At 44.9% G+C, this 144,179-nt stretch overlaps 1 protein-coding gene across 1 annotated transcript; it reads right to left on the reverse strand.

Moving 5' to 3' along the window:
* Positions 1-20,013: 20,013 nt before the first annotated feature.
* On the reverse strand, positions 20,014-117,736 carry NECAP2 (NECAP endocytosis associated 2). The gene is made up of 8 exons (XM_085608591.1): positions 117,582-117,736; positions 96,861-96,961; positions 78,443-78,547; positions 52,220-52,301; positions 50,086-50,194; positions 49,654-49,819; positions 31,460-31,553; positions 20,014-24,088 (listed from the first exon to the last, which is right to left on the reverse strand). Exons 1-8 carry the CDS (start codon positions 117,671-117,673, stop codon positions 24,040-24,042), a joined length of 798 nt encoding a protein of 265 aa, XP_085464717.1. The 5' UTR covers positions 117,674-117,736; the 3' UTR covers positions 20,014-24,039.
* Between the last annotated feature and the right edge of the window lie 26,443 nt (positions 117,737-144,179).

Below are 144,179 nucleotides of genomic sequence, written 5' to 3' on the forward strand. Positions count from 1 at the left end.
GGACTCTGCACACTTGGGCACTGACTTCCAGCACCACATGTTCTGACCAGTGGGTACAAATTGGCTAATTCAAGATTGGCAAGGCTAACTTACATGCAAGTCCCTAGTCAAAAGTACTCCAATCTTCAAAGCTGATCTCGCCATTTCTTTATACAACAATGGGATCATTCTTATTCAATCATCGAATCAAAACCTAGAACAGTTTGACGAATTGTTTGAGGATTAAAAATTCAACAGCTAACAATGTAACTCCTTCGCTACAAGATCAAGTTTTAACAACTACAGTAAAACCCCCAATGCGTTGTTACCAATGCTACCTCCTTTACGCCATCTTCATCTCCTACCAGAGATCAGGTGGACCTTACACAGCGCACCATCAGGGAATCCTCTTGGGTCAAACCAAGACTGCATATAGCTTCTAAAGTATGCCTATACACCAACTATTTGAACCTCCCTGATCCATCTAAACATATGGCAGTGACCCCCCCCCCCCCCACACTCTATAGTTTGCAATAACAACAATCTAGAGAACTTGAGGGATACTACCCTCTCCACTTCTAATACAAAGTCACCCATAGGTAAGTCCCTCTCTTGCAACACGCCCACCAACCCACCAGTCTCATAGGACTTACAACCCAAGTCACCCAGTAAAGGTATCAATGTGACACCTCTTACTATGCCTCTCTCACTCCCCAACTCAAATACACCATCCTTGATCCAGCAATTCACGCCAACTCCCCAATACCTTCCTCCTCTCTTATGAGGAATCCTCTCTTCCTACTTACTCTCTTCCTTTGGATGGAACTCATTCTCAGGCTACCACCATACCTCCCATGCACATGATAAACCCTCCCTACAGTGAGGATAAGCTGGCTGACATCAATAATGATCTTAAACTAGTTAAAGAGAGCCTCCAGATCTTATCACTCTTCTTTTTTAAAATGGAGAAGTTGGGGAATCTCAGTACAACTTCGGAGATTAATCAACCTAACCTCTCCACAATGCTCAAATACTTCTGAAGGGAAATCTCAGCAATGGATAACATAGGGAATCCTCACTGGAACGCTCAGCTATATCCTAACAATCACTCCAGACTAAATAGGGTTACCGATCACCAGACTAATGTGGACATTAATTCTCTATTACTATCCTACAAATCAGATCACATTAAATCTGCTCCCTCTACATTCAATAAACAAACGATTCCCTCCAATCCGTTTATGGAACCCAGTTTCAACTGCGGATCTATGAACAAGGAAAACTTACCATCTGTCCAAACATCACACCTCGAAACCGTTGTGACCAAATCTCACATCTAAACGATGCTTATTAATTGCAGATCTGCTGTTAAGACATGCAGCTGATATTGTAGACTTCATACTCTCACATGAACTAGACCCTCCTGATTCTAACTGAAACTTGGCTCAAGGACACTTCAACACCAATCCTGGACATTCTAGTTCCCCCGACTGACATAATTAGAATGGCCAGACTAGATACAATTGGAGGTGGCATTGCCTGCATCCATCAATCTAATCCCTACTTGAGACAGATATACTCAGTACCAATGTCCTCCTACAAACACCTGGAACTCGAAATCTTGAACAAAGACAAGATAATATGTACACTTCATACTATCTACCATCCCCCTGGAGATAATCCTCTGTTCATTGAACAAATGATGGAGACCATATCAGTGAACGTGGACCAATTTCACAACCAATATCTTCCTTGGTGATTTCAACTTACATTGGGACAACGAAAATGATCCATCAGTATGCACCTTCAAGACTTTCCTATCCGACCTGAACCTCACTCAGTCTTGCACATAACAAAGCTTCCACCCAGGTCCTATCATAGCAAAAGATAACATCATACAACTTGATGAGAGAGCACCTTGTAACTGGTCAGATCACCTCCTAATCTCCTTGTGCATCATGGAAAAAGTATTGATAAGACAATGACAACCTCGTAAAAACAAACAGTGGTCTTGAGATCTGAAAAACATAAATGTAAATGATCTTACCATTATGTGCAATAATAATCTTCCTCTGCCCTCTAACATGACAAATCTGGATGGACTCACTGATAATTACATTCACTCCATGATGGATATTTTAATTGCACTTGCTCCTCTGCATCTCAAAAGAATCCCTAGCAAACATTCAAAACCTTGGTCGTTTCGAAATCATCAATCGAACCACCCTTCTAATCAACTCTTGACAGTTAAAGACTCAATCCCAAGCATTGAGGAGTTCTCAGCCTACTTCATTGAAAAAAGAAGAAAGATCGAATTAGATCTGCAACTCTCCTTACTTGATTTACAGAATCAAGCTCATTTCACCCCCGCTTCAGGTACACCTTGGACAAGCTTTGCTCTGGTTGTTTAGGTTGTCTATAATCTAAAAATTGATGCTTCTTGGAATACCTTCTGACTACTGGACGATGCTGAACTGCTTAACATCATAAATACATTAAACCGTCAAATCACTTCAACAATCCTATGCCCATCAAATTCTTTAAAGAGCTTACCTCATCCATTTTTCCTCTCTGGTCGAAGATTGTACACAAATCTCTTAAGCAAGGATTGATTCCAGATTGCCTAAAGATTGGACCTGTCATCCCCATACCAAAGAAACCTAAGGCAGACTTATCTGATCCTAACAACTACCAACCAATTTCTAATATCATGACTTTATCCAAACTACTTGAGAAATACATACATACACAAGTCTGTAATCACATTGGTACTTGTCAAGGAGTTGAAAATGTTCAATCTGGCTTCAGATCTGGACACAGTACCGAAACAGCTTTAACACACATTGTGGACAATGCCCTTAGACTACTTGACCAGAACAAACCTTGCCTACTTATACTGCTGGATCTCTCCTCAGCGTTTGACAAATTAATTGACCTCCTTGAAACAACGATGTGGTTATCAGGTCCAGTCATAAATTGGTTTGCCTCGTTCCTTCAAAGTAGAACTCAAAGAATCAAAGTCAACCACGGCCTTTCCAACAGAAAGCTGGTATCAACTGGAGTTCAACAAGGATCTGCACTCTCACCTATTCTTTCTAACCTGTATCTGGAACCTCTCACCGCAATTTTGAAATGGACTAGCATACAATATCTTAGGTACATGGATGATACTCAACTGTATATGAAAATGTATTCACTGGACGACATCACTACTCTCAACTATGCTCTTTTAAAAACCCAACAGTGGTTATCTCACAACCACCTTTTGCTAAATACACTCACAACTGAATTCCTCTTGCTTGCCCCCCACAATCATACTGCGCCCATTCAGGACTGGCTCAAACAACTAACAGCCTTCAACTGCACCTCACATGTTGTTAGCTCAACTAGATCATGTGGTCTAATCCTGGACAAATGCATGAATATGTAGGATCACATCAGTTCCACAACAAGAGGAGCCAATCACCAACTCTGCACATTAAGGAAAATCAAACCGTTCCTACCGCCCACTGACCTGCACCAAGCTGCCCAATCCCTTATTATCTTCCATTAAGACTATGGAATTGCGACCCTGGCTGGGCTGCTAAAAGCTAAATTGTCCCCTTTAAGAGCCACTCTGAACTCTGCTGCCAGACTCATCACAGGCTCAAGAAAGCGTGACCACATCATACCTGATCTAATCCAAATAAATTGGCTTTCCCTAGATGCAAGGATCAGTTATAAGATAGCCTGCGTGACGCACAAAGCACTGCATCAGAAAACACCCACTTACCTGGCAAATAAACTTGAACTATCAGGTGGGAATTGCGCCATAAAAAGTTCAAACACTCTGCTGCTGAAACCACCAAACTTCAAAAAGAAGAGAACCTATAACCTCGCCTGCTCTGGTATTGTACTGAGAATATGGAATGCTCTCCCGCCAGAAATCAGAACAATTCCCTTGACTTCTACATTTAAAAAACAGAAGTCAAAGGCCTGCTCCTGAATAGCTACATGTGACAATAGAACTGTAGGCTCACAAACGGTTTGAATTGACCTTACAACTCTGCCCTCCCTTATCTACTATGCAATCTGCATCTTGTTAACTGTTTATATGTCTATTTTTCTCTCTAATGTGCCTCTGCTGTTTATGCAAAGCTATCTATTATGTTTTCCTGCTATAACTTTACCAGACGGCTACATTGTACATCGCTCTGATAACCTGCTGGGTCATGTTCGCGCGTAAAAATCTTTTTCAAATAAAAATGAAATAAGTACTCGAGTACCTCGGGCCTGTACTTTAGGGTGCATTTATTAGAGTGCAGCACTATTTGGGTAACCTCTAAAATAGCAAGTAAAGATATGGCACTTGTCCTGTGCTGCAGCCTAGATGGCAAGTAAAAAGATATCTGGTACTCAGAGTACCAAAGATGCCTTTAGTGGAACGCAGCACTATTTGTGCCACCACTAAAATGGCAAATGAAAACTTGACAGTTGAACCACTGTCAAATTTAAACTGTCGAAATAACCCGTTTGACCGGCCCTAAATCCTCCCCTATTTATTACCTAGAAGTCCCCCCCTAAAGTCTACTCTAAGTGCCCAGAGGATATGGTGAATGATTCTTAATAGCAGGCTATGTACAAACTGTGCTTCACATGCACTGGTAGAGAGAAAATCTCCAAAGTCAATTTTCCTATTGGAAAGTTGGTAGCTCCACTGGATTACATCCGGTAACTTATTAATTCAAATAAAGCACAACTTTCCAATGGAACTGGCAGAAGGGTGTTTCAAGGTGTGAAAACGTTACATGAAATCCAACGTATTGCCAAAGTCTGATTTAGCACAACTATTTTAGAAAAGTAGGTTTAGAAGCTTTACTTTTCTAAATTGCCTAAAAGGCCACAGGTAGCCTTTTCTAATTGACCCAGCAATTTACAGCTGCCAGGGCTGCCCTGTTATTAGGAATCAAGTGTTCTCTGGAACTCTGCTGGGAGGAGGGTTACTCTCCTGTAGCAGGATGGCTGGGGAGGGGACTAGTAGGACAATTACACTTCAAAGGCAAGCTGGCTCTGCAAGAACAGTTGTCCCTGAGCCAGTGGTTTCTAGAGTTCGGCACCGGCACTTAATTGTCATATCCATACTTATGACACTCTGCCACATGATGGCGCTGCTCAACTAATTTAAAGAGGAGCATAACAAAGGTTGTTTATGTATACAATATACATAACAAAAATACTAATACCTGCCTTCCCAGCAATTCCTTTAGCTTTGGAGATCTGGAATAATCTCCACTGTAGCACTTGCAGGCGAAAGAGACTGGTAGTGGTTGTTTTGGTACCCTCACTGGCAGCGGTGATGGGGCAATGGGTGGTGCAAGCTGCAGTGGTCTCTTGGTCAGGGCCCTGGCACTTAAAAACTAAGCACTGCATTGAGCCCGTGCCTAACTAGTTTCCTTTGCTGGCCAGTCAAACTGGTTGCATTTTAATTAGATTAGAAGTAATCCTAAAGGGGAAGTGTAGTCCCCAGGTAGCTACACCTCTGGGGTAGGCTAGGGAGCTCCACATTACCATGGTGGTAGTTGTCAGAACAGTGTATTCTGGGATAGTTAGATGCCACACTTCCCCAGGAAGTAGTCACAAGGTGGGTGACATTACCCAGGGTAGCAGATAAACCATAGGAAAGTGAAAGTTGATTGTAGGTCACCCCCTCTGAAACAGAAGATGGCAAGTATGTCCAAACATATACATTGTTAATATTTATTATGATAAGGTATTGCTTCAACAAACTAGCGTAGGTGTACTTACTAAATATCACTTGTAAAAATCTCCCTATAATCCATGGGTACTAATAGTACGGCCCGGCAAGCCTTCCTTGGTGGCCCGCGGACATCGTACCTGTGTTTTTAGGTCTCGGCTAGCGATGGCTGCGCTTGCGCAGTCTCGCTCGCGAGATTTAATGACTTTAAGAAGAGGGGCTTGCACCCGCCCCTCTTCTCTCCTGTTCTCCATTGGCTGGCCTCTTAAATGCTGGCCAGCCACTGGAGAAGAGGTCCAGTCACTCCGATTATGCCCCGTCCTTTTCGGATCGGGGGGCGTGTTTTTTGCGAGAAGTCTCAGGGAGGAGACAACAGCAAAACACGCCCCCAAATCCGAAAAGGACGCTCCCTTTCTCCGAGGCATTTTCTGCTGTGCCTCGGAGAAAGGCGGTGGTGTCCCGGCGTTGCTCCCTCACCTGATCTCCTTGTTTTTCTTTGTTAAAGGAGGCATCACTTTCCTGTCACAGACGCCGCACCTCTGGCCCTCTCCCCCATCAAGTTACAGGCATACTTAATACGCGCAGTGTCGGATATTGTGGGATGGCCCAAGACCTCATGAGTCATATTTTAACTCGGCACGAGATATTAAGGAAAAGCTTTGAAACCACGGAAATGTCACACTAAAGCACACATGCTTGTCTGAACTTTGCAGCTATGGGCCCCCGGCCATGGCCTTCTTAATTGACTCCGCCACATCATTGAAACATTTTATCCGTAATTCTACATTTCATGAAGTCAATTAAACAAAGGAACGTAAAATGTATCAACGCCTCTAAGCCTTTACTCGTATCTCCTCGCCCTCCTTTCATCGGAGAGCTTTCCCATTCCAAGATGGCCGCGGTCTCCGTCAGGTCGGATGCTTTATTTGAGTCCTTCTTATACGTCACCCGTTTTGTGTAATTTGGCTCCTAAGGCTCGCCGTCCCTTGGTTACACCTGCAAAGAGTCCTTAGCGACCGCCCGGGATGGTGCTTCGAGTCTCTGGGTTCACTCTATCCCAGAGGGCGGCCCGGGCAGAATCTAGGGGTGACATGGGGCTGCTCTGCCGGGTGACCACCACGGACCTGTGCGCAACCTAGGTCCTCGATGCCGGCCTCAGTAAGTGGAATCTCATGCTTCTCTGCAGTGACCTGCACATGTTCTGTATTGTTTAATCCATTTTATTTAAAAGGAAAATGTGAGTAACCCCGTCTTATTTCCGTCGGTAAACAGGTATGTAACCCCTACCAAACGTGCGGCATCATAAACAAGCTCTGGATTTTTATCGCACTGTCCTTTGCTGACTGGGCTGTTTAAGCCCAAACCTACTATGATACAAGCATTTACAATGCAACGGTCTCGGCATTGTTAAAGTTAGAGCTATTGGCATTGCTCATGACAATGCCGTTTCTTTAAATGTTTTAAAAACAAAAACATAAACAAAAATAATGTCATGAGCAATGCCAATAGCTCTAACTTTACCAATGCCGAGACCATTGCATTGTAAATGCCTGTTTAAGCTCTGCGACCTGTGTGGGTAGAAAATGAAGACGGAGATGGGGTCACGGTAAGGAGACTTCCGCCTCCATGAGAAGCGGCAGTTTTATTTAATCGCCGTCACTTTGTAGTGGCATCATATTGCAAACCGATAGGCCTGTCACAGCCTCGCTCGGTAACAGATACTAGTTGGGTTACAGTGTATGCATGACGCAGTGTTAAAATGCAATTAAGTGTATTGTTAAGCAGTCAGATGTACTGCCAAGGACGGTGCCATGTCAATATAATTGATACCGAAATTGCTCCTCTGTCCATTGACTGAAGAGACAAGATGGCTTTTTGAAACGGCCTGCCCTATTGTGTTACCTGAAGACTCCAGTTGTCAGACTAGACATGAAAAGAGAGATATATCATTTTGACGTCATTTTCTTTGAGGAAACGTGGCTCTGGGGGATTACCCCCTGTTAACAGGTTAACATGCGGGGTGATGGATGAGCTCATAGGCCACTCCCCTTTTCCTCTTGCGTACTGTACGTCAGGTTACGCTCTGGACACGTACCTTGCGTTTCGAGCTTTCACTGTCACCTTGTAGGATGTCCATTGTTGGATGTGTTGTTGTTGTCATATCGCTGTGCTGAAGGGACAGCAGAGGGGGGAGGGTCGGCGGGCTGGCTTGTGTTTTCTGAAGCTGGAGGAGGGACACGGTGAATATCAATGTGGCGGCGTTTGTAATTGCTTAAACAAACACTTTCGTTAAAACATAATGCCCGGGTTAAGCTGTAAGGTTGCTGCCGGGGGGCTTCATTCAGCTCAGAACCTGTGAAAACGTTTGAATTTGCATGTGAAAATAAGCGCTGAAGAAATGCAAATGGCTGTAGCATGCCTTTATCGCTATTCTCAGAGGCCGCGCTGGGGACCCGCTCTGTGCGGAAGGCATCACTTTCACAGATGTGTCCAGAGGACTGTTCACTCTGCCACTTAATGTTTTCGTAAAGTAATTCATGCTTTTTTTCACTCTCAATAATTATTTTCTCACAAACTGTCGGGTAACAATTACGATTTCGCGTTTTGGGGGTATCCCCCAATTCATATTTTACTTTGTATAGTGGGATTCATTGATAGGTAATCTGCAAGAATTTATAGGGGCGGGAAGCATCCCTGTGTGGCCTGAGACAGGTTTCCCAGACAACTGAAAGCAATGGCTTTGTATCCAGAAAAAAAACAGTTCTTGGATTTTTAGAATTGTGTCCCAGGCCGCCCATATTTATACAAATAAAGCGGTATGAATATTAATACCGGTATTGAACATGTGCGTGTTACAACCTACCCAAGCGTGCTATAACGTACCCAAGCGAACTGTAATCGAGAACAGTGGGCGTGTGCTCTTAGAAAGTTCATATTCAGAGGAGACGACCCCTGACAATGGCGTCACTACGCCCTCACCAGAGGATAGGAGCCGCATAATGATAAAACCGTTGTCATACAGGGAGATCGATGCAAGGCACAGCAAAGGCTGCTCATATTTCTACCTTTTGTAACAACCACTGGTCTGAGTCACAAAGAAACAATTTTGAAACGTACATTTAGATGTGTGAAAATTTACCACTAGATTTGAGAGTACCATTTAAATTCTGGGGGATTTAAAGACAAGCATTTACAATGCAATGGTCTCGGCATTGGTAAAGTTAGAGCTATTGGCATTGCTCATGACATTATTTTTGTTTATCTTTTTGTTTTTAAAACATTTAAAGAAACGGCATTGTCACTAGCAATGCCAATAGCTCTATCTCTAACAATGCCGAGACCATTGCATTGTAAATGCTTGTTTTTTCTGTGTGTCAGCAAACACCGCTGGTTGCAGCAGCGCGGATTCCAGAGACTCTGCTCTATGGGGGCTGGGCGATTCCAGTGATACTTAGAGTGGAGATGCAGGGACGCTAAGAGGTGAAATACAACAAAGCCCCATTAACAAGTAAATGGTCTTTTAAAGACCTGTAAAGTACTTGGGTGCAGCTGTGTGTGTGCCCGGGAAGCTGCCACACACACAGGGTGAGGTGACAGAGGACAGCAGGGTGTGAGAGTAGGGCGCCAAAGGGGGGCTTTGATCGGACAGCTTCGGGGTGAGAGTCAGAATTAAAGCCAGCGACAGATGTGACCCCAGGCCCAGTGGTGGGACACAAACCCCGTGAAGCAGCAAATTCAGAGAGAAAACAAGCTGGCTTTTACATTACATAGGGAGAGGGAGGAGGCTGTCTCTGGGCTGGTGACAGGGACGTGTGGACACAGTACGAGTGCACTGCCCTAGACACAATATGACTGCACAGAGACAGACACAGACAGAAACAGACACAGACAGATAGAGATAGAGACAGAGATAGACAGACTGACAGATAGATAGAGACAGAGACAGGTGCAGACAGAGTTACACAGAGGCAGGGACAGACTGACAGAGGCAGAGACAGATAGAGGTAGAGACAGAGGCAGACAGCGATAGAGAGAGGGACAGAAAGAGGGACAGAGAGAGAGGCAGAGAGAGATAGAGGCAGGGACAGATAGAGGCAGAGACAGAGGCAGGGGCAGAGACAGAGGCAGGGGCAGAGGCAGGGGCAGAGACAGATAGAGGCAGAGACAGAGGCAGAGACAGACAGATAGAGGCAAAGACAGATAGAGGCAAAGACAGATAGAGGCAAAGACAGATAGAGATAAAGACAGACAGAGAGAGGTAGAGACAGGGGCAGACAGACAGAGATAAAGACAGACAGATAGATAGAGGTAGAGACAGGGGCAGACAGACAGAGATAAAGACAGACAGATAGATAGAGGTAGAGACAGGGGCAGACAGACAGAGATAAAGACAGACAGATAGAGGTAGAGACAGGGGCAGACAGATAGAGGCAGAGATAGACAGAGATGGAGAGGGAGACAGGGAGAGAGGGAGAGAGGGAGACAGGGAGACAGGGAGAGAGGGAGAGAGGGAGGCAGAGGGAGGGAGGCAGAGGGAGGGAGGCAGAGGGAGGGAGGCAGGGGGAGGGAGGCAGGGGGAGACAGAGAGGGAGGGTGACCAAGAGAGGGAGGGTGACCAAGAGAGGGAGGGTGACCAAGAGAGGGAGGGTGACCAAGAGAGGGAGGGTGACCAAGAGAGGGAGGGTGACCAAGAGAGGGAGGGTGACCAAGAGAGGGAGGGTGACCAAGAGAGGGAGGGTGACCAAGAGAGGGAGGGTGACCAAGAGAGGGAGGGTGACCAAGAGAGGGAGGGTGACCAAGAGAGGGAGGGTGACCAAGAGAGGGAGGGTGACCAAGAGAGGGAGGGTGACCAAGAGAGGGAGGGTGACCAAGAGAGGGAGGGTGACCAAGAGAGGGAGGGTGACCGAGAGAGGGAGGGTGACCGAGAGAGGGAGGGTGACCGAGGGAGGGAGGGAGGGTGACCGAGGGAGGGAGGGAGGGTGACCGAGGGAGGGAGGGAGGGTGACCGAGGGAGGGAGGGAGGGTGACCGAGGGAGGGAGGGAGGGTGACCGAGGGAGGGAGGGAGGGTGACCGAGGGAGGGAGGGAGGGTGACCGAGGGAGGGAGGGAGGGTGACCGAGGGAGGGAGGGAGGGTGACCGAGGGAGGGAGGGAGGGTGACCGAGGGAGGGAGGGAGGGTGACCGAGGGAGGGAGGGAGGGTGACCGAGGGAGGGAGGGAGACTGAGGGAGGGAGGGAGACCGAGGGAGGGAGGGAGACCGAGGGAGGGAGGGAGACCGAGGGAGGGAGGGAGACAGAGGGAGGGAGACAGAGAGGGAGGGAGGGAGACAGAGAGAGGGAGACAGAGAGAGAGAGGCAGAGGGAGGGAGTCAGGGGGAGCCAGAGGGAGGGAGAGACAGACAGAGGGAGGGAGAGACGGACAGAGAGGGAGACAGAGAGAGAGGGAGACAGAGAGAGAGGGAGAGGGAGACAGAGAGAGAGGGAGACAGAGAGAGAGGGAGACAGAGAGAGAGGGAGACAGAGAGGGTGGGAGACAGAGGGAGGGAGACAGAGGGAGGGAGACAGAGGGAGGGAGACAGAGGGAGGGAGACAGAGGGAGGGAGGCAGAGGGAGAGAGGGAGGGAGGCAGAGGGAGGGAGGCAGAGGGAGAGAGGGAGGGAGGCAGAGGGAGAGAGGGAGGGAGACAGAGGGAGGGAGGGAGGGAGACAGAGGGAGGGAGGGAGACAGAGAGAGGGAGACAGAGAGAGAGGAAGACAGACAGAGGGAGACAGAGAGAGGGGGAGGCAGAGGGAGGGAGAGACGGACAGAGGGAGGGAGGGAGACAGAGAGAGGGAGGGAGGCAGAGAGGGAGGGAGACAGAGAGAGAGAGGAAGACAGACAGAGGGAGACAGAGAGAGGGGGAGGCAGAGGGAGGGAGTCAGGGGGAGACAGAGGGAGGGAGAGACAGAGGGAGGGAGATACAGAGGGAGGGAGAGACAGAGGGAGGGAGAGACAGAGGGAGGGAGAGACAGAGGGAGGGAGAGACGGACAGAGGGAGGGAGACAGAGGGAGGGAGAGGGAGGGAGGGAGAGGGAGGGAGGCAGAGGGAGGAAGGCAGAGGGAGGAAGGCAGAGGGAGGGAGGCAGAGGGAGGCAGAGGGAGGCAGAGGGAGGGAGACAGAGGGAGGCAGAGGGAGGGAGACAGAGGGAGAGGGGGGAGTGAGTCAGGGGGAGACAGAGGGAGGGGGAGACAGAGGGAGGGAGAGACAGACAGAGGGAGGGAGAGACAGACAGAGGGAGGGAGAGACAGACAGAGGGAGGGAGAGACAGACAGAGGGAGGGAGAGACAGACAGAGGGAGGGAGAGACAGACAGAGGGAGGGAGAGACAGACAGAGGGAGGGAGAGACAGACAGAGGGAGGGAGAGACAGACAGAGAGGGAGGGGGAGACAGACAGAGAGGGAGGGAGAGACAGAGAGAGAGGGAGGGAGAGACAGAGGGAGGCAGAGAGACAGAGGGAGAGACAGAGGGCGACAGACAGAGGGCGACAGACAGAGGGCGACAGACAGAGGGCGACAGACCGAGGGCGACAGACAGAGGGCGACAGACAGAGGGCGACAGACAGAGGGCGACAGACAGAGGGAGACAGACAGAGGGAGACAGACAGAGGGACAAACAGAGGGAGACATACAGAGGGGGGAGGGCGACAGACAGAGGGAGACAGAGAGAGAGGAAGACAGACAGAGGGAGACAGAGAGGGGGGAGGCAGAGGGAGGGAGTCAGGGGGAGACAGAGGGAGGGGGAGACAGAGGGAGGGAGAGACGGACAGAGGGAGGGAGACAGAGAGAGGCAGACAGACAGAGGCAGAGGGAGGGAGGCAGAGAGGGAGGGAGACAGAGGGAGGGAGGGAGACAGAGGGAGGGAGGGAGACAGAGGGAGGGAGGGAGGCAGAGGGGGGGAGGGAAAGGGAAGGAGACAGAGGGAGAGGGGGGAGTGAGTCAGGGGGAGACAGAGGGAGGGAGAGACAGACAGAGGGAGGGAGAGACAGACAGAGGGAGGGAGAGAGAGAGAGAGAGAGGGAGGGAGAGACAGAGGGAGGCAGACAGAGAGACAGAGGGAGAGACAGAGGGAGGCAGACAGAGAGACAGAGGGAGGGAGACAGAGAGAGACCGAGGGAGGGAGACAGAGAGAGACCGAGGGAGGGAGACAGAGGGAAACAGAGGGAAAGAGACAGAGGGAGGGAGACAGAGGGAGGGAGACAGAGGGAGGGAGACAGAGGGGGACAGAGGGAAAGAGACTGAGGGGGACAGAGGGAAAGAGACAGAGGGAATGAGACAGAGGGAAAGAGGGGGAGGGGGAGAGGGAGAGGGGGAGAGGGAAAGAGTGAGAGTGATGTGTGTATGCCGGGTCAGGTGGCTCAGTGGACGAAGCGTCCACTGCAGGGGCCTGTGTTCAACTGCATGGTCACAGGTTTTTTTGCTCTAGCCCGCTCCTCCCCCACTGACCCCGCCTCCACCGGTGCGGCCCTCAGCCACAAACTACACTGTAAATTTGGCCCCCGAGAGAAAGTTTGTGAGTACCCATGCTATAATCTAATCCGTTATTCCTATAAACTCTATTATTAATATGCGATTGTGCTTCATATTCCAGAACACCACACATACACTGCTTATTTATTTGTTTGTTTTACTTCTTTAACCGAGGGTAGGAAGCTGTGCACATGTGGTACCCTTCAAATAACCAGAATATTTTGAATTGTGCTTGGCCAACCACTGACAAGGGAAATCTTCTATCGTAAACTGATTTACAACTAAGGACTACTGCCGACTACAGACAGCTCAAACTGTCACTGTTCAAAGGCAAACAGTAAAATATCTAAAATCATACTAGTGTCCACTTGAAAGATAGATAGCAATGGACATTACAAAGAACTGAGCTTCAAGGCAAGGAAAATAAAACCAATCACACAAAGGCAAGGGTTGAGTTTAATAACACTATTATTAGAAACCAAAAATGTGTACACACAGAGGAGAAAAACTTTGCCATGTTCACTAAAAATAAAATCACACACAGGAATGAAAGAGAGGTCAAAAGATTTGAGGCTATACTTCATTTGAACCCTGAGATAATTTTGAAGCTCCATTCAAAGCTGAAAAACAGTTGGTTACTTTCTCTGCCTCGCTAAAAACCATGACAAAAAGTAATTACTGAAAGCATCCCACAGTTAAAATAAGCCTAGAACTCAACTGAATCGGTGACAAAGCGGCCCCGCTAAAGCATTAAAATGATTTTAAATGGAAACTCCAGATTCTCCAAAACCGGAACAATGTCAGATTGGGATCTTACAAACTTTGCCGCTAGAGTGTCACATCCACTGCCTGCAGTGATGCCACTTCTGTGAGGTCAACCCTGGTGCTGCCCCTTACACCAGTCTTTACCATATCAGTTCAAGGAAGTCCAGCGACAGACAGCACATCAGTCTAAAGCACAAAGAGTAACAAAAACAGAAACTGATGGCAGATAAGGAGTGTTAGGCCCTTCAATTTAAACACTTGTGTGACAGAGGAAGGGTCCATCAATGAATTAGGTATGCTATGATTTGCTGGATGAGCGTAGCAAGATTTTCTTCAGTGTTGTGTGTTAGTATAGGAGAGATGATCTCACACCACAACAATTTACAAGTAAGTTTTAGTACATGAGGAAAATGACATTTTTGAACCAGTATCGAAAATTAATAGAAGGTGCCTTAGCATATAATTTTCTCAGGTAACAAAGAACACACATGCTTCTGCCACGGAAAAGCTCAAACAACAGCTAGGAAAGTGTATTTGCATCACAAAAGAAAGTGCCAGCACTAGCCTTTGACTGTCAGAAGTAGTGACAAATGTAAGATATTGTTTTAACCACAGAGATGAAAATGCAGATGTATGTGGTTTCCTGAAGGTTGCAGACAGCCTACAGGCTCACAAATTAGGCCTTGTACACATATTTCCAATAGATATCTTGGATATTCGAATCGAATTTCATTTATTCCAGGCTGATTCTTCATAAACATTTCCTGGCTGCACGCATGCTTACGGCACAGACAACAGCGGTGTCACTAGTTTGCATGGATTCATAAGCACTAGACATTAGACATGCAGGGCCTGATTCACAAAGAAAGTAAGCTTTTAAGTAAGTCTACACTTTGAAGTAAGTTTACTACTTTTCGATATTCACAAACTCAGAGGGTAAATTTACTTCAAAAGTGTAAGTGACATGTCTCCACCCCCTGTGGTGCAAGCAAATGGCGTACTTGTCTGAGTGGGTAACGTCCCTTCCTAAACCCCTTCCTTTCCCACCAATAACCCTTTTTCCACCCACTCCTCCAGTATCTCCCACATTTACTACTAAAATGTATACTTCCATGTTCGGAGTCTCCACAGCCGGGGCAGAGAACTCCACACATGTAAGCATAGGTAATGTGGAGGCAGAAGTCAACAGGTCGTTTATGAGTAGCACTTTGTAGTACTACAAAACATGCTACAAAGTGCAGCTTATAAATCAGGTCCACAGTAGCTCTACACATGTCTTCAATGAGCTCTATTCTCCCCTTCCTCTCTTATACATTGTTAAGGTGGCCTTGCCCTGCTGTGCATCTATTGCAAAAGGAAACTCATCACCATTATACAGACAGGCTGAGCAGAAGGGGAGGTTTGCTTCCTAGCAACAAGGGCTCAAGTCAATTGCGAAAGGACAGTGAAACAGAGTTAAGGCATGAGGGCTTCATCAGGAGAAGCACCAAAACTGGACCAAGGTGACAATGGATCGTAGCCAGTTCTTCAAGAGAAGTTGTCTACTAAATACACTCCAACATGAAAATAAGAAAAAGAAAAACAGAGATGAGTTCAAACTCCTTTTCCACCTGGCAAAAATGTTAAATCCTTGGTAAATTAATCCGAAACAAGCTGGCATCCGAGTGGTACACAAAGTGCATAGCATTTGAGGACAGTTCTCACGGCAGGCTTGTTGTATCAATAACAAATGGGATCAGATGCCCCACTCCCGGCATTCAGGCGATGACCACTCACTCATTCATTGGCTGCTTTATCGTTTTAAAGCATTCGGGAATATCTGTCATCATATCAGCCACGCTGCTCCTGTGAAAGCCGCTAAAATATCTCAGAGGGATGTGAAATAGATCAGAGGAAGGGATGAGAGACATTGAGAACATCCAATACCACCAAACAAAATACAAGAGCATCACTCCTTTAAAAAAAATACAGACCCAACAGTAGGACTAAAAAACGCATTACACAGAGATTTCTAGGAGTTTCCAAAATCGGTATAATGAAAAGAAGCCACTGTTGAACGCAACATAATACTTTTCTCTAGGATTATGATGCATTTTAAAAATAATTTATAGCTTCTTAAAAGCTTCAGTACATCCTTCCCTCTTGCTTTTGTAAATGTAGGTACCTTTCAAATACAACTGCTCAGCAGAGTCTTCCAGTAAAATAGTACACCACCACCACCAAAGACAAATACACCAGAAAAAGAAAATGTACATGGTTTTCATTGCTCCAAAACACACTTTTAAGAATCAAATTTGGGTGGCAGCAAATCGGTAGAAAAGAGATCATATAAGTCCAGAAACAAGCACAATGTAATGGAAATAAGCATACATCCAATGCAGCGCTGCTGGGGAGCATGTTTACATTCTTTTCCATGCTAATCCGGCCTCTAGATGTTGGACAGGAGTCCCACAATCTTTAAATTAAATGGATGAACCCTTTCCAAAACTGGGGACACAGGATGTAATATTGTGGTAAAAGGCAGTACTTGGTAAACCTGATATTATATTGCATAGAGGACAAAAGAAAAAAAAACAGAATGTATCCCCTACAGAGTTATTGCCATTATAATTACCTTAAAATACTCTCTATCCCAGGATAAATCAGTGTTCATTTAGAATCGTTTCCCTAGTGCTATATCAGTGGCATGAAAATGACACATAATTGAAACAAACATATTTTGATATGCTGCCATTGAAGGTATAGCATTCAAGTGCAAGGGTCTTCATTGTGATATCATGATTGAAATTACCAATTTGCTTACCTATCCATTGGCGACTACCATCTTTTTAGTTTCTGTATTGAGCTCCTAGTCGGAGAATGGTGAACTCTTTATAATGTTAGTTATTTTCATTTTTACATTATCCTTTGTGTGGGGTTATGTATGATTTTAAATGTAGGCTGTACAATTTATTTATGGTTATATGGCAAACAATCCCAAGAGAGTAATGTACTGCATTTTAAAACAGCACTACCAAAATTGCGTTTTGTAGCAGGAAGATGATAGTGCTACGGTATACTCTGAAGAATTGTAGGAAAAAATGTATGCATGGAATCCTGGACAAGACACTAATGATGCAGAAAAAGGCCTGGAGATATTTTTTTCGATTGCCTACACCTTTTTTGCATGCTGCTTAGAATGAAATATGGAACAATAAGAACAATCAAATATGGGTGAGCAAGGACTGCTGAATCTTCACCTGAAGATATCGTAGGGTGGCTTGGCCCACTAAGGGGGTTCGCCTAAGTCTGGTTCCAAACAGCAAATTTTGTAGCGCTGCACTGACATTCATGTGACTGCGCTGCAAATTTCAATTACAAAACACTACCCAATTTATACAGCAGCCTTAAGGATTGAATAGATAGAAGTGGCTGTCTGCTAATTGGTAGAAAATTGCATTATATGAGTTTATCCCTCTTGAATTACATTTTTAAAACTGGTTTGCTTGTTGAAGCTACTCCAAAAGCGGTGATGCCACTAATGCCTTGGGTCCTGTTAAGAGAATTCCTAAGAGATGCTGTAGCATCCAATCAGACCAGTTGGATTTGGAAAAACGATCAAAGAAATAGAATTTCCAGGTTACCCACATACTCCTAAATTAAGTTAAAGTGACCATACTAAAGGAAAATGAGAAAGAATGCTGCCAGGGTGAAACACAGAGGGATACGATGCACAATTTACTCCTTTCCTTATCTGTTTTTCTGGTTGCAGGCTTCAATTTGGACTAGACCAACTCAGTTCATTGTTCTTGGGAGCATAATATTTCTTATGTTCAGTGTATTTGTAAAGCACACCATCACCCGCGAGGGCATCCTGGTGCTGAGCAGGTGTGTGTCTAGCTCTGCCTATGGTAGGTAGGTTAATTGAAAAGCCAGGTCTTCAGCTTCTTGTGGAATTTAAAAAGAGAGGAGTAGGCTCTAATGTGGACTGGGAGGCCTTTCCACACTTTAGGAGCAAAGTAATGAACTGAGATACAAATTTCGGCTGGGCACAATTTCTGAACTTATAATGTTTCTTTGTAAAGAGCTTTAGTGTGTTAAAACATTAACCTAGATTAACCTTTTCAATATCCTGTTTCTTTAAAATGCCAAAAACATTTTCCTTTTTTCCAAATAGAAAATGTAGATAACCTCACAACTCAGACACCAAAAGGTAAATGACAAAGAGCAAAATGTCACACGACAGGTTTGAAAAATAAAATAGAAAGGCAACACTAGGTAAGAAAATTAGGTTTCCTTTTGCATTATTAGCAAATTTGTGCAAGGATTAAAGGCAAATGAAATATTCTGTTGTTCTGTGTATACAGGTGACTTTCCTTTCTTCAGTGGAATACAGCCGCTTTCTCTTGCAAAGCACATACAGGAAATTTACCATGGGGAAATCCGTACGACAAGATATACTTGGGAAAATATCTCTTCATGGATAGCCATGGCAAGAGTTTCAGCTTTTGCATGAACAGTTTATCAGTCTAAGAAGAAGCTGCTACTAACAGGCCGAAAATACCTTGAGATGGTGCAATGTAGATCATGGCCCGCCGACTACCACAGAAGGCCTCATCTAAGGTAAAACAATGATTTAAATCCCAAGGTTCTTCTGACATTTTAATGTGGACAGCCCTCAGCTGCAAGCCAGGCTGTATACAGTCACGAAGTGTCAGGAGGAAATTAGGACTCCACTCAACAGGGGCTCTCCACAAGACCTCATATCAGTTCCCAATAAGTAATTTAGCTCAGATCATGGAACTCCAGACACAGCTGAGGAGAGGCTGGCAGTGATTCAAGTTTCTGGACAAATCTCCCATCTGTGCTGTGTGAGGTCGTAAGAGTGAACTTTCGGTTTTGCAGGTCATGCATGAGAAGGTTAGTTCGAGGATTAAACACATAAATAAAAGCCACTTTGTTCATCAGCTTGGAATGTTTAATGATGCACAGATAATGGACACAACCTCAACTGTCCCTACATCTGTTAGACAAATTGTATATGTGAAAAGTCTGTGGTTAAATCGAACACGGCAAGCCCCATGTATGAGATGACCGAATTATCGGTGAGGCGGAGACAAGTCAGTAAAATGCAAAGGCTGTTATCTTCAGAGCTGAAGCTTGTGCTCTATCTACTCACTGCTGGCAGCATCAGAATAGTTAAACGTGGCACACTCATCCAGCTCCACTGAAGAGAGTGAAAGAACAACAGGAGAACAGGCATATGTCAAATTGTCAAAGAAAGAGAGATGAAACAAAAGAAAACTGACCGGGTTTAATACAATAAAGCTGTGTTAGCCATGAATAACTGTTCTTTGTTTATTTTACTGTGGTTAATCTTCTTCAATGCACTATAATTTGCTAACCCGTCTGTCAAATTGCCTTGACAACTGTACGTACAATACATGGTTGGCTTGTTGGCTTTGCAAAACTTGGAGTAGTCCAAGAAGCTGCAGGCCCCATCATATTACAATCACCTTTGGAAACAAGTGCTGCATCATATTGTAGCTGTGAGTTTGCAACTTGAAATGTAAACAAATTTTCACTTCTCTATTCTAATGCGCATTGGAAATCAAGACCGGGTTAAGGCGTCTCACCTCCATACTGACACTGGAAATCTGAAAAATTAATGTAAAATTACAGCCTAAAGTCGACAGCAAATTGCAGAATAATAAAAAGAGTATCCAGTTGAAGGAGAAATTAGACATCTAACAACTTCAGCAACGGGTAACAAAATCATAAATGAGTGTGTCAAGTGGATAAGGGACAACAGGAGCTCTAAGAGATGGGGCAACATTTTGCCCCAAACCAGTGCACAGCGAATTTTGCCATTGAGGCGAGTTTGCTCCATGTTCAATGATTTATTCATTTTTTCTTTGCGTACTCCTTTTTCTTATATTTAATTTCTCTGAGTTTATAGTCCACATGCGGAAATGTTTGCCATTTTCAAGGTTTCTTATGTTCCCAATGTGTCCATCCGGACCTCTATATAAGAACACGACTGAAGCTCTGTTCATCAAAGGCAGTGTTTATTCAAATAAAAACCCAATGCATTTCGGGCAGAAAGCGCCCTTCGTCAGGGGTCACTGCCACAAACTTTAAAAATCCTCTGGCCGCATCTGTGCATCAAGTAGTGCTTCGACAGCAAATTGCAGAATAATAAAAAGAGTATCCAGTTGAAGGAGAAATTAGACATCTAACAACTTCAGCAACGGGTAACAAAATCATAAATGAGTGTGTCAAGTGGATAAGGGACAACAGGAGCTCTGACATTAGGACATAAGGAATAAAATGTCTACTCCTAGTGGCATAAACACTTTATAAATAATCAATACTATAACAAAGTTGAGTAGCAAAAATTTAGTTATAAAACATGTTTCGGCATCCCACACCAGCTCCCAAAGACACTTTAAAGATCACCCAACTATAAATAGCACATTCAAGCTGTTAAAGTGATTGTCTGATACCCAAATAAATTCATGAATAATTGTTCCTACAGACAGAAACATGTAAACATTTGCTTAAATTCTAGATTTCACATATGTTTAGCAGCATTTCTTACATTGTAAGACCTAACGATTACCAATTTGTTGGGTTTATTGCGATTTAAATTGCTACACATCAGTTTACTCCTATGTACATATTGCTAAAGAGATTGTCAAAAGGAGAACTAGGACTCCCTGTTTAAGGCACTTTGGTGAACACACTAGGGTGCTAAAAGAGGAAAATACAAGTTGCAGAGATGGCAGGGCTGTGCGAACAAATGAACAGGTTAAATCCTCCCCAAAGAGATCCCAACAGGAGTCAGTGACTTTAACTGCTCCTGCAGAAACATATCATTCCTGCAACATAAGATGAGGAAAGATGATACCAAATTACAGCTGCACTGCTGGATATTGGAGGTTTAAGATTCAGCCAAATCTATATAAAAATATTAGCTGATTATTTATTTATTTATTTATTTAAGAAGCTTGTAGAGTGCACGGCTACCCCCAAAGGGGGTGTCCCGGCGCTGTAGACTACATACTATGAAAGGGAGGCAATATTAAGGGGTGGTGAACAGCCAGGTTTTCAAATTATTACGGAAAAGAGATTCTGAGGAAAGAAACCTAAGATCTGATTAGGCAAATTAATCAGCGTAAAAAATAAAACAATGGAATGAAATTAAAAGAAGACCTCTTTTGAAGGCTTCTTCTTTTCCACCAATAGATGGAAGGTATTCCATTGCTTTGAGCTTGCCTGAGACACAATACCTTGGCTCATAAGGAAAGATTCCTGAGCCCCTTACCTTTATGGAGTTATGGCAGACAGAAGTAGACCACAATTAATGTTAGATGAACTACAAAATAGAAGTGCTTTTGTAGGGGTAGGGAAATTTAATTTCCAATTAACAGATAGGTTGGGGGCCCAAAAATTCCAGATGGGACCTCCGATTGTGGCAGGCCCAATCAATCTGCCCATTTACCCACCTACCCTTGACTACACCTGGGCTCAAATTGTACTCATGGTTACTCATTAGTACATAGCAGCCAAATGGACCCATGTCACAAGGAAGCCCTTCCAACAAGTCCCAGTTTTGAACGCACTGAACGCCATATCTTGAAGGTCAGTACTTACAATTACCACCATACAAATTCTGTGATCCCACAACCTCTGAATTCTCAGTGTAAATTAGGATTTGGCACAGTTGCCAAATAATCTACTTTCCACTACTATTTTGCTGATTTAACCAAAAAGTGTTTCCAGTTCACCTGAAAAGTTGAGAAAATAATGGAATGCAACACACAGCTCAAGACGATTATCAAAAGTTTAGTCAGGCATTATAACCTGCAGATTGCACAAAAAAATATATAAAAACCACCCTACAGCATCACATTTCCCAGCCGACAGGGTAAAATAAATATTCCTACGTAATTACATAAAAGCTGGTGATAGAGGCTGACTGGAGATGCAGCATTTACTTTTACAGGTCTCGTTATGATCTTGCCGACTCTCGTATATTCGATCTGAAGACACCAGGTGCTTGGCTCTAGGACGGATGATAATTCAGATTTTTTTCCCATATATGCAGCAGAGCACTTTTTGGAGTGGGAACGCACAGAGCATTAGCACCTACACCTCTTTGGTCCGTTTAAATGCTGCCAATTAAAACAGCTGAGTCTATGCACTGCCAGCTACTTTCTAAAACCATGCCTCATACTGGTTTAGTTGACACCGTCACACTTAGCCACGCGCACAGAATGCTCCTTCAAACATGGCCGTAGCTAGATCATCAGAAGGGGGTGTTCTTCAAAGAACTGATCAAAGAGCATCACTGTAGCCTCACCAGTTTACTCCAGATTACAGTAGGATCAACTAGGCTGAACAAGCCCTGAAATCCAGACATCTTGGAAACCAAATGCATATCATAGCTAATAAACTGGTGAGCCACCACTGCACTGCTAGAGCAGAATGTAGTGGACAAGCACACATGCAGATCTCTCGACAAGAACCCTGTGTAAAGTAAGAAGAGGCTCTCAACTTGCCGCGATCAAAGACAAATTCTGCAAAGGAATCTTTCTCCGGTCAAGCTATTTCCAGATCCAAATAATTGCCATCAGGACTACAAATGTGCCCTAGTTCAATAAAACAGCATTTTATTTAAAACCACGACTTGTTAGTCGGACCGTCATATACTGAGCTGCCGGTCTCATCTAACACCATGGAGCTAGCCACTGTCCCACGCCTACTTAAGCTCTGAAGATTATCCGCCTTAATTTACAAAACAGCAGCACAGCTAAAAGCCCGTGTGGTCGAAGATGCTACAGGCAATAGGTCTACACCCACCCTAAGTAACATTTTCTGCATAACGGCACCTCAAAAAAGAGGATACAAACTACAAGATTTAATATTGCATAGATTTGTTCTAGTCTTTAAAAATTAAAATTAAGGTTACCGTTTAGAAAAGGGTCAGGAAACAAAAATCAGAAGGGTTGTCTCAATTTAAATAGACCCAGAATCATGAGCATCTAAATCGAATGTAAATCCCCGAAACAAATGACTTCCTAACAGATGCACTGCACTGCACTTCATCTTGAAAATGGCCTCATGTGTGGTGAGGCACGGATCAAGTTGGAAGCTGAGATAAGGTCCTTTCAGGTAGTTTTAACTCCCACTCTCCCTGGGCCCTCTACAGTCAGGCTGAAGTGGCTAATTAACCCACTGACAAAGTAATTCCCTCAGGATCAGTCAATGTCTAATCATAGAGGCCACGGTATCACTCATGCAGTATCCTTCGGATGCCTCCTCTCTTGCAACATTTAAAATACAGAGCTATAAGCGGACTTGGAAGCACTGCAACCAAAGTGAGTTCTATAAAAATCTGATTTAAAATGTGGACACTGCAAGGACTGTGCATAAAGCATTAGAGCTAGCCCCAGCCCCACTCAAACTAACCTATAAATTATCATACACTATATAAAGTTGTATTGAAACATTCTCAGTGTTCTGCCCCATAGGCCACGCCTAGGGATCAGACTTGACTAAAACCCAGGTTTGTTTGAGCGTCCACTTAATTAAAAATACTATTTTACAAAGTCAGCACTCCATCATATCCTTATTACAGCCCCCCTCACCTTCAACAAGAGCAGGTTGTCAGGCTAGGTCCCTCTACTTTAGTGGCTGTCAAAAGACAAGATTAAGGAGCTGATCCTCCTCCGCTTACATACATGCTAACAGCTCGATAATCTCCAGTGGTTACAGGGGTGGGAACTGAGCAAAAGGGGAGAAACTAATAAAATGATCAACCATGGCAGTGGGTAATGCTCTGAAAGAAGGTGCTATCTGGATTCTTACTGTGGAAACTTTCAAGTTAGCCCCAAAAAATATAATTTGCATGAATGCCCGAAAATGTTAAAAGAATGGTAGGTCAGGAAGTGCTGCGTCTTTCCGCCATCACTGGAGAAGGCTGGATAACTTCCCTCCTGCTTTTGGTCCGTAAAGGAGAGACTGTATCTTCTATCAGCGCAGGCCACTATGGTGTGGAAAACAGAGTCCAATTTAGAACTGCACCCATCCTGTGCTGGCTGGTGTCTGCCCAGGTTCCGGCCTAGGAAAAAACAGGAATATCAGTCAACTCTTAATTTATCCAGGAGTTTCAAAATCAGGCATGCATGTTTTTTTTAAGTTTGAAGGGTGTTTTGTGTTCACATAATGTCGAAAGGTATGCATCTGTCTACACAGTGACAGTGAGGCGCATGAAAAGAAGGTAGCAAGGTCTATAGTTACTAGCAGCCTCAGCACAGAAACTATAGCAAAGAGAACACTGGGAAAGAGACATTCTCTGTGGAAGAGATGACTAAGAGAACAGCCTGTTCAGCATAGGGAGATGTGGGAACAGAGGAATGCAGCAGAAACAAAGGACAGTAACAGCCAGCATAAGCACAGGTTGGCCGAAAGGCTGTAACAAAACTAGCATTAGCACAACACGTCCCGCAAAGATACTAGAGCAAAAGATACATTCCAGAAGCAAAGGCACAGCTCTGAATAGAATCACCCTTAATTCTACGTATTCAACAGAAAAAATACCAAACCTACACCTTGGAAGAGAGAGACGAAGGAAAAAGAACCACCGGATTATAACACAATCGTCATTTGTACATAATATTCAGATCAGAGAAATTCTGGCAGGATTCAGACAAAAATGCAGAAGAGACTGTGGCCTTACACAAGAGGCATTAGACAGATAAGACAGTGAAATGAGGATAGCAGAATGTTGGCACCAAAGCCAATCTTAGTACAGAAAGTTCAGCTTCCAGCTGGAGCAATTTCATGGGCTTCACTTAGGGTAGGCAGGAACACTGCTTTGCTTGCCGATCCCCCTTTTCTCAAGGATTCATGCAAGAAGCAGAAAGAACAGAAAGCAAAGGGCTCTAAAAGCTCAATTAATTCAGACGTTTCCACTCCTTGCCTACCCTAACTTCTCAGTCCAATAGTCCTCAGCTGCTTCTAAGTACTGTACAATTAATTAAACTTGTGATGACATCGGACGTCAAATGATGCGTGATGTCCTGTCAGCGAAACCTGGTACTCTGCTCCATTGAAGCCCACGAGCGGCTTCGGAGGGATAAAATATAAGACAATGACTGCAGAAACAAGTCAGATGCATCATATCCTAATGCACATAGGTCACATTGACAGGGATACAGAAATGAAGGCAGCAGAGCACCAGAAAACACTCCACTGTAGTACATCACGTTCTACGAAGCACCCCTTTCTGTGGGAAGCACAGGGAAAGGTGGTAGTCATGAGGCCTCAGGGGGTGGTACACTGAAATGCAGCAGCAACATATCCTTAGGTTCTTGGCTGAAAGACTGTGGCCCACCGATGGCCCTTCCCCCTTTTTGCACTGTAGCAGGCTGCCTGCCAGATACACCATATAGCATTGTACATAGATGACATGCTCCTTTTTCTTAATGATGGGTACAGGGATATTGCCAGGGCCTCCCGGCTGGCTTTGGGCTCTGTCTGGGCTGCACGGAAATTGGCAGGGGGAACACCCATTACAACGACTCCGTTTTCACGCGCGACCATCGCAACGCGGCTTTTACATCGCAGTGTACCTGCTTCTTCCCTTATGACCCATGGGAGCGCATGCCGTGGACCCCGATGGGGCCTAGGTGGGAACAGCCCTTGCTTCGTTACTTGAGAGTTCAACTCTATCGAAACGATCCTGGAGAGTAATGTCGGTAAAGTGATCATGGTGCTCCGACCTGGGGCGGGCTTCTGGAAGATGTTTGATGCGGCCTACGCATAGGTCCTTACCACTACCCCTCAAATTTCACGGAATGCCGGTTTCAAGTCAATTCATTTTTTCTAACTACACAGAGTGTATTTCACACCGGACAAAATGTATTGATATTTTAATGCAGCCCTTACTGCATGCCCTTTATGTGGTACAGAGGGGGCTGGGTTGTTACACATGGTGCGGTCTTGTTCGCACCTTGTAGACTTCTGGACGGACGTGCTGGCAGTCACTAATGACATCACTGACCACAGCGTGGAACTCTCCCCCTCGGCGTGCCTTCTAGGTCTTTTTCCCAGACCAGCCAAGCGCAAGGTGACCACTAATTTTATAGATCTCGCCCTGATATTAGCCAAGAGTTAAATTACCTTTAACTGGAAGAAAGCTAGGGGCCAGCAGCTAGTAAAGTGGCATAGCGACCTCACGCGGTGGGCCGAGTATTACTATGATGAAGGATGCCAAACGTAGACGGGTCCCAATAGAGACAGCTACCGGACAATCTTGAGTGGTATGGGGGTCTTGACCATGAGGACACAGCCACTCTATAGTGGGACCCGGGACTGAGCACGTTTCCCCGGACTGGTTCGACACCCAGCCCGTAGACTCTCCAGATGGTCTCTTTGAAGTGCCATCTTGACTGAGGACACCTACCCATCTTATGATACTCATGATTTCCTAATAAACGTAGGCTATACCAATCTAACATTTGAACACTTCCACTTGGGTGATGACTGGATGGGATGCTGGGTAGGGGGTTTGGGGTTGTTGTTTTCTTCCTTTTTGACCAACAGGTGCGACCAATATATATTTTTATTCTAATTTGTTGAAGGAATTGCTGTATCCTGAGCATTATTGTGCACATACGAACCCTTGCATGCAACGTATGGTCTGCTTTATACATATGCCTTGCTTGACACCCATTGTACTGGGGATGTGAATAATCAAAGTGAAGACACTCGCTATGTTGCACCTTCTGTTTCCCACTACAAAATGCCAACAGAACAAGTTACTTACCTTCGGTAACACCTTATCTGGTAGAGACAAGATCTAGCCCCAGATTCCTTATTTTAGAATCCTCCTTAGGCTCCATGCTGGAACTGACCGTACCAAAGATCTTCAACAGGAGAAACTGTTCCAAAAAACAGAAAGGGGCCAGACTATCTCAAAAAAAGAATAGAGAAGCAAGATCCTCACCGAAAGGACTGATCCCAAAGAAGGACGATGGGGAGCCTGTAGAGAGTAGAAAGCCAGAGGACCCGAAGACACGGTACAGAACCAGTAAAAGAGTCAGCCCCAAAGGGAATGCAACCTAAGATTGGGGAATGCAAGGGGACCAAGGACAAAAGGCCACAGAGTCCAGACCCAAAACCAAATGGAAGGAGCAAACAGCATGGCATCCACAGTAACACATACAGCGAATAGGAGCACCTACTGATTGTCGAGGAAACGACCTTGAGAAACAAAGTATGAAAAAAGGACTCTCGAGTGAAAGAACGATGGAGAAAAAGAGTAATGAATGCTGAAGAGCATCGCTTGGAAAACAACAAGAACAATAGAGACACCGCTCTTCAACAGAGAACCACAAAGGGACAGACAAAACCCTCCTGGTAATGTAACGGAGACACTCACTGAAAATAAGGAAGGAAACAAAAAGTAGAACCAAGAATGGTGAACCAGGTCACCAAGAACGATGGAGGAAAGATGCAGCAATGGACACTGTACAGAAAGCCTGATGACCATATATGCAAACACACACACAAAAATATCTGAAGTAAAACACATCTACAAGAGATATATTCATGAAATAGGTACATGCACACAGATGTATCCAAGGATACATGCATATAAGGATAATTACACATATAAAAGACATAGAAGTCCCAGTAGATGCACAAGTCATACACGGTACAGCAGAAGTATATCCACTCCTTCGAAGGTAAGCACATCCAACGCCTGTGAGTGGGAGGACGAGAAGTGGAGGAACAAAGGATATTCCAAGAACAGAGGTAACCAAGGAAGGACAGAGACAACACATCCTACTGTCGTAGAGTAAGAGTTACGACAGTTGCTAAGGTGGAGATAGAACGACAAGGCTGGGAAACAGCAACATAATGCCACACAAGAATAAGACGTGGAAGGCTGGGCCCACTATAGGAGAAGGATAACCGCCCAAGAACCAATACCATCGACTGAGGAAGGATGCCAGCAGGTGGTGGTGGTGGTGAGGGGGGGGGGGTGGAGAAAGCAGGAGGAGGAGGAAGAACTAAGGGCAACAGATAGTTGAGTAGGACAGTCACACATTGTCCAACATACAGAAGCAGGAGAAACAGGTAAGAAACCTGACCAACGCTTCGTGAGAACGGTAGGATATGCCTCATGAAAAAGTAATGAAATAACCCCACCAAAGAAGGGGAGGGTGAAATGTAACCTCTACCATAGAAAAAAGGGGACGCCACGAAGACAGGAGTGAAGGGAGGAAAGATACAGAACAGAAAGGGAAAACACATACTCTTGTGAAATAAGGATACCAGGCAAGGGATCCAACAATTAAGGGGACTGGTGTCCCAGATGAAGAGGACAAAAAGGAACAGCAGGCACAACAGCTATCCCACGGGTGCAATGGCAGATATGTATAAAACAGGCACAAAAATACCAGACTGCTGGAGACAAACAGGCTCAGGAGCATGAGAAGGCTGTAGTCATGGAACCCAGGCCTGAACCAATAGGAAAACGACATGAGAAATCCATTGTAAAGCAAAGAGAAGGGTCACGCTGAAAAGAAGCGAAGATGGAAATGAAAGCAAATCAGGCCAAAGAGAGTGCCTGCCTGCGGCACCAGCATAGCCCATATGGACATAAGGGCAGAGGAAAGAGGAAGGCGAAATCCCTATAAGGAGTACGAAGTGCATAAGTAGCTCACAAAAATGCCTCAGAAGCAAACAAAATAAGGACCCCGAACAAGGTAAACAAGGCTATAGTGGAACTGCACAACATAAACAGAAGCCTGCTGCAGAGTAAGTACTCGGGTAAGACAATTCAAGCGGCAAAAGAGCCAAAGAACAGTCTCCCAAAAGACCGCAAAGTAAGATAAGTTCCAAATGGATGGAAATGAAAATTGTCATCGACAATAATAAATTAGACAAAAAGTACTTGCAAGAACACCACACCGGGTGGATCTCTAGAGGGGAGAGAAGAACCCAGTCCGAAGACGGCTGAACAGAGTCAAAGCAAGGTGGAAACAACTGTCTCCGACGACCTTAGTACAAAAACAGAGTTAAGACTCTGTACCCCCATGACTATCACTGAACTGGCTTAAAGCAGAGTCTGCATGCATACCAAAAAGGGAGGTATTATAAAAGGCATGTCAATCAAAGCAGTTTCCACAGTCTCTGTAAACCTAGAAGTACGCAATCATGCACGCCGACGTAGAGCAATGGAAAAGGTCATAGCCCAACCAACAGAATTGGTAGTATCCATACCACAGCGGATGCTAAGTGTGGCAGCTTGCTGCCCATCTTCTAACAGGTAAACAAGAGCATTCCGGGTTTCCTCGGGAAGGGAGGGCAAGAGGTGCTCCACAGAGTCCCACAAGGCAAGGGAGAAGCGGGCGAGCACACAGGAAGTGTTCAGTGAGCGCAGAGCAGCGCTAAAAGAAGAGAAAATAAGCCTACCACAAGCGTCAAATTTCCTGGCCTCTCTCTCCGGAGGGAAAGGGAGAGAAAATCAATATTTTGGGTGGTTGAAGCAGCCTGAACCACAAAGCCTTTAGTAGAGGGATGTCTAAGGAGACAGGAGGAATCCTCCGGGGCCAGGCTATGCCAGTGAGAAATAGAACGATTCAGACAGCCCTGTTTCAGGTTTAGTCCTACCACCCAACAAAATATTGAAAACAGTCACTGCAAGAAAGTACAGGCTCAACATTACACTGAGCAGGGTGTAGACCACCAATTTAGGGGTCTGTTGATAATTCCACTGAAGGAAGGTGCAACTCCAGGGCAACCGAAATACGATTGAGCTTGGTCTTCAGAAGAACAAACCAGAGGGGTGAAATCCAGGATGGTTGGCTCCATAAGCGCCACATCCAACACCGTGATCGAAGACGTTCAACCCTGAGAAGGCGACGCCTCAACTTCGCAAGGATCATCAATGTGTGTCAACTGCACCACTACGGGAGCCGGCAGACAAAAGCTTGATGCTGCATAGGAGTCAGCAGACCAAAAGCAGGAGCCCGAAGTTGGGAGCTGCGAAGGACTGTGCACAGGTGCTGCTGAAGTGTCGGCGGAGTCACAGGCACAACCTCATGCACTTCTGTAGGGCCCGTGGGTGCTCCAAAGGGAGGTGACGACCCAAGAATACAAAAAAAAAAAAGATTGAGAATATTGTCTCATCTGGGTCAAAGATGCCCCGGACAGGTGGGGAGATGCGGGCGGACTCATGCCTCAGCACTTCAACAGAAGAGTGGGGATAAGCGGTAAGTGACGAAGGCGAGGGCCTTCGACAGCCGGCACAGACTTACCTCTGGAAGTTAAAGGTGAATAAAGCCCGGAGAATGGCTCCTAGAATGGACGCACTGTAGGTCACTAGAATGTGTAGGGGGCTGAGGACGATAAGAAGACTTCGAAGATTGTCACATCCGCCCCGCCAGGAGCTTCATGCAATGTACCCTGCGTGTTTTCTGTCAGAGCTGTTGACAAGAGTCACACTTGTCGGGGTCTTGGTGCTCAACCAGACACCACAAGCAATACCGAATGAGGATCTGTGGTGGACATTTGTCGTCCACCGGACTGACAGGCTTTAATGCCAAGGACATTAAAGAAGAGGGAGAAAGGCACACTGCTCCGTCGGTTAAAAAGCATCAAGGAGACTGAAAACAGCTGGAGGAACTGCAGGGCAGATCCGCATGTTAGCGTGGAAAAGAAGGAACAGACCTCAGTGCGTCGGGGAAGGCTTATATGGACTCCGTCAACATCCTCATTGCGGAGTCGCCCGACGCTCTCTACCGACACGCAGAGGTACTGCTGGAAAGGTTTCCGAATCCAGCCTAGCGCCTGGGGAGGATTATAAGATAAGGAATCTGCTGGTAGATGTCTCTATCAGATAAGTATGTTTAAAATTAAAATAAAAAAACATGGCCTTAAGTTGGGCATAGAGAAAGGACATGCTTCATGGTCTCACTTTGGGACACAGTGAAAGGCAGTGCTATATGGCCGCAGTCTGGAGAAAAGTGACAGAGAGCAGCCACTGACCCAGCGACATAACAAAAAGAGGAGTAATACATCCTCACAGTACACAGAGAGTGAACCAATTAGGTGCCAAAAAGGGTCTTAGAGTGGAACCCGCATTTGGACAGAACACTTATAAAAGATAGGGAGATGCAGGTAGGAAGAGAGAAAAAAGGGGAAGGCAGAAGTATCTAAGTTACTCAACTCAAAATTCTCCATCGCTCACTGAACACATAACCTTACCAAAAGTCCCTATCGAAACAGTGCTTGGCAACACTGTTGGGAGTTTTAGCATTCTAGTACCTTTCATACCACAATTTAAGCCAATGAACTTGCATTAGGACAGCATATAAAACATACAAAGGACTTAGGAATGTACAGTAAAAAAGAAAGCATCACAGCCTCTTCTCTGCCAAAAAGCAACATTAAAACTATCCCCAAACAGACTGCTTACCCTGAAGCATTAGCAAAGTCTCCCCAGATGTCTCCTGTAGAAGCAATGTTGGTCTGCTCTCCAAACGGTGTTGCATCGATATCGAGGAGAAACCCTACAGAGAAAAAATAACCAAGAAAAGCTTTAACGCAATATGTGAAGTAAATGTATGACATATTCTGGTGATAAGCAATCAATTATTCATCATCAACAATGGTTTGCTCGAGTGGTTATTATACATTAACAAAAAAGTTGGAAAGACTATCCCGCCATGAGGAAAATATTTGAAAGAGATGAAAGACATTACATAGTTCATCTGTATCTGCTCAGCTGCCTCATTTTGCAAGTACAGTAGATCGACCATAGTGAGAGAAAGTGTGAAAGAAAATGAAAGGGAGAAATTATGTAAGAGTTTGAGATAATCAGAGATGTGTGAGAAAAAAAGAGAGAGAAATGCAAACAATCAAAAAAGTAGAGAAATGCATTAGGCATATCCTTATGCACCAACTGCCGAAAATATTGACATTGATAATTAAATAAATGGAGTACCATCCCAGTGAAAATATTTTAAAAATCCAATCATATTTTATAGGAAGAAAATTCCTCCATAGTAAAGAGAAATAAAAAGCATAAAAACAGAGGAGGTTGTTATGACAGACTGAATCTCCTTTTACAGAAAAAGAATGTTTGCCTGAAAGCAAAATAACCATCTTAACCATGTGTACCCATATTAAGAAAGCCTAGTAGCAGTGGAACAAGAAATGCAAATCGGTAATTAATCCTGAATCCAAGTCTAGTGTACTTAGGAAACCAGGCTGGCTGCAAGAAAAGAGTAAAACCCCAAAAGGTAATTAGAAAACTACTCCTGCTCTGAATAGAAGCATACAAACCAGCCAGAAACATGTCCTTCAAAAGAAGAATGAGGAATATTTGGACCAGTCCCCTAGTATCAGGCTCAAAACAGCGACATGATCTCCCTTAAAGTTATTTAAAAGGACAAATGTTTCAGTCCACATGAGACCTACAATAAAAGATCAGCAGAATACACACCCAAGGACAATGTAGAACGTATCACACTTTGAAAAAAGACGAAAATTCAATCAGAGCCTCGCTCTAAAATAACTAACTAATGTACCTTACAATGCCCATATTTTCCTGCCCATTCTATGTCTTTTAACCAGAAGGGCCATTACCCCCAACCTAGAACCAAAGTGCTCCTGACACCAGATGCAATGGTTTCAAAAGTTGTTGGATCTGCTGATAACATGCACTATTGATGATGCAGTTGAAGGTAATCCACTTTCATTTCCATGAGCTTAGCTCAGCTCGGTAGCTGTGCACTCAAGTAGCTAAACACGCGATGTAACTAATTCTAGAAACCTCCATATTTGGGTATAATTCAGCCTGGGCACATTTTTTTGTTAAACTGGAGCAATCTCGTTTAATGTCTAGCATTTCGTGTTATACTTTTTTACACAAAATGCCCGAAATCATACCATTACACTAAGTGACGTAATTCGGCAGCTGTTCTAGGTAAAATCGTACCGTAGAAGCATGGGAACAACTCGAATGAATCGTGAAGAGCTGCGGTTTACATTATGACTATTTTGACGCTATTTATAACCCACAATTCGGGATGCAGTTTGTGCTAAAACATAGCACAAAATGAGAGATTTCACCTCTCACATAATTGTGTAAGTTCCCCCAAATTTTGCATACTTACACAAGGGAAAATCACACAAATTTCTCAAACACCTAGTATAGATGCGGGCTTCACCTCGCCAATTTTCCTGTGACTTGCACCTTTTTTTTTAGCAAATAAATTTACAGAAGCAACTGAAACCTGGAGTAAGAGTTTTCTTCTACGACATCAAAAGCAAAACTATGCCACTGGGCGCGCTGGAAGATAACAATAAAGAGACTCCCATTTAGAAAATCAGGTCAAAATGAAAGAAATTTTAAGAGACGACCAATCTCCAAATATAAATAGGGAACTAGGGAAATAGACTGAGGCATATCCACTTCCCTGGCAAACCTATCAGAGTAGATTGAGGACCGTCCATCACTTAACAGATGCATCAATTAAACTCTTTGTGCAAAGTGAAAGCCTGGGAAGAAACTCATCTAAAATATCACAATAATATAGTTTAGTGTTTTAACAACCAACAGATTCACCATCTACCACATTTTACATACTAGGCTCTGTTGCTAACAGACAGTGTATAAAGCCTGTTAAAATCAGTGAACTACAAATCACGGAGGTACATTCTCACAAATGAAACTTACTAAGTTGGTTTAAAGTGTGCATTATCTATTACAAGCTCCTGGAATGATTTCAAAGGCTGAGACTTGTGTTACAATATATTAACACTGTACTTGCCGGTAATGTTTATCGAATCTGCTCTTGTAGAGGACTCAGAAGCTGAATGTCACCACGACTTGAGAGAACAAAATTCAGGGCAATCTTTTACACAGCATCACTGGAGTGCAACTGTAGCCTGTAATGGTTTCCCTCTCACAATCCACCAGCGCCATGGTTTCTGCATCTCTTTAAGCTAATGTCCAACCCCTATTGCCGCTCTACCACAATACCATTCTAATCTACTCCTTGAGGTCTCAAAGTTTCCAAGCAAGCTCCATACGAATAATGCACATCTGTGCTCTTTATTTATTTGGCGCATACTACGGAATAAACTGCCTCTAGGCACCTAGCTCTGCATTGAACAATCATATCTAGCAAATTAGTGTGTAAGTACTGATGTATCAATATGAAGAAGAGGATTAGGAATAGAACAGTATGATTTTGACTGTTTTTCTGAGGCTTAGAGGTAGGCTTATGTTGAATCTCTGTTTAACAGTGTGAGGCACAAGTAATTATATCATACTGAACACAAAATACAGTTCGTAAGGCAAAGAAAAAAATGTTTCTTGTTGTTGTAGATTTATTGTTCGGTACTTTGACCTCTTCTTTATGAAATCTTGTGAGCTTTAGCCAACTCTCGTTTTGTCGTATTTTTTGGGGGAACGGGTGGTATCCTGTCCTTTTTGCAGTCCTCGATTCCAGCTGTATTTTCTGCATGGATATGGCATCACTGTGTCCCAAATAATGGATAATGCAGGTCTCATTTGGGTCTTCCGTAACCCTCTTCTATTACAATGCACTTACAGGAGAGTCCTCCCGGAACGGTAAATCTCTTGCGTGATCTATAAGGTAAACTGCGCACATCCATGGTATCTCAGCAATAGCAATGCCGCCATATATTCACTCATATGTTTTCAACATATACGGGTGAATCATCCCTGAGGAATTATCGTTGCCCGCGTCCGAGCGAGTCAGCTGCAGACCGGTCTGCAGTGTTGCTTAGAACCCTCATCTTGCGACAGAAACTCATAAAAAGAAAGGAATATCTTACTTATCCTGTAAGCATCTGCTTATAGTTTGTAGTGCTGTAGATTCACATGCACTGCATACGAATGCAATCTAGTGTTGGGCTCAGACGTTGCAAGTTGTTTTCGTTTGAAGACGTTTCTTCAAGTCACAATGTATCCTGTGACTCATCACATAGCAGGGGATGCGCATGAGCACTAACTCCAGTATTAGATCGTTTTCCGCACAGTAGGTGAAGGTAAGTATGGAATGATTAGAAGTGAGAATATGGTGACCATGTAAATAGTGTATCAAATAGTAGATTTACTTAGTGTTACAGAGATGTGGAAACAACAGACTGACTCCTGTGGCAGGGTGGGCATTTATGAATTTACAGCACTACAAGCTACGAACAGGTGCTTCCACCATCAGTAACATATTTAGTTTGGGGCATGTGTGGCTGTAGATACACATGCTCTGCATAGACTGTCAAGCAGCACTCCCCGAAGAGGTAGCTAGTCAGTGCATGGTGCAGAAGTCTGAAACAGAGTTCTTAATATTGTCTGGCCGACTTTAGCATGTTGACGGGCAAGACCATCAACACAATGTTTGGTAAAAAGGGCGTGGCATTGACCATGTAAGCTGCTTTACAGATATCAGCTATGGAAATATTCCTTAGAAATGCCATGGTCGGTTCCTTCTTCCTGGTAGGGTTTGGCCTAGGGGAGTGGGGTGAACCCTTCTGGCTTTGATGTAACATGTTTGGATACACTTAACAATTCATCTAGCTATGTCAGCTTTTGACATAGGGCTACCTTTACGAGGTGTAGCAAAAGTAAACAAGCATTTACAATGCAATGGTCTCGGCATTTGTAAAGTTAGAGCTATTGGCATTGCTAATGACATTATTTTTGTTTATGTTTTTGTTTTTAAAACATTTAACCCCTTCGATGCTCATGACGGAACGGTTCCGTCATGAGCATCGGATGCGCTGTGCGGATGACGGAACCGTTCCGTCATGGCCCCGTCCGCGCTCGAACCCTTCAGCACAGCGCGGGAATCCGCGCCGCGCTGAAGGGGTTAAAGAAACGGCATTGTCATGAGCAATGGCAATAGCTCTAACTTTAACAATGCCGAGCCACAGTCCCTTTCGCCCACTCTCCATTGTCAGCTTGCTGTCCCTGCCCCTCCCACCCGGAGGGTAGACAGACGTGGCTAGAGAAGCAAGGAGGAGATGGGGCCGTAAGCTGACAACTCAAGGTGGGGAATCAGCTCTGGCTAGCAAATGGACAATGGAGGGAGTGAATGGGGGAAGTACATGGACAAAGGGGTGGTGGGGAGCAAGAAGAGCAAGGTAAGGTGGGTGAGGAGGAACCAACAACGGCAACTTAGAGATGGTGAAAAAGAGGAATACAGCAGGGAGAGACGTACAAAAGAGACAGCTGGAAAGCACAGGTACTCTCAGGGTGCTTCAACAAAACCAAAAAAAAGTATTGTCTGAAATGTGAGTAACACGTCCATGCTCCGGGGTAGGAAAAAACATAAAACGTTTAAAGAAAGCCTACATAAGCTGACTAATGAGAAAATAAATAAGAGGCATAATGAAGGCAACCAGGGTAAGCAATAGGTGGGCTCTAAGCCTACTGTAAGCTACCAAAATGTCTCGCAACAGACAGAGCATGTGCTAGAGTACCATGGCTCCCAATGCCGAAACGGAAAAAGGCCTACTGCCCTGTTTAGGCAGTGAAACAGTGCCATGATTAGGGTGCAGATGCCCCTCACCCCGTCTGGACTCCCTTGCCACTGCACCTGCTGCATTATTGATGGTTCGATCTGTTGTGTGGAGAGTGTACATGAAGGTTGAAGGACCATGTGTGTAGACTTGAGGAAGGATCTCGAGTGGAGGGTGGACAGCCGATGTACATAGTGGAGAGCATGGGTGGACAATGCATCTAGATGGGGGGGGGGGTGGGAGACTATTGTGCAATGGAGACAATGGAAAGAGGATGAACAGAATGAATAGCAAATTCCCATTGTGACAGCAAAAATGGAGAGTGGGTGTGGACCATGGAGGGCTGATGTTCATGGTGAGAGAAAAGATATACATTCTGCACCGTAGATGTGGTGAAGTGGTGTTGAGAATGGATACTGCACAGTATGGAGAGAGCAAATGATGGATAAAGAAAATGTGCAGGCTTAAGAGCAGATGAACAGGGTGTAGAGTACAAGTGCATGATGGGGTACAAAAGTGGAGTGTAGAGCATACACCTGGGTGGCAATTGATGTACATGGTAAACAGTGGAAGTTCACTGGAAAGTGATGTAAATATTAACAGTGTGGGCACAGTGGTGTTGATCATGGAGAAAAAATGTAAGAGTATGTGGATAGTAGAGAGAATGTGTGGAGACTGTATGAAAAGTGCATGTGGGGGTGAAAAGCAGCTGTGTAGGACAGAGGGTGAATTTACACAGTGGTGAATGAATGTTCAGAGTGTAGAGTGTGTAAGTGGAGAGTGGAGAACACATATGAAGCGTCAGGACTGCATGTGGTGAGTGGACAGCCCTTAAGAAGGATAAGCCCAAGTAAACAGCAGAAATACCGTTTTTAGAAAAAATGTGATAGCGTAGGTACTGAGCATGTAGAGTGCAGGGTGCAGATGATAGAGAAGTTGGAAAGGCAACATGAGGAGAGTCAAGATCAAATGCGGAGAAGTTAAGTGAGGATGCAGAGAACTGATGTAAATCGTGGAGAAATGCGTGGATTAGGGCAGAAAGCGGATACATTACCTGTAGCGTATGGGGGGGGGGGGGGGGAGGATGGATGTGGCTTGATGAATGCAATTTAGAACTGAGGAGCCATGTTCGAGTCCCAGCATCGCTCAATATCCTGTGATTCTTGGTAAATCACTTAATTGCTTTGTGTCTAAAAAATGAACCTATCCTGTGTAATATAAATGATGCTGTGATAAGGCGCTCCAAAACCTTCGGGTCGTATTTGCACTGTTTAGTTAAAAAAACGTGGAAGGTAAAGAACAGGGTAGATTGTAGATGTGGATAGAAAAATACCAAATGTATTTGAATATGTCTCAGAGCGAAAGGTATCCCTGTGCCCTCTTGTTTAAAAAATAGGAAACGTTTCAAAGCTCTCACCTTGGGGGATGGGGAGGATGCCTCGTTAGTCTCGGTTTCTCCCTACTTATCTCACTACACGCAATCCCTTCCTGCCGGTTTAACACCCTACACCTTTGCCAATTTAATCGCAGCAAAAACAGATACAGCTAGAGATATATTTATTTCCTAAGGATAACACCAAAACGCTCTGCTCGAAGCCTCTGCATGTCCCTCGGTTTCAACAACATGACCTGGAAGTGGAACAAAGACCAGAGGGCGCGTAACCTGCCTGCTGGATTGACCACAACAATCCATTTGCTGATTGGCCTAAACGACCTGGAGGAGGGCAGATGTCACAAGGTTGGTTGAAGGGGAGCCGGTGTCCATTATACAACAACAATCTTTATTAGATCGGAGAATGTAACAAAAAGGCAGACAAATCTCCAGGACCTGGTTCGAGGCCCAGCCCACCGGCAAACTGATCTGAGAAAAACAAGGCATGCATGCAGGGGGAAAAAAAATTCAGACCAAAGCGAACGGCAACTAGCAGCTTTGAAAATGATTGGAGATTAATGCCGGTAAAAGGCACAGAGGGCAGAAAGGCACAGAAACGAATGGCACAGAAGGGCACCAAAAACGACAGGAGCAGAGGGCAGAAAGGCACAGTATTTCTGTGATTATTTTGCAGAGTTCACTCTGTGTAACCAGTGCACGCCGGTCAGTGAGATTTAATTTTAAAAATCTACACGCTGCGCTGAATCATATTAGCGAATTTCCTTGTCTTTTCCTTTCACTACTGCCAAATAAATAATTGTGCTAGCATTATCCACAGAAAACACCTCACACCTCATTAAAACTGACAAATACACTGCTCTGACGCTTGTCTCCACAAACACCAACCTGACTCTGGTCTGGGATGGACATGAACAGAAAGCGATATCTGATCCCTGGAGCACCGGCCAGCGCCACGAGGACCTGCACAGGGCAGAGTGGGCGCTATGCAAATAGGAATTACTATTTAATCGTCATGGTAAAGCGAACCTTGAATACAATATGGACAATGTAGTACCGATGATACATACATGGCACACGTTAATGCTATCTGGCGGTTCTAGTAACGTTTCCAAGGCACTGTTTGGCCTCTCGCTTCGCCCGCGCCGCAGAATGTCAGAACAGCCTTGGAAGGCGAGGGCACCGCTTCCTGGTTTGGTGTATTGCACGTAGAAGTGGATTTGTAAGGTTTTAATTGGTTCACAGTTGTCTCTGGAATGACGAAAACCCCGAGAAGGGTTTTACAGGACCGGAGACGGCACCCCGCTGTTCCACACAGACGCAGCAAGTATCTGTTTTGAATGAGGAACATAGCTGCCACTCACACAAGGCTGACTTCTTTTATGACGGTTTTTGTTGCAAATATGTAAAATGTTCGATATATTTGAATTACGACACTCTGTAACTTTCTGAGCTCTCTCAACAGATGGTTCTTTTTTTGTCGATTTATATAGCGCGAACTCGACCCGAAGGTATCGGGGCGCCTCACCCGAGCACCCGTTACGTTACACAAGGACACATTCATATTTTGGTAGGCGCGGGGAGATTATTTCCCAGAATCACCGCATGTTGGGCCGAGGCTCGAACGGAGGTCCCCAACTCCAAAGTCGGCATCTCTGGCCGTGAGGCCACATCCCCTCCCCTCTTTTTCACAAGTACGTTGTGAAGTTTACCATTCCGGTGCACGTGTTCTACTGCAGCCCCAGGGAAGCCGGTCGCTTTTGAGGCCAACCTCAATGCACAGGTGCGTGAGGGCGAGGGATAGTGGGACTGAGGGGCAGCATTAGTTATGACAACACAACAAGCACTCTCCCTCACGCCCACCCTGCCCCACACATCGGCTGCATGCAACCAGAGCTTACGGGTTTATAGACAGAAACAGTGCGCGCAAGATCACAACACTTGTCAGCCTTCCTGCGGTACCTTCCATAGGACTCCAGCACTTAATATTTTACAAATTAAGCACTGAAGCGGCTCGCATACCCTGACTGCGAAGCGCCCCGAGACCGCCGACTCAAGAGAAGCAGCCAAGGCTGGCGGAGAGCCGGCAGATTCAAATCAAATGAGAAAGCAGAAGACGGCATCTCTTAGAACATCGCAATTGAGGTTAACTAACTCCAAAAACAAGCCGAGGGCACCGAAAGACACCACCGCCTTTCTCCGAGGCACAGCAGAAATGCCTCGGAGAAAGGGAGCGTCCTTTTCGGATTCGGGGGCGTGTTTTGCTGTTTTCTCCTCCCTGAGACTTTTCGCAAAAAACACGCCCCCCGATCCGAAAAGGACGGGGCAGGATTGGAGTGACGGGACCTATTCTCCAATGGCTGGCCAGCATTTACTAGGCCAGCCAATGGAGAACAGGGTAGAAGAGGGGCGGGTTCAAGCCCCTCTTCTCCCAAGTCATTATCTCTCGCGAGCGAGACTGCGCAAGCGCAGCCATCGCTAGCCGAGACCTAAAAACAGCTGTAGACATTTCTGAAAAGTTTGGTTCTATATATGTAGTACATTGAGGCAATTTTAACACATAGCGTATGAAGAGACTTTCTGCTACAGAGTCTGGGAGAGGAAAAAATACAGTTAGCTCAATTGTTTGATTAAAGTACAGAAGAGAGATTACCTTAGGAAGGAATTTAAGGTTTGTCTCAAGTAAAAGCCCCATCAACATGAACTTGCAGAGTGAGGGCTTATAGCTCGCCTATGTACGTTAGTGAGGTGATGGCTATGAGGAAAGCCACTTTCAAAAATGAAATTGCTAAGGACAGGAATGCAATGGCTCATATGGGGAACCGATGAGTTTTGTGAGTACTATATAGAGACTCCAGTCGGACAGATGGCACTCTAGGTGGAATCATCTTAAGGGCTTCCAGAAAGGCTTTAATGACGGGAATTCAGAAGAGTGATTAACACACTCTAATTTGCATATATACAGCAATGGTTGAAGGATGTCATTGTATGGAATTATGTTCTGGCCCTGGTTTCTCTAGGTGTAGCAAATAGACAATGTCTCAAACCCCCGGTTTAAGGGGCTCTATATTCTTTGAGTTACAATAGCAGACAAATCGTTTGCACTTTGCAGTGAGCCGGCCCTAGAAGTAGGGCTGTGAACTTCCTTTAGGATGTGCATGCATTCTTGTAGGAAAACTTAGGAAACCAAATTCTAAGACTTCAGGTGCCAAATTGTTATATTGAGTTGCCCTGGGTCTGGATACCTGATTTTTCCCAGTTCCCGAGAGAGGTTCGGAGCTGTTGTGGAGCCTCTTGTGCAGGGTAATAGAAATCTCGACGAGACTTGAGAGCCACAGTTGTCGGGTCCACGTGAGGGCTATCAGAATAAGGGTGGGAGATGTTTGCAGTAGCTTCCTTCCCATTTATAGGAGTGAGAAAGGAGACAAGCATTGGCATAGCCAATAGGTCTCGCCTTTGGGACCTTAAAAATGCTTAGCCATGCAACTGTTGATGTTGTTGCACCAAGGATATTGTGCTGCATAACTAAATACTTATAAGGTCCTAATAGAGAGACCTATTGGATATGCCGCGAAGGCATGGCTAAGGCGAGGTTTGGCGCCATCTGTGTTGCTGTGATATAGTAACTGTGTCTGTGTGCTAACATGCCACAGATTGCTTTGTACATAAAGGACACCAGACTCGTACGGAGCTTGGACGGGCGAGTATGTTTCCACGTACAGTGTACAACATGTGATTGGCGCACTATATTCCAACTTAGTGCAAATCTGGATTCTGCTGCTGTAAAAGGTGCCGGGTTTGTAGAACAAGAGCCCAAAGGGCCTGCAGGATTCTGACGGATGGACTACCGAGCTGCCCAGACTGGCGAGCTCAGAGGCCATGCATGAGCATCCATTGCTTGGCCTCCCTGCTGAAGTGCAGAGCTTGTTGTGATGGTGCTTTGGGGGATAGAATGAGAGGCAGATGATGCTCCTGATTCTGTAATGAATCTGATAACATTTACAGTCACACCCTAAAGGGAAAGGGGGATACAAAAAAGTGCCCTGTTCATGCCAGTGAGTGAAAGACTGGTAGAGCTGGACAAGAGGTAGTCAGTCAGATGTCAGGCAGGAATTAGTCTGACTAGCAGGACTCTAGAGTGATAGTCATAGTTCAGTCAGTTTGGTGAATTCAGATCCAAGTAAGGTCTCTGAAAGGCCTCTGGAGTGAGTTATCTTTCGGACATGTGACTTCGAAAGATGGGTAGCGCAGGTATCACCTTGACCCTTGGCGGAAGGCAGGCTCTCTTAATTTGCTTGCTCCAACCAAACTTAGGACAGTATCCATGCCATGAGTGATATAGCGCCAGTGCTGAAGTGGGTGGTGTCCTCCTAAAAAACGTTTGGGTACCTGCACTTATTTATATTTTATTATTACGCACTGAGGTCCATGAATTTCATGGGGAATGTGAAAGAGGACGAGGCGAGTGGTCCGGTGGAGTGGGCGGGAGAGGGCCAGGTGGAGTGGGCGGGAGAGGGTGAGGTAGAATGGCCAGGAGAGGGTCAGGGGGAGTGGGCAGAAGAGGGCCAGGTGGAGTGGGCAGAAGAGGGCCAGGTGGAGTGGGCAGAGAGTGTGAGGTGGAGTGAGCAGAGTGTGAGGTGGAGTGGGCAGGAGAGGGCCAGGTGAAGTGGGCAGGAGAGGGCCAGGTGAAGTGGGCAGGAGAGGGCCAGGTGGAGTGGGCAGGAGAGGGCCAGGTGGAGTGGGCAGGAGAGGGCCAGGTGGAGTGGGCAGGAGAGGGCCAGGTGGAGTGGGCAGGAGAGGGCCAGGTGGAGTGGGCAGAAGAGGGCCAGGTGGAGTGGGCAGAAGAGGGCCAGGTGGAGTGGGCAGAAGAGGGCCAGGTGGAGTGGGCAGAAGAGGGCCAGGTGGAGTGGGCAGAAGAGGGCCAGGTGGAGTGGGCAGAAGAGGGCCAGGTGGAGTGGGCAGAAGAGGGCCAGGTGGAGTGGGCAGAAGAGGGCCAGGTGGAGTGGGCAGAAGAGGGCCAGGTGGAGTGGGCAGAAGAGGGCCAGGTGGAGTGGGCAGAAGAGGGCCAGGTGGAGTGGGCAGAAGAGGGCCAGGTGGAGTGGGCAGAAGAGGGTGAGGTAGAGTGGGCAGGAGAGGGTGGAGTGGGCAGGAGAGGGTCAGCTGCAGTGGGCAGGAGAGGGACAGGCAGAGTGGGCAGGAGAGGGTGAGGTAAAGTGGGTAGAGCAGGGTGAGGTAAAGTGGGTAGAGCAGGGTGGGGTAGAGTGGGCAGGAGAGGGCCAGGTGGAGTGGGCAGGAGAGGGTGGAGTGGGCAGGAGAGGGTGAGGTAGAGTGGGCAGGAGAGGGTCAGGGGGAGTGGGCAGGAGAGGGTCAGGGGGAGTGGGCAGGAGAGGGTCAGGGGGAGTGGGCAGGAGAGGGTCAGGGGGAGTGGGCAGGAGAGGGTCAGGGGGAGTGGGCAGGAGAGGGTCAGGGGGAGTGGGCAGGAGAGGGTCAGGGGGAGTGGGCAGGAGAGGGTCAGGGGGAGTGGGCAGGAGATGGTCAGGGGGAGTGGGCAGGAGATGGTCAGGTGGAGTGGGCAGGAGAGGGTGAGGTAGAGTGGGCAGGAGAGGGTGAGGTAGAGTGGGCGGGAGAGGGTGAGGTTGAGTGGGTAGGAGAGGGCCAGGTTGAGTGGGTAGGAGAGGGCCAGGTTGAGTGGGCAGGAGAGGGCCAGGTGGAGTGGGCAGGAGAGGGCCAGGTGGAGTGGGCAGGAGAGGGCCAGGTGGAGTGGGCAGGAGAGGGCCAGGTGGAGTGGGCAGGAGAGGGCCAGGTGGAGTGGGCAGGAGAGGGCCAGGTGGAGTGGGCAGGAGAGGGCCAGGTGGAGTGGGCAAGAGAGGGCCAGGTGGAGTGGGCAGGAGAGGGTCAGGTGGAGTGGGCAGCAGAGGACTAGGTGGAGTGGGCAGGAGAGAGCCAGTTGGCGTGGGCTACTGCCTACACGTAGAAGTCACTCACAGTTTCCAGCCGCGAGAAATACCCGCTCAAACCGAAGCTTTTTAGGTTAAAAAAAAAAATTCACCAAGTTGCAATTTTATGCACTTGGCGATTTCGCACGATCCCAGCCGTGGTCTGTCTTCTAATGGACTTATTCCCGTGGTGTATAAAACGCACATTGTCCATGCAGTATGCAATAGCAGTGAAGCCACATCTCTACGTTAGGCCAGATGTGGGATTCACACAGAGGGCTGCTAATGAAGTCGGTTCCAGCGGAATCCACAGTTGGCATGCACTTAATTAAAACACTTGTATTAAAAATGAGTTAACAACCCGCGGACTCTTGGGCCACCTTTCCAAACTCAGCACAGAACTTTCAAGAAAAGCATCTTTAACGTCTGGTGAAGTCGTTTCAGAAGGAGTTTGCCGGCCGTGAAAGTAATGGCCCGGAGGAAGAGATAAGAAAGGCAGATGGCGTCTGCGTGCTTGCACGCGAGCGTGCACACAAGCTTCAGGCCAAGAAAAGCATGTGAGTAGCCCCTCACTAAAAGTCAAGCAAGCAGCGCATGCGCTGCTCTAGGCTCGACCTAAAAAAGCACAGGCAATTATCCCGACCAGTTCATCCATAGTGCATTGCTGATGGACTGTGGGTGTCTACACCTGGAGACGAGGTTTGGCATTTGGTGTTTTTGTGGGTGATGAATGGATCAGTTTGCAGAAAAACACTGTTGAAAGTAGGATTAGGACTTGTGGGTGGAGTACCCACTCATGTACTTGTTGATGAATCCTGCTGAACAGGTCTAATCATGATGAGCAGGTCCACAAAGTCATTTGCCCATGGTGGCACCGAGGATTGAACCTAGAAAGGGCTAAATCTGTAGCAGCTGAATAAGGGACTTGGTAGCATTTATTATGAATTCCAAACGGTGTAGTAGGTAGAAGGCATGCTTGGTGAGAACTAGGCAAAGCAGGCTGCCTGCACTCTTGATTGGTCAATCGGTGAGATAGGGGAAGATGTGTGAGCCTCCCCTCCGTAGGTGGGCAGCTATGACAGCTAGGCATTCTGTAAATACTCTTGGGGGTGTGGTAACCCCATTGGGTAACACATTGAATTGGTTATATTGTCCACTTACAACGAAGTGAAGGTAGCGCCAATGAGCTGGATATATTGAAATGTGAAAGTAGACATCCGTCAGAGCCAGCATGGTCATGAAGTCGCCTTGCTGCAGCAGGGGGATCACATTCAGTGGGTTGCTATATGGAAATGTTCTGAGAGGATGTATCTGCTGAGGGGTCAGAAGTGGAGTATCAGTCTAAAAGAGCTGTCATTTTACGGGAATTGGAAAGTATAGGGAGTATACCACTTTGCTCTTGTATTGGAAGGGTTTTGGAAGGGCACCAGCTCTATTGCCCCTTTGGGCAGGCGTGCGTGCACCACTTCTTGAACGTGGTGGAAATGTTTTGAACTTATGGTTTGTGCATGTAATATTCCCCCGACAGGTGTGATGTGATCCGAGGATGCATGGCATATCAATGTTTTGAAGTGGAGGCTCCTTTAGTGGGAGTGACTCCACCAATGTTTTGAAGTGGAGGCTCCTTTAGTGGGAGTGACTCCACCTTTGGCTATGTTGACGGTGCTCCTGTATGAATGATGCGTGTATCCCCTGTCTGGTTGCCAGTGATAAAACAATTGCAGGCTTTGGTAGGATTGGGGCTGTTCCAGGGAAGTGGCCTTTGTTGCACCCCTATACGGTTGCCTAAGAAAGAAGCCCCTGGTGATGGTGTTTGGAGGGCCCTCATGTTTTGGCTATTTCAGTTTTTTTTTTTTCTGTAGCATTTGGTTGACTTGTGGACCAAAGAGGTGCTTATCATCAAAGTGTAGGCCAATGAGGTGTTGTTGCACCTCTGGCTTGAAGCCAGAGATACAGAGCCACAAATGCTCTGTAGGATGATCGAGGTGTTAACTTCCCTGGCTGCTGACTCAGCATTACCCAAAGCACACTGTATGACGGCACTGGAGATTACTTTACCCTCTATGATGTCCTCCCCCTTTTTCCTGAATTACTCCAGGAGTAGCTGTAGCAGACTATCTCCTCCCACTGGGACCTATTGCATCGTGAGAGCAAGTACACAGAGTTAGAAATCTGCCAGTACGTGGCGACTTACACTTAAAACCTCTTCCCACAGCATTATTTCTTTGGCTCTCCTTATCCAGTGTGGGAGCATCCCCTGTGGCTTGCGCAAAGGTCCATTTAAGGGTGAAGTGCAAGCCAAAGAAATCCGGAGGAACGTGACCATGGATATAAATAGCATCTGAGGGTAGGAGGCTTATATTTTTTTCTCCACTCTGGGAATAACCGACCGCGTTCTGGCCAGTTCCTAAAAGTTACTGGAGTGGACTTGAGCAACCCCTTTAACATTAGTAGGAATGCATGGAGAACTTGGACTTAGACACTGTTTCCACAAGGAAGTTTTCCTCCATGGAAATGGTGTGCATGTCCACCTTCTGGTATAGTAAAGCGTGAGGCCCTACGTGGAAAAAGCTCTAGGTCTGCACCCCCTAGAGGGTTTACATCACAATCCTCCTAGGGATCACTTTTGGGCAGAGGATGAAAGGGTACCTTGAAATCCTCATGAGGGGTGTATGGACTAGGGTTGCCTGTATCTGAATAGGATTTTGGAGACCCTATTGGGTAGTGTGCAGGGGGGTGATGTTGCAATCACATCCAGTGCAGGAGAAGTAACTATGTGCGGAAGAGAGCTTGTTGTTGCATCCCTTGAAGAGCTTGGGTTGTGATGGAGTGTCTGGTGGAGTGTCCACTGGGGGTTCCTTCTCAAAAATCAGCCTCTTCTTTTTGGGTATGGGCTCCGAGGCCTTTGGGCCCTTGGATAAATAATAATTCATCACTGCCTATCATCAATTTCCTCTTCCAGTCTCTTGATGACTGGTGATTGAGAATCATCGGAGCCAGAAGTGGAGGGCGGTCTCAGGCAGATGGCGTGTTTGGGGCCAACATGAACAAGTCTTTCAGTTTCGATGGTTGCTTCAGTTCCTTGGTGCCGGGAGGCCGATGGGAATTAAGGCTTTACTTAGAGTCCCTCTTTGGGTCAGATGCCTTCCCTCAGTGCTGACTGGAGTCCGAAGGTTGCGGAGGCCCTGAAGGTGGCAGTTTTATGTCCTGGATGCTCAACCCACAGAGGGGCGTCACTCGCCTCGATGTGTGGCAGTTTGTAAGATTTATGAGGTCAGGGTTCAACCATACTCACGACCCATTTTGCTTTGAAGCCCAGTGGTAGACGTGGAGGGAACATTTTCATGCTAAAGTGCTTTCAGCTCAGCGGTATCTGACTGGATTACCTCTGGGCTGTGCTGGTGCACAGTCTGGCCTTGCAATTCACCATCCTCTTGTTCCACTTCCTAAGCATCACCAAAGATGTTGGGCGCAGTGTCCATGAATTAGCCTTGCATTGTGATGTGTGCCAGGTATCAATATCTACGCTGTTGAAGGGTCTTTTTACAAAGTAAAGCTATGCAGAAGGCACACGTGGTGTCCCTGTGATCTGGAGAAAGGCACAATCTATACCCCCCCTGGGCGCATCAGTTCAAGAGTATTTCACACCACAATGAGAGCATTTGTTTTTAAAGGGCGTATATGCGTCTCATCACCCTTTGTAGCTCGCATTCTCTGGAGCTGGCTAAATGAAAGGAGATAAAGCCACAACGGGGTGTGGGTGCCCTGATGGGCGAGTGACAAGAGTTCAAGTGTTCTAGTCTGGTCCTTTGATTTCTGTTATACACGGAGGACGAGAATCTGATAGCAGGTGCCAATGAAGGGCTTCCCCCGATGTCGGGGCTGAAGTTTTTACTGCAGTTTTCCGAAATTTGGAATGTTTTCAGTCCGGAAGACTTGTTGGTAGGCATCTGGCATAGAACAACAATCCAACAATGAAGTTGGCACCCATGCGCATTGAGTCACCACAGGATACCTCACAACTCAAAGAACATTCTTTGAACAAAACCAAATGTTAAAGTCCGAGCGCAAAGCTACGGCAGGAGTATGCAGTATGCCGAACGTGTATTTACAGCCACACATGCTAGGAATATTAGTTTTGAGCACCATAAAGTTTTAGTCCCGTTTTTAACCCAAAGAGTTATTACCTCCAGTCCTTTCCTTAATGTAGCTTGGTCATCATATGTGCCACTGACATTCGGATAAATCTGTAAATCATCTACGCAAGAGTTATAATGTTATTCTTTAGACCAGATGATTTTGAAAAGCGGTTTGATAAATATTTGAAAGGCTTGGGAGCGCCAAGACACAACACACGCCACTATTACTTCAGATGACTGAACATGACTAACTTTAACCCTCTCTCTGAAGCCAAACAAGGATATTTGAACCACCTAATAGCTGCATCTGAAAGGGCAACCTCGGAAAGGAGCAACTGTTCAGAGTTAATAGTTTAGAATTAGGCTGACAAATCCAACACAACTAGAAGTGACATACAACCCTTGTCCGCCGATGCATGTAAAACATCAAGCAATGACACCAGTGCTATCTCAATCCTGACTGAGAGAAATCTAGCTGCTGATGAGAATCTAGAAAGTCCTGCACGTGAGATACACCATGCTTGCTATCATTTTTTTACTACAAAAAAAAAAAGGTGTTGCAGAACATCTGGCTCCAGTCATGCTTTTTCAAATAAGTGGTGACAATGATTTCTTTAGCCTATAAGGAAACTTGTCTATGTGCAGGGAGTGAGTCACTGTGTTTGGAACATACGGTGCCATAATAGGATATATGCCGTTAGTTACTTTCTCCGATGAGGAGTCCTAGTGATAGCAGGTAAGTTTTACTTGTTTAAAATAAAATTGTATTTCAGCATCTCTACCTCCTTAAAAAAGGAACTGTGAAAATATGCTTCATGTTTTCTGAACTAGGATTATTTGAGTTATTTGTAATGACCGTTGCCACTAAGCCTGCTAAATAAAGTTACAAAAATAGTTTAACACATTATTTTGTAGAGTTGAAAAGTCATCTAAAAAGAAGACTACTACACAGAAATGCATTTTCGAACTAGGAATTCAAGACTCACGCTTTTTTTTATTCCATTCCAGTCAAGGCAGTCTAGTCACAAGCAGGGAGAAGAAATCCAACACATGTGGGAGCACACAATAGTCCACTTAGCGGTTATTAAAATGTCCTATGTACATCTCTCAACTGTGAGACCATAAAGCTTTGAACCAGGGATTATAGGTGGAGCAGTTAGCGCATAAATAAAGCCTTAGCTTTTTTTCCCTGACATCTGATTTTACAAAACATTTGGGCGCAAATCCAAACATATATTTCCGTGCCACTTGCCCTTTCTTCTGTTACCCTTAGTCAAGACATACAATATCAAACCCATACATACTAAAACAATGCTATCCCAATAACTTCTCGTGTCTCAGTGGATTAATGCACTGAACTCGAGGAATCTGTGCTTGACCTAATGGTGACAGGAAAGATCCACTCAGCCTTTCATTCAGAGTGCGCTTTATAAATACATGTTATGTTACCCAACACAAGAAAAGATAATAGACCTTTCAGAACAAACACTGTGCATTTTTAATTACTTATCCTGTCTCCTTGAATTAGCAACTTTTAGCTTCAAGACATACAAGAGGATAAAAGGAATACCCTAGGATCAAATGCATTTCAATCATAAGGGTGTGGCCAAATTAATACAAAGAAGAAGATCTAAGCCAGTTGCCAACCGACCTGTTGTGCTGTTTTTTCCTGTTTGTGGAGTGCTTGGAGGAGGGTTCTCTGCTGGAGGAGCAATCAGGTTTGGAGCTTTGCCTCCTGGTGGTGGAGGAAGAAGATTCAACGGCCCTGCAGGACGTGCTTTTGTACTTGCAGTCACGCCTTCTTTCTTCTTTATATTCTGAGAAGTAAAGCAACCAAAATTGTGAAACGGTGGGGGGTGGATGTAATGGTCTGTACAAGCTCAGTGGACTGTAAATAATGCCCTTGGAAGCCAAGACATTCTGGTGTGTGTAGACCTTGCATGATTTTCAAAATATTCATGTGCACAGCACTCCATGTAAAAAACATAGGCTGAGCAAAAGTTATCACAACAAAAAGACAGCCCCAAAAAAAAAAAAAAAAAAAAGTTTTTATAGCAGACACGTGTATGAAGCTTTTACTTACTGCAATGTTAATTTTGATGGTCTGTCCTTCTTTGAAGCCGAGGTCCAACTTGGGTCCGGGGTCAGGGTTCAAGGCCTGCTTCGCCAATTCAGTCTGCTGTTTCACCCATCTACAGGAAGTGTGAGGGCACAAAACTCAGGTAACAAGGATGCTCTGGCTCAATGCTACAGAATGTTTAATCAACGAAGAGCCACTGAAAACACATTCCAGTCTAACAAAATGCAAGGCAGCTGGTGTAATTAGCAGCTTGTTGTACTCATGTTCTAGGAAAATATGTTGATATAGTGTAGCATATAAGAACAACACTGAGTGGATGAAAGAAGTAGGTAGATGAACAGGTGAAGTGGAGGCCAAGAGGAAGAACACACTATATAATCACTAGAGCAGAGATTGTGAAATGTTGCTTCTGAGCACGTGATTCTACCAAGGTCTATAACACAGTATTAAAGAGACAGCATGTTTTTGCTAATCCCACTTGATTGTCAACATGAGTAAAGTATCCTTAGAAGCAGTCAGAAAAAGTTGAAACGACAACCATTGAACGTTAATGTCATTCTAGCACACATAAAAATAACATTCCTCCAAAATGTCTTGAATGAAGCGCATACTAGAGATCACATTTGACAAATGCGTAATTCTAGCATGGATCACTCACCATGGAAAAGGACAACACACAGGCCAGGTTTATCAAGACTTTGCGCTGATGCAAAGTCACCAAAAGCGACGGAAACCGGTGCAGAGTTGATTTTTTATTTGCATTGCAGTGTAAAACTTTATTAGCATTGGAAAGCTGCCTAAAAGTAAGGCAAAGCAGTGCATTAATTTGCGTTGGGGTGGAGGGGGTCCCAAAGATGGGACATGTGTGTTCCCATGCTACCACCCATAGTTGTTGATGCACAGCCCTATCTACCAACATTGGTAGACAGGACTTGGGGCCAAAAAAATGCCTTCCTGTGGCCGGTGCAAAGTTGGAGAAAAGTATTTTTTTCTCCGAGCTTTTCAAACTCTGCGTGTGTACTGCACTATACCACATATACAAAGTGGGAACAGTTTTAAACTTTGTCTAGGCATAGGAGTTTGTACTGGAGGTGTACCCTTCCAGTACAAAACCTCTCTTATACATCACACTCCTTCTCTGCACTACGGTGCACAGGTATGTGCATGGAGTAATGCAGCTTAATTGCACACCTGCATTTGGGAAGACAGCAGCAGTGCCATATATAGTAGATATGATGCAGTCCCTCTCACGCAACCGAGTATCTTTGGTTGCTGCACTACGTGAAATATTAGTAAATCTGCCCCTTAGTATCAGACTGTCTGCTACAGGTTCATGTGCTTAAAACTCACCTCAGTTTTAATTTGTTGAAGGTTATTTAAGTTGAGTTATAAGTTGTAGTGTGGGTTATCAAAAACATCAACAAAAGAACTTATACTTTTATATAAACATCTCTATCAAAATCAGAACTGCTCCAAATCCAACTGCAATTCAGAAATAAACTGAAGACTTCTCTTCAAGAAGTATTACCCACTTCCTCCACAGACAATAGGAAATTACTATCTTTTGTAAACTATCTGACTAGTACCCACAAGCTCTATCCAGCTGTTCAACACTTTACTGCTTCCAGGCTAGGCTTACTGTACATAAATTACTGCTGCATATATACAGGAATTGCTATTGCACCCAACACTAACTTTATAATGCATCCTGTAGTGAACAAAACCAATACTTTATGGACGTCTAATTCTACTTGAAGACCTAAGCTTTTTAAATACATTTAAGCATAATATATGCTTCATACTATAATATTATCTTATATTTCTTATATGGTCATACAAGAGTGAAGATGTCAGTGTTTGTCAGTTATAAAACATCTTAACTCAAATATCATTCACTTATTTTCGGTCAGGAAATGTTTATTTCACCCCACCCAACCATCTCCCTCCATCCGACCATCTGTTATTGTTGGAGTTTGACCACTACAGACACCTAAAACACACACCCCACACATTACCTCCCTGCCACTTACACTTTTCATCTCATGGCCTCGACTCGACCAACTCCATGCTGGATCCCTATCAGTCTCTACCAGCTTTAACACCCAAAGGATAAGGGATCAGAAAGAAAGACACTCACTTGAAATGGTCTTGAAGTGCAACATTAAAGTCAAATGCATCACCTCGGTCGCCGAAGCCAACTCCAATGAAAGCTCGTCGCCCTGCAGAGGAAAGTACAGATATTATATGATCCAATCAAAGATACCTTCTATGAGATTTTGCAGATCACTGGTTGCACTTAGAGAGGGCTCTGGCATATCACAGTTAACCAGATAACACTTGCTGATGAGCCACATATAAGGGTCAAATCTTTGAGCATATACCATACATCAAACCCTTTGACGCTTCAAATAAAAAGTGACTATTATACTTTTAGTCCTACGTGCGTTTTCTTCCAGATTACTGGCAAGTCCTGAATGAACATGAAAGAAGAATCTGTACTGTGCACAATATATTTAAAAAAGCAAATCGCAAGATTGGATGCAAGCTCAACCCCACCATGACCCCACCCAAACAAACTCCTTGGCTTCCATTGTGTCAATAACAAAACACCTATGCACAGAGCATACGAGTCACTTTGGGGACAGTGGGTTGGTCATCTGGAAAAGGAGGGCTGTCGGACTATGGGCATACAAGTCACTGCAGAGAGGAGCTTGTTCTCACTCGTCTTCCAGTCACCCTTCCTCCATGGTCCTAGGAAGATTTAAATATTTTGAGAAATTGCTATGGGAGACAACGTTCTCAAGGAAACTCCAGGCACCTAGACAAAAATGTTCCACAACAATGATTTAGCAATATAATCCTCAGGTAATGAATGAACATCCTATCAACAGTTTGAGAGCTATGTTAGGGCAACATTAGACAGTTGCTCAATGACCAACCTTCAAAAAGATATCTGAGTGCCTTCAGAAGCATCGGATACAAACCTCAGCGAGAAGGGAAATCAGCATAATCAATTTTTCCTACAGATTCCCTTTCCAGGACACATTAAGTGTATCCCAGTGGTTGCTTTGCAGATTACATCATCCTAAATAACCTGGTGACAGAAAATCAAGGACACGATCATGGTCCAGATTGTATGAACATAACACACTAGGATGTGGAGTCAACCAGCAGCATTCAACTTACAAAAGACTCCCTAGCATGTATTGGATGGCTTAAGATTTTTATTTGCTTGGGTTATGCTAAGTATGCATAAAAAGCCCAAAGACCAAAATTGTGGCATTTGTTTCAGCACCGCAAAATGTCATGAAGAAACTACTACTTGTAGCCTGAAAAATTTGAAGAACTTAAGCAATAAGGAGAGACATTAAAGAATTACCATTTCGGAAGGAACACAACACAGGGTTAGTCAGAAGATCAGAACACACAACTCACTTTTCATTTTTAGATGTATTGGTCACAATAAAGAAGGCTGGCTGTGATATTCCTTATAACATGTCACACATGTTCAAGATTCACAAGGTGTTTAAGCTAAAACAAATAAAATCAAATTCAAATCCAAAACAAGAGAAAGGGAGAGGAAGTTTCAGCCCATGGCAAAGTAGTTAACTAATCCATATAACTATCCCCTGAAAACAGGTTTTAAGGAAGCCAAATAATCAGATTTTCCTTATTAGCCTATGTAAAATAGTTGAAATTGTCAGGTTGCAACCACAGTGGATGACCCACCCAAGTGTGAGACAAACAGTAGCATCCTGAAACATAACGGAGCAAGGTTAAACATTAAGCTTGCCACCAAGTAAAACCCCAGCTACTTGCATTTGTACGGGTGGCTGGCAGCCTTTTTGGATGCTTCAAATTGGATGCTTCAAATTCTCAAATTGTTTTATAAAACAATCTCAGATGTACACAAAATAACTGATCCGGATACAGATAAACAAAAGATTTCCAACAGAGAGCAAGAATGTACAACCACACCACCACAATACGGAAGGTGAAACCTCTTAGGTAGCAAGTATGTCAAGGGAACTTTTAAGATCAAAGCCAAAATATTTATAAAGTTCTTCAACAATGGACATCAAGACAATGGCATCCAGACTGGTGTAGCCATCGAGAAAAATTGAGGCTTTTAGTCCTCTTTAGGTCTTGCCTATAGTCCGCTATCAAAGACCTAGGCTTTCGGTCAGCCCATTGCTTATCATCTTGTCAATCTCATGTGCTCACTGTTTATTCAATGGCTTTCTCTCCTTTTCTTGCATTTGTCCCTCCTACAAAGCATATCTTATTTACCATCCTTCTGACTGCTACACTTGTATATTTCCATGGCTTACACCAGGAAACCTCTTTTTTCTTTGTCTTTGAACACTGCCTGGGAGTGAACATCTTTTCTTGCTCTCTCTCTCCCATGCCCTGCTTCCCCTCACACCGGAGGACAATTGCGGTCCGTATTGAACCAAAACCCTTCCAGCTCATCATTTAAAGTGCAGCAACAGGTATATTTTTGCTGAAGTTTGATTTAAAAGCAGTCTTTGGTTTTATTTTATCTCCTGCATTCCACATGTGGCATGAAAGTCACAGTCATGGCCCACAAAGGCAGCATTTATGGGATGAGGGAGAGCAGGGTACTGCAATCACTCAGACAGCAATTGAGGAAGAAAGTGTACTTACAGTGACCGGGACCGCGGCAGAGCACAAAATGGCAGTAGCATTTGTTCTAGTTCTAAGTTGCGTGGAAGATAAAGTAGGCCTTGGTAAGTACGTTACCTTAAATTCTGACACTTATTTGTTCATGAACTCAGGCAGCTGTTAAGTTCTTTCAGGGACCTGCAACTAATCCCTTGTGTTGCCCTCAAGACTGATCATGCACAACAGGCTTTTTAAACTCTTTTCAGAGTTTCTTGCATGAAAAGTATTTAACCACACCATGCTATTTATAATGATTGATTGACAATACTGAATTCAACATTCAGTTTTGAGATACCTTAAGGTATTGGTTTCACTTTCTTCCAGTATTATGAAGGGTTTTCTTTGTTTCAATAATGCTTTACAAATAAGGATTGTCAAATCCAATAGTTTGATAATGGCATTATAAATGCAAAGTCTACTGGCTTTGCCAATGTTTATTCAAAGACTACCCATCTGCTTTGAAACGTGGGGTAAAATCATTCCACCATTAAGGATCAAAATCCACAATCAGTCGCACCTGAAGTGGGAACAGGGCTTTGCAGAATCCACCATCTGCAACTTAACTTGTGAGTCAGTTTTGGAAGTAACGGAAGTGGTGGAAAAGAAAAACGAAATATCCAGCATCAAATGAGCAGACCTGCATCTTCCAAGAAGTGAGCATCCCTGAAAACCATTGAACCACAAGGGGCTCCACTGTTGTGTAGTTCCTATAAATCTCTATAGGATCTGCGCGTTTAGATAACGTAAACTATGGGATTGGTATCCAGACTGAATTCAGATACCCCTACAGGATAGGTTAGTCTGTAGTCCTTCTAGCTCACAGGGCCCCTATGCAACACTCTTACTATGGAGTGAATAGTTTCTGGCAAATATAAAACATGACAACCCTTAGAATCGTGGAAACCGTACAGTACTTTTCGCTCAGTCTCTCGTGCTCACTTAGTCTCAGAGTAATACCCAGAATAAACGGTGTGGAAGTTTTTCAATAAGCATTTATTAAACCAGCGTCATTCTAATGTAAAATAGGTGTGGTGAAACAACCATAAGACAGAAACAGATATAAATGATTGTAAGCACCAATAGAGTAAAAGGATGGTAGATTCCTACCATAGTGCTAATACAATGAATACTGGCAGGTATGAAAAATACATGACAAAAAAACTGCGTACTCCTACGATGAAATCCTAACTAGATGTATCTACGTGTACCTAGCGTGTATGTAGGTGTAGAGCCAAGAATTCCCCTAGGATAAAGCCAACCCCATTACCTGAAGTGAGACACTGTCGGAACCCATCTTGCTCTCGAGATGGACACCCTGCGGGGGATGTCAGACCACTGCGAACTAGAGTGTCTTCGTGCATGAACCTCAGCGTCTTGCGTCAGCATGGAAGTCCTTTTTCTCCTCTCCCTGCCTCAGCAAATATATGGTGTTTATATACTCAAAGTGGTACCCTCAGGGGATCTACCTTGCTGTGTCATGTGGGACTAGGATGACGGAAGGAATGACCCTTATACATAGTTATTATGCAGGAGATGGTAGTCCTGTTGAGGTTCCAAGAATCCTCATGCATAATGAATGAGGCTAGTTTTTGGAGAAAACCCCACGTCATTTAAGCAGTACCCTAACCAGGTAAAAGGTCAGTACCAAGAACTATTCTGTAGTGTAATGGAAGGGGAAATATAGATGAAAGGTTTAGTTACTACTGGAGACTATATCGGGGTACTTGTGTGAAACATAACACCACTTTATATTGATCTGGGAAGCAAAGCATTGAATCCTGCTGGTCTGAAAGAGCAGGAAAACAGGTGTGGCAGCAGTTGCACTCACAGCGTATGTTTTTCAGGTTATTGATTATTATTTTTTTATAATTCTTTAATAATGCTTAAATGCCCTTGGTGTCATACATACATATCAGATCGTCGCATATTGTAACAATAGCAATTATTTTTATGGGACACATCACATAGTTTGCATAAGTCGAGGACAATGGCCCAATGGGGGGTCAAACAGAACTAAGTTGTAAGGCCCATTGCTACAGTGCAACACAAGTTTTGTGCATAGTTGACGTTAATAGCCTGTTTATGCCCCTCTTTACCAGTGTGCTGCACCCTGTTTACTGGGAAGTCGACTGCATGTCTGATCGTTGGGTGTCAGCCGCAGTGTCTCGCTCCCTCAAGTTATCTCTCAGGGGCTGCTATATATCCCTGTGTCTAGATGTGGGAGGCTGCAATGCTGCAAAAAGTTCACTATTAGTGTCACATTACATCATACTTTTAATCCATTTCTCCAAGGTGGGTAGGCGCCTGCTGCCCCCAGTGTAGGGTAATTTCTCTTTTTGGAAAAAGCAATGCTATCGCCACAAATCTACGGCACAAATCTACGTGACAGTTTGGGAATATTGGTGACATGTCCTAGTAATGCCAACAGTGGGGAAGGTTCTAGCTGCAGTTGTGTCATTTTTGTGATTTCTGCAAAGATGTCTTTCCAATATGAAGCAATCACACCACAGGTCCAGAACATGTGCGCAAAATCCGCTGCGCGCGTGTGACACTTGGGGCAGTGAGAGAATCGGGCAGGATCAGCACGAGCCATCAGTGCCGGTGTTATATAGGCCCTCCGCCGAAATTTGTAATGCAATAGTTTATGCCAGTGGTTGCAAGACACCAACCAGGTTTGGGTACAGCATTCTAACCAGACTTTATATGTAAGTGGGTGCCTCAGATCAGCTCTCAACTTCTTGTCATGCGCGGGCACAAGTTCTAAACATGCACGGTAAAGCCTAGATACGAGGTGGTCTCCATTTGTGTCTGTAATGAGCAGTGCAAGTGGAGCGAAACTATCCAGCTCTATCGGGTATGTTAGTATCCTGTCCCTGAGAGCGGCCTGGGGCCGAGCCAGGATAAAGTCGTCAAAGTAGGGAGCGTCTCGAAAACGATCCCCACACCTGTGTAGTGCATGCCGTTGAACGGTACACTGCACCAATGGTTCCTATGTAATGGGTAGCCATGGATTAGCCATTAACGGAGGCGCTGATGAGCTTATTTTGGTGCCACCCATCTTCCTTAGTAATCTCGTCCACGCCCAGCAAGTAGTGGTTACAGTTTGAACATCTCCCCGGTCCTGTGGCAGTTCAGCAGTTAGGAGTGCCCTCAACTGCGTGGGGGCTGCTAGATCCATCTCCGGCTTGGTGTAAGGAATGTGTACATCTGGATGGTACCAGTGCCATGAATAACTACACTGCACTACTAAAAATGATTTATCTCCGAAACCCCCATGTTCATATGGGAGGAATAGGTTGTTGCAGCTGATGCAAGGCTGTTCACCACCCCAGAAGAGAAGTGTTAAAATCATACGGAGTTGAGCAAAAATAAACATTAAGGGAATAGGGACGTTGTTGAACAAATAGAGAAGCTGGGACAGGACTATCATTTTAATAATGGCTATACACCCTGACATAGATAGTGGGAGTCTGATCCACCTATCTACCCTGGTGCCAAGAAGGTCCATAGTTCAGCCGCAGTATCTGTTCTCTGTCCGTATGTAGGTATATCCCCCCAAGTACCTCGCCTCCGCCAGCACCAGGCCACAAGGAATTTGCTGCAGTTTCAGTCCTGTACCTCCGTCAGTAGGAACATCTCAGATTTTTCCAATTTTATATACAGCCCAGAGAGAACCCCTTAAAGATCCACCTCAGCCAAGAGTGGTTGGAGGTTGTCAGCCGGCTGCCTCACATATAGAAAGATGTCGTTCGCATAAAGGGTAACTAGACAAGGGCTGGTCTTAAACTGTAACCCCAGATGAGAATGTTTTTTCTGGAGATGCCGCACCAGAGGATCCATTGCTATTATAAAAAGAAGTGGAAACAGTGGGCATCCCTGTCCAGTGCCACAGGAAATGGGGAATGCCCCGGTCAACGTGTCGTTAAACCTAATGCGCACTGTTGGTAGCATGTATAGTGAGCGCACAAGGGCCGTGAACCCCACAGGGATTCCCAACTTCTGCAGTGTGGCATGCAGAAAGGGCCAATCTACGGAATCTAAGGACTTCTCTGCATCCAACAATGCCACCACCACTGGGACTGTAGGAGCTATTCCACGAGGCACGGCAAAAAATGTTTACAGATTCAGCGCAGTAGATCTAGGAGGCAGAAAGCCGGCTTGTGTGGGTGAGATTATCAGCTCCATAAGGAGCGCCAGGTGGGTGGCTAACATCTTGGCCAATATTTTATTGTCAAATTTCAATAGTGATAATGGCCTGGAGGAACCATATTGCAATGAGTACATCCCATGTTTCAAGAACATAATTAGGACTGCTTCTCTGAATGAGTGTGTGGGGGAGGGGGGGGGGGGGGGGGTAGAGTTCCCGTCGGTATTGCCTCCGCATAGACCTCCAAGAGATATGGTGCGAGCAGGATTTTGTATGCCTTATAAAAGACACCTGAGAGGCCGTCTAGGCTCGGCGCTTTGGTACCATTCATAGCATTGATGGCTTGTATGATTTCTTCGGTAGTGAAAGGCTCACTAAGAAACTGCTGCTGCGCAGTCGTGAGCCAAACCATCGCCACCTCTTCTAGATAGGCAGAGATGTCACACAAGTTGTTTGTCGATTTGGAAGTGTCAGCAACTCCTGTTGTATACCTAGTGTGTCCACTACATATGAGCACTGTAGTGCCGTTATATACGATAGGCCGTGACGGCCGTAACATCTGAGCCAGCATGCATCCCGGCCGTTCCCCCTCACCGTATCTATGGACTTTCGCATATTTCCTCAAAAATGGGCCTCCTTCTCCGCTGCCTCCTGATAATCGGCCAATAGGGCTGCTTGTCTAGTCAAATAACCCAGGGCTTTGCCTGTTGGCTGTGCGTGGTCTAAGGCCGACATTTTACTCTCTAAACAGGATAGTGTGCGCTGCAGGTCCCTCAGTATTCCTGCTTGTTTGAAGATACAGAACCCCCTGGTGTAAGCCTTAAAGGCCTCCCACAGGATGGCCTGCGACCAGACTGATCCCTTATTGAGATCGAAGTATTCCCTGTTCGCCGTGCAAAGTTCTGCCCAAAATACAGCGTTGTCTAGTGCAGTTTTAGGAAAATCGCCAATCTCTCCCGCCCCGGGATACGCACAGTCCGGACTAACGGGGAGTAATCCGATAACGTACGGGGAAGTGTCTGACATCCAAGACTCATGTTATGAGAGTGCTCAAGAAGAGCCAGTAATCTAGACACGTCCACGTATCATGCTGCGTTGAGGGGTAAGTGTAATCTGATTCCGGGGGGCGTTGTCGCCAGACATCTAGCAACGCGTGGGTATCGCAGAGAGCCTGCAGCATCTTGCGTGATTGCGGCTTATTGAAGGGGGCCGTGGCAGTACTGTCTAGGTTTGGATCTAGTAGGATGTTAAGGTTGCCCCTGAAAAGAATGTTGTCTGTGTCCAATAGATCTATTTGTGACTGTAGGTGCTGGTAAAAGGTGGGGTCATCTATATTCGGGGAGTACACGTTGACGAGCAGAACAGTGTTACCTGCTAGGTGGCCCATAACCAGCATGTACCGCCCCTCAGTATCAGTGATTGTAGACATGTGATGTGCTTAAAGGTAGGACCTTACGTATCAGTATGGGATGTATGATGTTACAACGCATGCTTTTACAACGCATGCTGTTACAACAAAATTTTTACAACGCAAATGCAGTGACAACGCAAGTCTTTACATCGACTTGCACTAGATGGCGTGCTAACATTAAAAAAGTGTAATTTACTATTCTAACTCCGGTCCACGTAACAGTAGGGAAGGTGTTTGGATAGTAAACTACACTATTTTTAATGTTAGCACGCCATCTAGTGCAAGTCGATGTAAAGACTTGCGTTGTAATGGCATGCGTTGTCAATGCATTTGCGTTGTAACAGTTTTGTTGTAATGGCAGTGCGTTGTAAAAGTTGCGTTGTAAAGGTTGTTCCCCATCAGTATGGAAACACCTCGGGAGTAGGAGCCATAGTTGGAGAAAAAGCAATGTGATCCCCAGGTAGAGGCAAATGTAGGCAGGCTGGTGGGTGTTAAGTGCATTTCCTGAAGGAACACAATAGCAACCATGTGTTGCCGGATAAACTGCAGCACCTGTCTGCATTTACACAAATTATTTAGCCCCCTCACGTTCCAGGTCATGAATGTGATGCCTATATAAGATCTACTATCAGTCTAATGTGCCATACACTGTGATTGTCATGTACAGCAGTATGCGACAATAAGAACAATGGGTCGTGACACCGAGAGTTTTAAATAAGACAACCCTACATAGAAAAACAGCTTCTAAAATTCCCATCGCACTCCCCCCTCCTATACTTAGCAGCTATCTGCTCAGTACAACCCCCACGTAACAATTCTTCCAACTTCAAAACCCCCACAAGCCATAAATGGCTACAAAATAGTGTACATGTGAACATCACCACGTTGAGCCCCACATCCTGCAGGAGATAAATTATAGCAAATGTCTTACATCTGCATCCCACTCACATCCCCAATACCTGGGAAAAAAGAAAAAAGGCAGTATGGTCACCCCACTAAGGAACCACCAGGGTAGAGGCAGGCAGTTATGTATAGTTCCAACATCAACCAGACGGGAAGAGGTCCACACTGGCACTGGAGTGGAGTGGAGTCGATATCCGGCGGTGATCTTCCGGGGGACTCCCTTCTGGAGGTCTTTTTTTCCCCTCAAAGAATTGCCTGCAGAAGGCTTAGACATCCGTGGGGTTGTCGAAAATACGTGGCTTACCATTTATATCCACCCTGAGGCAGGCTGGGTAGAGCATGCTATATCTAAGGCCCAGATTTCGGTGTTGCTTTCACCCTGGTGTATTAACACCGGCCCTCCTGGACAAGGAGCGTAAAGTCCGGAAATATGGACAGTGCAGAGCCCGGCCAATTTAATGGGCCTTTTTCCCTTGCCAATCTTACTCAGGTCAGCGCCCCCCTAATCCTTCCCCCCCCCCCCGTTTACAGGGGATGTCAATGGAGCTTCAGCTCTGTGTATCCATTACGGCCGGTGGCCTGGCCACGTTCCGGATTATTGATTATTCATGTATTTAGTTAGGTCTGTATCAGACTAGCCTTGTTCAAGTAAAATGTCACTGCCCTGCACATGGTAATGGCCTGCTTTCATTGAAGGGACATTGCTAAAAAATATCCCAAATAAAAAAAATAAAAAAGCAGAGGGAGTGGATTGGAGATTCAATTTGCCTGGAGTTGGAACGGAGCAGTATCCTTAATAGTGACAGACGTTCACCCTTACCCTGAGGGCCCTGGAACACGGATATCTTGATCCCGAATCATGTGGGTGGACCATGACTTAGGCCTAACTCGCAGTAATGATGTCTGCTTAGACTGAGCAGGGTGCACCATGCGCTACCCTTGTGAAGGTAATGGGCTACTGCCGGTACCTGGAGCTGAGCGACACGGGAACGACGGCAGCATACCCGTATTAGTGATCAGTAGAAGAAGTGATGAGAACAAGCCTTTTTACTTGTGTCACTGTCACTGGAGTGGGACTTACTGACACGCTTGTGCAAAGTTCTGTGATGTGTACTTAACTCACCCTTGGCCTGCATAAATTGCGTGTAGCACCGGACAGCGTGTGATACTTGTGAGTGCGTGCCAAATTTGCTGTGTGTGCCTGTGGATTGTATAGAACATGAGCTGTGGGTTACATTTTTGAAGCCCAGGGCCTGGAGAGGCGAGGACTGCAGCACCCAGACAGGAGATGTGTGTTGCTGACATTACTGAAGGCTGGGATAGGACACAAACACTGGAGAGAGAGAGAGGAGCAGAGTATCCTCTGTGCACATCAAAAGGCCTTTTCATACTGAGAAGAGTTACTTCTTAATGGGGCCATGGCTCATCGTCGGGGAGATAATGGGATTGATAAGGTTGGCACTACCAGGGAATCTTGATTCGGAGGAACGCTTAGTCCTTTGAATCTTTATGCGGCATATTTCAGTGAAGGCGGTCAGCCAGGTGTGACGCCCGGTTAATCTCCTAGCTTGTATTGTGGGTCACTTAAAATGTAAGCCGTTCCTGCTATGGCAGACTGTTCTTTTGACAAAGGGCAGTGAAGAGAAGAGAGGTACTTGAAAGGAGCTGACACCCCCAACACAAACTTTTGTAGGCCAGACACTAAATCACGTGTGTGCCTGTATTTGGACTATATAGGTGGGAGCATTACCCCCATTACGTTACTGAACAGCATTGTACTATCAGGAAAGGGAAGATAATATTTCTGGCTGCTGAAACCAGGACTGGGAACCAAGGTCTGCAAGTGTCCCCGCTGGGTGTGGGGGCCATCAGACAGAAGTCAAGACCACTTGCCCTAAGCCTGGAACTCCAACCTTCTGCCTGTCTGCCAAGAACTGAGCCTCCTGTGAAGAAGAGAGCACCTAGAGTCTGCCTGCCTGCCAAGACCGGAGAGCCCTGCGAGAAGGAAGAGGATGTCTGGAGGAAGCTAGTCCTAGCAGGGATACTGCCAAGTGGATCCAGGTGAGCAAGGTATGAAACACCCAGTCTGGTTGGGACAGTTGCAGGAGTGTGGGCCAGCTGCTTGATTCTGCAGAAACTAAGATCATCGCCCAAGCTTGCATGCTGTAGTCGTTTACCCAGTGTGCTTAGAAGATGGCCACCGTGAAGACAAGGTCGTTGCCTGTGAGGGGACACCCCCCCCCCCCCATGTGCCTAGAAGGGACCATCAGAGTCAAGGCCATGCCCAGGATGCTGTAGAGAACATTTACGGATTGCTGCTGGAGCCGCAACAGAACAATCAACACTAATGATTCATTTCAGGGCTAAGGAGGACTGATGTGTCGATGGGAAAAGATCGCAAGAGGTTGCGGACCCTCAGGAAGGCGCAAACAGAGCTTGCGAAGGAGAGCCCTGTTCCTCCCAGGATCACTGGCTGCCAATGGGTCAGGTAAGACTTTTTCAAGCTCCTGAGGACTTGCACGAACTTCTCGCTGAGGTGCTGGTAAACTCTTAAGGCAAAGCATAGTCTGTGGTGCGTAGGACTAGCCTGGGCTGCATCACCTCCATTATTCAAATGGGGAATAACCACCCCTTCTAAAAGGGACAGAGGGACTATAAGATTTTACCCCCGATATCGCTAGCACGCTGACCTGAAGTGGATTATTTTGTGTTTTGTACAAGCTTTGTCACTCTACATTAAATACTCCTTTTTTCATAAAAGTTAGTATTTAAAGTGACATTCATCATATTGCTGCTACTGTATGCATTCTGAGTTATGCGCTTGGGTATGTCGAGCATCTACCTCCCCCTGAGGAGTCTGTGACTGCTTGACACGCTCTACCACAGAGTCAAGTGTTGGATGGGGTAAGACTTGGCCCGGTTACTCAGGACCCACAGTAGGTCTAGCCCTTGGACATCAGGAGTAAAAGGCCACAACTCCATGGTTGGGCCCAATGGGTCCAGCATGCCCCATGGTTATTGATAGGGGTCCAACTCCCGCTTTATGTGGCAATAGCGGTTTTATTTGTAAAACAATTACAAAAACCATTCAAAGACTGCACCCACGTACACGTGACTATGCACAAGCATGGTTAGCAGTCTTTAACTGTTTTCTTTCTGTATTAAAGTTTTACAAAGACATTGAAAGATGGCTGCCTTAAGTGTGTGAAAGAGCACACGTGTGGGTGGCCATGTTTGAATGGATTTCTGTAAAGTCCAACAAAAACCAGTCTAAGATGGTCGTCCATGGGTGCTGATGCTTAGTAAGCCAACTAAGTATGGTTTTTAGATAAACATAATATGGATATGAATACACAAGCAGTGCAGTAGCACTGCTGGGCCCTCGGCAAAGAAACAAAAATGTAAAATACAAGATAAATAATAAAACCATCTTTGAATGGCTTTTTGTAAAGTACCACAAAAACCTTTTAGAGACAGCTGCCCATGCGTGCGGATGCATGCACATGTATGTGTAGCGATTTTATAATTTTTTTCCCCAAAAGTAATTAAGAATACTCACAATGAGCATATATGAAGACATGTGAGCAGCTCAGTACCATTGTTCGGGGACTTGCCGGGGCCTTGCCATATGGAAAAAAGTAAAAGAAAAAATATTTTGTTAAAAGAAAAAGCACATATTGGACCACTTGGTCCTGGCACAGAAGGGGGCTATTTTTGTTTGCAGATATGCACATTGTGCAACATCAAAATGCCATCTCTTATAGAGAGCTTGGCCAAGGCTGAAGTGGGCTGACCCTCTACCTCATGCACACCCAAAAAGACTAAAGCTTGAAGAGGGCTGGTTGAACGCCCCACAAATAGGTTAGTGAATAAAAGTGAGTTATAGTTCTGACTCAAACTCTGAAAACCACTGTAATTCACCAGTTATGGTTAGTAAGGCATGCAACACACGCCATAACTCTCACAAACCACCATGCTCAAAACACCAATTTGGCAAAGGTACAGAAAAAAACAAAAGAGCGAACAAGATAACAATATGGTACCGCAGTAGGAGGAACACCTCATGGTGTGTGTTGCGTGTGTTGCTAACCATAACTGCAGAATTTCACTAGTCTGTCCACAAATGTCTGCGAGTTGGAAGTTGGGTGCAGGACCTGTCCATAGGTTAACTCCTGTGGATAACCCCCTCTGTGCATGAACAAAAGCCGTGGGGAGCGTGGGTTTTTGGCCTGCAGCCAACCTTTATAGCACACGGCCAAACTTTTCCAACCTGTTGCAATCGGGAAAACCCCGGTTCGCACAGTCTTCAGGCATGCCCAGCGCGTGCTGGCGACATGGCCTAACTTACAGTCTATGGCCTGATGGAATATGTGATGATAAAATAAAAAAATCACTGAATAAACAAAGGATAAAATGAAGTTATGGTTAACTTTGGTTATAAAATCTAAACGTATCTTTAAGAAAATAAACTCAGACATTTACATAAAAAATACAATTAAAGTTTGCTATGGTGACGACTTAAAACTAAAAAACAGAAACCCTGCTAAAATTCACAAATTATGGCTAAGACTACAATCCTAAACTGAGAACAGCCACAAACCGCATGCAAAATGGAACGCTTACGACCTCACAATATTTACACCAATAACCCAAAAAGCACAGCATAATTAAATCAACACATGCTTAAGGGTACTGTAATATGAAATCTCATCTGTAAGATTATAAACAACCCATGTAATTGTATCTGTCACTTCGAGGGTGATGCTATGATCAATGCATGTGGAGTGCTATTTACAGTTGGCATTGGTGTACCAATTGGATTGCAGTGGGGGCCAACCCCTGCAGCACACAGTCTTTGAATGCAGCTGGGATTGGCTGCAGAGCCAAGCCTATGTCCTGGCTCTGTACCCCACACACAGTAGACAGGCAGCCTCAGTTGCGTACGGCCAAAGGACATTAGCAGCAGGGGTTGGGGACAGGCTCCACCCAACCCAACCCAACCTGGCTAGCTTACCCCTGCTGCACACCCTTTATCTGTGTGGGGAAGGGAAGTTTGCAAAAAAAAGATCAATTTTTATCATCCATAGGAATTTTTGCTCTCGCCTACAGCCCAAACTGCTGTATGGATATACATTAAACTTGGCAGGAAAGTAAAACTTTCCACAGAAAGCATGTTTCTGTTGGTTTGGTGTAAATCCGTTCAGTAGTTTTTGAGGTATGTGTTTATAAAAGCTTCTAAGTGTGCTTTAAAGGCTTAACACTTTTGTAAATCTCAGCCATTTGGGAATTGCATTTTCAAATTATTAAGGATTCTGATTGGACAAGGGAGCATTTTCTTGTGTGGTTCCAAAGTACCTAACACAGTTCTGCAAGATCTTGTTGGCTGCCATGAAAGAAAATAATTCTCATGAGGCATTTCAAGAGGAGGGGCAAGGTCCTCGTGTCATGGTGTGAGGATCGAGAAAGGGCCTCGTCTAGTTCAAATACAATTTAATTTTTAAAACTTAAAACAATTTGAAAGCCTGTTTTCAGGATTGTGAATACCTGACACTTGAAATGGCTGCTGGGGACCGGAGTACCGAGACAGGTACTGGGGTCCATTGCCTCTATTTTAGGTATAGAGGGTTTGTGAGTCACTCAAAGGAATAGCGATTTCGAAGAAAGCTTCAGGGCATGAAAGCATGCCTCGAATTTGCGAATCTTGTTTAAGTATTGTGAGTCCAAAAAAGGAGACATGCCTAAGTCCAAACTGTATGAACCAACCTTTATGCACAGCGTGGATTGGCAACCCAATCCCCGCTGCAACAGTATTTAGCTGCCTATGACCGGCTGGGTGCAGAAGGGTCATACCCTGCATCCAACCTTCCCTGCGCACAGCCAAATCCCAGCCAGGCACATGGTGGGTGGTGCGCATGTTCTGACCACAGATGTGCAACCAAACCCATCTGCACATGGCTGAAGGCTGGGCACAGTGGGGGTTTGATGCCGTGGGTTGGTCGCAAGATCATCCTACAGGCCAGCCCATGCAGCCACCTGCAGCTCAAGATTCTGTGAGAATTGAAAATGTTATCGCCCCCTTGCTCATGTTTTATTCTGTGTTATGTTAGCATTCATAGCACCATTTTATTAGTAACCGCCATTTTGTTTCATGATCAAAGCTAAGCTCCTGCCTCGTACTGCTTGCCTCAGCAAAAAACTGTCTCTATGCGCCTTTGCTCGTGTTTCACCAAGGCCGATTTCAGTTGCACTAATGAATGTACTCTCTATTGTTGCATACCTTAGCTGTTAGACAGGCTCGTTCCCACCTTCACTCTAATGGCGAGCATGGGTGATGTGGCCTTGGAGTGAAGATAATATGTACGCGATCCCAGGTCTGTAGCTCATCCTTCTGTGCCACCTTGGTTTGCTAGTGCCTGGACTGGAATTTTCCACTCTAGGCGTGTTCTTGAGATTTGGAAATGTATAATATCCTATGTCATGTGGGGGGGAAGGGGGGGAGTCAGTCACTCAGCAGCCATCTCAAGAGGCTGGTCAGACTGTGCTCCACTGCAGCGCTATACTAATAAATAACTTGGTTTGCATTCTCTACTGTCTGACCGACTTCATTTGTTTGGAAGGCTGAGAGGTGGTCGCAGGTGACCCGGATGAACCTAATCGGGCCACTTCCTTAATTTCTGCACAGCGAAGGTTAGCCACAGGGTCTGGCTGCAGGTCAGGCTCTTTGGTCACCCTCTTGGTATACAGCCAAAGACCACGTGCAGCAAGTGATTTCTGTCTGCTACGGGTTGGGAGCAGGGCTTCGCCATATGGCAGGCCCTCCATCCAACCTCATCTGCACATTGCCAAAGGTCATGTGCTGCAAGGGTTGGAAAAGAAAATGCATAGTTTACAAAAACAACTAAATTAACTGGAAAAAACATAGTTAAAAACTAGATTATGGTTCTGGTTAAAAAACAAAAACACTGAAATTCGCCAGAAATTGCACAAAAAAAACTATCAATAAAGCAGGAGGGGGGAGGGGGGGTGAGTTATGGCGCATTGTGTGCACTGGTACACCTAACTAGCAAATTTCTGTTTTACACGTTTGAGACTGAGCCATAACTCAGTTTTTAACTGTGGGTGTGTGTAGAAACAAAAATCAAACGTTTTGGCTAACGCCGAACCTAAAAGGAAGAATTAGTTTGAAGGGGCACCATAAATTTGAGGACCAAAATAAGGGAATTCTCTGCCAACTAGCCTTGCATCAAAGCAAGCAATTGTACTGGCCAATTGTACTGGCGGAACAGCCACTTACAAATCTACTTATGATTTTATCAGTTTGTTAATGGAAGGCAAAGATTCAAAATGCTTGTAAATAATCACACCAATTCCCGCTTGGATGAGACTTACCTCTACATTTATATAGACAAATAGTGCAGTTTTACTCTAATACATACAACTTCATGAAACAATGTCACGTCCCATGTGCTTCTTCATTACAGTATCTCCAATTTATTTTAACTTACTAAAACATGTTACAAAATTACTCAACAGCAAACCAAAGTGCATTTCAGGATTTAACCAAGGCTCTGTAGATATAATATACTCACTTTTACAGTTTATAGTACATATTTAATTAGCCGAGTAGAATCTCTAACATGGTAAGAGTCCATTTACCAACAGAAAAAAGTACCACAATCCACCAAGCCAGAGCACACGGTCGATGAAAATAAAATTAGTGTTCTGTCCATTTTAATACATTGCCTGGCCATAAAATGCTGGCTAGCTGCTCAATATTTTCTGAACATGATTTTGCAATTAGTAAACAGTCTGCACGGTACATTATTTATTTAATATGGCTACATTTGAACGACGCTGCACAGTTCATTAATGTAAATGTTTTCATATAGTGAGCCTTCTACGTGTGAAAGTGAAAAGATTAATCTTCTTAGCTAATTTTGGAGAAATGAGCTTCTCTAGAGCAGTCTCGGAGAATATGTTCTGGCATCAGTATTATAGTCCAAACTCACTCTCAAAGATTAAAGTTGTTATAGGTAAAAATCTAAGGACCCATTTTAACAAACGAGTAGAGAATATGGATGATGCAACTTCCCTTCTGAGAAAAACAGCCCCCCTCCCCAGGCATGAAAGAGAGCAATATTTACTTTTGCTAAAATTAAGATATTCCAGAAAAAAACATCTACTAAAACACACAAGGGCCACCAAAATTCTTCCGGAAAGGAACATTGCATCCACTAGTGGGAAAGTCTGAGCAGCATACAGGAAATCTCCAACCCAAGGGTGAAGCAGTGCGCACTACAGAAACCAGCACACCAAAAACACATGCTTGTGGGTCTCCAAGTTGTCCTGAAGACAACGTGTTCTACCCGAGGCTAGCCCCAAAAGAAAAAGTCAGAACCACATATTTATGCTTAAGTGACATGGCGTGGAGATGGGTGACCTGCTTTACTTGTTTACCAGTACACTCTCCCTCAGCAATAAATGAAAGAAAGGGTTTCGGGCCAGACAGTTCAGTCTGAGCTCCAGAACACTGATGTGAAGAGATTCAGTTCTGCTGAGAATAGTTTATGAACCAGCATGGCGACCAATGTCTATTTTCAGGTAACTTTCCAGGCCTGCAAAACTAAATGGTTTGCCTTAACAGATTATTAGAGAAGAATCAGGAAATAGTTTAAAGTCAAACAAAAACATGATGCCATTTGGAATTACGCTGAGAGGAAGAATAGATGTACCAGTTTTCGTTTGTATGGAGCATGGCTAAAGGGACCATAAAGGAAGCAAACGGGTGGAGAAAGCTATAGGATGCAATGCCCCATAGAACCAATAGTTCCTGGTTGAGGCTTTTCCCTTAAGCATGTTACGATCTTCCATAGAGATTCAATCAATCAATCAAGAAATTTGTATAGCGCGCTACTCACCCGGAGGGTCTCAAGGCGCTGGGGGGGGGGGGGGGGGGGGGGGGCGGTCCGCTACTGCTCGAACAGCCAGGTCTTCAGTTGCCTCCTGAAGGAGAGGTGGTCTTGGGTGAGGCGGAGGTGGATGGGGAGGGAATTCCAGGTCTTGGCTGCCAGGTAGGAGAAGGATCTTCCTCCCATGGTGGTTCTTCGGATGCGTGGGACGGCGCGACGGCGTGGTTGGTCGATCGTAGTTGGCGGGTGGGAGTGTAGAAGGTCATGCGGTTGTTGAGGTACCTGGGGCCCAGGTCGTGGAGTGCTTTGTGTGCGTGGGTGAGGAGGCAGAACGTGATTCTTTTGCTGACGGGGAGCCAATGCAGGTCTCTCAGGTGTCTGGAGATGTGGCTGTGGCGGGGGATGTCCAGGATGAGTCGTGCGGGGGGGATGTCCAGGATGAGTCGTGCGGAGGCGTTCTGGATGCGTTGGAGTCTTTTCTGCAGTTTGGCTTTGGTTCCGGTGTAGAGGGTGTTTCCGTAGTCTAGTCGGCTGGTGACAAGTGCCTGGGTGACCGTCTTCCTGGTTTCGGTGGGGATCCATCTGAAGATCTTTCGGAGCATGCGTAGGATGTTGAAGCATGAAGATGAGACGGCGTTGACTTGTCTGGTCATCGACAGGGAGGAGTCCAGGATGAAGCCCAAGTTGCGTGCGTGGTCCGTTGGTTTGGGTGCGCAGCCTAGGGCCGGGGGCCACCAGGAGTCGTCCCAGGCAGATGGTGTTGACCCAAGGATGAGGACTTCCGTCTTGTCTGAGTTCAGTTTCAGGCGGCTGTTCTTCATCCATTCGGCTACTTCTTTCATCCCTTCGTGTAGGTTAGTTCTGGCGGTGGCGGGGTCGTTGGTGAGGGAGAGGATCAGCTGGGTGTCGTCGGCGTAGGAGATGATGTTGAGGCTGTGTCGGCGTGCGATGGGGCTCATGTACACGTTGAAGAGGGTGGGGCTGAGTGATTAACCTTGTGGTACGCCGCAGATGACTTCGGTGGCCTCAGATCTGAACGGGGGGAGGCGGACTCTCTGGGTTCTTCCGGCGAGGAACGAGATGATCCACTCCAGAGCCTTCTCTTGGATTCCGACGTTGCTGAGGCGTTGAACTAGGGTGCGGTGGCAGACAGTATCGAACGCTGCGGAGAGGTCCAGGAGGATGAGGGCCGCTGTTTCCCCGTTGTCGAGCAGGGTTCGGATGTCGTCAGTGGCTGCGATGAGGGCGGTCTCGGTGCTGTGATTGGCTCGGAAGCCGGACTGTGAGTGGTCGAGGGATCCGTTCGTCTCGAGGAAGGCGGCCAGCTGTTTGTTGACGGTCTTCTCGATGACTTTGGCGGGAAACGGGAGCAGCGAGATGGGGCGGTAGTTCTTGAGGTCGGTGGGGTCAGCCGATGGTTTCTTCAGGAGGGCGCTGAGTTCGGCGTGCTTCCAGCTCTCTGGGAAGGTGGCGGTGTTGAAGGAGCAGTTGATGATGTCCCGGAGTTGGGGTGCGATGACGGAGTCTGCCTTGTTGAAGACGTGGTGAGGGCATGGGTCGGTTGGTGATCCGGAGTGGATGGTGTTCATCGTCCGGATGGTGACTTCGGTGTTGACTGGGGTCCAGTCGCGGAGGGTGGTGGTGGGGAGCGTTGGTTCTATGGTAGGGTGCGTGGTCTGTTCGCCGAAGCTGTTGTGTATGTCTGCGATCTTGTTGTGGAAGAACGTGGCAAGTGAGTCGCAGAGGTCTTGTGAGGGAGTGATGTCGTTGTTTCCGGCGCTGGGGTTGGAGAGCTCTTTGACGATGCTGAAGAGCTCCTTGCTGTTGTGTGCGTTGTCGCCCAAACGTTCCTTGAATGCTGTCTTCTTGGTGGTGTGGATCAGCTAGTGGTGTTTGCAGGTGGCGTGCTTGAGGGCGGTCATGTTGTCTGTGGTCTGGTTCTTTCGCCAGGTTTTCTCAAGGGTGCGGCAGTTCTTCTTGGAGTTCTTGAGGTAGTCATTGAACCACGGGGCTTTCTTGCTTCCGGGCCTGCTGGGATGGGTTTTCAGGGGTGCGAGGTCGTTGGCGCAGTTGGTGATCCATTGTGCGAGGTTGTGGGCCGCTTGGTTGGGGTCCGATGATCTGGCGGGAGGGTTCTGGTTCAGTGATGCGGTGAGCTGGTCAGTGGTGATCTTGTTCCAGTTCCTGCGGGGAACCTGTTGCGGGAGGTGGTGAGTAGTGTTCTTTCTGAAGCTGAAGTGGACGCAGCTGTGGTCTGTCCAGTGAAGTCCGGTTGAGTGGCTGAAGGAGATGTGCTTGCTGGAAGTTAAGACTGGGTCAACCGTGTGTCCGGCGTAGTGGGTGGCAGAAATGTACTCCATTAGCAACATGCCAAGAGAGCTGTGACTAACTTTATTAAAAACATTGTCACGTAGAGATCTTACCATATTCAGTTACATGCCCAGATTGTATGTCTCGTGGTAACCAACTGCAGTTGTTGACTAGATTCCTATAGACAACGATCAAATGATACCAGGAATAGATAGGAATCCACTTTCACCTTTGTGTATGATCTGGGGCTGTGGTCGTTTAAGAGAGAGCACCCTGTACTGAAAGTTGATGCTTCCAACTAAGAAGTAGAGCTATTTCTGCTTTAGTTGACATATTGATATATGAAGCAGACATTGTGCAGGTTGAGTGGTTTCGCCTGCAATATGACAATTTATCACAGGGTGGCCATTTTGAATTTCAATAGTTGCAGAGAAACCTACGTCACTGGATTATAAATAGATTGCAAAGAAAGTTATTATGTGGTTTTAAGCATATATTGGGGCAGTGCATGGAGCGATAGTGAGGGAGGGGGTTGCAGGAGTAAGGGAGGAAAGGGGCGGTATTTTTTTTAGCGGGGGAACACTGTATGCTGCTATGTTTCGGAAAAAAGTGAGGCATGAGATTTGGCTGTTCAGGCCAGAAAAATTGAGTCAGATTCTACCACAGCTGATATATCTGGGTGTGAAAAAAACCTAACCACTAATCATGAGGTAAAGAAAAATTAACGCATGCACAAATACGTTAATTTTGTTCTACCTGACATGCAATCCGGCCAGTAAAGTAGGGTAAGGGAGAAGGGGCATTTGGACCATTGCCTCTCACAGAAGTTCTGAACCCACACGTCTAGTCGGTGAATATGAAAAGATGCATATGTGTTCGCTCCACACATTCCAAAGCTGGCTTTTAAGTAGATCTTGTCGTCATTATGGAAGTGGTGGGCCTTTTCCAAATTTACTTTCTTTTCAAAACAACATCCCAGGCTGGAATAGAAGATTCCTGCCTGTACATGCTAGTTTGATGAGAGCACTCCTCTTTCAACAGATCCTAGCCACCCATCACCTTTTTAATCATAGACTGCCACACAGTTGCTCTCGGGAAATTTCTCCTCAAACTTCTCAGGGAGGAAAGTGAGCCAGAGAGCGAAAAGGGAGGTCACACCATTGTTTGTCGTACTCCTTTATCCTAGATCAGATGAAGTCAGATAGGGGCTAGTTTGTTGATGTCCATGGAATTAGTGGAGGGGAGAAGAAGCTGCCCCAGTCTCACTAACAAAGTGGTTTTAAGAACTGATTAATGGCAAACTTCCATGTTAAAGTGCAATTTGTTTGAGGATGTGCTTGCTAAGAGAAAATTCAGACCCATAGTTCGTAAATCCAATGTTGGGTCACATGAAGTTTCAAGTTAGGAGGACAAGTCCGTTTTCTCTACTTGTTGAGTCAATACATGTTGTAAACTGCATACAAGCTTACCATATTGATCAAGTTAGATTCTTGACAAGACATTCAGGAATAAAATGGTCTGGAGGGGCACACCATGTGTTACCAGGCGTGACTACCATCAGCCCACCAGGCTGCAGAGGACTGACAGTGGTAGCAGCAATGGATTACAGTGGAAAGGCTGGGTTTTTTATATGTAAGCTGCCAGTCAGTGTTGCATACCAGCCACCCCTGTGCTTTAAAATTGGTCAGTCAGTTCCCTGTAACTGGGTTCCTCGATTCATGCACGTGAGACATGGATGGAAAGTGTCTATGTATCTGCACTAGAGTGGAATCGAAGGTGGACGGTTGGGGAGAGACCCAGTTAGGATTGTGAACTGCAGAGTTTTGAGTCACATACACTTCTGAGGCCCGCTGAGATGGATCACATTTGAGGGTGCAGAGGACAGGAGATACAGGATCCTTTTGTAGTATAGGAACACTCCTTTCCCCCCGTTCCTGCTTTTTTCTACCTCATACCAGTTTAAGTGCCATTTAAGATTGAAAACGTCTACCTCTTTTGTGTCTTTGTTTAGAGTCTCCCCTGAAACGTAGACTCTCAGCTCCGTTCCACCTTCCTTCTTACATTGTTAGACAAAAACCAAAGCTGGGCGAGTGCGGAAGGAATAGGCAAACAGGAGGAATGTTCTGAAACCGGTCCCAGACAAAGACAGCTGAGTATAAGTATGGAATAGAAATTTCCAGCCAGCGTATCAAGATTTCACTACTAGAATCCAGGTTACACAAAAGTGAAGACCAAGAAAATATTTTGTGCTCCTGGACTGGGGAAAGGAGGCAGGAAGTTCCATAGGCAGGACAAATAGAGGCTGCTCGCTGTGACCCAGCAGAAGGACCGACATCGATATGCTGTTGTGGGGGGCGGCATTGTATGCAGAGTATACCTGTAGTGTTCCCAAAATCTTAAATGTTCATGACTATGGGGCATCATGGAAACCCCAAAGTAACTCAAACATTTTCTCGCCCCAAAAGAGTTAGCACCTGTGACATGTATGGCACCGGGAAACTGCAACCGCACTTGGTCTTAGTGAAGTACTGAAATGTCTGAAGAGATGTTACACTGAGCCAATCAGATTACCACTGTTAGATGGGACACTAATCTATACCCGTCAATCACTGCTGCGTCACAAACTGGCCTCTTTACTTTGGGTAGTGAGTTTGTGGTTAGCCCAAAGGAAGATCCACCAGTAAAGATTCACAGAAACTTGAACAGTACAAACCAAACGTGTAGTCTCCGCGGCCGGTGCGGTTACTTCTCACATTCGTCAAAAAGGGCACACACATGCAGAACACACAGACTGCTGTGAGGCGGTATAGACGCCCCAAATGTTTCCCACTATTACTTAGCAGGTCAGCTCCAGTGGGCGGCCCTGTGGCTGGAGGGCCATCACACTGAAGAGACAGGACGCCCCCAAAGGGGAATCCGGAAGAGCCACCTCCTCAGCGTATTACTTCCAAGCTCCAGAACGAGCGTTTCTTATTCATTCCAGTTCTGCACTGACACGCCTAAGGGCCAAACGGGAGGACTCCCTGGGACAGTCATTCCATGACTGGGACTGGTCCAAGGCCCTGGAATTCCCCCATAAGCTTTCGAGAAACGCCCGTTTTAAATGTATACAACTCTATATTCTGCAAAGGGCCTTTAGTAACTTTCTTTAAGTTCCAATTCCAGCTCCTATTCTATTTAGAAAAATACACTTTTCCTGATATTCATCTAGATACTAGCTCGCCATTCATGCAACCACCAAACACAGATGGTTATACTTCAATCCTCCTATACATTCTTTGTAACCCTTATCTAGCACCTATGTTTATCAGATTGTGTGACGACTCTCTGGGAACCATGTCACGACTGCCATTTCGTAACGGAATGCCTTTGTACAATGATAACGTCAATAAAAACATTAATTTTTTAAAAACATTTTATTGATTTATCAAGGTACAAATCGAGCCGAAGCTCGCGGTAAACTGTTGACACATCGGATAAGGCCAAAGTACCTGCATTAGCAAACACATAGGAACACCTGCATAACCTGCAGGCTATACAACCTAAACAGAAACATGACACAGAGCATTTAAAACCCCACAAGACTAGATAAATAAGCACATACTCGAACATCAACCCATTTGTAGAGGTCCTGAGTTGTTTAGGGACAGGCAGCCCGTAGGGGGACCTTTCTTTATCTTGTCTATGTCTGGCAGAGGCGGTAGTTCTATTCCTCGATAACTCGCCCACCTAGACCATATTTTTCTGTGTTTATGGGGGCACCCTCTCGTTTGGAATACTGTGATCTCTGCCCCCATGCACAAATCTAAAGCTTTCTTCCAGCCATCAAGTGTTGAGGGAGATGTTGCCTTCCACTGCCGTGCGATGTCCCTCTTAGCCAGGGTGAAAGCCAGGAAAAGCAAATACCGTTTGTAGATGTTTACCCCAATCCCATCTGTGCTGTGTAATAGGTAAAGTCGCGGGTCAAACGGGAGGTCCCAACCCAGGACCTGCTCTAGGCAGGACATTACCCTACACCAGAATGGCTGCAGTGCACCGCAGCTCCACACAGTATGCAGAAACTAACCCTCTTATGTCTCACAGCGGAGGCACATAGGGGACCGAATAGCCCCCACCTGCCGCAATCGTACTCGGGTGTAATATATACGATGTATATATTTGAACTGAATAAGGCGATATCGCGAGGCCACCTCTGCACTTCGGGGGCTGGCCAGAGCCTCCGACCAATCGTCGTCAGTCATATCCGGTAGGTCCCTGAGCCATGCAGCCCTTGTCTTATATATAGTGGTTTGGGCATGCGTGGTCAGTGTGATATATCTTGCGTATTTTGTATGCCTCAATGTCCCCTGTGAGCAGTCGCCCTTCTAGCAGGTGATACTTGGGCAGAGTCTCTAATGCGTGAAGTTGGGGGTGTAGTGCATTTCTCAAATTGTAGATACTTATGAAATTGTGACTTAGGTAATTGAAACTCGGTCTGCATCTACATGAAGGATTTCAGTATGGTTCCCCGCATGACTTTGCCCAGGGTGGATATCCCCATGAAATCCCACTTCCGAAACCCTCCCAGCGCTGCTACCAGACGCAAGTAGGTACCCTTCCATAGCGGGGTCAAACCGGTCAGGCAGCCCTGCCATCCCATCTGCCGAACCGCAAGTCGCTAAATTCTTATCACTACTCTACCAGCAGGTGGCAAGAAATCCACACTGGTGTGACTATAAAGGAGTTGGAGGAGAGGTTTACATTCCAGAAAAACATATTTTCAAAAATTACTAAGGGGCTGTACTTGGTGCACAGTATTGCGATCAATGGTAAGGTAAAGTCATAGCACACTAGTGGTATAATGTTCGGACTGTTACAATTGTAGACCATTAACCTCTGTCCCACGTAGGAATCCTGAAAAAGCCACCAAACCTTAGGTTAGAAGGGAGACTATTGTAGCTTCTCAAGAGATATTTACTAACATACATTTTTAAAATTGAGATTCATGTCATGGAGCCTGCGATGCTGTCAGCCTGGGTCATGGAACACAGTTCTTTGGTTTTGATACCAGCCATAGTTTGAGCTACCAGTGGGTCCATGCAGCGTATTCACTGTAAATTGCTCCTCCTGCAGTACACACAACATACCCATTCACGATACTCGTGAAAGCAGTTATGGAAAGCTAAATAAGAATGGAACGAATAACCTGAAGGTTGCTCAAATTAAAGGAAACATATGAGAAATGTAGGCAGTGAAAACGTGTAATTGTTACCATCATATTAAAGTAGTCACCTCTGGGTCACCCCTCCATTTAAAATGTGAATGGCCCGGGTTGTGATATGGGGTCCGTGAACAATGGAATGCCTTGGTGGCTGCAGAGCACATTACCCTTTCAGATTTACCCAAGCAGCTGGAATATGTTTAGAGTAAAAGGTTGTCCAGTGTGAAAGCCTTTGAGGGAAAATGTTTACTTTCTATCATTATGTAAACAAAGCCTTAGAACAACTTGAGATCTGAGGATCATCGGAGGACAAAACGCTTACTGCAAGCTTTTCTTGAAAGCCAGCATGAATGTCACTAGTGTAAATTTGTTTAAAGTGACGGAAGCCTTTGGAGATCAGTCAATATGAACACCACAGGATATGGTCTTGGAAGGCAGACATTTGTTGCATAAAATGGAGCACACACTGTACTGTACTGAGTACAGGAACATCAAAAAACAATAAATGAAACCCTGCCGTGCTTTTAGAGCCTGGCACTGTGCACCCACCCAACAAGGTGTTGAAAAAAGGACTGTGGAAATGAGCCAAAAGTGCAAGAAAATTGAGGTTAGTAGCAAGGACACAAGTAAAGGGAAGAACGATTAATTGTGTTAAGAAGAGAGAGAGGATGGGGATTGGAAAGATGAAATTGAGTGGAAGGAATAAAGTAAGTAGCACAACAACAAAAAAAGAATACAGGTTGGCTTCGCTGTAATGATCACACCATCCATTGGGAAGAAGGTTCTTTGCTTACCATTGCCATCCTCGATGCAAATGACAAAGTATCTGCTTGAATCTGACACACTTTCCACTGCTATGCCAGGAAACTGTTCAACTGGGGCTTGCGCAAACAGCTCTCCTGTACAAAGTGAGACACAAACAAAGTAAGAGGGCAAGAATGCAAACGGAAATCCTGTCCACCATGTGCACGACAAGGACAGGCAGATTAACCTAGGAACACTTCCTCTAGTAGGCTGAGATGAGTTGTGTAGTGCCTGAAGTATCTAGGCAGGAAACAGTTTTATCTGTTGCTCCCAAAACCTCATTTAGATTGATAAGAAAGGCACAAAGACATTTTTATTTTCAGGAGCAAAACAAACAGAGAAGGAAAGACAGCACATCATGCAAGCCACACAGCATTAAAACACCAGGAATAAAGGTAGAAGCCGTTATCGAATAACTGAACGGAGCCTCGTGACACTTAAACTCACTCTATATCCACTGCTAAGGATAGATAGGAAGCCTGCAACAGCAAACAATTTACGAAGAGACTGGAAAAACTATTTCATCTATCCTGAACAAATGATGTTGGATGAGATGTAAAAACACCACTACAGCACCACTTTTTGAGCACTGTTGCCAGAAATCATGAAACTGAAAAGATTGAGTACATTCCAGAGTCACACGAAAAGGATTGAATTTGCAAATTACATTTCACCACGTCAATTTTGTTAGCATTGAAGGAAAATAAATTATATGCGATCACCTTCTTAATTGGACATTAAGAAATGTATAAGTAATATGTCGGAATTAGTTGTGTTTAACATATCAGAATCACTTAAATTGGGGAACTAGAAGCAATGAATCTACTTTGAAGAAATTACTTGTCACAACTCTAGATGGAATCGTTTTCAGTAATCTTCCTTGGGGGATATTTTCATAGATGTGAATGTTCAGAATATTGAGTCTACTGTCCCCAACATCTCTTGCCACAGATCCAGGTAGCAGTAATCTATTTAAAAATAGATTCATCCCATAGCACCAATACGTTATTGGCAATAGCAAAAGATGCTCAGTAGTTTGTTTTCACAAACTGAGTGCATTAATCAAGGAAGAAGGTAACTCATGACTTGGCCATCAATGCCACTTGTGGTTTCAAGATGTTGACAAAGATCACGTGCTCTAGTGTTCAACACAACTGAAAAGTCAAAGACAAGGTCTAAGATTCAACAAGCATTAGCATAGCCAATAAGTCTCGCCTTTGGGATCTTGTAAGAAAAAAAAACAAAAAAAAAACTGAAGTGTAAGACTTCACGTTTACATTTACTGCATCCTAAATACGAAGTAAATGTAAACGTGAAGTCTTATACTTAACATTGTAAATGAACATGCTTTTTAATTTTTTGTTTTGTTTTAAAACATAAATAAAAGGAAGTCATTTACAATGCCAATAGCTTAAACTCACCCTGCACTCCCCGTGCTTTTTATTCCTTTTTTATTTTGGGAACTTCACTGCCCGCAGCTTAATATATGCAGACTCTGGGGCTCCCATTTCTAAATTTGTAAAGTAACCCTGTCATACAGATAACCTCCTCAAAATAATGTATAAAAGCCATGAAAGGACAGACTTTATAAGGACACAAATACTTAACCAGTGGACAACGAATGCAGACAATATTTGCAGCATTTCAGCTCTCTTTGAGATCAATATCTGCTCATCGGCAATCAATCCTACGTGTCCACCCAGTGCAAAGCCATACAATATATGTTCCAGAGGCAGTCATTCAGAAGAAATTTGACAAATTGGCAGGAAAATAAAATTCAAAGGACCCTGCCATCACAACGAAAGTTATTGGAATTTCTTCAATTTGAGAATTATATAAATCACATAAATAGAGTTCAAATTCCAATCAGTGTGACGATGCAGAGGTGAAAGTAAGTGACAAAAATGTGCAGAAAAATGTACAGTTCGCATAAAAAACTAAATGGTCTTAACCGACAGGACAATAATTTGGTAAAGGGAACTCCAGGGTAAAATAAATCAAAGTGAGTTTCTCGAAGTCCAATCAATGAAAAAGTGGTTAAGACATAACAATCTTCTGAATGATTGCCTCTGGAACATATGTCGTATTTACGGCCTTCATACCCTAGTTCCGTTGGAATATAAGGTGCCCCTTTTTAGGTCTCGCCTGAGCCAGCGCTTTAGCGCTGCTCTCGCGAGAGCTTTTGTAAATGGGGGATCTGGAAGTGCAAACGAGTGCTTTCAGGCCTCCAAATACAGTGCATGTGCGCCGGGCGCGCGCACCATTTGGCAGCCTGCACACCATTTGCTTTCACTTTCGCCGCTTTGATGTTTGATCGCGATCACTTTCACTTTCGCTGCCGCATGGCCGCTTGTTCTAATGTAAACCAGTTTCGTTCTTTACGTACTTCTCGCTCCCCGTCTTTATTGTATTGAACAGTTCAACGGTCGATGTTACCACTGTGAAAGTGAAATTCGAGAAATAACGTTTGCCTCACCAATTACATGTCGCACTCAGTACGCAGGAGACAACTCTCATAATAGCCATGAAGTCTCTTCATTGTGATTATTGTACCTTACAGCGAACTCATTTCATTCGTGTTTTTTTGTCAAATACCTTTTCTGTTCAAAACAAATCCTCATGAAAAGCATGTAAGGCACATTCCATGGATGCAGAACCATGCGGTGTGATGTGTTGTTTATGTCCATGGTTTAAGGAGATGCGTTCTGGGTTCTGATTTGAGCCACTTGAGGTTTCGCCTCTCTTGAGTCATGGCCCATCAAACCATGGCAAGAAATAGTATATTGCACCCTGCACATCATCTCAACATACACAGAATAAAGGGACACACAATTTCGCAACACCATATTTAACATTATAGTATGTGCCTTAACAAGCCATGCTCAAAGCATTGCAGAAGTACCTGGCACCGCTTGGTGCATCATCAAGTAAGGAGAGTATCTTAAAGTCGATAACCATTAAACCAATGTTTTTTTCATCAGTGAGCATGCAAGCTTTCACGTCCTCTGTGATTGGCTAAGCTCCTCTTCTGTTGTATTGCTGGAGGAAGATTACTCTCCACGAAAAGACCCTATAAGCAATATTGCACTACTACCCCAGCACAAAAGCAGAGGCAATACTGATAGGGTCTTGTCCTTAAGGTCACAAGCTGCAGAGGGAGGCAGGTTAATGAATGAAGGCTCTTACCCGGGACCAGGAAATGTAGTCCCTGCCAACAGGAATGACTTCACCAGGCTTCACACAAACTTGTATACAACAAATTATTTTGTATAATGCACATTTTTTTTAGCAAGCCTACAAGCGACATCAAACTGAGGTGGCCTTTTTCCCCCCATTTTAACTTTCATTTTATTAAACTATTTTAAAGTGTTAAGACCTAGCGGTTGATGGTCACATTTTAAATGAATAGATTTTTAAGCATTTCTCTTCTTAAAAGTCAGAAAAACACAACCACAACAGATCGTAAGAACATTGGAAACAGTCAAATAGATGCACATTTCCGCAACACGGTAAATAATGCCGATTTGCTTTTAAACGTTATTCCTAAAAATGAAAGCGTAATTTCGCAAATAAAACAGAGGTGTGCGCTACACAGACCCCATGTTCATTGCGCCTACACAACTCAAGACTGAAAAATGCACTAACACGTTAGTGAAAAATACTTGAGCGCAGCTTACAACTCAGGGGCGCCATCCAGGAGTACCTTTTCAGCAATCCTGAGCACGGAGGGCGATACAGTGGGCACTGCCCTTTGCCCACTCCTATGGCTGAGCACTTCACGCTCCTTTCCCCTAGCCTTTCTAAAGGCATTACATGGAGATGGACGGGAGACAATCCCCTAATTCATGAATTCGTAGCTAATTTATGCATTCCACATTGATCTGGGCCTGCCATAAAGATTCCTGACGTTCCACAGGGCGGTGTGAGACAGGCCTGGCCTGCTTTGAAGTTGGATCACTAAACTAGGAGAAAAGCGCACCCAACCCCGGACACTAAAAATAACTGATAACAGGCAAAGGCCGCTTTAATTGTTTTTAAATGGCACAATAAACACAAGTATTTACATTGCAGTTCACTCCCACGCTTGACTTCCAACAGGGGCTGCTCCCTGGTAGCAGATTGGGCTTGCGCTACTATTTATCGATTGTAACCTTTGCTTGGGTTTATGAAGAGTTAAACAGTCACCTTTCAACGAGGTAAAAAGCAAGGTACACAAGGCCTCCACTTAGCTCCAGGATTGGTTTCATATTATGATCAGTACCAAGAATGTTTCTATATAAAAAAAAACTTCGAAATCAAACATTTTCCAATTATAATATCCAATTCTGTTAAAACCATATATAAAAAATCCACATAAGACAAGCATTTGCAATGCAATAGGTCTCGCAATTACACGAGTTTAAGCAATTGGCCATGTAAATGACAATGCCTTTTATTTATGTTCAAAAACAAAAATAAAAGGCATTGTCATTTGCAATGTCAATAGCTCAAACTCGCGTAAATGCGAGACCTATTGCATTGCAAATGCTTGTTCTCCATCCCCCCAGTGCAAAGGTCAGTGTGCTTCAGACCTCACACCACATTGCTAGGCAGTCAACTTTGTCATGTAGATGTAATCACCGCCCTTCCCACAACTTTGCAGGGTGTTAAGGACTCCCTTCACAGTTCTCTGTTCTCGAAAGATGTGGGGCTGTTCAACAAGACCACCAAAGACCAAGCCACGCACCCTCTCCGCAGTATATGTGCCCATCACTCAATATGCCAGCTCCTCCGCAGCCACAAGCAAAGAGTGCGTCACAGAACGTGCAGTCAGCTGTGCTTAAATCACCACCCAGCAACGAGTGCACACACAGAGCATTGTAAAGATAATTTAGAAACAAATGATACCAAAACCAGTTAAATGCCACAAAAAGCACTTGCAATGGTTCGGTTTGAGACACAGTTAATTTTTTGAGCAAAAACAAAAAAATTAATCTTTAAAAGTTACTCGGAGAGATGGGGTGGATAGGTAAATAGGTAGTATGTAGCGGTAGACATGCTCTCAAATTTGACAGCATGAGGCAGAAGTATAGTATCAAGACCGAAGTACATTCCTGCGCACGCCATCTGGAGCTCGCAACCTCTTTCCACGAACGATAAAGCACCATCTGACCTCACAGAGCTTTCTCCCTGTAGAAATGTTTGCATAGTATGAAGGCAGCGAAAAGGCTACATTCTGCTCAGCAATCTACTCACTAAAGAGCTGTGTTATGTGTACTTTCTCCATTGTACGTTACAACCACCCTCCCAAAAAACACAGACAGACGTATACTAATCATACTATACCACAAAGAAAATTAAAGAAGAGTTCCAAACACAGGAAGGCTGAAGTAAGAAAGACAGCAAGCAACAAAACTACACCTTTCTCCTCGTTGCACGGGGATATTTGCTTCTCATTCATCGACCCCCAGGATAAGCTGCTCAGATGTGACCCTGAACTCATCCACTAAGGTCATCTGAGCACTGGCAGAGATCGCAACACTGTGTGATGGTGACGTGTGCCCGTTATTCCTCTCTGCTGCGTAAAGTGAAGGAGCGCCGACCAGCTGCCCCCTCCAGCACCGGGTCAGTTACACACTGGTGCAAACCTGACTGGAGTGGTTACAGTCGCTCGCGACGTCCTGGTGCATGGACGTACTGAACCAGCATTTTCAGATATGAAACTCCACGAACGTATGCTTGGCGAGAATCCTATGGACGAGCAAAGGCTTGCACACTGAGTATCGATCGTGTACGCTGATGATAAGCAGCATCAGCGTAAGTGCACAGTGCTGGTGAGGCGGGGCTTTCGATCTGTCTTGTGAGGAGCGCGTGCTGCCCAGAGCGGACTTTCTCCTACGGTAGAATTATATGAAAGTGAAGCTGTGGGGCGGAATTTATATGAATGCTTCCAGCATGGCAATCAACATGGCAATTCTGTCAAATGAATGCAAATCCAAAGATAGCAACGTGCAGTCCGCTACCTCATTCAAGGGCGAAAATCGAAGCTTTAGCGCCCGCGATCATAACAAGCGCGGTGTGCGCGAACAGCAGGAATACGAGGTATGCAGCTGGCACCCGGCCACGCTGCTGCTCGCTCCCGAGAACCCTAGGCCACAGGACAAAGAAGGCGGGACATGCACCCGCCTTGGGCCAATTGTGTGCTGTCTTTCTTAGAAAGACAGCACGCAAAGCCCAATAGCAAGTGATAAACAAGCATAGGCATAGCCAATATGTCTCGCCTTTGGGGCCTAATAAGTGTTCAGCCAGAGCTATTGTTTTTGTTAATGTTTGTAAGCTATGTTGTAGAGTATTGTGGCTGCTGTGTGCATGTTGATAAGTTATAATAAAAAAGTGTTATAAGCATTTTTGTTACTTCATATATCACCAAGAAGACATTGTGTGCAACCTTATTAAAAAACGTTTTTTATATTAAAAAAAAAAAAATCTATATTTTTTGTCTATGCAATAATGGCAACTTTTTTCTGCCTGTTTAATGCTGGTTTGTTATATATTTTATTTGTTATGGGCTGGAGACGTCGCGATAGGCCTGGGGCAGAATCAGTGACATTTCAGCATTTCCATTGTCTGGCGTGTAGGCTGTGACTGTGACAGTCGCATAGCAGGTTTGACTCTGAAAGGCCTGCAGGTCAGGGGCAGAGTCAGTTGCATGTCAGGTCTGCAACTACAGGCCCAAAGGATAGTAGTTTAGTAATGTTCCCTGTGTAAATTGTGCAGTAGTTGCAAGCACAGTTAAACATTTAATAAATGTTAATGGCAGAATGTAAACAAAATATAATGCATCAAATGCTTGCTGTTTCTCTGCTGTGGTTAAGGATCTAATGTTAGCAATCATATTTCAAACTTCCACATAAACCAATATAACCCTTTTATAATAATAAACCCTTTGCTGCGATCAATAAAGACTGCGTGACCTTGCAACACAAGCATTGGCATAGCCAATAGGTCTCACCTTTGGGACCTTATAAGTATTTAGCCATGCAACAGTTGCATAACTAAATACTTATAAGGTCCCAAAAGCGAGACCTATTGGCTCGGCGAAAGTGATCGCGATCAAACATCAAAGCGGCCGTGAAAGTATACGCGGTAAAGCGCGGCGCGCACATGCACTGTAGCTCTAGGCTGGCCTGGTAGCACTTTTTGGAGCCCTCTCAATAAGTCTCGCCAGACCAGCGCATGCGCTGGGTCAGGCGAGACCTAAAAAAAGCACACGCACGTGCCTGTGTTTGGAATTTAAAAGCCCCAACTAAATGTCTCGCAGAGTAGTGAATGCGCGCTGGCTCAGGCGAGACCTAAAAAGGTACCACTGGACACATGACAGCAATACAACATGGTCAGAAGCTAGATTGGTATTTACCTAGAATCTTGATATCTGCTTAACATTTCAATATTTGTGATGCAGAAAGCAAGTGGTGTTGCCGAAAATGAGAAACATGTGGTAGGGCAGCAGTAGTTAAGATCACTGGAATATGCATTTGACTTATCTGATAGCAAGGTTATTGTCCAGTCAACTGAGTTCAAGTTGTTTTACAGAGGAGCTCCACAACAGCCAGCATAGACCCAGGCGATCCAAGCTTTCAAAAGGTTCTTTTATCGGAGATCCTAGGATTAGATGCACTGCACAGCTGTTAGATTTGAAACAGGCAACTGCCTTTTTAAGGGAACTTGCTGGAAAGAGCCAGATTTGAACCATTTAACAGTAAGCACTGCTGCATGTGTCAATGTAGATGCTGTCATTTCTTGCCTGATCTGGATACATTTTTCTGCATATAATTCAGCAAATTTCTGGCATCTCTTAGTTAAGCAGAGGGTCATGTATTGGGGAGAATGAGATTGAAGCATGCTTTAGAACTCTAAAGAGCATTCAGGGGCCATTATCTGCAACGTCTATTTGGAATTTGAAGAAAGAGGCTTTATTTTTTTTTAAACAGAATTTTATTGCCATAAACTTATACTATTGCATGTACAGGGGCCTCCTGCCAAGTCCTCTCAAAGTCTTTCTGTTGCTGCGGAAGCCTCTGTCAATTCCTGCAGCTCTGTTATGTTGGGGCCTCTAATACCTTACTTTGGGCATCCACTTTGCTGCCGGGGGAGCGGCTGCTGCTGACTGTTGCCGCTGCTGGGGCCTTCAAGTCCCATAACCCAGCGCAAGATTCAAACCTGATTTACATCGGACTGGTGCTACCTTAAGGGCGCTACAGTCCTGTTGCCTTGGGCCTCCTGCCAAGTACTCTCACAATGCCTATCTGCTGCTACGGAAGCAGCCCTGTTGTGTTAGGGCCTCTATTACCCTACTTTTGGCCACTTCGCCGCCAGGAGAGCCGCTGCTGCTGACTGTTACCGCTACTGAGGACCGAGCCCAAGGCCACTTCAAAAAACAAAAATATTAAGCCCCATGCTAATCCAGGGACTGTTCTCAAAAAGAAGACCACTCAGAAATTCCATGATGAAGCTGGGTTAATTCCTAAGCCCAAGAAAGAAGCTCACACCATCTCAAGCTACTTTATAGGTCAGTCCAGTAGCAAATGCAGCCCCAACATCCCTTCTGCTTCAGGGACACCCGTTTCACAGTCCATAAACGGCTCATGAGGTCAGCAGCCTTCGTCTTTTTTCATCCCTTGTAGCAATTGCTACATGCCTCTTGCTGAATAGACTCATGCTCTGACAAGCCGAGGGTTGGAATCCCCACCATCTGTTCCCCCAGGAGACATAGCCCATCTTTGCCAACACATTAAAGATTTCAGGGGGTATGTGGGGGGGGGGGGGGATCATAAAGTAATGGTATCACACCTTTCTACCACACTCAATTGAGTACTTACTAGTGTATCTCAACCTGTGGATAAAACCATATGTACCTCATACTCCTTGAATAAAACCATTCACTGGATTCGTGAGGTGACAACTGCATTTCCTATTGGCTAAGAGGATTAAAACCAAGGATACGAGGCAGGTCCATTTGGCTATGAAGCTTTATAAATCGATTTAGCTATGAGCAAAAAGAAAATGGGAAGGTGAGAGGTGGCAAGAAATTTAAGCATACTATTTTGCCATGGATTCTGTAAGATTCTGGTTCCTGGATAAGTGGGGTAGAGATGGACAAGCACCCCCTCCTCATAATTACATTCCTCCCTCTATTTGGGTCGACCATTTTTCACGCTTCTACTCTGAGGGTTACTCTCGTAATTCAGTGGAAGACGAGTTGAGTGACCCGATTGCATCCGCTTCCCCCACCGCGACTGTGCGATTATTTGAGCTAGCTGACGTCTCCATCGCCTTAGATGCAGAGACTAGAGGTAGAGCACCGGTACCAAACGGCATCCCGCTGACATTTCTGGAGAATAGAGCCAACTGGTCCGGGTATATATTAATCCTGGTAAATGCGGTTGTCGGTGGAGCCCCTATTCCGGACTCCTGGAAGGGCTCTGAACTTGTTCCCATCTACAAAAAAGAAGATAGATGCTCGCCAGGGAACTACAGGCCGATCAATTTAATCGACTGTGTCCCAAAAAACTTTTCACATCTCGTATTAGCCAAAATACAGGAATGGATTACTGACAATGACATCCTTTCAGCCTTCCAAGCAGGAAAGGAAACTATTGACCAGGTTTTCCGCTTCTTGCTTTTATACTATAGGGTAGTGGAAATTGGCAAGGGCAGCATGTATGTTGTCTTTGCCGATCTTAATTCAGCTTTTGATCTAGTTCCCCACAAGAGCTTTGGCTGGCTCTTCGAGAACTGGGCATGCCACCGGATCGGTTATTTCTAATAATTCGCCTGCATGAAGGCAATTATGTTAAGGTTTGATGGGTTGGCCAGGGTGAACTTACTCATCGGGTTTCCATTGACAAAGGCGTTCGCCAAGGTTGTGTTTAGGCCACAACTTTATTTACCTTATTTCTAATGATATTCTCCATTTTCTTTCTCTTTTCCCTACATATTCCCCCACTTTGGCTAGCATAAACACACCCATAATGTTGTTTGCAGGCGACACTGCTGATTTAAAAAACTCCTGGCGGTTTGTAGCACACTCTGCTCCGTTTCAAGGAGTTCTGCGGAGTGCAAGGGCTTTATATAAATGGCGCAAAGATGAAGTAGATGTCGTTCAAACAACATAGATCGTATAAGGAAAGAGTAATGTTGGGAGACAAGCCACTTAAGAGGGCAGATGTCTTTAACTATTTAGGTATTACCCTGTCCTCAATAAATGTCATGGAAACCTAATGTGGACACAATGTCTCTCAAACATAGGCAGATTACTGGTGCCTTAGTTAAAGAACATAGTAGTTTGCTTTCTAAACCAATTGGTCCAGTTTTACAGATTTATGATGCTAAAGCCATGGGCTCACTCAGTGTTATATGGTTCTGAACTCTGGGGTTTTCTAATATGTCTTCCTTAATAAAATCAGAGAGCAAGTTCCTGAGAAGTTTGGCTCGCCTCCCCTCCAGCACCCTGCTGAAACCTTTCATGCTTGATATGGGTAGGAAGGCATTAGCCAGCAAAGTTAGATTGTGCCCATTACTATACTGGAGATGGCTATGGGTCTACACCAGAACTAGCTCATTACGCCATGGCCTTAAAGGACGTCATAAATGCTGATAGATCCAATAACATTGAGTGGCTTCAGCAAACCAAAAAACTACTATCCGTTATAGGAATGAGGGAACTTTGCAAAAATCCAACTCGTCGTCAGCAGAATTGCTGAAAAAACACATTATTGGCTATGGACCTCCTAATGTGAGGCACACGCAGTGGTGAGCACAACATTGACAGGGAGGTTCCTAGATTTTAAATGTTGTAGCTTTTTGGAACCTTATTCAGACACCATCACTGTGCCACTAGATAGGAAACGCTATTAGGGTTGGTACTCTGCCAATGAAAAAGTTTACCAACAAATGGATTTCAGGTGCAGGTGTCAAGTGTCCCATCTACAATAGTTCTGCAGAAGCTGCTCCTCATTTTCTGTTTGCTTGCTCTGGTTATTTTGGACCTCGCATAAAATGGATCAAACCTCTTTGTAAACTATTGGGGACTAGAAGTAGTTGCACTGCACTTAGAATCCGAAGATCTGACCACCAGCCATTGAATGCATGTTCTGTTGCCAAGTTCTTGAGTCGGATGTGGGCACTAAGAACTATGATGTATATGCTAAGGGAGACTAGTGACACACCTGATGTGTAAATAATCAATTTGGGCTCCATCTGGGGTCTAATTACAGTCCTGTTTATAAATAGCACCTAAAGCATTAATCATCTTAAACATTTGCTTGGCTGTTTTACTGGAGTCTACTTACAGTTGTTTTACACATAGAATCCAGAGCGTCATCTGTGGTGAATAAATTGATCGAGACGTTGAAGCCAACACCAGGAAAATATTTGGGCTCCTCTGTTTTTTGCTGACGGTCCACTCCCTTTTTTAGCAGCAACTAGTGTCTGCATTGGATATATATTTTTTAATTTTTACAGGAATTGATTGTTCAGCACGGGTGACTTTTAGTAATGTATTCTGAGCATTTTTTGTGGAAATAGGTTGACCGAATATGGTCTAACTAGCAACCAATTTCTATTGTATGCTGCTACGCCTCGGCTATCATACAATGAAGAGCTAGTACTTATTTTATATGTTTTTCCAAATTAAAAATATATTGCATGTGTTCATTGTAATACTGCTTTTATGGCACGAGTTGTCAAAATATAGCTTATTGACCGACTGATAAACAAGAATACAATTTAATCCATCTACAGCATAGGGTTCATTAGTAAGGTCCCAGCTCTCTTGAAATAAGCAAGGGAACACTAATCAACATGCCATGGTATCAACCCATAATATCTCTCTCACAATAGAGCCAGTTCGTATCGAGGCCCAATGATAGTAGCCACAAATAGCTCAGTCTATAAACAGCGACCAATAACAAAAAGGAAAAAAAAAACATCGTCCACCCCCCTCTCGCAGCGTCCACTCCCCCGCCACCCACCATTAGGAATCCTGAAAACAATATAATAGTAAGACAGCCCTCACCTAGTGCCTCGCAGTTCGTGCTCGTCCCCAATGGTCAGTACTGGCCCAGGGGATTATTAACACTATCTTGTTAGCCAGGTAGCACCTCACCAGGGACCAAAAAAAGCCAGCCAGCTCTCTCGTGGAACATACAACCAGAAATATGCCCCACACTCTTGCCCTCTCTTCCCTGGAAGTCAGCCAATACGGTGTCCCACGCCCGTGCAAACTCCATGAGTCTCCTACCCTGGCATGCATTGCAGAGCAAAGCAACCCCTTCCCATGTCGCCCATCACAATACATCTGTTATCCAAGCCTCTAATCGGAGACCATCAGTAGGTTTCCAGGTCATCGTGATTCTTTGCTTGGAAAGCACAAAGGCCACGTCAATGAACCGGGTGGTGACTTTGTGTTTAGCAGTTCGAGGGTAGAGGCCCAGGAGACAAAAACGCGGCTTGGGAGCCAGTGCACGGTCTGTAGCCTCTGCCAAAAGGCGCAGAACTTCATTCAAATAAAAGGTCAACTGAGGGCACACCCAAAGCGTGTGGCGGATATCGCCGGTGGCAACATGGCAGCTCAAGCAATCAGGTGTGGTCGGCGGAAAATAGACGCCAAGCTTCAAGGGCATGAGGAATGCCCGGTGGAGGAGATAAAATGGTACGAGTCTGAAACCGGCACTCTGGGAAATCTTATGTGCCGCCCTCCACATTTTAGCCTCGTCCGTTATGGGGGCACCCAGATCTGTCTCCCAGAGGTCTCAGCACCACAAGGGGGAGAAACACACATCCTCCTGAAGCACATTTTACAAATTAGAGACCAGACAGTGGGTGTTAGAGGTGTCGCACAAGAAGCAGCAACTATGGACCAGTCGGTGTTCCACACCGTGCCCTCCCCAAACGCCGTGCGTAGGTAGCGCACATAAAGCACCACATCGTATGCATAGAGAGAGATAAAATTAGACACCCTGCGGGTCCGAGTACCAGCAAGTGTAGGCCCCTGCACACCAACAGTTCTACCGTGAGGGCAAAAACCAAAGGGGATAATTTGGTTTGACAGGTGCCGGGCTCGTCAATACACTGCTCTGAGATCGTGCGACCAGTATGGACCCTGGCAACAGGGTACTCATACAATTAAAAGGTCCAAGAAACAAAACGCTGCCCCAATCCCATCTGAAGCATGATAGCATTGGGGAAGCTTCAGTCCAGGCTATCGAATGCCTTCTCAATGACCCCGAACATGGATCCAACTCATTCCGGCAGTCGCTGACCCTCCCCCAAGATCGCCAGTAGTCGCCTAACATTAAGAGCCATACACCGCCCCGGTATAAACCTGGACTGGTCAGTATGAATTAACCGGGTCATATAGGGAAGTTAACATTGTGCCAGCACTCAGAGAATGATCTTCTAGTCAACGTTCAGCATTGACAGAGGCTAGTATATAGTCATGTCCATAGCAGGTTTCCCCGGTTTAAGCAGAAGGACAATAAAGGTCCTCCAGCATGGGGGGTGGACGGTGGGGGGTTACGTTTTAGAGGCGAGTGCGTGTTGGTATTGAGGTCAAGATAAGCGGCATAAAACTCCACTGGGAGGACATCCGTCCCCGGAACATTCACGTGCGCCATGCTTCGCCCTCTGCCCGGATTTCCTCCTCCGTAATATCTTCCCCTAGTGTGTCTACTATCTCCTGGGTGAACCCACTAGGTGGTAAAGCAAATAACCATTCACGAATGGTGCAGTCCCATGGCACCCCCTAGCCACATGAGTAAAAGTCTGCAAAGGAAAGGTTGATGCCCCCATGAGTAGATTGGTGGGTATCGTCCATTGTCACCAACCCCAGAGCTGATGAACTGTGGCGAGAGGGGTTGGTCAACCAAGCCAGCAAAGGGCCAGACCTGTTTACAAGAAGAGACTGCGTCAATCCAAACACACTTATAACTATAGTGGGTTTTACGGATGGAGAACAGTGGTGCATGAGTCTGGAAGACCAGTCATTTAATCTTACACACAGAGGAACTCCGTAAATTGAGTCATGAAAAATGAGTTAGCACCCACCACTAATCATAGAAAATGCAAAAGTAAATTAAATGCAGTTATATTGTTACGTGACACTTGGATAACATAATGCACAGACTCCATCTTGGCTTTTCGTAAAAACCGTTTCTTTATACAAGATCATCTTTTTTTTAGGTCTCGCTTGACCCAGCGCATGCTGTTTTGATGGTCTCCGTGAGCCATTCTGTTTATTACTTCTATGTAGTAATGGTGGCACCCGTGCTTTAGCTTAAACATCTTAGGCTAAAGTCGGGTGCTGAGATTGCTTCAAAAGTAAAGAAATAGACAATTCTTTACTTTTGAAGCAATCTCGGCAACCGACTTTAGCTTAAGATGTTTAAGCTAAAGCACGGGTGCCGCCATTACTAAAGAGCAGTAATAAACAGAAACAAGCATTGGCATAGCCAATAGTTCTCGCTTTTGGGACCTTATAAGTATTTAGTTATTCATCTGTTGCTTGTTAAAACCTTTCTTTTTTTATTTTTGATGTAGCCAATGCATTTCATACTGAAACAGAGGCTTATTCAGGTCTTGCAAATCGAGTCTTGTCTGTGTAGAGCCTTGTGTAAGGGAATAGGAAATATGTACTGAAAATTAGTAACATAACTCCCCCAAGATGCTGGATCTACAGCTTCACCATCAATGGGTAACGATAATTCTGCGAATCCTGCGAGTGTCGTAGCTCACATATTGCGTGTTGCGGCGAAATCAAGAGGAGAGGAAAAAGAGCAGGTGTTCTCATCAAAATAATGCTGAACACCCTCTCTAATCGTCTCACAGAATGAGACGTCCTCAAGGCTCACCGCCTTCAGGTGCCAACCAGGAATGCAGGTGCACATCCTAACCCATCTGAACAATTACATTATGGTCGGAGATGGCTCGGGCTAAGTAGTCAATGGATGCAAAGGCCCCTAGGATATTAGAAGAGCATTAAAAGGTGTCAAGGTGCACATGTACTTCATGCATGATTGAATGAAAGTAGTCCCAAACCGACAGGCGACGATGCTGCCAACCATCCACCAGGCCCCAGTTACCATGCCAAGTAGTAAATTTGCAAGCAAAGCAGACAGTAGGGGTGTCTCAAAATGGTGGTGTGAGCAATCTAAGTCAATGCTGACCACACAGTTAAAATCACGACCAATTATAAGAGCCTGTGGCAACAAAAGGGCCAGCATCTAGGACAACTTATAAAAAAAAAACATCGATTCGTCAACATTAGGGGCATAAACATTAACAAAAGTGATATCTTGACCATCCAACTGGCCTGCAAAAGACAGAGTAGTGACCCTCCATATCTACTGTACTACTAGCATGCTGAAACAGGACACCAGGTTTCACCCATATCAGGGTCCCCAGGGCGAAGGCAGAGTATATTGTACACCCCTTCCCCCATCATCTCTTGCAGGGCTGCCCCTTCTTTAGCAATTAAATGAATTTCTAGCAGTAGAGCCACATGGATTCCCCCTCCGCTTCATATATGCTAACACCTTATATTGTTTAATCAAGCTATTCAGAGCCCGAACATTCCAGGCGAGGAGTTTGTAAATACATGTATCATCCCCCATCAAGCAACATCACACACAAAACACAGTCTACATAGAACAGGCATAGCAGGAGAGTGCCGCATATCCATGCCCAGGCAGGAGAGAAGTAAGAACAGCCAGCCACAGGACCCCAATAAACGCAAACAAACATAACAATCCAATACCCCCTTCCCAGGACAATAAGGCAACAACCCCCCACCCAAACTGACATATACAACTAAACAAATCTGTAGGTCAATAATTCACCCACAGACTGACCTGAGGGCTGGTGGAAGTGGGACATGGTCCCAGTGAAAGGAACCCCCCCCAACAAGGCAACCTCACCCACGACTATGGACAGAAAGAGAGAAATCCCCCAAGTCCCTGTTAGGGTAGGAACTCTGATATATGTCCGGGACATACGAGAGGGCATTGAGATAACAGACGTACTGTCAGAGTTCCGGGTTGCTTCTGGATTTAGGGAGAACTGGTCAAAGACATGCTTGTTCCCGCTTCACCCGGACTGCCAGCCACAACAATTTGTGTTGGACGCTCACACCCTCCACTGGGAGCCACATTCCTTTCAATACCTAGGCATAAACATCTATCCATACCTCCCGGAGCCTCATAGATGGCAACCTAATTAGAGCTATTGCCTCTCTCCCTCCCCAATTGGCATTCTGGAGCATACTCCAGCTTTCAGTGCAGGGTGTCACTGTCAAAAATGGTGATACTTCCCCCATCTGTTGTACTACTTCCAAAATCTTGAGGTGAATATACCCTGGGGTACTTTTCAAACTCTGCATGCCATGTTGGGCTGTTTCCTTTGGAACAGGGGAAGATGAAAATAGCACTGTATAAAATGCAATTGCCCGTGGGGGGGTGGGGGAGAAGGGGGGGTTTGGGGCCCCAAACTTCAAGCATTATTATCTAACAGCACAGTTACAGTGGAGGGCGGGGCGGTATATAAAGGAGCTTGACATGCACTCTGAGGCTCGGGCGCAACGGATGGTGCAGGAGACCTTCTTGCCGCAAGGGGTGACCCCGCAGGGGGCTCAACGACTTATTGAGTGCCACCCATGATAGCTTCCATAGGAGGCTGCACCTGATGCCGGCTGTGCCTGTATACACGCCTGGGATGCGCCTTAGATCCATCTGACAGTTTTGGTACTTGATCGGGGAGAATGGTTGACGACACAGGACACAACCAGCGTGGGGACTCTGGGTGATCTATTCCATGATGGTGCGTTGATCCACTTTGAGTAACTTGGTGATGACACCTCCCAGCTGGACATTTCCTATCTTACAGCTGGGTGGACGCTGAACAGAGCCGGCTGTGGCAAACTGTCGACAAACAACTGGACCAGCACCGCTTGGGACACACCTTGCATACCATAGGCGAGGGCCACCACCTGATAGCTTACACGTGCCCTCTCACACACCATGCAGGACCCCTATCAGCAAGTTGTAGGAACTGGGAGAGGCACATAGGTTGGGAGATGACACAGAAGGATTGGGATAGGGCGCTACATCACCCACGGCTGCAGCGCCAAATTACAATATATCAAACACAATATTGTACACAGGGCTTAGCTCACACTGGCGAGACTCTACAGAATATTTGGATCTGCCTCGACCTGCCCGCGCTGCAGTGAGCTTGACGCCGATATGGCACATATGTTTTGGAACTGTCCCATGGCCAAAAACCTGTGGCGTGAGGTCACGTACACTCCAGCTGACATAAGCCATTCTAACCTCAACAACAAGGCGAGTGGGGTCTTGGGGCTCTTAGATGTAGGAAAGCAGGGAGCTTTGCGAACCGCTTCATATATTTGGCAATGCTGATAACCCGTAGGCTCACTGCCATGCACTGGAAGGCTAATGTCCGGGTTGGGACATTGGCATGTGGCAACATCTAAGTACTGCAGGGCCAAGGTGGTGGTGCTGCGGTGGGATGAAGTACAAGGACTGCAAAAGATGCCACTAGCAGTGGACTAGGAGAGCTTCCTAGAGGACCTGAAGGTGCCTCAGGAGGAACTCCCTGCGCAGGATTGAGATACTTACCAGCTGACACAGTGACCCACGCTGAGGTGTACCTCCCCCACCCCCTCCATACATGTTATTTCGTTCTAATGGCAAGTCTGAAAGTGCACAAGGGGTGTTGGGTGTAGGGTCATGCTTCCCGAGATTTGTGATTCCCTAGGAGTGGGTGTGTGCTGGCAGGGCAGATGCATTGTTGGGCACAGGGGGCCACTTCCTGTCCTTTGTTTCTACTGAATAAGACTGCTACTGGTATGGCTTATTGTTTACTATGTTCTAGTTTCATAACTCAACGAACCAGAAGCTGATGATGAACCCGGAGAAGTATAACATATGTACACTGATTACCGTGGTATCATTATGCCTTGACGTGTAAAAACGGTCAGCGCAACTGTTCTGTAAACTGTATTAAGAATGCTATACATCTTTTTCCATGTGTAATGTTTTTGGTGCTCTTGGTTCATTTTTAAATAACCCTCATGCAGTTGTGATGAATCCATTTTGTAATGTAGTGGTTAAGCATCACATCATCTAGTGCAATTCTACTTCCATGTGCTCCCTACTGACTGAGACTCAGAGATAGAGTGTGTTTGTCCACTGGGTTGTAGTGCCAACACAGAAATGGAAATACAACTGAATGCAATCATGGTAAACTAAGTGCTAGACAACGCTCCACCTTCACCAATTTACTTCAACCAGAAAAATGCAATGAGGAAAGAGTACAAGTAAATATAACATCCCAAAAAGATTTCTACATTACCTGAATTCTTATCTTCAAGTTTGATGTAGGCCATGTTTCCTTTGGCTGTAATTCGGAGTCTGCCACTCCATGATGGCTGATCCAGTTGCCACTCTGCAGCTCTGTGGGAAGATGGAAAACATTAGTAATCTCTTTTGTTCCCAGCTGATCCCCGGTGACAGTGCACTAAGGCAGGCAGTCCCTCCCTCTCCCACTCCAATACAGTAGATGCAACAACCAGTGAAAAAGCAAACCATAATCTTCACCACGCCAGTAAATCAGAAGAAATTACTGTGGCACTAATGGTGAAGCTGACCACATTCAAACTTGCTTCAGCATTGTATCTGGCAAAACCCCACGTAGTAGCGGGGATATGGAATGCTTCCGAGCAAACATCTAGTGCTAGCTGGAGCACTGATGATGCTCTAGGTGTCTGGAACTACAGTCCATATTCAGAAATCATTGTGTATTCTTCTTATAACACTGTGGCCTGAGGGCAATAATAAATGACATGTCATTGTGAGTCACATAGGGGATCAGCATGAGGGGAACAGAGTTTGAAGGTGAACAATTTCAATATTAAAATTAAACCACAGAAGACCAAACTATATTCTTTAGTCCCTACTCAGAAACATGCACGGCAATAAGAAGTGAGGTAAGCTGTATTATTTTTAGACACTTTAAATAATGGAAAGCCTGACTGATGGAAATAGCCTCTAATCCTCAGCAATTATCTCAATCAGGTTAAAGATCCGAGGAGATAATGCCTCTCTCCTTTGCAATGATCCATTTACCACGACCAGTCAGGAAGTTTATAAAGGGAAAGCTCCTTTGGTTGTGGGTTTACTGCCTAGATAATTCACAATACCAGCCAAATCTGCTACATGCTGGCAGTACATGAAATGGGAGGTGTGAAAGACTCATAAAATGCAAAGGTTAACCAATAAGGATAGTTCTGCCATTCAGCCGTAAACTTTTAAAAACAAGTAATCTAAAGTAGTAAAATCCTAGTAATATTAAATGTGTTCATTAAATATGCTGCAGAAATTCAATTAAGTATGAGAATGGAAAATGAATCTGCATGCGTTTGCTAAGTGTGTAAGCCTTGCATAAATAGCATTGTTTAGGTTAGTTCAGACACTACACAAAATTCATGAGTACATGTGTAAGTTGAGAATATTGTGTACTTTTTTGTTAAAAGAGTGTAATTGTTTTTGACACAATATTTCAGTCTCTAGTGGGACAATGGTCATTTCAGGGAAGGGCAAGAGGTAGCAGCGGAAATCAAATACAAATGTTAATATTGCTGGCTCATTTCCCTTTGAATATAATCTTTCTAGCCACGTCTTTCCAAGCTTGAAACATCTATCAAAGTGACTCACACTTTCAGCTGGGTACACATTTAGCACACAGCCCAAGTGTTAAAGTATAGGTATGTGACTGCATATGAAACGGACCTCGCCACCCAAACACCCTGGGTATTTCAAACATACATCAACAGTTCAGTTGCTTTTATTCGGATAGTCCATCCTATTTCAAACCTAAACTCTACATAATAAGTAATACAATGTCCTTCCATGAACTCTGTGTTTCATGTATTTGTGATATGGGGAAGATTTCAATCAGCATTTCCTACTTTCTTTGAACTTAAAACGATAAGTGTTTTTAACATCTTTCCTTGCATACACAGTATACTAATGGGTATAATACAACTACTTTAAAACCATTAACAAGTGCATGAAAATGGATACCATGTTAATATTGGTTTTAATTTGTTCTCCCACAGAACGGGAATGAGGAGTTGCTCTCACTAGCAAAGTATGTACAACACTAGTACTAAATGCCAAGCATAGCAAGACAGCAAACTGAATTCCAAACATAAAACATTAGCTGATGTTCACTTAATCCCCAAAGAATTCCCTCCAAAGTGAGGTCACAAATAAATTGATATTGTTGAGCATTACGGAAGGAGACACACCAAACGTGCTTTTGGGTATCCATGGCTCTAGTACAAAACACCATGTTCACCCAGCATTTTTTTCTTTCCAGTGGAAGTTCTGACACTTATTTCCAACTTCAAAAGCTGAAAGTGAAGACACTATATTTCTCAAACCTAGTTATTCTCGAGACATTTCAAGTGGAAGAGGGTCACCTGTTACTTTGCTACTATAAGTAGATGCAGTGGCATGGACACTACACAACAGGTTGGTGCCTCTCTTCCACTTTAAATGTTTCAGAGAGGAAAAAGGAGAAGGTTGCCAAAAGTTAACATTCAGGTATTAAAATTTGAAAGTATTGACTGATTTTACATTGGAATAAATAAAAACTGAATGATTCTGGGATTTTGTACTGTAAATCATTCAATTCCCAAAAGAACTTACTGGATGGTACTAGCTCTTTATAGATATCCATATTTGAGCCCCATAACACACCACTGGTTAACTGCTGCCATAATATGCCTTAGTCATAGGATTCTGTGGTAGGATTCTAGACAGTATGTTAAATATTGGCCGACCACTGTGGAGCTCCTGCACGGATTTCATCTTTAGCTCCCTTTTCCAAGTTCCAAGTCAGCTTATTATCAAATACAATACACAACTATTTATAGGACTAAGGGCTCTTTGTCAAATGCATTAATTATCTCAGAAATTAGAAAAGGAGCATCCCGGCATTTTTTTTTTCAGGCCCAGATTCAGGCAATCCAATATTAACAAAAATAACAATGATGAACAAGAAGTGAGATTCAATTGTCAGTCTTAGGAATGCTTCCAGTATACAACTATTATTGATTTTTCAATACATTAAGTTTTCCAGTCAGTCCAGCCAAGGCGTTTCGTCCTCTATAGACTTCCACAGGGTTGTGCTTTCCAAACTTGTGTGACTTAAGTACCAAGAAAAATGGCCTCCTGTTTCAGTGTCTTCCTGGGTAATAAATCCCTTTCCAGGTGGTGTTGTACCCCCTAAATCATCTTCCTCCTTCTTGCATCAGAGAGGCATTTTTCCATGACACTCGAAGGAGGAAAGCCATGGGCCAGTGAAAACATCACAAACCTCATAGACGACAAACGGGTCACTCAAACAAACCCTATTCAGCTACTCTGACTACAAAATGGCCACTGCCTTTATCTTCATGGTAGAGGACATTGTGCAGGTAATCCAAAGCATGCCCAGACATAGGGCACCGGATCTCAAATGCTTCACTGAAGCGGTCTACAAGGAATATGCCCCACTTTTAGCCCATCATTTGTTGAAAATGTTTGAAGAATCTTTAGCATTCAGCGTTCTGCCACCATCCTTGCTGGATGTATCATTGTTACCAGACTGAAAGACGGCAAACAGTTGTGACTCTTAAAGACCTTGGTCAATGATTAACGTCGATAATCAAATACTGGCGAAATTGATCATGAATCGCCTTTTACCAGAAATGATTAGATCTGATCAGTCCGGGATCATACAGGTTGCTCCACCACTCACAACCGCCGCACAATTTTTTCACTCATACACACCACCAACCCCCAGCTAGGTGCAGCCGCAACACTACTTGATGCCACAAAGGCATCTGATTCCCTAGAGTGGCTGTACCTGTTTCAGCTCATTGCGCAGCTTGGGATCAGTATTAAATGAATAAGCCTGATTAAACTATTGTACGCTTTCTCCAATTACACATTAATAGTGTGACCACTCCATCATTCCCAGTGTCCAGGGGCACCCAACAGCGTTGCTCTCTGTCACTGATCCTTTTTGCGATGGCAATGGAGGCCCTGGCAGCTCGACTGAGGCAGCACCATTCGCATGGAGCACTTGCCTTCACTGCCAGAAGAAAACTGGTGTCCAATGTTACACTGTGCGTTTGTGACCCCCCAAGTCACTTTACCCCTTTAATACGTGCAGTAATCTGCTTTGGTGGATACTCCGAGATCTCCATCAACTGGTCCAAATCCATCCTGTTTCCTCTCATCCCGGCCACGGAACAGTTTGAGCTTGACTGCTCACTATCAATGGATGACCGAACCAGTTCGCTATCTGGTCATCTGGCTCAGCAGAGACATCATTGCGCTCTGGAGAGCACACTATGGCTGGGCCATGACATGGCTGGATGAACGTGTACCAATATGGTCTAGGCTGCCCCCATAAGTGGCGGGGAGAAACACAATCGTAAAGATGATTATCCTTCCCAAGTTTCAAAATTTATTCATCAGGATCCCCATCCCCTTAACAGAACTTTTTTTAAAGTGACTACATTCTAACTTAGTGACTTTGGCGTGGGCAAGTATACAAACAAGGGTTGTATGGGAAACACTGACCCTACCTTTCCATTAGACTGTGCACCCCAGACATGACTATATTGCAATTGTACTCAGGCCCAATTTGCACACTGTTGGCTGTATCATACAGAGTTTCAGCAGCGTACTGCTACAGAAGCTGACAGAGTGGCCCGTGACCGCTGAATACTGCACTATTCCAAACAGTTTTGCAATCCTGAGCAGAGATCGACACAGTAGCTTGCACGCTGTGGTGGGGCCTACATCGGGGAGCCTGCATAGACTGCCTCTTGCCACTTGCCGTTCCAACAGCAAAACACCCTATGCTCTCTGCAATGAGAGATGATAGGCCCTATAGGCATGCCTGCCAATTTGGGATGGCCACATTTGGCACTCTTTACCTCGGAGAACATTTCCTCAGACTGCAAACCACACGCGATGATCCAACACACGCATCCCTAGAAAAACTGTTGTACCACCAACTTAATTCTGCATTCCATACTTTACACATCACACTTCTGAAACCGCCAAACATGCTGCATGCCATTTACCACATACTCACAAGTCCATCTCTCAGGAGGCTGTACACCATAATACAGGACAAGGCCCCTGTGTGTGCCCCTGGGGATTGCACTGCTTGTAAGGCAGATACGTCCCCTCTCATTTCAGAGGAACAATGGTGATATTGCTTGGCCCAATCGAGTGCCCTCTTGCCGAACTATAGACTTAGCTTGATACGTCCCCTCTCATTTCAGAGGAACAATGGTGATATTGCTTGGCCCAATCGAGTGCCCTCTTGCCGAACTATAGACTTAGCTTGATACATTTCAACTTTCTGCAAAGGATATATCGTATGCCTGTTCAAATGCACAAAATGGGATTGCGGGGGACATCCGATGCATGAGATCCTCGTCTGCTTTTCTGCACCTTGCCTGATCATGCCCTGTGCTAGTGACATACTGGATGGAGGTTTATAACATTGTAGCCCAGATTACAGGCCATCACCCACAGTTCACACCACAGGTGGCCCTACTGGCCTAACAAAAAAAAAAGGAGACCCCTCTCAGACCAGATGACTGACTAGAATGCTTTTGCTGCTGGCTAAAAGGCAGGTGTCTTCGCATTGAGGCCAAAGCCCTGCTCCCACCACTAAAAGTTGGCTGGCTCCAGGATGCAGCATATTGCCAAAAGCAGCTGATGGTGTAAGAAGAACTTATGCCAGACCGTTCACGGCCTAAGATATTTGGGTCCCTTTGACTACCTATCTTGCTGTAGGAGGAGCAGTGGGGAGCCATGAAGGACGAACCCAAATCAGCAGCTGACCCTTGGAGTCCATGTGCACAGGCATTAACAAGAAATATTTTTTTAGATTACTAGTGATGAGGGTGCTGTTTGAACACAGTGGGGTTATTGTCTGAAACATTTGATCAGATAAGTCAAAATGTTATTGCTATATGCATTTGCATGTCTTCCCCTTCCCTGTTCACGTGGCTTGCCTGTTTTAAAAATCAATAAAAAAATTTTTTTTTTAAATAAGTCAGTTGTGTTTGCCTAAATTACTGACAACAGTGGACGTGGTGAAAATAAAAGGAATATAACTGCATATAAATTAACTGCCTCTTTGACACTTTTGTTTAATAAATTGTAGTGTTTTGAGTGCTCCAATGACAGCTAATGGGGACACCATACATCCCTGTCTTCATTTGGAACTAGTCACTCAAAGCTTCCAGCATCTCACAGCAGGGTGCGCTAACAAAGACAAATAAAGGTTTAGTAGACCCACATTTCAATAAGCATTTGCAATGCAATAGGTCTCGCATTTACAAGAGTTTTAGCTATTGGCATTGTAAATGTGGGCGGAGTTTGCCCAGGCTTGACCTAAAAAGGAAGCCCACAATGTGGACCTATTAACCTTGAGGAACATCATGGAAGAGTCCATCAATGTACAATAAAGGAACACAACACCCATAGGTGAGGAGCACTTAGCCAAAAGTACAAATGCTGCTGCATCGTGGATCATGAACAGTTCCTTCCTAAACCGTGAATAACAAGTTGGTATGATGCAATTGCCATCACTTGAAAACAATCCCTTGTACAGCATTTTGGCATAGAGTTTTGAGGGAGGGCACAGCAAATACAAAAATAAAAAATCTTTTGATTCTATCATTGTTAATATTTCCTTTTTAGCCAGTTGTGATAGAGTACAACATTCAAGTTTTTTTAAACGAATCCTACCATAAAATGGTGTTCAAAATAGTTTCTCATGCCTGCAGACTGCAGAGAATCATGGTACCCACATTTATCAGCTTGACTTCTGCAGCATTAGCTAAAGAGACTGCAGTATTTCTACTGTTCAGGGACCCTCATTCCACTTAAGCTGCTAAAACAAGGAGCTGGTAGGACCATGTGGGTGGAAGTTATGAAGGGACAATCAAAAGAATAAGCGGACTCAACAAAATGTATATAACGGAAGCAATGTCTAGACCAGAAACATCAGGGATTGTAGCCTCAGCACTTGAAACATCCCCCCAAATTATCAGCTGTCAACAGTGCCACTTACACCAGAAACACTGTTACAAATGTAACATGGAAAAAATATATTCACAGAGACTTGCCACAATCTCACAGGGCTCTTCAGAGTAGGTCAGAGAGATTAGGCACAGGCAGCATTACACTTGGAGTACATCGTTTTGTCTACAAAGGCTGTGTAAAGTGACAGACGAAGAAGCTTCTGTGTAGTATTTTTTTAGCTTGGTTTCACCTGGGCGGTCCCATGCAAGATGGCCGCAGGGAAGAGGCTGCTGGGCTGAGCTCCAGCTCCGGATCACTAAAGTGTAAATCCCGACCGGATCGACCCCCTCCAGCCCCCCCTGAGGAGTGATGCGACAGATCTACTCACTGGGCTAACCTCGGACGAAGAAACGCGGATCCACGACGCGGATCCAATGGCGAGAGGGACCCTGGCTGCAGCGTGGTCAGTACACGGAGCCCCAGATGCCTGACCTAGCAATGGCCTCCATTATCAGAATCGAGACGGAAAGTGGCCTGCTATAAGGCCATTAGAAGACCTCGGACTGCCCCGAATCGCCTGAAAACTGCAAGATGGGTCATTTGCGACACCCGACGATACCCAGGCTGTCCCGAGGCGGGAGCGGAGCCCCAGAACACAACAAACACGCCAGGTGCGTCCGATGCCTGACTGGACAATGGCCACCAGTCACAGATTCACAGAAGAAGAAACCAGCTAACAATAGGGCCTCAAGAAGACCCTGGGCACCTGGATCCTCCCGTACAAAGTGAAGCGGGTCATCTGCGACCCTTGAAGGAAAATGGTCTGACGGGAGCGGAGGCCCGGGTCACAACCCGTCAGGAGCACCTGATGCCTGACCCAGTAATGGCCGCCAATACCAGAACCAACACAGAGTGACCAGCAACAAGGCCAGAAGAAGACCTGACGACCTCAGAGGCCATCGCAACAAGAACTCAAAGGTCAGTGTTAGCAGCCCCTAGGTGCGTGGCCCCAAATTATCTACGAGAGTCCAAACAAGGACCGGTCACAAGAGAGTCCCGATCAAATGCCCCTCCAATGCGGCCTTGGACCCACAGGGTAGTGTGGGCAGCCCCCTGACGCTTGTCCCCATAATACCCACCTGGGACCTAATTCTCTGATCCACCGCCACAACTTGACACAGGTGTCCCTACCACCTGTAGAGAATACCTTTAACGATATAGGCCCTTTACTACAATATAAGACCAACACTAACTCCAAAACCCGGGCCTAGAGAAGCCCTTCTCCGCACGCCCCCTCTCCACAGCTCCCTTCCTCCCAAGAGGCTTCTCCTCAAGCTCCCCTACCCACCCAATCTGACAGACAGCACTCTCCCCTCCGCACGGCACTCTCCCCTACTACACACCCGAGGGAATCTGCCTCCTTCCCAACCTAGATAAGATGCCGCCGGCCACGCCAATGGCTGCCTCCCCTCGAACACCAAACTTCCTGATACCCGAACTCATTCGCAATCACTTCCCCCCCCAACCTCTCTAGTAAAGCGAAGAGACACTTCAAACACAGACTGATCAGACAACACCCCGAAACACTATTCGTAGACACTTACCACTGCTCCTCTAGAGGGCAGATAAAAATGGGCTTTATCTTCCATACTGAAAGACCCGACAACTGGGTCATCATTCTCAACACGCATCTCATCTCCAAAACTACCATCACATCCCATAGCCGCAAATTAACGACCTTTCTCCCGAACCACCAGACGCTGAGTGGTAATATCTCCATAACCATCTACGAGAATGGCACTGTACTGATACAGGCTAAGAGCGATAACCTCGAGGTATTTGACTCCCTCTTCCTCTCGCTAAAAAAGGCACCCTTGCACACTACACGACACGGCCTGACCCCTCCCCCCAGTGAGCCTACCACAACAAAGGAGGCACTGGACCCCTCTCGTGCCCTCTTTGAGATCCCCCTCCCCACCCTCCCAAGGCACATACCGCAACTCTGCACATCCGAATAATGATCCCACCCCCTCTGATAGACGACCCGCCCACCCTTGCCCCCCCTCCCATCCCAACCAGCCATCCAGAAATGACCACTACCCCCAAGCTCAACCTCCTCACAACCCCACCCCGCCCCCAGGCCACACGAGGCGCGACTCTCGCCCTCAGCCAATACTCCTCCTGTCCATGAGCCCTCCCAGAAACAAACCAGGCAGCTCCTCCCCTAATAACCAACATGACTGGGCCCCACCCCCCTCCCCCACGGTAAATGCTGCCCCAGACACCCTCCCCCCACCTTGGATAACATGACGCAACGCCTCACCCTCCTGGAAACTCAGCTTGAAATCCTGATCCGAGGCCTGAACGAAACTCTATCCAACCTGGCCACAATCCGAAAGCCCACTCAACACTCTACCGTTCTGCCAATTCTCTCCCGACCCAGGCGGGGCAAGGTACTGCCCCCCCAGTGGGCCCCATGTCCCCCCCAGTTCCCGACCAACAAAATGGGGAATGAAAACCGCTCAGAAAGACCCAGAAGAGCAAAATCCACACTTTCCTCTCAGGAAGCGCACTCCTAGCCTCAACCTATGACCCCCCTTGGAACTCCTCCCCCAAATCCACGATCCAAGTAATTACGGGAGTTGGAAGAGAACACCCCCCACCGAGAGTCCCTAGACCCCCAGCTCACCTAACCTCACTACCTAGAGCCCAATCTACTAAGAACAGGAGCAAGGAAGGGCCCCCCATTAACTGCATGCTCCTAAACTGTAGATCTGCCTCCAAACATGCAACAGAACTAACAGAAGCCATCCTCTCCCATGATATAGACATAGCTTTCATCACGGAGACTTGGCTAAACAATCTCTCTTACCCCAGCATGGACATGCTGGTGCCTCCCGGATTCACAATGGTCACCAAAGATAGACAAGTGCAAAGGGGCGGGGGCATAGCAATCATTCACAAGAACAACATCTCCATCACGGAAACTACCTCCTGTCTGTATAGCTCCTTTAGCGTCTCTCAGTCAACATCAAGACATACGATCACAGGCCATTACTTTGCCATCTCCTGTACCACCTCCCAGGCAACTCCTACGAATTCGGGGAACACCTCTCTGACCGGATTACCCATTGCGCACTCGGGAACTCTAACAGCACAATTCTCGGCGACCTCAATCTAAGATGGAATGAAACAAAAAACCCGCGCATTCAAACCCTAAACAGCCTCCTACTAGAAAACAATCTGACCCAACATTACTCAGAAGAAACACACCATAGAGGAGCAATCCTCGACGCAATTATTACCGAAAGCAATGCAATTACCATCGACCACATCATTCCCTTAGACTGGTCCGACCACCACACCATTCTTTTTGTCATCAACCAAACGGTCCTAACTCAACACCCCAAGCAGGGCCTCCCCAAATGGGTCGGGAACACAGCTCAGATCCCTCGAGCCGACCTAGAAGAAAGAATAAGCTCACTCCTCACCAGCACTACTGATTACCTCTCAACTAACGAACTCACCTCTATCTACAACTCTAATATGACACTCACCCTGGGCCACCTTGCCCCCCTGAAACTAAAAAAATTCCAGGACCATTCCTTCCAGATCATGGCTCACCACTGACATCAATGAAGAACGAAGACATCTAAGAGCCTCAGAAAGAATCTGGAGGAACAATCCCTCTGCCCTCCATCGCGATCAACTCCATGCAGTCCGCAAGAATGACAAAAAGCACATTAGGAACAAAAAGACAGCTTTCTTCTGTTCTGCGCTAGACACCGCAAAAAACTGACCCAAAGAGCTCTTCAATATCATCAGGAATCAAACACCTAAGCCCATAACATCCTCAATATTGGCATCCAAAGAACGATGTGACAACTTCGCAATCTTTTTCAACGACAAAAATCGCCAAGATTCGATCTCTCTCTTGGCTCAAATCTCACCCCCTCCATCGAGATCAAGGCGTCTGAAAATCACCACAGTGCTTCCATGAACTCCCCAAAACAATGGTCCTCCTTCATTCCCATGCAGAAAGCAGAGATAGTCAAACTAATCTACAACGCTAAATCCTCATCGCACGCCCTGAATCAGCTACCCCCTCACCTGGCCAAGCACCTGAAGCTCGTCCCGGCCCCGCTATGGTGCAAGATCATTAACAGCTCACTGAGCTCTGGAATTGTACCAGATTGCCTCAAAGTAGGTAAAGTCACGCCACTGCTGAAAAAAACAGGGCTAGACACTGAGGATCTGAATAACTTTAGACCTGTATCAAAGTTACCTCTTCTGTCCAAAATACTAGAAAGATGTGTACTCCCTCAGCTGACCCAACACCTGGATAACATCAATCTCCTAGATCCCCATCAATCGGGCTTTAGAAAAGGCTGCAGCACAGAATCCGCAATCCTCAATGTCATAGACGATCTACACAGGTCACTTGACTCGGACCAATGCTGCCTTCTCATCCTCCTAGACTTATCGGCCGCATTCGATACAGTCGATCACCATCTGCTCATCAAGGTTCTACAAGAAAGGGCTGGTCTTCAAGAGATGGTCCTCCACTGGTTCTCTTCCTTTCTCCACAACCGCTCACAAAGAAGAAAAATTAAAAACTTCTAATCTGACCTCCACCCAGTCAACAGAGGTGTTCCACAAGGGTCAGTGCTCTCCCCTCAGCTTTTCAACATTTACATTGAACCCCTTACCACTCTACTCAGGAAATCTAACATCCCTTTTCACTTCTATGCGGATGACAAGCAGCTATATCTGGAAACCACCTCCACTGACGACATCCAGAGACTCAATGCCGCGCTCAAAGAGGTTCAAGACTGGCTCACAATCAACCACCTGAAACTCAACTAAGAGAAAACGGAAATAGTCCTCATCTCCAACAAAGACGAAAACCCCCAAATCGAAGAATGGCTCAAAGCCATAGACGCACGCCTCAATGGTAATCTCACCCGGGCGGATTCTGTAAAATCTCTAGGTATCACTCTAGACCCGAAACTGGACATGAAAAAACACATTACAAGACCCGCTAAAAGTGCTTTTCTCAAACTGAAACTACTGTACAAAATTAAACCCTTCCTCCCGCCCAAAGATCTTCAGCAAGCCACCCAAGCACTGGTGCTCTCCAGAATTGACTATGGGATTGCTGCCCTGACTGGGACAGCAAAATCGCACCTCGCCCCCCCTGAAAACAACCTTCAATGCTGCAGCCAGAATGGTCACCGTAACTAAGAAATTCGGACACATCTCTACTGCACTCAGGGAACTTAAATAGCTCCCAATTGAATTGCGAGCCAGCTGCAGAACAGCCTGCTTCACACACAAAGCCCTGCACACAGACAAACTGGAATACTTGTCTGCCAAACTCAAAAGGGCCGGCCAGTCCAGGAACCTCAGGAGCTCCAACACTCTGCTACTCATCCCGTTGAAAACTCGTAAGCAAAAAACCGCAGCCAAATCATTTGCTGGAAATGCCCCAAAAATCTGGAACTCCCCCCCCCCCCCCCATCAGAACGAGCCCCTCGTTTCCAAAATTCAAGAACCTGCTCAAAGTCCTCTTCCTCGACCACTCTCGAGCAAACCGATAAGAGCCAGGGAAGTACCTTAGCCGGCTCTCCATCTTACCTTAATTTTGTGACCGTTGACACTGACTCGGATCAAGTAAACTTCTTGGACACCCGTCCTGTTTGAACAAGGAAACCTTTTGGATGCTCGTCTTGTTTGATCGGCACCCTACACGCACCTTTGATCGTTCACTCTTTTATCCGATCTATACCCGGCTCGAACCCTCATGTTCTACTAGACTATCTGTACTGTCTATTTGCACATAATTTTACATGCTGTGAAGCGCTCGGATACCCTCGGGTCCAGCTAGCGCTATATAAACCTCCTAAAATAAATTAAATAAATAAAAATGAGAAAGAAATCAGGTAGAGATGCTCAACTGAATTAGCCATGGTGTTCAGTGTTGCTTAGGGGGCCAATGACAGGGGCTTGGTCCCCAGAGGAGGGGAACGCTATAATGCGTGGTGTCCCAAAATAGTATTATTAGCTAGCATTCTTCTGTGGGCGGTTATGTTATATTCAGGGCCACTAGAATTATGTGGCAGGGGAGGGCCAAATTATGCAGCAAGGCTGAGATATTTATGCGGCAACAAAAGGCAAATTATGCAGCACGTTTTGGGATAGTATTAGTTCATTATTTTATAATAATTTTTAAACTTGTTAAGACTGTCTGGGCATTAGTTGCAACTCATTAGTACCAGTTTAACAAACACAGCAATAAGCTACAGAAAGGTGACCAGTCAACCTTTACACTGGGCCTTCCACTGCGCACCAACACGTGCTGCAGCATTTTGAGTAACATTTGAACCGTTTGAGCTGGAGACAACTTTTTTTTGTTAAAATCTGCAGATTATGCAGCAGATGCATTATGTGGCAGATGCGCCAAATTTCTAACTATGCGAAAATTGCAGCGGCCTCACAATCGCATAATTCCAGTGACCCTGGTTATATTCCCAAAAATCTGAGATTTTACCAGGTATATACGGGTCTTGTATTCCTGATAACCTGCATTAAGCTATTCAGTTGCAAAGACGGAGCGGGTCAGTTGTTACATGCATTCATTTTCAAAAAGATATGGGCCATCCACTTAAACCTCAAGCCAGTTGTCAAGACTTTTGAGCCCAAATCGAGCTGAGCTTTCATGTGGCTTCTGCCTGCTGCCCACGCTCTAACCTTAGGCACAAATAAAATAAAAACAAATCAGTGATCTTTGATACTAAAAAAGGAGAAAGAAAGGAATACCCATCTAGCGGCTGAACTGCACAATGTGAAACCAGAAAACGTGGGATCAATCCTGGCTCATCGCTTGACCAAACTTTGTGATCCTATGCAAGTATTTTATTTCACAATGCCTACTTTTTCTTTATTATCACAAAAGGGACGCCCTCTGAATATGTGAGTTCAGGATGTGCGCTGTACAAACACTTCTTGTATTTGATTTAAGACTATAATGTTTGTCATACATAAAAAGAATCTAAGCCACAAATAGGGTAAACATGACTTGCCTCTTAGTTCCCCAGTGACACTGTAGTTCTGGGGGAGGGAGTGCAATAATGTTTCTAAATTCATGTTTAAAAACGATAATTTTGAGTACACTCCTCTCAATGCAGTGATATAATCCGATTTACTAAGTTGAAATGCTTCCACATGTTAAAGAAAGTAACTAAAAAAAAAAAATTTGAAATGCACTTTTGTAAATGTAGAAGCAACTTTATCACATTTTTACTTGATATTGGTTGCATGAGTAAGATGACAAATATGTTCAAGGTTCACCTTGAGCATGGACTCTTAGAACCAATCTACCTACATGGCTACCTCCCCCCCCCCCCGGCCCTTGTTAATTAATTGGCTTGCCCATCCATATGTACTTGTCAGTCAACAAAAGGACTGGGGTCTGTGCACATTGCCTGGTATTTGTAACAAGGAGTCTATTGAAAAAGGTCTCTCTGCTACTGGGAAACTCGTATGACATTAAGCTCATACACACCTATATCAATCATGGTAGTCGACCAGCAGATTCATTTGCACATTTAACACCAGCTACTGCAGTGCTGCTCAACAGAGTAGCCAGTGTATCATGGACCTTAGTGCAAGTTAAGAAATCCCCCACACCCTCCGCTGTTAGAATAATGATATGCAACAATATCGGTTCAGTGGGCCCTTCAGGTCTCTAGACCCTGGTGTACTGCACCATCTGGACAATGGAAGCCCTACCACTAATCAGGGGCGCAACTAGACTCAAACTTCAGGGGTGGGGGGCTAACACATGGATTAGTGGAGGCGGAGACAACATAAGAGCCGAATCAAAATTACTTGTGTGGGGCTCCCTTTGTTTTTCCGATGTAGTGCGTAAAACATCAAATCATTCTTTGAGACTACATGTGGCAAAATAGTGCATTTTAAAGCACACATGGTGAGTAATATTATTCTCAGCATGACGTGATTTTGGGGGTCTCAAGTAATTTAGCACAGTGAATGTCAAATGTTCTATTTTAATACACATTAGGCCAGTAAACCTGGTGCAATGTGAAACACCAGATTCTATCTTACATAACAATCTCTGGCAAATCGTACACTCTAAACACTCTGGACCAATTGTGTCAACCTAACTGGTCTTAAAAAATATTTTACAAGATATTGAGCATCCTTCCACCAAAGGAAGGTTTTGAAAATTAGAAGCAAATAATGCAGTTTAAGCACATTTATTTAGTTACTGCTCTGTCCATGCTTCATTTACCTGCACACAATATTTTTTTGTTATTTTCTGAATATGTTAGTAAACTGCTTTGTTGCTGTTTGGGGCAAGCTGCCACATATGCTAGCTCTATAGCACTTAGAATGTTGAATATATATTATTTGGTACTTTGTGACAACTCACACCAAATATTGGGAGGTCTGCTTTGAGGGCCTATTTAGAAGGTGGGCAGCTCCTGCTTCTAAGGGGCTCTTCTTGGTATACCCTAGTACCTCCTGCTCTCAAAATACTTGGCCAGGTGTTACTCTACCAAAGCACTTTTCATTACCCACAGGGGAATCTAAACAAAGCTTCACTGATACACATAGACTAGAACTATGGCCTCAAAACTGGCATCCCAGCCCCCAGTCATTTCCTTCAGGAAGCTACAGACTGATAGAATTTCCTTCCCCTTCCCTGTCCACAAATATAAATGTTAAAACTCACTCCCTGCAAAGAGAAGAAACATCCAAACCACCTCAGAATCAGGGATGCAGTAAAGACCTAGTTATTCCGTAAAATGAAACATCCCTACGGCAAACCAGTTCCAAAACCTAAAAACCCCACTAAGTTCACATCTCTCACGCCTCTTGGCTCCAATCCAAGCTTAATTACCTATAACAATATTGCATGCATATATTTTTGCCCAAAAACACATTGAAGATTATGCTTGTTAGGACTGCACAATTCCATACTGTGCATTAGGTAATTCTAATGCAGCCCTGATTACAAATGCTTTGGAGGAGAGTGTGATATCTATTGCACATGGTCTCAATTTTTCGGGAGTGAAAAGTAGCATCAATTAGGAGTTTTGTTTGAAAATGGGACACAAGATACAGATTTTAGTGTTCTCTGCACCAAAACCTGCATGCTCTATTATTTACAAGGCACTTATCCCCCAGCAAACTTTTTCCCAGGTACATTTTGGCTAGGGAAACATGTTGAAATTTACCAGGGAAAAATGTTGTGGGACTTGCGATTTGGAAATGTGCTGTGCCAGGAGTTACCATACATTTAAAAAAAACACTAGGCCAAACATAATTAAGGGCTTTAACCACTTAAGTTCACATAACACAAAGTTTTAAGCATGGTATAAAGTTGGGCACTACAAACTACAACACTTAAAAAATATGTCTCAAATGTTTTTGAAAAGCATCATTGATAGCGCTTTTAAAGCTGTACCTAACTCTAAATGACTACCCATACTCCACAGCACACAACATAATTAAGATCTCTGCAAGTGATGCCCTTCTGTACTTTTGAGACTTTTATTTATTGAGGTTCTAGTATGCAATACATTGTAACCTTAGCAAGCTTGCTTACGGCTTTTTCCTGCCACCCCCACTCTAACCTCATGCAGCAAGAATTAACAAGCATTCGCATAGCCAATAGGTCTCGCCTTTGGGACCTTATAAGTGTTTAGCCATGCAACAGTTGATGTTGTTGCACCAAGGATATTGTGCTGCATAACTAAATACTTATAAGGTCCCAAAGGTGAGACCTATTGGCTATGCCAATGCTTTTTTTTCTTTGTTGCAGTTTTGTATAGCGCAAACTCGACCTGAAGGAACTAGAGGCTCTCTACATGAGAACCAGTTATATTCATTTTCTATTTAAGGCACGGGAAGATTACGTGATATGTCCAGAAACACAGGATGGTAAGCGGACGCAGAGACTAATAGCACCGATAGTGTTTTAAAGAGAGCAAGCATTGAAAAGCTGCGTTTGTTTATAAGCTAAGCCTGTTATCCTGAGGGGTTTTATCAGTATAAAACAAACGTTTAACAACACAACAGCGCTTGACCTAATGGCGGCTTTGTGCAGTGTACTATGGGTGAGAATAATGTAATCTTCGGAGTGTCCCGCTTCTATTCCTTTGTGTCGACGACCCTAACACAGATATCCAGAGAAGAAATGGCAGTGGGGAGAAAAAGTCCCTGCACGCAGTTCCCACCATTAACAAGAACAAAACAAAACCTTCGGTGCCTGTCACAGTTTTGTTTAGCACAAATTTAACCTGAATGTATTGGAGCACTATACATGAGCGCCAGTTACATTACACATGGTCACATTCATTTAAAAAAAAAAAAAATTTAAGACACAGGAAGATTACGTGATGTGTCCAGAATCACAGGATCTTAAGCTGACACCAAGACTAATTGCACCATTAGCGTTTTAAAGAAAGCAAGCATTGAAAAGCTGTGTTTGCTTATAAGCAAAGCCATGTTGTCCTGAGGGGTCTTATCAGTAGAAACCAAACGTGGAACAACACAACAGCGCTTGATGTAATTGCAGGCTTTGTGCAGCATACAGTGTGTGAGTGAGAATTATGTAATCTTCGGAGTGCCCCGCTTCTGCTCCTTTGTGTTGACGACCAAAACACAGATGTCCAGATTAGAGATAGCAGTGGGGAGATAAAGTCCCAGTGCGCAGATCACACCATTAAGAAAATCAAACAAAACTTTTGGTGCCTTTCACAGTTTTGTATAGCGCAAGTTCGACCTGAAGGTGTTTGAGCGATATACATGAGCACCATTTAGATTACACACGTTCACATTAATTTTCTTTTGAAGGCATGGGCCGATTACATGAAGTGTCCAGAATCACAGAATCTTAAGCTGACACCGAGGCTTATAGCATGGATAGTGCTTTAACGAGAGCAAGCATTGAAAAGCTCCATAGTCGCACAGTGCACCCCTCTCAAATACATTCGACTCACACCCCACTTTAAAGTTTACTGTGTTGCCGCTAAGCCGCGCGGTGCAAGCCTGGAGTAACGCAATCTCACAGGCGACGTGCTGAGCCAGGGAAACGCTAGTAGCATTTAAATACAAGTGAGGGCTCCAGTGAGTTCCTGAGCAGGGGACAATGGCAGTGCGAGCAAAGCGCACACCCTGCTGTGTCCGCCGCAGCAGCCGCTGCTTGAGAAAAGTTGAAGAATGCACTAAGCATTAGCCATTTGGAGGCTGTAATTTATTTATGGCACAGACAAAACCAACAGACGCTTACATTGCTTAACTTGCACTGGCTGAATAAGAGACTTGCGGCAGCTCCGTGCACGTTGCTGTGGGAATGAGAGTTCAGGCAGGGTGTGGTGGGGGAGAGAATGAACAGGGAAGTGGAAGCAATGATGTGTGAGAGAAGGCCATGAGGTGGGATGCGGCGGAACGGATGGCGAAAAAGTCCCAAGAACGGCCGCGAAAGTGAAAGCGCCAGGATGTCGAGCCGGCAGCTAAAGTGAAAGCAACCGCGAGCAGGCAAATGCAAACAAGCGCGTGCAGTCACGCTCACGCTAATTGAAAACAAATGGCGCCGCTGCTCGCTCCAGCAAGGTGGATGCCGCCACAAGCACGACTGTGAGGAAAAGAGCTAATCGATTTCTAAATGTCATCTCCTAGAGTAGCGCATGCGCGCTGCCTAGGAGAGACCTAAAAACAAAGCATTGACCGGTGATGTAAAACAGGAGAAAGTAATAGCCATCTAGTGTCTGAAATTCACAATGAGAAACCAGAAAAATTGAGTTCAATCCCAGCTTCCCTGCTTGACTAAATGGTGTGATTCTAGGCAATATTTAATTTCACCATACCTCCTTTTATTTCATTATTGCACATGGCAGCACCTTGAAATTCGCAAGCACTATATAAAAACATTGTGTATTTGATTTTATAGTCTATAATGCTTCTACATGCATAATAAGAATCTAGTGAACAATGCTGTGGATAGTGCACTCAAATTCTTATCCGTTCGTTGCGTTTATAATGGTGTTTTACCGATCAGTGTGCTACATTAGAAATGTGCCTGCCTGGCATATAATCTAACAAATGTAAAGTGGCCAAGTCCCCTTGGGTAACTTGGACTCTAACATGCACTACTATGTGTGATATACAGAAAATCAACTACAAGTACCAATTTTTCAAATTTCTCAACAATTTTTTACTTCAACTCATACGACATTTCAAACTAATATGATACAAGCATTTTACAACACAGATACTCTTGCACCAGGGTGCAACGGTACCTCTGGTGCATGCAGTAGTGTTTTTGTACAGCAAGGGGCACCTTCCTGCACAAAAACAATCCTAATAGGTGTTTTGCTCCTTCTATGTGTGCTGCAGAATGCAGGACACATACATAGAATGAGGACAAAACGAGGAGAAATTAACATTTCTCCTTGTTATGCTTCACCTTGGGAAGCTTACGGATAAGGCGCTTCCCCGGGTGTACATGACTTTGTAAATCTGGGTCAGTGTCAAATTACATTGGTGTTGCATGGGAAAACCCACTGCAATGCCTCCAGGGCACAGAGTAAGGTGATGCAGCAATTTGCACTGCGTCGTGTTACTCATGATTTATGAGGTCACTCAAACCAAAGCAGAGGCGCAACTAGAGCCAAATTGCGGGGGTGGGGGTTACTAAAAATGTCAGGGGGGGCCAATTCTTCCAGCAATAGGCAGAGTGGAGATGAAGGGGTAAAAAAAACAACAAAGCCTCGCTAACACGTAAATGGTCTTTTAAAGACCTGTGAAGTACCCGGGTGCGGCTGCAATAAGCTGAAAAACTGTGTGTGTGGATGCCTGGGAAGCTGTCTCAGACACACATGAGGGGGGGGGGGCTGAAGCCCTATGGGCGTTGCGCACCTGAACCCACGCAAGGTGGCTTTGCATGGCAACATACATCGAAATGAGAGCCCTGCGTCACACATGTACCACTTTCCTTGGTGCAACATTGACTCTGGGCTCTCCTAAATGAGCCCCTTAGATCACTAATGGCATTGTCGTTAGGGTGGAGGGGCATTAATGCTTTCTAAGTTAATGATAAAAACTATCTCTTGTAATAAATACTCATCAATGCAGTGATATTATCTGATGTACAAAGGTGAAAAACTACTGCGTTTTAAAGAATTGCACTATTTTGAATTTTGGATGGCGATATTATATTTTTGCATGATGTTTTGTTGTACAATTGAAATGCCAAGCATTTTCATTGCTTGACTCGTGCACAGGCTCTTAGAGCCAAACCATATCCTTGGCTCGGCCAGCTCTTCCTGTTAATTTGCTGGCTCGTCCACCTCTAGGTAAAAAGTATCTATATCGACTGTATGTCCGACTTTAAACTGACGTGTTTTAAGGCGAGGTGACTACTTTCAAGGGGGGGGGGGGGGGGAGCCCATTATGCCCAATGGGTGTTGCGCGCCTGCCACTTGTATTACTGTGATCTTGTCGCACTGCTTACTGCCTGCTCCCTAATAGTCGGGTGCTGCTGTCTCAACGTCCGACATTTAATGCAACAGCATTCGAGTTACTACCCCCTCACTCAACTGTAGTTTGGACTTAAATCCTCCGCCCCAACCAACCCACGTAAGCTGCCCGATGTCACTTTGTGGCCCCATCAGCTGTCCTCGATGCTTCCCTATCCGCAGGTAAGGCTCTCAATGCCCTTTAAACATACATAGCAGAGTCTTAATTTCTACGACTGCCCCCTTACCTTCCGCCGTGGTGGTCCCTTCCCCCTGCCCCTTGTAGTCATGTTACTTAACTTTGCTGTTGCTCAACTGTCACTCTTCGTCAGACGCTTGAAACGATATCCTCCCTCATCATCCCCCTGCTTGTTGTGTCTGCCAGCCCCAGACGCCTCTGTTCTGTACAACCCACTTCTCACCTGTAGCCCCGGTTGCTGCTCCTCGGAGGGATCCGGTACACATGCACCTCTGGCTTCACGCATAGAACAGACTCATAGTCGCTGTCCGCCATCTTTCGACAGAACCCGGAAGCCCGACTCTGGAGGCGGGGCCAGGGCTCCTACGTGAAATGCAGTTGAGGCGACAAGCGATAATGCAGGACCAATTGTCGCACTGAGTCGTCAGTGGAGAGAGGAACAGTTAGTCTAAGCTGCGGAGTTTGTTTTATGTCTTGCTTTAGATTTGTTGTGTACGTCGCTGCTGAGCTCCAATAGAACGGAATACATGTAAACACTCGTTCATTAATGATGCCCCCTGCGGGGTAGCTAGCGCTTTATAATTGTAATAGGATATACGTGCAAACAGTTTGAAAGCATCTAATAGCCCAAGCTATTTTTTTTTTTTTAGAAAAACAAGTCGTCGACAGCTGTCATGTTCGCCAAGACGTACCATGGAGGCAAATTTATAGCACTTTCAGCAAGTTTTACTGTGATGCATAATCTGGTTCAGAGCAACTGTCTGATCTTGGGAAAACCATACACTCGTGTCCCTCTGTCCACTAATCTGACAAAATGCAAGCACTTTGAATCCGACTTTTTTAAAATTTCAGTTTTATACTGCGCGAACTCGACCCCAAGGTATTGGGGCGCTTTCGATGAGCACCAGGGTTGAGTAAAATCCTGCAACCGTTGAGTTGATTCACATGTATTTATTTATTTCTTCTTCCAATGGAAGTAAGCACAACTGTACCAACATTCGCAACTCCCCAACTGATCATTGATGACACTATAGCATTCCTAGTGTCATCAATGACATGTATCCATTCTGGTAACTAGATACAGCACAACAACCAGTTGCATTACACAAGGATGCATTCATTTTTTCGTAGACCTGGGAAGATTAAGTAATTTGCCCAATATCACAGGATGTTGAGCAACGCCGAGACTCAAACCTGGTTTCTCAGATCCAAAGTCGGCAGCTTATACATACAAAGGGCTTTCTGTCACTGTGGTTCACGGTACCCAAACTCAACAATTAGTCATCATACCTTTTGTGTGGGTTTTATTTCTGAAAGTTTTAGCTTCACAATCTATTACAGAATTGGACGTAATCATTGGTCATAGACCGTAGCAGGCCCATTTCTAAAGTGCCGGCTGGAATGCCCAACTTGCACTGCTGCATCTGATAAAGCTAGATTTCATCAAGATTAAGCATCGCTCTGTTTTGTGTTTCAGACAGACTGCATTTAAAATGGCACGCAGATTTTGGTGCAAGTGAAAACACATGGCACATGAAACATGAAATGAGGCCTAGTCAAATTTTTTTTAAAAGTGGCACTTTTGGTGCATGCAAAGTGAAGGACATGAAATGAGGCCTGGTCAAAATGCTTTCAGTCTGAAATGCTTTCATTTAAAATCATACTTAATTAAATAATCATGGATGTTTAATGTGTTTAGTTTAGATTTAACCTCACTATAGAATGTACATTTAATTAGAGAATGTTTTTTTGTACTTTTAAAGTAGCACATAATTGTACTGAATTAACATGTGTTTTTGCAGTGTAGAAAACTCGGGATTTCAGTTTCCTTTAGAAGGCTCACTGTGGCCTCTTTAGCTTTGAAGATAAGCATGGAATGTGTGTTCTCTCCTTCCCAGCTCCTTTTCCTTGTAATCTACACTCCCTGTTCCCGTCTCAAGAGACTTTGGCTTTGTTGCATATTTAGACAATGCATATTCAGTTCATAATACACCTTTCTTATAATATGTATTAATTAATCAACCATGCACCAACACTACAAATGGCTGCCACAAACAAAATGGCTTCAGCTCATGCTAATAGCGATTTCTGCTAGTTTCCACATAGTGTTGGGGCCAGAGTAGCATTTAAATATGCATGCTCACATGGACACGCTTAGAGATAGCGCTGCACCAGATCACGGAGCACTAGATTTAAGGTGCACAGAACTAACTGTTCATCGTTTTTAGTGTTTTTGAAAACTAATTTTAATTCTTGCTTATGTGACTCACTTGTATTTGGTGGGGGGATCTTCTGTCTGCCTCCTCGGTCCGCCGCGAGTACTTTTGCTCGATTGTTACGGAGGAAGGCAGACACCATCTGGGGTTTAGACAACTTCCGGTCGCCCTGTGGGGAGTACTTCCCGTGCAGTTGGCGGTCTAGTGTTGGGGCCAGAGCAGCATTTAAATACACATGCTCACACGGACGCCGCAGTGGTCGCGCCAAAGGCATTCTGCCCAATCTGGCACAGCCGGTTCAAAACCCATTACTTACTCAGCAAAAGTGCTATTAGAAATTAGAAATGCTGCAAGGTGCAACAACTGTATAGACACCATATTTCCCACAGAGACTGAATCAGGTCATCCTAGTCAAGCCTGCACCGCATGCGGCTTTTCGATCTCATCCCAAACACACTCTATAGCTAACCACAGAAAGGGGAAACCGACAACCCCACTGGTGATCACACCAGTTGACATAAAAGGCTACAAAGGACAATTGCTTAATGCACGATCTCTTATTAAGCATAAAACTGAGTTATCAATATTCATTGAGGATCAGGAACCTGACTGGGTTTTTGTAACTGAAACCTGGGCAAACCCGCCTCGGGGCCTGATCTAATTGACGCTATCCCGGATAATTATACCATTCAAAGGTCAGATAGGGTTGGTCGCATAGGTGGGGAGCTAGCTATTGTTTTTAAATCTAAGTATAAGTGTATCATTGAACCCGATCAGAAGACTCTTACCTGTGAGGCTTTTAACTTTAAACTCATTCTTTCACCCCCCTGTACGTTTGGAGGGTTACCGATCTATAGACCCCCCGGTCCTAGGGTGCCTTTTCTGCAAGAAATTAAGCAACTTCTAGAGACAGTCATAGCCGACCACTCACAAACTATCCTAGGGGACTTTATTTTTTATTTAGTAGAACGGGACAACACAGACCCAAATACCCTCCTAGAGACACTCGAGAGTATGGGCTTCGCCCAATTAGTGACAGCCCCGACTCATAAGGCAGGACATACGCTGGATGGTATGTTCTCCAATGATTCATGTATTGCCTTCCAACACTCAATACCTATCTGTTAGTCAGACCACAGTGCAGTTCAGTTTGAATTCTTGCCTCTAGTAGCAAGCAAAGAACAGAGACCCTCTCAAGGCCCTAATACATTTAGAAACTGGAAAGGTATTTCAGCCGCCACTTTGATTAATTTCTTAGAAAATACTCCCTGTACTATCCAAGAGGATTCTTATCTGGGAGCAGAGGCCTTTGATACATGGCTTAAATCAGCAGCGGATAAAGTGGCACCTCCTAAATTATATACTCAGAAAACATGCCGCTCCTCAGCTCCTTGGCACAATGACAAATTAAGGCATTTAAAACAATGCTGCCGTCGTGCTGAGCGGGCGTTGAGACGAACCCTAGAGGATCAGGACAGAATTATATATAAAGCTAGGGTCAAGGAATATAAAGGTGCCCTTGTGAAAGAAAAATCTGTGTACTGCACACATGTAATTGATCATTCTAAATCTACCAACGAACTGTTTCAGCTGGTACAACAGCTTTCATCGTCCCAATCCTTGCAGAACCAGATACATCACAAATATTCTGTGATCAACTAGCTACATGTTTTCAAAATAAGATCAAGGACATATACACTGGGTTGGAGTCAAACTCAAATATGCTCATTCCAGATCTAACAGTCAACAGCCCTACTAAAGATGGTCCACTGCTGTCCAACAGTGAACACAGAGGTCTCTCTACATTTTGCGATCTTACGCCTCCTAGTCTTGTACATTATCTTAGGAGAACGCATTCAGGCTCTCCTATGGAGGCATGCCCTCCGGCAATTTTACATATGGTTGCTGATTCCATAGCGAAACCCCTCAGTAAGTTAATGAAAATCATTATCCATTTGGGAATGTATCCTTATTCTTGGAAACAAGCTATCATTAGACCTCTTTTGAAGAAACCAAATCTGGACTCTAGGGACTGTAAGAATTACCGTCCCATCTCTCTGCTCCCTGTTCCAGCAAAAATTCTGGAATCACATCTCAAAGAGCAGCTTATGGAAACTGCAGATCGGCAATCCTGGCTCAATGAGATGCAGTTTGGATTCAGAAGGCATCACGGTACAGAAACGGCCTTGGTTTCAGCCTCGGATTACATCAGGCGTACGGTGGACAAAGGGCAGGGAGTAGTGCTAATTTTATTGGATCTGTCAGCAGCATTTGATACCATCTCTCCTATGTTGCTGCTGGACAGACTCCGGAGCCTTGGTATCTCTCACCAAGCTCTTGCCCTTCTGTCCTCATTCGTTACTGGGAGATCCCAAAGGGTGAACTTAAAATCTTTTCACTCAGACTCTTATTCGCTTCCTTGTGGAGTCCCGCAGGGTTCTTCCTTGAGTCCCACCCTTTTTAATCTGTATTTGGCACAGTAATCCACTCTTTTGGATTAGAGGTGGTGTCATATGCCGATGATACGCAAATTATGGTTACCACCCCTAAGGGGCTGGGCTCATGGTCAGAGAATGTCCGTGCATGCATGTCTGGAGTAGCAGACTGGATGTCTGCTAACTTCCTTAAACTTAACGGGGAAAAACAGAGGTGATGATTTTTGGATCAGGGGCAATAAAATGGAACAGTAACTGCTGGCCTCAATCTGTAGGATGCTGTCCTGTCCCGAATGAAAAGGCTACGAATCTGGGAGTCCTGATGGACACAGAACTTAGCTTTAAGTCCCAAGTGAATGGTACCATTTCCACATGCTCCTGGCTCATAAGGATGTTTAAAAAAATCTCCCCTTTCATCCAGCGTTCAGCTAGGATCCAGGTAGCACTGGCTCTGGTAATGTCCAGACTTGATAATTGCAATGCCCTGTACCTGGCTGCAAGTAAGGGCTTATAACATAAACTCCTGGTACTGCAGAATGCATTGGCAAGACTTATTCTAGACATTCCCAAAAGACAATCAGCCAAAAAGGGACTAGAACACCTACACTGGCTTCCCATTGAACAACGTATTAGTTTTAAAGCACTGTGTATGGTCCATAAGTAATTGCACGTCTCCTATCCTGTAATGCTGAAGACCATGTTCAAATGGTATTCCCCAAGCCGATTACTTCGCTCCTCACCTCAAATGCAACTCCTGGTGCCAAGAACCAAGAAGAAGAAGTGGGGGGGATAAGGCTTTTTCAGTGGCAGCGTGTAAGATCTGGAATTCCCTACCTCTGGCACTCAGATCTATGCCTCTTCTGCTCCTGTTCAGAAAAGCTCTTAAGACCTGGCTGTTCTCAGGCAAACGTTGAGCTGAAGTTTTCTCATTTTGCTTCTGGACTCCGTGGTATGTGCGGTCTTTCTCTAGCGCCTTGATGCCCTTGGGTGACTGCTGCGCTATATAAAAATAAAAATCAAGCAGTACTGGAAGGTGATGCAAGAAAGCGATTGCTGGAATGGTGTGAGTATCAATAGGGTTGTGAAATGTTGTTAATGTGCTAGAGGGTATGTTTTGTTTTTGAAGTGTTGGAAAAATAGTAAGGGTATTGACTGTTGGTGAAATTTTGCTAATTTTGAATTGATGGTTTTATTGATTATATTGGTAATTTCATAGGACAGAATTTTTGATTATTGATTATATGTTCTTAACATGAAAAGTTAGTGTCTTGTTTTATGTTGTCTGGAAAATCCCGGGGAATGAATAGCGGGTGGTGACAGAAGCCACACTGCAGTGAGGTTATTCGTCTGTTGGAATAACACAGAGAAGGATAGGTAGGGCTGGCAGTGTTAAATTAGGGACTATTTTCTGTGTAAAAGTGAGAGTGATTGATAGCAAAGAGCTCGCTGGTAAAAGTTTTGTGTTATATCACCTAGAAAGGGTAACACTGAAGGAGTAGCAGGTTTTTCTGAGCTTGAGTGACAGCAAAGAGTTTGCTGGTGAAACTTTGGTCTTACATAACCTAGAAAGGGTAACACCAAAGGAGTAGCAGGTTCTTCTGAGCTTGAGTGAAGGGTAAGCAGAAGGGATTTACTTGCAGTGTTTGAAGAGTAAACGGAAGTTCTTACTTTGTGAAGAGTAAGCAGAATGGGTTACTAGCAGTGAAAATAAATCTATCCTTTATTTAGTGGAATAGGCAGAGTAGCGAATGTTTTTATGTTGTTACTAACAGAATTTTGATGAAGGAAAACTCAGAAAATATTGCAGTCGAGAGGGTCAGTAGTAAGAGTTAAACTGACTGAAATTGAAACTGACAGCATTAGAGAAAAGAAATAGCATTGAACTATTGCAGAAATGAAATTGTTTAAAGGTTTAAAGAAACTTTTGGGAGGTAAGGTGAAAAAGTTGTTTGTAATTGGTGATGCTCCTGAAGGAACATCCGTGCATTTTATGTCTACCAATTTGGGACAAAATGCATGTATTTGGGTTCACCAATGGTGCAATATTACTGAAAAAAGATCCTTTGAGGTTTCCAAAAGATGGTACTTTTGAATTGCAAATTATTGACAAATTAAGGGAAGTGTTATGTGAAATAAAGACACCATCTAGAGCTGCACAATTTGAGGCTTTAAGCATGTGGTAAAAGGCAGCAAGAGACAAAGCAAGTGAGGATAACAAGGTAAAGCACCAGATACAGGAAAAGGAAATTAAAGATGACAAAAAGCTTCAAATAAATAATGATTCAGGGGAGGAAATAATTGATGCATTGTTAACTGAGTGTCCGCCACTTTATGTGGTTCCCATTACAAATACTGAAAATAGTGTACCAGTAAGTACTACAGTGGCTACTGCTTCTGTTGAACAGAGAGAAACACAGACTGAGAGAACTGTGCAGATATTTCAGATTGACCCACTATCTGTTGATTCAGCACTGACAGTGATGCCTCCAGGTGTTACTGCTTCAAATATGACTGATTCAGTCCACATATCACAAACTGCAGATACATAGGCCATGCCTAGAAAAAATGAGACTTTCCCAATTAATATGGTCCCTACTCAAAGGTTCAAAGAGCTGTAGAAGGAGTAAGTAAGTAATGGGTTTATTACAGAATCTCAGAATTCACAGATTATTGAACAGAAACTACCCCAGACAGTCCACGCACTGAAAGGTGGGGGAAAATGGTCTTTACAACATCTGCAGCCCAGGATAAAATGAATATATTTGAAGATGGGATTTTTCAAACCTGCTGTGAGGAAGCAGCAGTGATTAAAAAGATAGAGAGCATGGGGGAACAAATTATTTCAGACCCTGAAAAAAAGAAACAGCTTAGTGTTTTAAATTCAACATTTGAACGTGAAGAAATTAACAGTCCCTGCTGTTTAATTCATGAAAATGTGAACCAGTGTCAGGAAAAAGAATTAATTTCCCTGAGTAAGGAAACAGCTACATGTGCAGTAACTACACATGATAGACTGACTGATTTGGCTTTAAAAATATGAAATTGATGTTTCAGGAAGTTTTCTATTTCAGAAAAGTTACAGGGTACATATGGATGATGAAGCAAATGAGAAAATGTTAAATATATTTTCAAATGCAATGGGTTTGAGAAATTAGGAGACACAAATGTGCAAGAAAACATGAGAAGAAAAAGAAACCACCAGACCTTGTTAGGGAAAATAATAAACAGGTTGAGGGAGAAGCTTTTGCTTACTCATTGAGAGAAAAGGTGGGAGAAGTGCATGTTCATGTGCCACGGAACAAAAGTGAACTTGCAGCATTTCTGAATACATTCTCAACATTGAGAGACAAACGTATGCTGTGGTACCCACAAGTTGATGGATTTGTTGAAATTTTAAAAGAGTTGTGTATTAATTTGGAAATGTTCTTTGACATTGACATGCAAACAGAATTGTGGTTTGAATCTAAAGTTGTTGGGCAAAGGCCAGGTGAGGAGACAATGAAAAGGGTTTACATGAATGCACCATCATTTTCTGTTATTATGGAGAAAAATGTAGCAGTGATCATTTTCCTGAAGGGCAGAGTGCCAGCAAAGGATGTTAATTGGGTACAGATTAAAAGAACACAGGATGGAAGTAAAGGTGTTTTGGTTAGTGCAAATCAGGTATGGATGTTGCACTGCTGGATAAAGTATCCTTTTGCCATCTTTATAGCAGATTTGATCATTGGAAGAAGAAAAATGTAAATTTAAAAACAATGCAGTAAGTGGAAATGCGCAAACACAGAGAGAAATGCAAGTGCAAAATATGCCAGTTAAGCAAATGCAAATGTCAGTTTTTGACTGAAATGTCAGTTCAGAAAAAGGTACCAAAGGCAGGAATTTTTCAAGCCCAGATAATCTCACAAAATATTAGAAAATGCTAAAATTAATTTAAATAAGTTGTCCAGAGCAGATGTGAATTCTTTCCAGAATCAAAATCAGAACCCATTTCAACAGGTTGCTTTATTTGGAAATGAGAGTTTTAACCCTAACGTTTCTGAATTTGCCAAGTCCATTGTGAAAACAGTGGACGGTCCAGACTTAGTTGTAGGAGTTTTAAAGAAAGAAATAACAAACCCAGTTTTAGAAAAGGTTGGAGCAAACATCGGCCCATTTGATAAAAATTGCCAAGTTGTTGTTTGTGACTCAGGCCTGGCAGGAAAGCAATTGTTTTGCAAATTAAACAGCACAGATTACTATACACCAGATACTGTTAATTTTCAGATTCCTGATGAGGAGGTACATTTTAAAATGACCTAACAAGAGACAGTGGTAGCATTGTTTTCAGAGAGGACAGTTGAAAGGTTACTTTCTGATTTGAAAGAAATAATAAGCACAGAAATAGGAGAGTTCACAGAGAAGGTTGTCAGATTAATCTAATGTGCAGAACATGTTTTATTCAAATTAGAACCAGATGACATGTATTCAAGAACACCATCAGTTGCAGAAATGTTACCCACAATTGGAGATAAACTGAGTAAAGGAATTTTGATGGAATTGATTGGAAGTTTATGTAACTTTCTGATCACAGGTTCACAGAAAATAAATGAAAAGAATAGATTAGTGCAGGAGATTAATAGCATAACTTTTCCATGTTGTCCTGTGGTACCGAATCCAGTTGATATATTTTTTCACATGCCATGTGCTGAAGAATGGCTTACTGTTATTGATTTTTTCCAAGTTTATGTCACAGTGCCATTGCATGACGATAGTCAGGAGTACTGTCAAAAAGAAAATGAATGTCTGGGACACATAATTAGAAAGGGAGCTAGAAAGGTTTCACCAGAGAGAGTGGAAATAATTCACCAGATTAATCCACCTCAAATTCAGAAAGAAGTCAGGAAGCTTTTGGGAATGGTTAGCTGCTGTAGAGAGTGGTTACTAAACATTTCCCTAGTGGCTAAGCCTTTACTGAGGCTGATACACAAGGATGTGTCTGATCCACTTCCATTGGACAACAATTGCACAAGGCCATTCCTAGAGTTGAAAGAGAAAAAGTGGCGCGCCCCGGCACTAGGAATGTAAGTTTATTTAAAAGAAAATACATCAATTTGCAGTGAAAGGGAGGGCTGCGCTCTCTCAGTGCCTGTTCAAAAACATGAATGTGTTCAAGGGTCTGTGATGTATTTTCCAATGACCTTTGACCCCAACGTCATAGAAATGCCAGCGAATTAATTGGTTTGTGATGAAACTGAATATGAGTGTCTAGATGTCATGAATATATGCATGAAGCCAAGATCAGACGTTAAGGATGCACGTCTGATTCAGCCCAACAATGTCCTTTTTGTAGTTGGCCCATATTTGAAAGGTAACAATGACACATGAAGAGCAGCACATGCTGTGCTCTTTATACATTATGTTGTCAAAGCTTCATGGTTTTCAGTAGTTACCTCAGCCCAAAATGTGAAATTGATTGCCCTTACCGTAACATGCAGTATATCTGCTCAAATGGGAGTCACTATTGTCATGGGATAGAGAAATGCTAATTCAGTTGCACAAAATTGTGTTCTGTTAGCATATACATTCAATGGAATCTTCACAGGTGAATTAATAGAGACTCAAGAAAATGTTTCAGAAACAGAACAACAAGGTTGTATCAGAATACATTTTGAGAAAAATGACAACTGCGTAGTAGCAAATGTGTTATTGCAAAAACTGATGCCCAGGTATAGATTGCCAATTTCTCTGAAATTAGATCATCATAATGAGGTCTCAAAGATGATGTGTGCAGAACCACAGATTGGACAAAGATTGGATTGTAGCGATCTGCCTGAAATTTCAAGCATAATAAAGCAACACAAAGACAGCACAGAGTTACACTTTGCAAAAGACTGTGTTTCAGCATCACTGAAGGGGTTCGAATATATACATGCAAATGCACTTGTGAAAAACACAGATGAATAGACTAGCCATTGCTTTGAAGGTCTGACTGATGTGGAGCGTGCAGTTTCTCACCAGATTGCAGCTGCTACGCAAGATCTGCATAATGAATGGTGCCAAAACTTTGATCTGAGAGATGCTGTGAAATGGAAAGGCCTGTTACAAATGATCCTGGCAAAGACTGTTGTGAAATGTGGTGGCCTTCCAAATTGGGTGCATGCCTCTCACACACGTATGGTCCTGTGTCCCCCTGATAAAACAGCTCCTCTTCAAGAAGAGACACCAGCGGTGGTTAAAAGTCCACAGAAGAGGGTCAGTCAAGCTGTAAGGGAACACACAGAGTCTGAAGCAGCACTAGAGAAAATTGAATGAAAGCGGTGTCAAAAGGGTGAATGAGTCAGGTGCAGCTTCTGAAGAAGAAATTAGTGCTGTGGGCCTCGAGTGGAGGTAGGAAAAAGCTGTCTGAAAGGGTATCCAAAACGTCTGCAGTGGTCCCTTGAAAAATCATTTGCACCAATAGCTGAAACATCTGAATCTGTTCAAAGTGAAAATAAAAGTGAAAGGCTTGGATTGAAAAAGTGGTCAAATTGCATGGAAAAAGTACAGAATGCCACACTGTATGAGCCACCCTAATGGCAAGCTGATGACATAGAGCAAAGAAATGCTGAAACAATAACTGAGAATTGTCAGGAGCTGAATAGAAAATAATATTTGAATGATGAAAGAAAAAGAAGAAAAGAAAATAGAAAAGAGAAAAGAGAACTGTCCTGTTGAATTTTCTTTTTATTATTTTAGTTACTTATTTTAGAGAATACTAATAGTTCCAAAAAGCTACTTACAGAACTCTGCACTAAACATTTGAGTTTGGCTATATATTGTGAGAAGTTGGCCTAATATATGCTGTCCACTAGTTATAGTGGGCACCTTGTATCAGTCCAAACAAACTCTTATTGGTTATAGGTTAAAGACAACCTTTATTGAAAGCTATCCTACTGGTAGCTATGGAGAGCAGCCTTCAGGCTAAGCCTTGAAGGAATGGAAAGCAGCTTGTTTTACCAGTCTATAATCTCTTGAGTCACTAAATGAAAGATATCCACACCAGGTATATATATAAAATATATGTATTTATTTCTAAACACACCCTCCTAGTCTCTTTATGAGACTAGAGGTCAAAAACATAAGTTACACTTCAATAATCACAGTAAAATAGCACAAATACACGTCAGGCCCTAGGGGCGAGCCAAACCATATACTAAAATAGTGGTATAAGAACCACGATTTAACTAGACACAAGGCCTAGAGCCTGTAGAATCGCTGGGACCCCAAGGAACCACCCAAGGTAGTGATACAGGGGACCCACGGGGGCCGTGTGCAGTGTGTGAACACAGCCGCGAACTCTCGTTAGCTTCTATCGGGAAAGTCGCGGTTATATTTTTAAAGATTAGGGACACTTAGAAATGAGTCAGGACCGAACCCCTTTGGACTTAGGAAGTTCTAGGGCTAGCACCCATGGGAGCACCGGAGTACTCGTGTTACCTCACCCAGGAAAGCCGGGTGCATAGGTGTCTTTTGGTGTCGGGTCGCGTCGTCGATTTCAATGGGAGCTGGCGAAGAAGTGCTGCTGCCGTGAAGATGCGAAGTGTCCGAAGAGATCCAAGCCTGGATCGAAGATAAGAACCTGAAAGCAGAGGGGACAGAGTCTTGGTCACTTGCCAGTGACCAGGAAGGCGATGAGCAGATGCCCACCGATGCCGGGTGATTTCAGGTGAAAGATGTGAAGCTTGACTCTACAGCCACGAGGAACAGGAGGCGTCGAGGACGACCAGGAGCTGGATTCGAGCTGTCCCATGAAGGATGTCGAGTGTTGCAGCATCGGTGCCCGGATTGGACACAACAAGCTTTGGCAACAGCAACCCACGCAGAAACGAGAAACAGGCTTCGGTGCAGACCAGCAAGGTCTGTGGGACTCACCACTTGGTTGGGAGTCAGGACACGTCTGGAGCAACCAGGAAAGCCCAGGGAAATACAAAGTTACCCCCTCAGGGACCCACCAGTCAACGGACCAGGGATCGGGAAGGGACCACGAGCCGAAACACAAAATGGCAGCCCACGGGTCACTCAGAATGACCAGGCCAACAATCGTCGGTGGATTCAGTGCTCGAGGTATGGGCTACAAGTCAGCCCAAGCACGACTTCAAGGGACGTCGAGAAGTTAATGCACTTGCAGAAATGCACGGTGACCAGGGGTTCCGGTTCCACGCTACTCACGAGGGCTGCGGGTCTCAGCTTTGCTGGGGACTCGGGTCGGCCTCTGGCATGTCTGGAAATCCTCTTCCTGGGCTACAAATACTTTGGAGTCCGGCGGGAGCTTCGATAATGGACACCAGCAAATTGCTTCGTTGGTGCCTGCCAAGCAGGGGAGTCACTCCTTGACCCCAAGGGAGATTTATTCAGTCCTCTGATCTTGAGCAGAGCGTTAAAGGTCCAGGATTCAGCTTCAGAGTTTCGTCCAGGGTAATCTAAAGTCCTAAGGACAGGGATCCCATACTTATACTAACGTAAGGGGTTGGACATACTCTGGGGACCCACCTATGGGCGGGTTTGGAAAGAGGGGTGGCTACACCCATTTCCTTTGTCCAGTTTCGTGCCAGAGCAGGGGTTGGAAGACCCTGAACTGGTTTGAGCTGGACTATGCACAGGGGCACCAAATGTGCCCCCAGTGCAGGACTTCAAAGCACTCAGAGAGTGCTCCCACCCAGCCCCAATACACATAAGCCTGTCTGGGAGGTGGTTACACCTCCCTGTGACAGGAAACCTATTGTCCAGGCCTCCCCTGCCAGAGTTTTAGTCAGCAGCAGGAGGCCAGACCCGTGTCTGTGGCTGCAGCATCAATTTTGTGATGCCAGGGCTCTACTAAGTTTCTACCGGGTATACCAGTGCTGTCATGTCTCTCCCTCTAGAAGGGTGGGATCATACTCCCACACCAGTTACTGGTGTGGGGGTATGATTTCAAGGTGTTTGACACCAGACATGACATGTTTCCGTGCAGCCTGTCCAAAGTTAGCATTTACTGTTTTGTTATAATGCAGTTAAGAGCATATGGTCAGGCTGCACTACAAACAGCATCAGAGAAGAGTCTCCCAATGCTGCAGAGGGGCTAGGCTCATGCAGGGGCACCCTCTCACATAGGAACCAAGCACACTGCCTTCAGGATTGATAGGGCCTGCCATAGGAGTAACTTATAGGTTTATATGTGTGTATATATAGTGATATAGGTAACCTATATTACAGTAAGGGGTGCATGCACCACCTTACCCAGGCTGCAGTAGCAGACCTGTGGTGTCATTTTGGGTGGTTTTCCAGGGGTGGCATAATACATGCTTCAGCCCCTGGTAGGCCTCCGGGGTACCTAGGCCCTGGGTTGAGGTTCTGGACTTTTAAGAGTCCAGAGGTGTCAGGGAAACAACACCCGAAGACCCCTGAGTTCCTCCTGTCCCGGTGCACAAATAAACAGAGACTCGGGCTTCTCGATGGCGGCGTCAAAGACCAAGGTTTATTTACTGCAGGGACACAGAAATCATAGGAACCACACAGAGGCAGAATCTACGAGACTGTTCAAATTGCATTAAGTGGGTTACTCTTTAAATACATGCAAAATGTCTTTGGGCTACATTACACGAATATTTCTCATGCCTAACCCGGTATCCCAAACAAACAGTAAATTTGACATCAAACAATAATTAGTCGCAGGTTTTCAGTATTCGATCAGGCCCTCTCGACAGTTTTCCATTCTTTGCCCGATCCTCCCCATCATAAAAATTGTAACCTCCCCATTGTAAAAGCCCAGAAGGTAAGGAGCAGAGCCAGGTGCAAAGGATTGAAATGTAGGATAAGAGGTGTTTATGGATCATAAACGGGCATGGCTACCGTCTTCGGCCTTTCAGTCAGGAAAACGGACACGAGAACCAGTATAGCAGGACTGGCCTTAGGCAAGGGAGGCAGCTTGATTCTGCCTAGTCATGCAGCGTCAGCCTTTCTCGGGGCTCGAGCTTACGTGTCCTTAACAAGGTGACTCTGCCGAGGTCATCGTCCGTTCATTGACTATGTGAGGGCAAGAAACAAAATGGATGCCGTAACTAAAATGGATGCCATGACTTTAGTGACAGAATGCCCTATTTTCCAGTGAATTCATGCTAGTTGCGCAGCGAAAACACTGTCATGTATATAATGGATCATTTGCGGTTCATTGGTACCAAAATCGTGTCAGTACTACGATACCGAATTCACGGGTTCGGATCGCTACAGAACCTCAGACCGTCCTTTTGCCCTTACGTAGGCAATAACTCACTCTATGTCAGAGTCCATCTCTATGTTCATCAGGTCACTGATGTGTTGTTGCAGCATTACTCTATCTCGTGGCGTATCTCTAAAAACAGGTGGTCTTCTTACGCATGTAGAAATGCAGAGATTACATAAGGCAGGACCACACTGAACAATGAGACAGCACGAAAATAAAAATACTAATGCAACACCAGTGACTATCAGAACCTTCCATCCCCACGCAGACAACAGGCTCCAGAACCATCCCATTAATGACCAGTCACCTTCCTCTACATGAATAGAGTCAGAAATCTTATGTAACTTAGAGATGGCCTTGTATACTGTTGGTGCATTATCTGGAATAAAAACGCAGCAACTTGATTGGATCATCTTACATACTCCACCTCGATCTGCAAGTAACACGTCAAGGACCATACGGTTCTGTAACGTCATGAGGCGATCCGCTTGAAGCTCAGCTGTCAGGTTACTAAGAGCACCCGCCGTTTCAGTGATAGTGGATTCAACTACCCGTGTTAGTGGACGTAAGTTTCTACTGTTGGCCATAGGCCCCCAGAATGGGAGGAAACCCTTGAAAAAGTCTCCTGCTTCTTGGCCAGCAGTATCTTCTTTACTGAAAACACCTCTCACAACTCTAGTTTTGTGATAGTCTGGTGCAGCAGTATATGTCGGAGGTAACAGTTGAGCGATGTAACATGAGCCTGAGAAGTCAGCAGGCAGCCATGTGTATGCTCTGTCTTGACAAACAAAATAGGTACCCTTAGCGGGGAAGACTGTGACGGAAAAACATATGTTTCGATACAGTCACTCTTCCCTAGTCGAGCTTTCGGATTCCTCCCATTTCCTTGCAAACAGACTTGACCTTGGTGGGGTACGACCCAGATCGGAGTTGAGCTCTTACGTTTGTTCTCACCCAGAGTAATGCCATATTCCGTAACATTCCAACCCATGTAAACTCGCAATTCATCCTTGGGAATAAACGGAGTATTATTGACATCTCTCACCATGTCAGTGATTCCTTTTACCAAGGCTCTGTTAGCAGAGTTATACCGGGTGGAACGCGGAGGTCGTGGAGGATAGGTCTCTAGGGCATAAGCGAACATGGTCTGAAATGCCCAGAATGATCCATTATAACTAAAAGGCAGAACCAAATAGGGGATGCCTTTGTCCATGGTATGTGGTATCAAACCACACACCCAGCAGTTTGTTGTATTAACCACTAGCTGATGTTGGTGCAAGAGTTGAATGAAAGTGTTATTTATAAACTCAGAGCGTCGAGCTTGCTCGTGGGCAGGAAAAGGATGGAAAGAATGAAGAGAAACAACAGTCGGAGAAACAGGAGCATGGGGAGTTACTGTAGATGCAACAGGTGTAAAGATCAACTGAATACCAAAAATAATTCCGCCTGCCAAAGTTATTAAAACAATTAGAAGTGTCAGAGTACATTGCATTAGAAAACATTTGCTATACAATATGTCATATAGCTTTGTCTTGTGCACATTTATGACATTAACCCGTCGTAATTCAGGAAGCTCCATCTTCTACAACCGTTCGCAACGGATGGTTTGTACCTGTTAAAAACTTGCCTCTGTTTATCCTGGGAGTTCCCAAGACAAACAGAAGATACCGACCTAGTGTCTGATTCCCTGCAAATTAAAACAAGGCACACGTTACGACCCTACGGTAACCCAGATGGCAAGGTGAGAGAAATAATAAAAAAACAAAAAGATAAAAATTTTGAGCAAACTTCCTGACTGAATGGAATGCAGTAAGATCAAAACAGTTTTCAAACAGAATGGTAATTATGCAATGTCATTAGTTCATAACATGAGAACGTAGATTATATCTGTACTTTCCGGGTCTTGTCTGGTCTTGAAATAGCTGGTCTATAGGTGCGGAAATGTTCGACTCCACAGGCGACAAATGTTCACTTTGTACAGTACTTGGTTCGGGATTCAAAGGAGTAGTTGCTGCTGGGGTGTCAAAGTTCTGTGTTTCCGTTCGTGGGTGGTCCGTTATGTACTCTGCATCACTGAAAGGGATGTGCCTAGGAACAGGTTCTGTCTCAGATACACCAATTCCCTGTCTAACCCAGTTATCATAGGGGAGTGGAAGAGGGACACGCTTCGTATGGCTGGCGTGCACCCAGTTTTTCCTTCCAGCTAGGCGTACTGCAGTTCTTGTTGTGAGGAGGACCTGGAACGGACCAACGAATCTTGGCTGGAGGTTTCGGGTACGTTCAAAGTTCCGAACCACCACTTGGTCGCCTGGTTTCAACGTGTGGCCTGGACTCTCCGGCAGTTTAGGCAAGGATTCGAATACCTGTTGATGAATAAGGCTCAATTTAGCAGTCAGATCATGAAGGTAATCAATCAACATTGGGTATTCAATCTGTTTGAATTCCTTTGGCCTAGGGACTCCCCAAACATTAGCAGGGCGGCCGAACACAATCTCATATGGGCTAAGCCCTACTCGAGAGTGTACAGTCGCTCTGGTGGACAGTAAAGCTAAAGGCAGTGCGTCTGGCTAAGAGAGACCAGTGGAAGCTTGAATTTTCGCAAGTTTCAGCTTCAGGGTGCCATTGTACCCTTCAACCAAACCCGCTGATTGTGGGTGATTCGCACTATGGTATTTTTGGGAAATACCCAGACCCGCACACACACTCTTCATAACTTTCCCTACGAACTCACTTCCATTGTCCGACCAAACAATCCGTGGCATACCATACCTGGGGAAGTACTCTTTGAGGAGGATTTTGGCAGTGGACATAGCAGTGTTGTCCTTTAACGGATATGCCTCAATCCATCTCGAGAAGGCACAGACTACCACTAGGACGTATTTGAGATTGTTACATCTATCCATGTGGATATAATCCAACTGAATCACTTCAAAGGGACAAGAAGGGGGAGCAAAATGGCCAGTTGGGGTTGGGGTTCCCTTGCCAGGATTATGCATCAGGCATACCATACAATTTTTCACCACTCTTTCTGCACACTTAGTAATTCCATCGTTCTTCCATACTGGAGCTAACATTTTACAGATCCCTTTCGAACTGATGTGCGCCGCTCCATGCGCCATCGTGACTACTGCAAGTACATACGCGTCAGGTAACATCCAACGCTGCTGCTCAGACAAATCGACCCAACATCCACTTGAATCCATTTTACCCGTTTTCTCCTTCCATTCATTCTTCTCATTTTCAGTTGCTTCATTCTGGATTGTTTTCACACTTTCAATCAAATTCTCACACATTCCCGATTCAGCAATCCATCTTGCAGACGTTGCAACATACATTCGGCTCGTCATGTTCTTGGCCGTCTCTTTGGCGACCTCATCAGCAAACGCATTTCCACGGCCAACATCATCCGTAATCTTCCGATGTGCACTGCACTTCACAATTGCAACTTCATTCGGTAGAGTCAGGGATTCCAATAGATCGCTGACTAGCTGTCCATGTTGGATCTTAGTCCCATGGGACGTGAGAAAACCTCTTTCTCTCCAGAGACGCCCAAAATTGTGTGCGACGCCGAAGGCGTACTGGCTATCAGTAAACACATTCACTCTCTTTCCCTCAGCTAAAACACACGCTCTTGTTAATGCAAATAATTCTGCAGCCTGGGCAGAATTTTGACTTACTCTTGCAGTCTCAACAATCGTACTCAAGGTCGTAACTGCATACGCGGCCGTCACATCACCATTCTGTAATTTGAAACAAGAACCATCGACATATAAAGTGCCATCTGGATCTAGTAATGGAGTGTCTTTTAAATCAATCCTACCTTTTGTTTCTTCCTCAGTTCTGAAACAGCAATCATGGGGCTCTGAATCACTCGACTCTTGAGTAATCAGCAACAATGTTGCTGGATTCAATATGTTGCATCGCTTGATCTGAATATGACTTGCCAAAAGCGTCAGCTCATAGCCTGATAGTCTAGCACTGGTGAGGTGCTGAGTTTTCGTTCGATTCATGAGTGTATCCACAGCATGTGGAACCATGACTACTAACATGTTGTTCATGACTAGTCCAGCAGACTGTCGAATAGACACTGCAGCTGCTGCTGTAGCTCTCAAACAACTTGGCAATGCTCTGGCTACCGGATCTAATGTGGATGAGAAATATGCACAAGGCCGCTGTTTGTCACCAAATTGTTGCGTTAATACACTCAAAGCACAACCTTCTCTTTCATGGACATATAGAGTAAACGGCTTACTGTAGTCAGGAGTACCCAACACAGGAGCTGAACACAGCGCATCACGTAAGTCAGAGAAGCTCTGCTGACATTCATCAGACCATGGCAAAGGCGTCGGAACACCTTTTCCAGTCAGGGCTACCAATGGTTTCGCCATGAGAGAAAAATTTGGGATCCATTGCCTACAGTATGACGTAATACCCAAAAACGCACGCACTTCTCTTTGTGTGCTTGGTACAGTCATCTGTGAAATTGCTTTGATTCTCTCTGGGGTCAACCTTCTTCCCTCCTTTGACAAAAGATGACCTAAGTAGGTCACTTCTTGGCAACAATATTGCAGTTTAGAAGGTGACACCTTGTGATGTAAGTCTGACAAATGACGTAATAAAGAAATTGTAGCTGCTTTGCAAGTTTCCTTGTCATCAGCAGCCAGTAAAAGATCGTCTACGTATTGGATCAGAGCAACACCATGAGGAAGTACAAGGGCATCTAATTGACTCTTCAATGCTTGGCTGTAAATTGAAGGGCTCTCACAATAACCTTGTGGAGCGCGTTTGAACCTGAAGCTGCGACCTCCTAAGGAGAAACCAAAAATGTCTCTACTTTCCTCGGCTATGGGAATGCTGAAAAAGGCATTTTTCAAGTCGATCACTGTAAACCATGAAGCTGAGGCAGGAATCAACGTCAGTAATGCAGTGATATCTGGGACTACAGGAAACTGTGGAATCACTATTTTGTTGACTTCTCTGAGGTCAATCACAATCTGTAAATTGGAGGTTTGGAAGGGTCAGTACGTTTCAAAATCGGCAGAACAGGACTATTGCAGACGTTCCCTCTAGTTTCCTCAATCACATTTTTCTGTATCAAGTCTTTCACAATCAATAAGAGTGCTCGTTCCCCTTCATTCGAAATCCGATACTGTGGGATTCGTGGGAATTTAACATTAGCTTTCAGACTTACCACATAAGGGGGAATTTCCAAGAGGCCTACATCGTTAGGACCAGTCGCCCAAAGAGTATCAGGGAGAGAACGCAGCTCCGGTGGGAGCTTATCCATCGACATATACATTGGAGAGATGACTCTTTTGCCTAATGTGAGCTGTACTCCTGAAGGGGAACAGTACAGTGTCGCGTGCAGGCGTTTCAACAGATCTAAACCAAGCAGATTCTCATTACAACCGGTTGTTAAGATAAGGGGTGCTTCTAGTTCGCATGGCCCAACAGATATTGACAAAGGACTAGAAACAGGATTGTGAACAGGGGCGCCTGAGAAACCTACTGAAGTGTTCGTTAAGCCAGACAAATGTGCGCCAGGGAGTTTCGCATGCATAATTGAACTTTTTGCCGCACCAGTATCCAACAGAAACGGTTCGACCACGCCTGAGGTAACTACTGCGACATAAGGTCCACTCTGATCAACTGGAACTGATACTACTCCCTCTCTTTGCCTGCGGCTGTCCTAGTGCTCGCTTCTTTGAATCTCCTCATTATGGTCATAGTATTCTTCAACGTGGTACTGTGGAGATCTACCTGTTTGCGCAGATTGTGCATCTCGCTGATCGAAATAATTCGATTGGCGATCGGCCTGTGGTGTCATCGTCCCACGTCCTCTACCTCTAGGAGCTTGCATAAACCCTACATTACCTCTCTGGGCTGGGACACCACTAGTTTGTGGGTGCAGTACTGGACACTCATTCTTATAATGACCCTCCTTTTTACAATAAGCACACTGATTCCATGCTAACTGTTGTCGCGGAAAACTATAATTAAATCCTTGGGCCGTCCCTTGCTGGAATTTTGGTTGTGGCTGAAACTGGGGTTGCTGTCGTAAATCTGACTGATTCGAACGAGGTGGATACGCCTGTTGCAGAAGAACTTTAGTCTTTAAATCTTTTGTTTTCTTTTCTGACTTTTCCTTCTCTCTGTTCTCGTAATACTGAGCAGTTGCAAGTATCTGTGCTGTTGTCGACACTGCCCATGCACTTTCAGAATCCTTTAACTTGTTACTAAGCTCAGGTAGTAAATTAAATACGAACTTGTCGACAAACAATCTCTGGCCTCCCTCAGTACTCATATCTTGCCCACTGTGATCTACGAAGGTCTCTTCAAATCTAGTAAAGAAGTCAGAGACGCTTTCGTCCTTCTTTTGCTTGCATGCCGATAATTTATCCCAATTGACTCGTAACGCTGGCATCAGCGTTTTCATTAGAGTAATTATTCTGCCAGGTAAAGCAGCAATCAGAGGTTCAGGTTTAGCACCGCCAATTTGTTGCGCATCTGCCGCTATAATAGCTGCCCAATCACCTCCTAAGGCGACTGGGTGGTTCTCTTGCCGAATTTTGGCCCATATAGGCTGTGGCACCACATTACCAAATAGCATTTCAATGTCTGCTAAATTCATGACACACGCTTGAACTGTTTGCGTTAACTCTTTGTAATAACCAGCAGGATTTTTACGTGGGTCTGGTAATGCTTGTTTTACGGCTAATACTTCGGCCCGTTTCCAAGGGATGTGTATCCACACTCTCTGGAAATGTGCCGGAGCAGCTGCAATACCCAAGTTCCCATCAGCTGCAACTGCATCACGCCATATCGGTGGAACTTCCCTCATCGGATATTGACCTCGTTTTTTCCTAGTAGTAATCGGTGAACCATCAGGGTCTCTTGTAGCTCGAAGAGGGGACTCATCCCTATAAGCTAAAATCAGTTCTATCGCTCCCCTTACTTCTGGACCTATCACCATTCCTGCAGCAAATTTCTGTTGAATATTTATCAGGTCAGAGGGGACGGAGTCTAAATCATCATCTTCCCATTCTTCACGTACAAGAGAACACATCACGTCAAAAACATAACGTTGGGTTGGTTCATTCCCTTGCATAAAGGTATCTAACACTCTTCGTGCATCATACTTCGCAGCTTTCGACATCCACCTAAGAGCTGTCGAATCTAACGTGTCTCGTTCCTGGGGACCAGGAAACTGGCTACGTCTCTGTATAGAGTCAGAAACGGGGGTCCCAATTAAAGACCTGTAGAGAGGAGTTAAGATATTAGTTACAGAGTCGGTTATTTTCCGACGAACGGAAAGCGGAGTCATAATGTTCACAGGGTTCGGGGACAGAACAGCTGAAGCAGATGAAATAGTAAGGGTAGGAGTAGCAGGTAAAGCAGTTTGCGAAACAACAGGCAAAGGCGGAACGGGCGCCCCAGGAAGAGGGGGTGCCGAAGGAACATTAACCACGGGAAGGATAGGAGCTGGAATCAAAGGAAGTGGAGCAACTATTCCAGGCTGACCAGCAGCTGGCTGTACAACAGGTGGTAACTGTGGTACTGTAATACCCTGTGCATACGGTGGAGGTGAATTCAACAGGTAAGACAACAGAGGATCCTTTTCATGATCCTCCATCGGCTTAGTTGGACAAGATGGCAATACAGGGTAACATTTATCAATTGCCAAATTATATTTTCTATTCTCCATCTCCATTGCTTTCTCAGTCTCGTCGACATGCAGCTGCCTAGCAGACTCCATTAAAGTCAACCCTTTCTCTTTCTGTTCTTTCTTCGTTTTCCTAATTTCTCTCTGTTTGGCTTCTTTGCGCCATACGCGAAAAGAATCAAACATTGCCGGCCGGGCTTTTTTCTTGAACATCTTCATTTCTAGATTGTCTAGTATTTCCGTTTCGAAACTACCATGCGGTGGCCAACTAAGGACACCATCTTTTTTGGTATAACGGACCCATACTTCATTATACGTAATAGGACCAACACCATGTTTACAATAGAGCTCATATGTAGTAGTTCCAATCGGAGGTACCAAACACGAATCCTCCAACCGGGAATCCCCGTTGCAACGTAACCAGGACAAAAAACAGTTACTACTGGTAGTCATGACAACAAAGACAAATTCCAACCAAAATGCGCAGAGAACTTAGGCCTACCAAAATGAACCAATACCAAAACAAAGATTATCTAAACAAGAGCAACCAATGATAATCTACGAATTAAACCAAAGCAACAAGGGACAACCAAACTGAGCGTAGCCCACTTAATACTTAACTGAAATGTGGTAGACGTCACCAAGGAGAACCCGTCTACGTCTCGCCGTACTAAGGTCTGCACCTCGGGTCCAAGACAGGGCGAAAGACAAGGCAGCGGTCCTCTGTAGCCGTCTGGGAACGGGAACCCTCGTGGAAGAGATCGTCGGGCCACTTTTACGACATGCAGGGATCGATGAAGCGGGGTACCTCCCTCCGGAATCTTCACACGAAACTTCTCGAACTTTTTCAGGCTTTGGACCGGTACCGGATGACGTCGCCCCACGTTGGGCGCCAATTTGAGGTTCTGGACTTTTAAGAGTCCAGAGGTGTCAGGGAAACAACACCCGAAGACCCCTGAGTTCCTCCTGTCCCGGTGCACAAATAAACAGAGACACGGGCTTCTCGATGGCGGCGTCAAAGACCAAGGTTTATTTACTGCAGGGACACAGAAATCATAGGAACCACACAGAGGCAGAATCTACGAGACTGTTCAAATTGCATTAAGTGGGTTACTCTTTAAATACATGCAAAATGTCTTTGGGCTACATTACACAAATATTTCTCATGCCTAACCCGGTATCCCAAACAAACAGTAAATTTGACATCAAACAATAATTAGTCGCAGGTTTTCAGTATTCGATCAGGCCCTCTCGACAGTTTTCCATTCTTTGCCCGATCCTCCCCATCATAAAAATCGTAACCTCCCCATTGTAAAAGCCCAGAAGGTAAGGAGCAGAGCCAGGTGCAAAGGATTGAAATGTAGGATAAGAGGTGTTTATGGATCATAAACGGGCATGGCTACCGTCTTCGGCCTTTCAGTCAGGACAACGGACACGAGAACCAGTATAACAGGACTGGCCTTAGGCAAGGGAGGCAGCTTGATTCTGCCTAGTCATGCAGCGTCAGCCTTTCTCGGGGCTCGAGCTTACGAGTCCTTAACAAGGTGACTCTGCCGAGGTCATCGTCCGTTCATTGACTATGTGAGGGCAAGAAACAAAATGGATGCCGTAACTAAAATGGATGCCATGACTTTAGTGACAGAATGCCCTATTTTCCAGTGAATTCATGCTAGTTGCGCAGCGAAAACACTGTCATGTATATAATGGGTCATTTGCGGTTCATTGGTACCAAAATCGTGTCAGTACTACGATACCGAATTCACGGGTTCGGATCGCTACAGAACCTCAGGGTAGATAGTATACCATAAACTAGGGACTTATAAGGGCACCTCAGATCAAATCTGAACTGTACCTAAAGTACATGGAATCATTTTAGAGAGGAAGCAGCTAGGCAGGGGCCCTAATTAGCAGGGTCCCAGCCAGACTAAAGTCGAAAAACAGTGAAACACCAGCAAAAAGTGGGGGTAACCATGTGAAGCAGATCCTAGTCTCCTACATATATGATCTGATTACAGACAAAACTTGTGTTGCCTTAGAAATAGAGGTAAAATTGTTATATGCTCAGCTTTTGCAATAAAAATGTCACCTGTGAAAATAAATAAGTGTGATGATTTACAAATCATTTGAGGTATCATGATTTGTTATCATCAAAGGGTGAGTTGATTGAGCTAAATTTCATCAAGATTAAGCATCGCTCTGTTTTGTGTTTCAGACAGACTGCATTTAAAATGGCACGCAGATTTTGGTGCAAGTGAAAACACATGGCACATGAAACATGAAATGAGGCCTAGTCAAATGTTTTTTAAAAGTGGCACTTTTGGTGCATGCAAAGTGAAGGACATGAAATGAGGCCTGGTCAAAACGCTTTCAGTCTGAAATGCTTTCATTTAAAACCATGCTTAATTAATTAATCATGGATGTTTAATGTGTTTAGTTTATATTTAACCTCACTATAGAATGTACATTTAATTAGAGAATGTTTTTTAAAAACTTTTAAAGTAACACATAATTGTACTGAATTAACATGTGTTTTTGCAGTGTAGAAAACTCGTGATTTCAGTTTCCTTTAGAAGGCTCACTGTGGCCTCTTTAGCTTTGAAGATAAGCATGGAAAGTGTGTTCTCTCCTCCCAGCTCCTTTTCCTTATAATCTACACTCCCTGTTCCTGTCTCAAGAGACTTTGGCTTTGTTGCATATTTAGACAATGCATATTCAGTTCATAATACATCTTTCTTATAATATGTATTAATTAATCAATCATGCACCAACACTACATGTGGGGCAAATGCATTTTGCATGAAAAGCTATCTAAAACATTAGAGCATATTGCTATGAGTATCTATGAATTGTTTGCGCTTGGAAAATTTGCACTAGAGCATGTTTATGCTATGTTGTACATTGCACATTTTGCATGTGGTGCACGCATAATAGAAAAGCTGCTTTAAACTAATAGCTTTTGCTAGGTAATGATTAATACAGGGTAATTGTATCTGGGAGGTAAACATAATAGGTTTTATTTCATAAATTAATATTCTTTTGTGTTTGTTTTGCTTTTTGGGCCAACAATAAAATGTCTGCCTATGAATCCAGCATGGCTGAGAATTGTTAGAAGTGTGCGGAATGAGAGACTCATGCGCTAAGAATGTGCCAGCTGCATGAACTGCCAAGTGCCTCAAGTGAAGACACATGGGTCAAGGCCACAATGAATTGTACACTCCTGTCATCATGCCAATGTACCAGTGTTTGTGGGAAAGTGTCATTCCTGTGTGCGATGTGAAAGCGAGAAGGAAATTAACTGATACATTTTTCCGCATAAATGTTGCAATATGTGTATAACTATTGATGGTGAAATATATGACTGTATTAAGCCTTAACGCTTCCTTTGTCAAAACCGGTATGAGCTGGATTTGCAATGAGAACAGGATGATGAGACCCTCATGTCACCTATGCTAACCAATCACAGTACGAGTTTCTACTGAAACTGCACCATTATTAGTGTAGTCAGCCAAGAATTAGAGTATAAATAATGACCTCTTAGGGGGCTAGAAGAAGAGAGAAGAGATAGGAGGAGAGAGGAAAAGAAGCAGATCAGACACAACCATCATATGGGTTAGGTACGTGAACGTCGCCTGGGAGGATATTGCATCCGAGGAGAGACAGATGGAGGAGGGGGCCCTCCTCATATTTTTTCCGAGAGGCATAGGCTAGCCTTGCACGTCATATTTTTGGCAAGGCAGATCACATACTTCTGTGGTCTTGTGAAGGGAGGGCAGCCTCTCTGTGTGAGACACAGAGAGACAGATGAACAGACCCAGCGAAGAGAGATCAGCTGAGAGATCAGGACAGGTTTTTGTCTTATGCATTTATTTCTCTTTTTGGGAGATTTTTGCCAATTATTAATTATTGATTAGGCTTGCAAAACTCACTCTTGAATTATATTTTTCCTGAAACTCTTTAAAGACTTCTGACTGACATAGAATTAGGGGTTTTCCCTCCTTTAGGGAGTGCTTTTTATGCAACCAATAATATATTCTGTATTAATTCTATTTTTCCTGTTTATCAATTATGTAACTTGATTGATATTTTACTAATGAATAAAGGGTCATAGAAACTTAACTTTTGACTAGAAAATGAAACCCTTTAAAATATTCACAACTCTCTTGGCTTAAATATTAATTGCATTTTGATTTTTCATGTTTATGTAAAATCTCCTTAACCCCTTCGACGCGCATGACGGAGCGGTTCCGTCATGCACGTCGGTTGCACTGTGCGCATGACGGAACCGCTCCGT

Source organism: Triturus cristatus, chromosome 1_2 (genome assembly GCF_964204655.1).
Source record: "Triturus cristatus chromosome 1_2, aTriCri1.1, whole genome shotgun sequence".
NCBI lineage: Eukaryota > Metazoa > Chordata > Amphibia > Caudata > Salamandridae > Triturus > Triturus cristatus.

Excerpts from the sequence above, each read along its gene's own strand:
- NECAP2 (XM_085608591.1), bottom strand. The coding sequence starts at position 117,673 with ATGGCGGACAGCGACTATGAGTCTGTTCTATGCGTGAAGCCAGAGGTG. Across the intron at positions 52,302-78,442 it reads TTGCATCGAGGATGGCAATG|GGCGACGAGCTTTCATTGGA; the intron begins GTAAGCAAAGAA and ends TTTCCTCTGCAG. Across the intron at positions 49,820-50,085 it reads CCATCAAAATTAACATTGCA|AATATAAAGAAGAAAGAAGG; the intron begins GTAAGTAAAAGC and ends TTTACTTCTCAG.